This window comes from Crocodylus siamensis, chromosome 3 (assembly GCF_052110815.1).
Source record: "Crocodylus siamensis isolate JL-2025a chromosome 3, ASM5211081v1, whole genome shotgun sequence".
Lineage (NCBI taxonomy): Eukaryota > Metazoa > Chordata > Crocodylia > Crocodylidae > Crocodylus > Crocodylus siamensis.
Window position 1 is genome coordinate 147,385,883 of NC_143397.1, and position 144,179 is coordinate 147,530,061.

Below are 144,179 nucleotides of genomic sequence, written 5' to 3' on the forward strand. Positions count from 1 at the left end.
CACTCACGTCGGTTCTTAGCCAGAGTGCAGGACCTCCATCTAACCCAGGAGGTGCACAGCCCCACCAGGGGAGACGCCTTTTTGGACCTGGTGCTGGCCACGGGTGATGACCTGGTGAGGGGGCTGCGGGTGATGGGCCACCTGGGAGACAGTGATCATCGCTTGCTGGAATTCACCATCCAGCGTAAGGTGGCAAAGGGCTGCAGCAAGGCAACAGCCCTAGACTTTAGGAGGGCTGACTTCAACAAGCTAAGGAGGATCGTTGGGGAAGCGCTGAGGACCCAGAGGGGAAGGGAACCAGATGTCGAAGGTGAGTGGTTGCTCCTTAAGGAGACGATCCTCCATGCCCAAAGGGAGGTAATCCCAACAAGGGTCAAAGGGAGCAGGAGGGCACATAAACCCCCATGGCTCACTAGGAGCATCCGGGAATGTCTCCTTGCTAAAAGGGAGGCATACACCCAATGGAGGGATGGGGTCATCACCAAGAAGGACTATGTTACAGTCGCCCGAGGATGTAGGGGGGCAGTCAGGAAGGCCAAGGCAGAGATGGAGATAGGACTAGCTTCCTGGATTAAGGACAATAAGAAGTCCTTCTTCAAATACATAGGGGGTAAAAAGAGGGTCCCGGGTAATGTGGGGCCCCTGCAGGACATGATGGGCAACTTAGTCGTCACGCCAGATGACAAAGCTAACATATTTAACAATTTCTTTGCCTCTGTCTTCCTAAGTAGGGACCAGTTCAGCCACCTCCCTGCTGGGCCCCCCTCGGGCCCCAGGAGAGACACGCCTGGGCCAGGGGTTAGCGAGGAGTTAGTTAGGGTACTTCTGGAGAGGCTGGACGTGTTCAAGTCTGCTGGTCCGGACGATCTTCACCCTAGGGTTCTACAGGAACTGGCCGAGGTCATTGCGGGACCCCTGGCGCGGCTCTATGAGCACTCGTGGTGCTCTGGTGAGGTGCTGCAGGACTGGAAGAGGGCCAATGTGGTCCCTATCTTCAAAAAGGGAAAAAAAGAGGACCCGGGAAATTACAGGCCAGTTAGTCTTACCTCAATCCCGGGTAAGCTCTTTGAAAAAATTATCCTGGCACACATCCAGGAGGGCCTTGCGGGGGAATGCATGCTCAGGGGCAACCAACATGGGTTCATCAGTGGCAGGTCTTGTCAGACCAACCTGGTGGCCTTTTACGATCAGGTCACCAAATCATTAGACACAGGGGTTGCTGTGGATGTAGTCTTTCTGGACTTCCGGAAGGCTTTCGACACTGTTTCTCACCCTGTCCTCATCAAAAAGCTGGGAGACTGTGGTGTCGATGCCCACACAGTCAAATGGGTCGCCAACTGGTTGGAGGGCCGCACCCAGAGGGTGGTAGTGGATGGGTTCTTCTCGACCTGGAAGGATGTGGGCAGTGGGGTTCCGCAGGGCTCGGTCCTCGGGCCCGCACTGTTCAACATCTTCATCAGTGACTTGGATGAGGGGGTAGAAAGCACCCTGTTCAAGTTTGCTGATGACACTAAGATGTGGGGGGATGTGGGTGCACTAGAAGGGTGCAATAGGCTACAAGCTGACCTTGACAGGTTGCAACGGTGGGCGGATGAGAATAGGATGGGGTTTAACACTGATAAGTGCAAGGTGTTGCACATGGGGAGGAAGAACCGGCACCACACTTACAGGTTGGGGAACTCCCCTCTTGCCAGCACGGAGACGGAAAAGGATCTTGGAGTCGTCATTGACTCCACGATGAACATGGGCCGGCAGTGTGGGGAGGCAGTCAAGAAGGCCAACCGTACCCTGTCATGCATCCACAGATGCATCTCGAGCAGGTCCAGGGAGGTGATCCTACCCCTCTATGCGGCACTGGTCAGGCCGCAGCTGGAGTACTGCGTCCAGTTCTGGGCACCACACTTCAAGAGGGACGTGGACAATATGGAAAGAGTTCAGAGGAGGGCCACTCGTATGATCAGGGGTCAGCAGGGCAGGCCTTATGAGGAGAGGCTACGGGACCTGAACCTGTTTAGCCTCCACAAGAGAAGGTTAAGGGGGGACCTTGTGGCCTGCTACAAACTGGTCAGGGGGGATCAGCAGGTATTGGGGGAGTCCCTGTTCCCCCGTGCGCTCCCAGGAGTGACCAGGAATAACGGTCACAAGCTGGCGGAGGGTAAGTTTAGATTAGATATTAGGAGGCGCTACTTCAGAGTCAGGGCGGCTAGGGCCTGGAACCGGCTTCCAGGGGAAGTGGTGCAGGCTCCTAGCCTGGGGATTTTTAAAAGGAAGTTAGATGAGCACCTTGCCGGGGTCATCTGACCCCGGTGCTCTTTCCTGCCAAGGCAGGGGGTCGGACTAGATGATCTACCTAGGTCCCTTCCGACTCTAGCTACTATGAAACTATGAAACAGAACAATCCTTTTTTTAATCCAGCCTTATATTTCTTTATTTTCCCCTCAAAAATTCCTTTCTCCATGAGCAATCATAAAAACAAAAAGTCTCATTTTGGTCTATTTTCATTAAGAATTTTAGTTTGGTTTGCTTTTATTTTTCTCGGGGTGATGTGCAATGAAACACAGAGGAAACAATGCTTGTTACCAAACATAATACCTATTTCAACCGGTGCCTTTTTTATGTATGCTCAGGTTTGCCTTTAATTAAGAAGAAAGGATGTTCATGATGCATTACCAACTCTATCTGATTTCTGCCAGAATCCTTAATAAATTGAATTTTTTTTTGGAGGCTGAGAAATTCTCTTACAGAAAGGCCATACAATAAATTGAATTGAATTGATCTCTGCTGTTTGATCCCATCCATTCAGGTGTAAAATACTATTTTATACAAAAAATACTATTTTTTGTTGTTCATTCAGACACTAAATCAATGGGACACATCTGAAGGTCTACTCCAAAGCTTGTTTGCTAATGCTTTTTTTCCCTTTAAAGGAAATATTTAAGAATGAAATTAAGATATTGTCAGACAGCAGGGTTGCCAACCACCATTTTTTTACTGACAATCAACTTTTTACTGACAACCAAACGTTTTATTGACATGTTTTTACAGACATATGTTTTACATTATGTAACTATAACCTTTCGGCCAAGCCCTGGAGAGAAGTAACAAGGGTCATATTCAAATTTAGGGGTTTAAAACCAACTTTCTAATTCTGACTTGAGTCCTCACCCAGAAACTGGAGAAAATAAATTTTAACTGGGTATTCTAACATGAAAAAACTTTCCAACTTGCAAGCAACATTCAACTAAAACAGGGAAGAAATGGATAAACCTGCAACCTTAGAGAAAACCTCAACCATTAAACATCAAGTAAAACTCAAACAGTTAATAGTCTCTCACCAAATACAGACATTACACTTTTACCGGTATAAGTGATCAGAAGCTGGTCTACATACACATAACAGAACAGAAGTTTGCTGCACACCAACTGGTTTAAAAATGGCAGAACCTGATCTAAGATATGGCCCCCACCCCACCCCACCCCACCAAAAAGCTGTTCTGTTTGCTACTGATATAAATTACGTTGCTCAGAGAAAAATCACATAACTTTACAAAAAATTGCATTACTCGATTCCAACTGGGCCTTTTCAAATGTCTGTACCTAGTTTCTGTCACTAGCACACTGAGCCAGAAGAGTTACCCCCTAGTCCAGTCTGCTGGGAAGGTTGCCATCTAATGGCTCTACCATCTATGCCTGCCTACAGTGACCCCCTAAACAGTACAACTTATGTCCACAAACAGTAGCATTTGCTCCTGAACCTCTAAACTTGCATACTGATGAGGGCATGCACAGAAGTAATACACAGTTACCATAGGAGGACATAACCATACCTATACCTACATAAGCAGAGTAACATTAAAGAAGTGGAAAGTACAAAAATACACACACCTAAGAATTGCAATTAAGAATTATTTTAACAATGCTCAGAATCTTTCCGTTTCATGCTCATACACTGAAGCATCAGCACTGTCAGCTACTCTACTAATATTTTACCCAGATCCACTTCTGATGTTCAGTAAACTCTCCAGGATAGGAGCAGACAGTTTTTTTTCAGATATTTGTTTTCATCAGATTAGCAACTGAAGAAACTCACTCACGTTCTGCAGTTCCATGTAGTAGTGCTAATAGTGTGTGCACAAACTTTACAAGTCATAGAACTCTGTGCTCCTTGACAAGTCTATTGATTTGTCCATTTTGATGCCAATAGTTATCATATGTCCATCAGCTACAAAGCTGCCTAAATCATCACTTTGGTAATCCACAAAGTCAATCTCATAACAATTGAGCTAGTACCTTCATCATATCCGTGGAAAATGTTTAGCTAGTGGAACTATGTCTGATGGCTCTGATGATATTCTGTTTTCAGGTTTTAAAATTGCAGTAAGCTTTAAAACCTTGTCACCAATTGACACGCTTTTCTTGATTGCAATGACTCCATTCATATAGAATGCAGTGATATCAGCCATAAACTTCTCAACAGTTGATGAGTTATCCATTTTTTGCAACTGAAGTCTAGTTTGTGATCTGACAAATATACTTTCTGTTGATTTAAAATGTGAACAGTCAAGATGATCAAAACTCATTATTACAAAACTTTGATTAACAGAAGCACTTGCGGTCATATGTAGAATCCCATTATAGTTTTCAACGGCTGATTCATCTCTAAATACAAGTCAGGTAAGAGGAAAATTTGACTGAAACACTTTGTTACATTCTGTAAACTACAAGACGACTCAGAGAAACAAAAAATCACATTTCACAATCGGATCTTATAATTGGGTGCTAATTCTGCCCACTATAATCAAATGATCATCACTTGACTGAAAATAAATGGAAAGAGTGTCATATTGATTCACTTACGTGACTGACACATTCAATCAGGCTGAGACATTTTGTTAAACACAACTGCAATATTTTTAGAGAATCTGCTTCTACAGGCTCCTGAAACTTTTTATGCCATTGCAACTGTATACAAAACTGCTAGGTCAATTTTGGACATACCTTGTATTCATCAGCAGCACACAGCAGCAACATGACATGTACAATGCATGTCAAACGTGCTTAGTTGTATGTCCTTAAAATGTAAAAGTACACAATTTCTAGCTCTCATCATTATATTTGCCCTGATGGGTCCAAGTATCATTACATTACCATTTGGTATTCCATCTTTATCTTGACCTGTTCTGACTGAAGTAAAAACAGCTTCTGCTGTTGCTTCTTTCAGATCAACCAATCAGTAGAATTTATACTGAACTTTACCAATATCACTGTCAAAGTAAATTACAACCACAGCCATTCTCTTTCTTGCTGATACATCTGTTGACTCATCAGCTAAGAAGGTGAAGATACAGGATTTAAACTGTGTACACAATTCCTCATTGCCCATATCTTAACCATTTGATATCCTTTTGTTTGCATATAACCAAAATCTTTTATGATTTTTGAGTCAGGAAACCATTCTGCAATAGTGTCAGAAATGTTGTCCATCAGACTTAATGGTAAGAAAATGTACCAGTTTTGGATGCTTTTCTTGCTGGGATCCTATGACCCCAGCTGACTTCCTGCCCTTTGAGCAGGGGGCTGGACTTGATGATCTTCCGAGGTCCCTTCCAGCCCTAACGTCTATGAAATCTATGAAATCTTTAGTTCACATTCTGTTGTCTTTTTGTTGTGAGAAATTATCCCAGGATCTGTGTCTTAGTCTTGGCCAAAACTTGATAAATCACAAATGCAGTCTTCCTTGCTGATAATATCCTGGCATGTTTTGCACCACTAGGTTGGTTGCATACATACCATATACCACAACATGCTATTGTAAATATTTTCTCACACAAGCTACATTTAGCATTGTGCTTGTTTTCATTGGCTTTGCAAATTCACTCCTTGAATTCTCTATCTGTAGTCCACACAGACTGAAATGCAGCAATTCTGTCTACTTTTGCTTTCTTAACAATGGGTGCATCTACACTTTTAAGATTATCACTTGTGCTTTTCTTAGCTGCTGTTTCTTATACACAACACCAACATAAGTTACAGTAAGTTGATAAATACTTACTTGACTGCAGCTATGAGCAGATCTAGAAATTTGAAAAGGGGGTGTGGGAAATGTAAATAGCACCCAGGGGTGTGCTCCTGCCATGCTCTAGCTGGAAGCTTTTGTGAGCAACAGCACAGGGTACCAAGTTTAGCAGCTGGATTATCTGAAGTATAATCCATCAGATTTCAGAGTTTAATATAATTAAGGACCAAGTGTCTTCTCTCTCTCTCCCTCTTTTTTTTTTTTTTTTTTAACAAAGGCAAGTTTTCTTCTTTAGTAGTCTGCTGCTCCCTCCCCACACACCTCTATCTCCTGTCTTCTGTGTGGTGCTGAATTACAGCATTGGGAGCCTTGCCACAGCCACAAAGGCTCAGATAGACCATTTAACTTCTGTGTTCTCCTAACATCAACCAGCACTGACAGCTGAAGACATTAGGGTGCTCCCTACTAAAAGCAGTCATTTGTGTCACTGCCTATCTGCCCCTCTTGCATTAGGGGACTTTGCACATAATTATTCTTGGTTGTATGTGAGGGATCATAATTGTTCAGACTGCTCTGGAGATCAACTGTACTCTTTTCCCCTTCCAGGCATTCCTGCTCCCTGCCCATCCCCCTCCCTCCCCAGTGTCCTCACCCTTCCATCACCCCAGGGGTCCCCTACTCACCCCACACCCTGACACCCCGACCATACCCCAACACCGTGCTGCTCCCTGAGGCCCACCCCACTCATCAATCTGACACCTGCTGGCCCTTCTGCCAACATCTTGGCATGGACCCCAACCTGCTGGCTCTCTCCACTCCCAGCCCCATAGTTCCATCCCACCTACACCACCTTCCTCCCTGTCCTGCCTGGGGCTACATACCTTCAACATGAGCACTGAACAGCCATTACAGGCAGGCAATGGCTGGAACATGCAGCAGCAGCATATGGCTTGGACACAGGGGGGAAAGGGGCTATGGAGGCTCCAATGGGCCAGAATGTCCTGACAGTTCACTACAAGAAGCTGAGCTGAGCTCCAGCTTAGACAGCTGACTGTGCTCTCTATGTCCATCAATACTTGAATCTAGCCTTGTTCCAATGATGGATCTTCAAGAGAGCTCACTAGTTCTTAGTTTTATATGGACAGCTACATTTTTTTCTTTTTCTTTTTTTTCCAGACTTTGCAGAGGAGCATTTTATGGTGGTTTTTTGTGATCAGTTAGCAACTCTATCAGACACTCTAATGGTTAGAATAAGTGATTGTAAGGCTTACCTCTACTCTAAACAAATAAAAAAAGACAATTTCATAGAATATTCAAGAGAATATTTCATTTGAAGTGTGAATACTGAAAGGTAGGAATTATCTTGTGTTGACCTAAACATGCTACCAATGAAGACAATGTCAATATTCCCAGTAGCTGCTCTAGGATTAGAATTAGAAAAGCACCAAACATTTTTGGAATGTGACCCTAAAAGTATCAGAGTTAAGAGTCATGGATATCACGTCAAGAATATGCAGCCATTCAATCCAGGATGGCTGGGCAAGACAAGGGAAGCTGATTGCAAGAAAAGTAGTCTTTTTCTCAGGGTAAAAAGTTAGACCTGCTTAATTAAACCAGAAAAACCTGGCAAGTTAAGCAAGTAACATGTTTAAGCCTTTGCTTTATCATGTTCATCTAGTTTCCTTAAAGATCACAGTCAAATTGACTAATAAATAATATCTTGTTTTGAAAAAGCTGTCCTGTAAAGTCATTGTGAAGGTCTCATAGCTGCACAGTTCCCAAGAGAGTAAGTTTCCAATGAGGAGCCCAAGCTTATTTAGATCTGTTAAAGCAGGGCTGTCCAACTCATTTGGCTGATTAAGCCAGATGTAAACCGTGAGCTAGATCCAGGCCAAATCTGGACAGCAGGCCAGATCCAGATGGCAGGCTGGATCAGCACCAGCAGCCAAGGAGTTAAGGCTCAATTCCCAGAGCCATGGCTGCTGGAGCCCCAGGGTCAGGGTGGCCAACAACCAGAGGGTGAATGCTGCCAATTGTAGTTTCCAGGAGTGAACAAAAACACTCAGTTCTATGGGTTTTTTGTGGCATTAACTTTCTGGGTATGGGCTACACTGACACTGTGGCTCTAGCCAGCACAGTGATAGGGTTGAGTTACAGTAGCATTAACTCCTTGGCTGCTGGCAGCCACGTTGAAAACCCCTGTAGGCCACATGACCCAGCTCTGTAGGCTGGATCCAGCCTGCAGGCTGTATATTTAATACCCTTGTATTAAAGGAACAATGGTGAAGAACACGTGCTGCAATAACAGGTTACAGACTTGCCACTTTTAAAAATTGAAGATCCAGTACAAGGTCATACTCTCAGTAATTTAACAAAACAGTGTAAAGGGACAGCATGCCCTGTATAGGCATAACATATATTACATTTATTTTTCAATTCAGTTTTAAAATTGTTGTTAACAGCATAAAAATAAATTAACCCTTTATGTTCATCATAAATATGGAGGACATGTAGCTTTACAACCACAGTAGATGCTCCAAGAAGAAATGTTTTTGCATTAGGGCTTGTCTACATGTGCAAATAAGTGGGACTAAATTTAGTGCACATTAAGATAATGCACATCAAGCAATTTTTGGCAGGTGTTTACACATGCAGGGACTTGTGACTAAAGTTAGTCCCAAGTTTCTCCAGTGCTGCCATGTGCCCTGTGGCCACTAGGAAAGCTCCAGCCTTGGGCCACATAATTGCCAGCACTTGGCAGTCATGTTGAAGCCAGAACCAGCTGCTAGCACTTGGCAGCCATCTTGTAAACTCTGATCCCTGGCCAGCCTTTCTCTGCCCAGGAGCTCTGTGCCTAGTGCAGGCTCAGCATGTGGCAGCTCTCTCCTTGCTCACCCTGCCTCCCCATGCTGGCTTTCTAGGCCCCCATGCAGCTGTCCCTGTGTGGCCAGCTATGTGCCCAGTGCAGGGCCATAGTCAAGGACTGGGAGTCATGCAGCAGAGCCAGTTCACCAGAGGACCTGCAAGCACAAGAGAAAGCTAGCGGTGAGCACCAACAGGAAGCAGGTGCTGGCTCTGCTGCCAGAGACAGTCAGGCAACAGCCCTTTGTAACACTCACCTGTGGCCAAGCAGCAGCTCTGGGGGGGGACAGCCCAGACAGAGACAGCCTGTGGCCTGTCCAGAGGGGCACATGGGGCCTGCTGGGCTCCTGCACAGACCAATAGTCTTGTGCAGGCTCCTGGTGTGTGTGCCCCAGGGCACAAAAGGCCATAAGCTTTTATAGTCTGCAGCTAGGTGCTCCCAGAGAGCAGCCCAGCTGTGGGGGAGGAAGGTGACCAGCCAGCAGTCCTGGGGCTGGTCTCAGGCCAGCCCTCTAGTGCATCTACGTATGCATTGCTGCACATTACCTCATTGCGATTAACTTTGATACCTGCATTTGTAGTTATCAAATTTAGGTGCAATTAACCTAAATTAATGCATGTTAAGGACACGCACATGTAGACGCACATCCTTAATACACGTTAAATTAGGGCCACAACCATGATTGGGTCTAAGCCTTCACTACTCTCCTGTTTTTCTCATCCAGCAAAATAGGCATAGGAATAAAAAAGAAGGAAGAGATTCTGCTACAGCAGAAAAGAACCTATTTTGGCAAACCCTGTATTTACAAAAATACTAAATGTCTTTCTCAAAGTCCTGTACAGCAGTAGGCAGGTTGTGCAGAACATTTGTCCTATGGAGTCCCCCAGTATAGGCAGAATATATCCTTCCATTGTATAGCAATTTGTTAATCTTGGAATGCTTTGTCAGCTCTGTAGTAGCTCTCATTGTTTTCGGTTTCAGAAGCCAGCATAACCCTGCCAAAACACTTACACCTACATAAGTAGAACTCACATATTCAGTTAACAACCATAGCTTGAAATGGAATATGGTTGTCCTAAATATACACTCCCAGAGAGAAAGAACTTGTGACTAAAGGGTTCTTTAATCTAGTGGATAAAGGCCTGACAAAATCCGGTGGCAGGAAAGTAAAGCATGACAAATTCAAGGGTTTGGATTTTGTTTTGTTTTTCCACCCCCCTCTTACTTTTAGTAAGTGAAGACAACTTATCCACTAATACAGGTTACCAAGAGACATGGGTTTTGCTATCTTTTAATTTCTTCAGATCAAGACTGGAATGCATTTCTTGGTGATGTGCTTTAGTTGAAACAAGTTATATAGCTCCACAAAGGAAATAATGGGTGGAATCTAAAGAGCCTATGATCTGTAGTTCATCCTAAACAATCTGTGGTTACTTCTGGCCTTAAATTGCACACTTCTATGAATTAAGCTCTATTAACATTAAGATCTTGTCTAGATTTGACAGTTATACCAGTATATATAGGTTAGGTGTGTGATTTTTTTTAAAAAAGTAATATACCATATTTTCTTGTGTACAACATACCTTTTTCCTGAAACTGGGCTGCTGGAAATGTGAGTGCACATTATATGCAAGAAATATGGCAAAAGCAGGTTCTGCCATTTACAGGTGAAACCAAAAGTAAAATCTTAAGCAATCCACAGGGAGCAGAACACAACTGGCTTAGCTCTCTAGCTGCTGCTACTCACTTACTACAAGGAGAGATTTTTTCCCTCCATTCTGCCTTTCAAATCAAGGTGTGAATTATATTCCAGGGTGTGTTGTATGTGATAAAATACAATAGTTATAGTGGAATACTATTACAGTAGAAGTAGATATTAGTATGAATAAAGGCAAAGACTTATTTTTTGTAATTGGTATACCCTTCTATACAAGACCAATTTAAAGAGGGTTCACTATTTAGACTCTGTGATGACCTGATGCAGCATTAACTCATCCATGTATTGAAGCTCAGCATTAGCACTATACTTCATCTCATTCTTTCATTTAACTTTACCATTACACTATTCCTCAAATAATTAGACTGAAACCCATATCTCCCAAATAATTATAATCATATCAGAGACAATTGCTTTGCTGTTTTGTTTCTAAGATTTTTCCATTTATTCATGTAATTCAAGATGAAAATTGTATTTTCCAATGCATTCTCCTGCTGGCTCTCATTTTTTCTTCTCTCCCATTTTGTATGACAGACTTGCAGCATTGCTTTTAAGCAGACTCTTGATAATCTTCACAGTTCAATCCTGTCATGTTAGGCCCCCAAGGGTGAAACATGCTAGAATAAGGAACAAAAAGAGTGTGGTAAATATGGAACAGAAGATATTTTACACATTTGCTTAGTTTCTTTTTAAAATATTTTCTTCAACAAATTGCTTAATGTCTTCTCCCTACTATAAGTGTATTTTGTGTTGAAGTCATTTAAGAAATCCCTACTGAAGAATTTTATCTTCAAAATTAGCCATTTGGGAATTAAAATATTTAGGAAGTAATATCATAACAATGGAGTAATGTGTTAATAGTATCATTATAGCTATATAATTCTTGCTTTTCTCATATCCCTGGCCTGTTATCTTCTGATTTTTCATTGCACTAAATCAATTGCTATAGCAACATACCTTCAAACACATATGATTAATATTTTATATGCCCATGACTGACTAGATATTTGTTCTTGATATAGCATATTGAAAAACAAGATAGAATGCCTGCCATGAAACTATAGACTAGAAACTGATTTATGCTGTGAGAAGAATAAGTTGTAAATTGAATAAGAACAAGAGAAAATAAAATTTCATAAACTCAGAATACATGGGAGTTGATACAATATACTCTAAAGGAATTTCCCATTATCAGTCACAAGTAAAGCAACAGGACTCTGCAGTCTATTGTGGAAGTGCAGGTTAGCACTAGGAAAAGCTTCAAAGGGATCAGCTTTAGGCCATTTTGTGATTGTTCTGGAGAAATCTAGCATTAAAAGTATTTTATTATCTTTCTCAGAATCCTCTTTTGTTGTTGTTAGAAATAAAACTCTTTTCTTCCTCCTGCCTCCTTTTGAGCAGTTTAAGATTTGATCCTCAGTGAAACGCATATGGACATGTCTTTGTACCTTCAGGGTTCCTCATTAAAGTCAAGGGGCAGGACCCTCTCACCAAGTGCAATCTTACTCCACATAGCTCATGTCCCTGAAAAGCAATTAAAATGTCTACTCTGTAAGAAAATATTAGGGCTAAGATGGAGGTCAGCTGCAAAAAAGGATAAAGAGGAGGGCTTCCCATCCACTACATTAGTGTTTTTTCTGGACTGTGAGCAGTGTGGAATAGGACTATACTCAGACTCTGCCATCCAGATACCTCTAGTAGCATAATGTCAAGCTGTGGCCTTGAGCCCAAGCCTTGGCCTTCCTAACACAGCTGCTCATCCCAGTCTGCCACCTCCTCAGCAGAACACTGCGGAAGATACAGATGGTCAGAACGCCCCATCTTGGTCTGGCCACACACCCATCCCCTACCACTTGAGTGGCCAGCCAAGATCAACTGACCCTTCACCCCTTCTTATATAAACCTCTGACCCAAAAAAGGATGTATCTGGGCAGCAGGGCTCAACCTTGTACCTAGCTGTTGCACCCTTGGCTTGTCCTACTACTGACTGTCATGGATTCTCTGGATACCCAACTATGGACCTTGAGTTTGGCCTGACCAAACTCTGGTCTGATAGCCTGTATACCTGACTCAGCTAGCCTCCTGACTTCATGGTTTTCCTGATCCTCTGGATCTCTGACTCAGTTCCCCAGACAGATCTCCTGGCTTCTTTACATATGGACTCTGCACATTCCCTTGGATCTCAGCTGCTTCTCCCAATCCTGAGGTAACCCCCAGACATAAAAGGATTGGTGGGCAAGTGGCACACAAACCCTGGACTCTGCCTAAGGGGAAGAAGTGGGTGCTTGAGTGGAGCAGGGGGTGACTCACCATCCTGCCCCCTCATCCACCTCCACTTTGTGACTCCAACCATCACAGGGAGCAGCAGCAGCCCAAAAGTGTCTCAGTGAGTCAAGGGTTCCCTGGGAAATAACGTTCTGTACAGCAGCAGTGAACTTCACTGCTGGGAGATGATGTCACTCCAAATACCATGAGGCAGTGTGTGCTTGTGGCCCCCTTTAACATCATATCACTTTGCAACTCTCCAGATTTTGGCTAGCCGAAATAAAAGTACAGGGTACAGCTGTCCTTCCTGACTAGAAAATGAAGTGTAAAACATGCCCTATCACTTTTCAGTGACCAAAACAATTTGTGCATATTTTGCCAACTTTCAGAGTACTTGGCAGATCTTGTAAGCAGAATGCACATGGAATGAGAAGATGAGTTTCCCTTGTCTTTTAATCTCAGAAACATCAAGCTCTATCCATGTTTGCTTCTGTGTGAAAATGCACATGCAGCAAATAAGATGGAACTGTCCAGTGAGTAAGACAGTCCAGCAGAAGGTATTAACTATTCAAAACAGATTAAATTAACTTTATCCAGGGGTTGAGTGGGAAGCCTGTATGCCACTTACATTCCACTTAAACGCTTAATATAATGAAAAGGAGTGTATGTGTCCTCTGCCAGAGCTCTCAACAGGGATGAATTCCTCCCCATCAATACTGAACAGTGCAGTGTTTGGGGCAGGGCTGTACAGCAGATGTGCTGGGCGTCTAAAAGCCTCTCAACTAGTTCAGCCCCTAATTCAGTAAAGCCCTTGATCATGTGCTAAAATATGTCCCTTCAGAGAAAAGTATTTAAGCACATGCTTAAAAATGAGCACAAGTTTACCATTCCTGTTTATTACTGTAATATCTAATCACTTACAGCAGGGGTGTCAAAGATATGGCCCATTGAGCCACATCATCTTGCCCCTGGTGCTGGCCCTGAGTCTTACTCACATGTCACATTCAGCAAGCACCAGACTGGTACTGCATGCAGAGCCAGGGACTTGGGCCACACAGCACCTGCTCTGGGACAGGGCCAGTCCAGAATCACGCCTCCCCCACCCAATGCCAGATCTAGCACCTGCTCTGGTCAGTCCAGGACACAAGACACATGCAGTGCAATGCAGTCCTGGACCTGCCAGAGCAGACACTGGATCTGTTGTATGTGGGGGGAGGCAGAGGTGCATGGATCTCCTGTATGCCAGATCCAGCACCCACTCAGGACCAGCTGCAGCAGGCACCATGTGAGACTCATGTCCCAGACTAGCAAAAGCAGGCAGCACAGGCTCTAGATTCAGCATGTGGGGGTAGGGGGAGGAAGGCTGTTGATCCAATCTGGCCCATGGGGCCAGCCTGCCCCGTTCATCCAGCCCATAGATTGGTCCCACTCCACTCATCTGGCCCACAAGCCAGATGAGTTTAACCTAACTTACAGCATCATTTGGCAATGGCAAGTCATTTTCCAAACTACTACACAATGTTCAAGAGAAATGCACCCACTTTTCTATTCTCCCCTTCCTGACTCCCCACAAGCTTTCATCAAAACATGACTAACTTATCACCCATCATCTATTTGTAGCACTCTCATAGCTCTTCCCACATCTGTAATCTTAATCTTTTCATAAGAAGAATAAAAGAAGGGTAAAGCAACATTTCTACATTTCAGGTAAAACGAATCTATTTGATAACTGTCATTTCAAAGGAATGTGGTATCACCCAAGGTGTAAAAAGATACTTTTATAATCATATCTAAGTGGTCTCTCTCTTCTGAATAGCAGCAGTTGATAAAAGTCAGTAGGACTTTCAGGTAGATATTCACACCCTGAAGAGTTTTGGTTCTATTTTACTTTGATATTATTTTAGGACATTCCACCTGTGTTTTTTTCAACCCATGCACTTAGTTTACACCACTCCTCTCTAGGAGCTGTTAAAAGATGTGGACTCATCTACCTAGGGAAACTGAACAACTAAGCTAGCAGGGAACCTGTATAATATCTCTCACCCCCCCACCATGTGAACAAACTTCTGGAATAAAAGTGGCTCCTGTGTCACTTTGGAAGTGAAAAATATCTAGCGTGTTCTGTTTTTTGTTCTGTAGTTTCCCTTTAACCTTAATTCAGAATTTTCCAACATTTTAATGAGTTCCGTATTTTCTATTTATCTACACACGTCCATCCATACATATATATACATGCATGCACACAACTGTAATTTTCTTAGTTTTTAGGATTTGTAAAGATTTTAGCTTACAAGTCTGTGCTACTTTCAGCCTTAACTTCAGTTTAATTGAGTGCCTTGCCCAAGACAGAGGGCAACAGATGCATATAGCAAGAGACTCTAGAGCTAGGGACAGAAATTACACATAAACTGGTATAAGTGATCAGAAGCCAGTTCAAATCTGTAACACAACAGAAGTTCAGTGCACATAAACCACTTTCAAAATGGCCAAACCCAGTAAACTGGATGGAACAGACTTAGCTGACTTAGGTTAAATTAATTTATTGAACTTCTGTCCCAGATCTCCTCCAGATTTGGGTTAACTCACAATCCCCCAACATCCTAGAATGCTTTGCAGGGTGGGCAGGCTAGCCGCGGCCCAAGCTGTCTGCTTCAGCCAAGTAGGGAGGCATGCTCTAGGACCACTTGGTCTTTGGCCTGGGCCACTGCAGGCATGTGGTTGCATTTCTGGAATCAAAAGTGAATGTCTGTTTGCCTATCAGTTCAATCTACACAGCTTGAACTAACCTGTGATGAGTGAACTGATTAACCCTTGGGCTTTTTGACTGTCTGTACTTAGTCTAGGACAAATATCTTAATCTCTCCCCTTCCTGCTCTCCCTCCTCCCCTCACTCCCACTCCCCCGCAAACAAATTGTGCAGGATTGGGTTCAAATCCTCAAAATAATGGTTACATTGAATACTGCAGTGTATTTTAATTTTATAGGTTTAGGATATTAGAGCCAGACTTTTAGCTATTATAAATTGGCTTAGCTCCAGTGACACTCATGGAAACATGCCAAATTACATCTGCTGCAAATCTGAGCCTTTGACTTTTCACCTATCAATTTAAAATAGGCTTGTTCCAACTAAAAAAGTACAAAATAGGAGTAAGGCATAGAAGAGTGTAGTTTCTCAGCACAATCTCATTATTTTTGTGAACTTACTGTTTTAAGTACCAAAGCCAATGCTGATGAATTCTGCAGCATCCCTTTTCCAGTCTTCTAAATCAATTTGCCCAAGTTTCAAAACATACTTTAAAGAGAACAAAAGTATCTTTAGAAAGCACTGCTGTAGATGCAAATCTTCTGATGGATAAAGCACCGCAGTGGGAGCAGGGAAATTGTAGAGCTGCAGCACATAACTTGACATAAGCCCCCTTAGCCTTATCAAATGAGGCAGTTCTGTCAGGCATTTTTTCCAAAATCCCATTTTTACAGTAATAACTCCAGTAGGATGGTATATCATAAAGTCAAAGGAAAGGATTTTTCTTTAAGAAAGAGATTGTTTTATATCTTTCTCTTTTACTGGATTCTAAAGTGAGATAGAAGTGATTTAATTTTAACTGCAGTGAATGGAAGATAAAAAAAATACACTTAGAACCATGTTGGTTACTCCTGTTTGATATTAAATTCTCCTGTATAGATAATTTTCATAGATGTCTGTCATGCACCCTCCCAAACATAAGTGGGATAAGTTATGCCTACCTGAATTCTGAAACTATAAATATATTTGTATGTACAAATGTTACAGCATATAGCATATTCTAGAGAACAGGTGTCTCCCACAGATGCTATTTCTAAGTACAACAGAATATGGTTCATAGTTGCTTTAACTTGTCCACCCTTGTGCTAATGATATGCAGATGCCTCAAGTCCGAAGAGCTGGCTTGTGGAAGACAGATCTCTATAGTTTAGTGTGAATAACAGCTCATTTTTAAGGAAATAACCTAAATTGTACAAATCAGAATTATGTAGCCACTTTGTCATCATACTAGCAGAGCCATCTATTGTTGGATGTGTGGTTTTATTTAAAAAAATAATGGGAGAGCATTCACAAATAAAAGGGTTAAGACTACAAACCAAGGGACTAAAGATATCAGAAATGATGAAGGGTATCATTAGCTTAACCCACAAGGTTTGTACAGCACCATTTGACTTGGCAGCTGAAGTGACAGAAGCCAGGGGAGGGAGGGAAGGCAGGCAAGAATTTTAGTTGCATCTTTGCTACTGTACTGGCTTCCAATACCCATAATTCTCTGGACAGAGGTTACAGATTTCTGTTTCACTAGCATCTGAGGAAACCAGTCAGCTGTTGACCCACGAGTTAAGGATGCTGCTAGCTTTGGAAACCCCAGACTTCTTGGCAGAATTCTGAAGTATGCTATAAGAATCGGGATGCTACAAACTTCTCAAGTTCTGAAGAATCCAGAATAAACTGTATGGAGATAGTGTTCCTGAACATACTATAAAAACTGATCCTATCTCTGAATGAAGATTGGAGGAAAAATATTTGTGTCCCTACTGAAATATAAAAAGCTGGAAATACTATGTTGAAACTTTATAGAAGAACATATAACGAAGTGGGTAAGTCTACCTCAGTAGATCTATGTAATGGTTCTTGTTGAAAAGTTCTCCACCATACTCCAAATATTATTTATCAAGTGCATTACATGTTAATTTAACTAAGAAACTGTAGGGTGCTCGCTCTGAAAGTTGGCATGATGTATTAACATCTACTAACCAGGGCTTTATTTACAGTCACACTAGGCACATCTACATATGCAGATTACTGCATGTGAATAAGCTCCAGAGTCGATTGCTCCCAGCACATACCTGCACATGCTCTCTGGAGCACAGCACACTGAGATGAGTTGGAACAGCACCAGCTGGCAGGGCACCTGGAGGTTCAGCCTGCCAGCCCAGGGTTTCTCTAACCCAGCTCAATGTGCTATGGAAGGGTGGGCTAGGGCACCAGGGTACTACAGTATGGGGATAGCCAGCAGGCAGCCCCTGCACTAAAGCACCCTCCTGCCCTAGCCAGGGCACTGTCTACATGTGTACTACTGCAGAATTTTTTACTTCAAAGCAGGATAGTACTTATATTTACATATAGTATCCTGCTGCAGGGTAAATTAATTCACTCCAACCAATAGGGGTGAATGTGTAGACATGCAACATTTACTGTGGAACTAATTAGTCAGCTCCACAGTACACTTCTTGTGTAGACATGCCCACTAAGGTGTTAACTTGACATATCATCTAGACAAAAGGGAAAAGGGAAGAGGTGGATATCACTGTTCAACATCCTCATCATCGACGTGGATGAGGGGGTGAAAACCACCTTGTTCAAATTCACAGATGACACTAAGATGTGGGGAGAAGTGAGCACACTAAAAGAGAGGAACAGGCTACAACTACATCTGGACAGGTTACAGGGGTGGGCAGATGAGAACAGGATGGGATTCAATACCGACAAGTGCAAGGTACTGCACCTAGGGAGGAAGAAACAGCAGTGTATCTACAGGCTGGGGAACTCTCTTCTCATCAGAACAGAGGCAGAAAAGGATCTTGGAGTCATTATTAATACCAAGATGAACATGGGCTGCTGATGTGAGGATGCGGTTGGTAAGGCTAACCGCACCTTGTCATGCATCCACAGATGCATCTTGAGCAGGTCCAAAGAGGTGATCTATGTGACATTGGTCAGGCCACAGCTGGAGTACTGCATCCAGTTCTGGGCGCCACACTTCAGGAGGGATGTGGACAACATGGAGAGGGTCCAGAGGAGGGCCACCCGCATGATCGGGGGCAGCAGGGCAGGCCCTACGAGGACAGGCTACAGGACCTGAACCTGTTCAGCCTCCACAAGAGAAGGCTGAGAGGGGATCTGGTGGCTGTCTATAAACTTACCAAGGGGGTCCAGCAGGCAATGGGAGAGTCCCTGTTCTCTCAAACACTACGGGGAATAACAAGGAATAATGGCCATAAATTGACCAAGAGTAGATTGAGGCTAGATAGCAGGAGGCACTACTTCACTGTCAGGGTGGCTAGGATTTGGAACCAACTTCCAAGGGAACTGATGCTCACTCCTACCCTGGGGGTCTTCAAAAGGAGGCTAGATAATCACCTAGCCCATGGCAGGGGGTTTCATTCTTTCCTGTCCATGGCAGGGGGTTGGACTTGATGATCTGCTCTGGTCCCTTCTGATCCTACCAACTATGAAACTACGAAACTATATATTTGGACTTTAAAAAAGCCTTTGACCCGGTATCCCATGATGTCCTCATGGAAAAATTGGGCAACTGCAGCCTCGGCTACTCCACAGTCTGATGGCTAGGGAACTGGCTCTGAGGTCAAACCCAGAGGGTGGTAGTTTATGGAACAGAATCAACATGGCAGTCAGTGACTAGTGGTGTCCCCCAAGGCTCCGTTCTCAGACCTGTGTTCTTTAATGTCCTCATAAACGATCTGGACACTGGTGTCGGAAGCAGACTGGCTAAGTTCACTGACCAAACTCTGGGGAAGAGTGTTCGCACTTGAGGATAGGCTGATGATCCAGGCTGACCTCAATAGGCATGAAAGGTGAGCGAAAGTAAACCTGATGGCATTCAATACAGAGAAATGCATGGTGCTTCATCATGGGAAAAAACAACCTGCATCACACTTACGGGCTCAGCAGTGCTACGCTCACTAGTACCATAACTGAAAGAGACTTGAGAGTCATAACTGACCACAAGATGAACATGAGCCACCAATGCGATAACACAGCTGGCAAAGCGAACAAAACTCAGGCTTGCATTTACCGATGCGTCTCGAGCAAGACCCAGGATGTCATCCTCCCGCTGTACTTGGCTTTGGTGAGGCTGCAGCTGGAGTATTGCATCCAATTCTGGGCTCCACAATTTAGGAAGGATGTGGAGAAGCTTGAAAGAGTCCAGAGGAGAGCAACATGCATGATCAGAGGAGAAGAGAACAGGTCTTATGAAGAAATGCTGTGAGCTATGGGAGCCTTCAGCCTGGAGAAGTGCAGGCTCTAGGGTGACTTGATGGCAGCCTACAAATACATAAGTGGTGTGCATCAGGATCTGAGGAAATGCCTGTTCACCAGAGCACACCAAGGAATGACAAGGTCCAATGGTCACAAACTCCTGCAAGACCATTTCAGGCTGGACATAAGGAAAAACTTCTTTAGTGTCCAAGCCCCCAAGGCCTGGAACAGACTCCCCCCAGCGGTGGTGCAAGCACCACTCTGGACACTTAAGAAATCATAGAACTCTGTAATGATTTTTTTTTTAAATCCTGAAAAAAAGAACTCTTATTATGGCTTCAGCAAGAATTAGGATGAGATGTAGAAGGAGGATCAGTATTATGTATAATAAGACTCATCCTACCTGTAGCCCATGGTGTTAGAACTGTTTTCTTCTGAACTGTTTGTGCTATTTCCAAATAGGAAATGACTAAAATCTTAATCTGTTTCTCAAACATCTTCGGTGGATTCATGGCAATCCGTTCAGGCTCTACATTGCTGTACAGAGCTCATAAATTCTTCTTACTGCCTTCTTTCTTGATCACCCTGAACACCAGCACCATCTTGCCTCTCACTTGTGTATCTAACTTCACTGTCATCTTTGAGTTCAACCACACCCTAGGTTCTCCCAGCAAGGCTTTGCCTTAGCAGAAAGAAGCTGCAATGCTTAAGATCTTTGAGATACAGCCCTTCCTAGCTAACCACACAACTAAAACTCTCATTATCTCACATCTTGGTTATAACTGCATCACTTTATCTTGTCTTGACAAATGCAGCCTTACCTCTGAAAAGCTGCTGCAAAAATAAGTCTACTATGACCAATCTCACCCCACTTTTTGCATCTTCCACTGGCTTCTTTTTCTCTATCACAGTGATGCCCAACCTATCTGCAACAACTATTACTGGCACTGCTCCCCTGCCACCAGAATTCTGGACTCATGGGGAGATTTGTGGGCTGGATGACATGGCACCACAGGCTGGATCTGCTCTGTGGGCCATAGCTTGAGCACAACTGCTCTATCACATCAAACATAAACTACTTGTTTCCACTTTCAAAGCACTCCATAGTCTCTCCCCTCTTACAAATTCTCTCTCATTTGACAGCAAGTGGTTAACACTCACCTCCAGTCAACTCAGGATGCTGGCCTCTATTATCCACTTGTTCAGTTTTCAAGTACGCATTGTACATGATTTCTCATGCTGTGGGGAAAATGCCTTATAAGCATTTGCAGAGCTACCTCAGTAGTATTCCTTTTCTGAAAGCTATGATTCAGAAGTATAAGAACACAGCAGGACACCTGAGACAGCTGCTGCTCACAGGGGCAGTGGTGACTTCTGACTAGCATTACCACCATGATCCCTATCACACCGCTGCAGCAAAAGCTGGGTTTTTTTGCCTCCCCCCAGCTGTAATCACCCAGGGTATTTGCCCCTGTCACCCCACCTTAGTAATGCTACTGCAGAACACGCACCCACACTGAACACTGGTTAGTCTGTTAGTGAGCTTAGAAAGAATGGAGCTCAGCTGGAAGCTGAGCTGCTGCTTATGACCCAGCTGCTGCTGCTTCCCCCACTGCCAAATACCTCCCTCAATTCTCCCCACCGGAAAATTGCATCTGCAAGTGGGATGTTTTCATTTTTGCCAGTTCTCCTGGCCACTAAATTGCTGTGGATGTCACAATGCCAGATGCAGCCTGTAGGCCTAGTGTGGCCATCATAGAGGACATTCCAATTTTCTACTACTCTGTCCTCTATTGATACAAAACTGGACGCCTTTGCGTCCTCTATTTTTCTCTTCAAGGTGTCCAGTTTCATATTGATAGATGACAGAGGACAACTGCACTGTCCTCTATGATGGCCACCCTATACGGTGGGCCATAGGTTGCCAACCCCCACATTAAACCATTTTTTAACATGGGGAGGAGGGAAGGAGGAGAAAGTGGAGGGGGGGGGAGGTGGGTAGGGGGAAGAGTATATTAGGCTCCAGCCCAATGGCAGCAGGGTCCTGTCTGGACTGAGCTAAGTATGAGGTGTTGAGGATAGCTACCACCCTCTCTCCATATTCTCAGAGCTCTGGGAGTAGTGCTGCCCTCCTCTACTGGTCCCTGCCCACCCAGCTTTTTCCTAATGAATGAACAGAATGATTTAAAGCAAGTATGATTAATTGACTTATGGATATTTAGTTTTTATATTTTGACACGTGATTTTATTGTTTCATAGTTTCATAGTTGGTAGGGTCAGAAGGGACCTGAGCAGATAGATCATCAAGTCTGACCCCTGCCATGGCAGGAAAGAATGCTGGGGTCAAATGAATTTTATAAAGCTTTTAACAGTATACTATCATTACTAAATTGTCTTCCCCTCAAACACTCAATTTTGTGTAATCCTGAAAATTTAAATTGATAAAAATCTATATAAATGCTTAAAAATAAAACATCTATTTTAGACCTCAAAATTATAAAAAAAATTAAAATTGAATTCTGCCAAGCCTAATTATAAGATGTTTTGGGGAGGCACCATCTTTTCTTTTCTGTATTTGTATAGCTCCTGGTCCATGACTATGGCTTTCAAGCACTACAGTAGTAAAAATGATTTTTTTAATCCCACAAATAAAGTGATACTATTTACAACTGTCTGGTGTACTGGGAAGAGAGAAAGATGAAAACAAGTACTCATAATACTGCAAATAAGGAATCTTTTCAGAAATGTTGGATAGCTACTAAGAACACAGAACTGTATTAGCAGTACCTGCTAAAGAGCATTGACAATGGACAGGGAAACCCAGGCCCCTGTTAAATAGTATGGTGTATTTCCATGAGTTATGGTCAAAATAAAACTTAACAGCCTAACCTGGGCCCCAGAGGCCTAACTTGGGGGTCCTTCGGGGGCTGCACCCATGGCAGGAAGCCTGGACAACAGCTAGAACATGGCTCTGACCAGCCAGGCTCTGGTTTTGGGTGGCACATGCTGCTACCATGTGTGCCAACCCACTTTTTTGGCATGGGTATTTTTGACACCACGAACTCCCGGGGTAAAAAAAAACAACTGTGCTGCAAGGCAACAGCACAGGGAATGCCTAAATGTGCGATGTGTGACACTGCTACCTCACATCTCTCCTCATTTGGATGCGACCTATTTGTTCAATTCATTCTGATCAGGGAATATGTAACTCTGTGAGGAAACCCATTTCTCACATCTAGCTCAGGTAAAAAATTATTTTGACACAAAAAGGCAATTAGATAAAATCTCTCCTGGGACATGTACTGACATGCAAGTAACCAGGGCTATTTCGCAGCCGCGGGGCTAGAGCTTCCTGTAATGGGTGATATGGTGCTTTGCTGACCCAAGGGAAGCACCAGAGAGACTATTTCAGGGGCAGGGGGTGCATCTACATGAGATGTTAATGGCAGAGCTACCTAATTAGCTCCACAGTAAATTCTCCGCATCTACACATGCGGCACTATTAAGCCACAGTAAACTGATTAACTCCGCTGTAGGTTGGTACTTGTAAATTCAAGTGGAATTCTAATTCAAGTGGAATTCTTTATTGTGCAGCAATGCAAGTGTAGACACTGACACGGATGGCTGGGGCATGGCTAGCTCTGCACTGGACCTTTATGTCCCAGTCAACGACTCTGCAGCACGTTGAGGGGGTCAGAGCAGCCCCAGGCTGGCAGGCTGGCCTGGTGGGTCCCCTGCCAGCCAGGGCTGCTCTGATCCAGCTCAATGTGCTGCAGTCCTGGGTTCATGTCGAAAAGTGGCCTGCAAGCAATAAACGCCAGTGCAATGTGCACCAGAGTGTATTGCTTTGCATTAACTGCACCTGTAGATATGCCCAGGGACATTTTTGTGCTGTCTCTCTCAGTATAGGGGCTGAGCAGGTCGCTCCACTTACTAGGTATTGCAGCCTTGCTTCATGGGCTGTTACAGAGAAGCAGGATCAGAACAATGATACAGACTGGACAAAAATCAATTTACTGCAAAAAAATATTCAAAGGGCCAATCCATTTACAGATTCATGTCAAGTTTGTTGACTAGTTTCAGCTAAAATCTAACCTTAAAATGACTTAGAATAAGAAGACTAAAAAGGGCCAAATAACCCAGGGGGTCAGGGGGAGTGAGGGGGGAAGGTAAGAAAAGTTTTAAGAGGTATTTCCCCCCCCCTTTCATTTTACTGATGCACAAAAATATTTCTGCTTCAAGTTGGCATGAGACATTTTCCTCTTGGATTGTTCAGTTTGGTCAGTGAACCCAAAAAATCTCTTTATCCACTTCTACACCTTTCCTCATCTGTCCCATTCTTTGGTCTCTTACTCTGAGGGATTAGAATTTCATAGATTTCATAGACATCAGGGCTGGAAGGGACCTTGGGAGATCATCGAGTCCAGCCCCCTGCCCAAAGGGCACGAAGTCAGCTGGGGTCATAGGATCCCAGCAAGATAAGCATCCAATTTACTCTTGGAGGTGTTCAATGTAGGTGCTTGAACCACCTCCGATGGCAGACTGTTCCAGACCTTGGGGGCTCAGACGGTAAAGAAATTCTTCCTTATGTCCAGCCTGAAACGGTCTTGCAGGAGTTTATGACCGTTCGACCTAGTCATCCCTTTATTTATATGTACTCCATGTGTTCCTCACCAGGCGAGGGAGAACCCCTTGCACAGCTGCCCAGGGAAGCAAAGACTTCTTCATGAGTCTTCTGTGATGCCTTTGTGAGGCAGCTTTAGAACAACCATGCAAAGGTCATTGTAATCTGTCCCTGAGAGTTGAGTATGAACAAGACTTTGCAGTCATAGTTTTTAGAAAGATATGGTTCTGCGTGCAAAGAAATAGCATGGATATTGACTGAAATTGTCTACACAATTATATATCAGTTCTTTTGTGCCTATCAGCAGATGCATGACATATTTATGATCTCTGGAAAGGGAGTTCTGGCATGACAATATTTTGGAGGGCCTCTATGAAATGTGCTTAGAGAATGTGACTTTACTGTTAAGAAAGATGACTGATGAGAATATTGTGTCTTCACTATTTCAGTTGTTTACCTAAACAAGAGCTGATTTATTCATGAGCTCTGGCTCTGGTCAATGGGATTTTTCAAAAGCTGGGAGCAGTGATGTCAACCTAAGTTGGTGTTGGATGGATACTTCATCAATGCACTCAATTATATATTGTTTCTATCATTAGCAAGACAGAACCAAATTTATAGATGTCAAGTCAAATGAATATTTTTGTGCTTGACTCTATATATTTTTAAAGGCACTGGAAGTAGTTTGCAGTAGCCTGAACCACAGCCCTAAAGCTTAATGTCTCCTAGCCATGAATTTCAGAACTGAGGAAACAGTTCAAGAGAGAACTGTTGGACTGAAAGCTGAAGGTCCTAATTTTTCTAAATTTCAATGTAGCGCAAGAGGGGATACATCTCATATGAACAGCAATGCATATTTTTGCAGTTAGAAAATATATGTGATTATTGGATTAAAATTAAGTTATAGTGATTTTCTATGATTTCTATACTAGCATTCATCAAGATGGGAAGAAGCTGGATACTTCACATACACACATTCTTTTTTACAATTATTCTTGTTTCCAAACATTATTAAACCACCTTCATATTCAACAATGATAATTTCAATTATTAGACCACATTTTCAGTGATTTATTCATGTCAACTGGGTGGGAAAACCAAATCTTCTCAATCCACAGATTGTATAAGGTTGATTTATATTTTGTTAAACATAAGACAATTTTATTGCAACATGTTTAGATCAAGTATATGGCCTGATCCAAAACCCAAGGGATTTTCCAACTTCAATAGGCTTTGGATAAGGGCCTGCAGGGGAGAGGAATATGCACTCTATACTCATACAGAATGTTTATACACATGCTCCAGAAGTGGGGGTGGAGAGGTGGTTTAATTAGAGCAGCTCTGAAAGTGGCTCTAATTAAAGTGCCCAGAGTGTCTCATTTTAAGCATCCCAGGCTTAAAAATTGCTGCTTGTCCATTGAATGAGCTTTAGATAAAGTGCCCCTACCACCATTTTGAAATGCAAGGATACTGATACTTGAGACGCTGGAGGCTGCTAGAGCACTGTAATTACAGCATGTCAGAGCAGCCTCACAGTTCATGTATAGGCTGTAACCCACAGTTAACATTTTTTAAAGCAAGAAACACATTCCAGAGCCTCAGCCTGTGCAAATCAGTGTAGCTCAGTTGGCTTCAGGGAACACATGCATGTTGCATACTCCTTCCAAAATAAAACGAGAAGGATGCTGATCTTTCCAGCTGAAGGCATTCATAGTTTGGAGGTAAGTATGGAGGTAACCTCCATAGTCTGGAGGTAAGGAATCTTCTCAAGAAACTCATACCTGCAAAATTACTTGCTCTTCCTCGTTGAGATAAAATGTCTTACAGTAGCTACAAGAACCGATCCTTCAACCTTACTAGGTAATTTTTCATGAAAGATGTTAATATTATATTTTAATTAAAAATACAAATGGGTTTTACATAGCTACATTTTCTTGAGGTTTGGGCAATAGAGCAAAACATGACTTGAAGTCACCACTGGACCATTTAGTTTATCTCCTGCTTATCTCACTGCTCCTACTTACCCTATATTGAGCCCAATGTACTTTAGTTACATGAAAGTTATCTTGCAATGTACCCAGTCCTGATCTGAAGATACTGAGAAGGCAAATTCACTATGTCCTTTGATATTTAATTCTAATAGTTAAATACTTTTATTGCTAAAATTTGTGCCTAACTTCTCATTGGAATTTGTCTGGCTTTAGCTTCCAGGCCTCGATCTTGATATGCAATTCTTTGTTAGATCAAGAAGCCCTTCAGTATTGGTATTTTTCTCTCCATGAAGGTACTTAAATACTGTAATCTAGTTATCTCTTTGACTTCTTTTTGATAAGCTTAAGGCAGATAAGATTTATTTCTTTAAGTCTCCTACTGCACAGCATTTTGTCTAGCCTTCAATTAATTATGGCTCTTTTTGGTACCCTCTTAAATTTTTCAATATCCTTTTTAAAAAGTCAACACCAGAAGTGAGCATGGTATTCCAGTATGAGACAATGATGAAATAAATAAGTAATGTCACCTCCCTATTCCTATTTGGTATACTGCTTTTAAATGGATATAAGATCACACAGCTTTTTTGCCACAGCATCCTACAGTAGCTTGTGTTCAGTAATCAAGTGTCCACTATGGCTCCAAAATCCTTCAGCTGGTTAGTTTTCTTGGATGCAGTGCATCATTCTATAGATATAGCCTGCCTGTCTTGTTCCTTGATGTATAAGTTTCCATGCTGCCATTCCACGATGATCCTTCATTGACAGTTATATTTTGAGATTTGTCAATTGTCTGAATCTTAATCCATTGAAGATGTTATTCAGCTATATGACTTACTAGGTTTTAAATCAGAAAGTCATATGGCACAAAGGCAAGAAACAGACATCACCAAATGAAGTGGATCAGCCGTGCCAGGATATATGTCTTGACATAGCTGATTTGCTTCACTGGGTGAAACATGTTGTCCACCATGGTGAGGTGGATTTGGGTGAGTGCAGAAAGCCCTGCTTTACCCACTCATCCAAACCCATCCCACATGATCACAGGATATGTCTTGACACAGCTGATTTGCTTCATTAGGTGAAACATGTTGTCCACTGATCCTGTGAGACAGTAGGCAACATGATCCCTACTTGCAGAGATGTCCTCCCATAAATCTCCAGGAACCCAAGGGTGCATCTGTGCAAGTGAGGAACTCTGAGGGCATGAAAAACTGAGCCCCTCAAGCCAGGGAGCTCTCACTCAGGTGAACAGGAATGTGTGGGCAGCTTCAGGCTGTCTGTGCTCCCATGCCATAGAGCAACTAGACATCTGTTGCAATAAAGCAACACAATTTATTGCTACCTTTGGTTGCATCCACAGAAGATATGGACATCTATTTTCTGTTGCTTTGTGCTGCCATAAAACAATTATGGTGGCACAAAGGCAATTCTGTTTCTAACCTACATTAAAAGCTTTATAGAAGTCTAGTACATGTATGTAGCTTCCTTTATCAACCAAGTTTAATAAAGAAATCAAGCTTGTTTTATCTTCCATAAAATTCTGTTCTCCCCTCCTACCCTACACCCCTCCTCCCCCCTTTATGAGCTTGAATTGAACACTTACGCTAGAAATAGATGTTGCCAAATGATGCAGATCAGCTGTGCAGCACAGCTGATGTGTTTCACTGGGCCAAACACACAGTGCCTTGTGTCCCACCCTTGATGGTGCAGGACAAGGGGTGATGTAGGTGGATTTGGGTGAGTTCAGAAAGCCCTGCTTTACCCACTCAGCCAAACCCATCCCGCATGAGTCTGTCTGATCAGGGGAAGCTAAACTTAACGTCTGTGGTTTCTGGGGACAAGTCTGGATGAGTGGGGAATCCTGACTTCCCTGCTCATGGAGAATTAACCCAAGATTACCCATGTGCTTCTCTGTAAGGGGAGAAAGCCAGGCAGGTGCTCTGGGGGTGTGGGGGCCCTCAAGCATCTGTTCAGGATGGCTGCAGAGTGCAAACTGTTCAGACTGCCCATACTCTCCTGCCACTTAGCTAATACATGTCTGCCACAATAAGACAGCAGTCTGTTACTACCCTTTTGTTATGTCACTGTTTTTCCTTTCATGTGGTACAACATTGGATAGTAATGGCTATTTCCTCACAATTTGTGCTACCATAAAAATGTTTACAGTGGTACAGGTAAGACATTAGGCAACATGTTTCCACCCTTTGGCAAAATGCAGGGTCTTAGAAGTTGTTAGACAAGCTACTTCCAAAGAATTTACAAAATCCTCTTTCCCTAAACAACTTTTTTTTTTGCTCAGTGTTCCAGGTCCTTTCTCAGCTAGCATTTACTCCCTAAAGCAGCAGTTGACAGCATTTAAGAAGCTGTGGGCTGAAACAATCTAGCGCCAATTATTCTGCCAGGTGGTTTTGGTAGAATATCAGCAATGGGGAGGTTGGAGGAAGGGGCAGAAATGCAGGGGGAAGGGCTTTCCCTGCACCTGTGTTGAGGCAGACAGCTGAGAGATGTGCTCACACTGCCACCATTTCTCTCAGCCCCACCTTTCTCCCCCTGGTCATCTGTAAACTCAACTTCCAGCTGGTTGGGGGCTGGACAGATGCAAAATACATCTATTATTCCACTGCTTCTCTCCATTCTCCCACTAAAGCTTCAGCTCTCTAATTCCATGAAGTTGCTTCGTTATTTCTTACGTGTGCCCCAAATAAGAAGCAGCTGTCACACCCACTAGCTTCAACAAGGCTTGTAACAGAATAGTCCTATTCTATGTTAGTTGAACTCAGTATCTGATTTTACACCATCCTGTCAGGATTAATCATAGACACAATTAATTGTACTTGCACAGGATTAAAGAGATCAATGGAAGAATTAACAGAAAATCTGAAATGCCTAAATCTAGATTGATCACTCATAAGAAAATGTCATGACAAAAACAGACAAATCTCCCCATGTTGAGTTGCAAAGGGGCCCAATTATTGAATACCCAACATACTTAAAGCCTCCAGGCCTTTCCTCCATTTAATCTAGGCCTTGCCATTATTTAGAGCCTACCGTTACATACACAAAGTACAAACGACCCCCCCCCACACACACACACACATACATTTTGGCTTCCAGTAGAAAAAAATCATGGTAAATGTTGCTCTCTACAATGTAGCCACTGGACGAAATGCTGACAGCCACACAAATAAAAATGTGGCAGTCATGACTACAGATGGCTCAGGAGGGAGTTAGGACGAATATCAAAACTGAAAACATCTCCCAAGCACAGAGCTTGGTTGGCCAACATGAAGAACCTTGAACTGCCTCCAGACAAGGGTCAATAAGACTAAAGTTAACATGCAGCTGTGGGGATACTCCAGTGCTTCAAACATCACGCGCAAATGTGGAGAAAACTTTCAAACTACAGAACACCTACAGGTCTGCTCCCATATAGGAGAACCAGGCACCTGCGAGGACCTCGCTAACGCTACAGATTAAACAATATGTGCAGGTTTCTGGATCCAAATTTGAATACGGTCATGTAAAGAAGAACCCCCACAGATCCTCCCATGGCTTGAACACAAACTCTCCTCTCCCAGAATTCAGGAAAGGTGTGAATCTTCTGATTTACAGTTTATTTATGCTTGTTGTATGGCCTTGATGAGATGCAACCAAATAGCCTTGGCACTGGTTTTCTGAATACACCATTTCCCCTCTACGGGAAAGACAAAGCACAAGACAGTACAAATTCCTTAGAGACAAACAGCTTGATCCTTTCCTTCTAACTCTTTTACTTGAAATAAATCTGTGGCCAGGAAAAAATGGCTTCCTCTACCACATTAGTTTTTTGTAACAATTCACCTCAACTTCAACTGCAGAAGATAATCACCAAAATAAGGGAACTACTGCATGACCTCTCATTGATCTAAGATCAGGTGATCTGATCAGCTGCAACAGACAACTATATATCGTTCTATCAGGTGACTTCATCATCAGGCAGTCTCTCCCCCTGGGAAACCAGTTCATTGGATAGGAATTAAGCTGTTACTTAGAGCAATTATATTTTAATTGGTAGAGTATTTATGGCAGTACCCCTCTATTGTTAAACCTGGGATAGCTTTCCTTAGAAATTTCAGTCCAGAGCAACAATGAGCTGGAAGGTAAAGGCCATAAACACCAGTTTTACATTCAGAATGAAGTGTTCAGTCTGATACAGCTTTCATATTTTCAAATGCATTCTCCAAATTGTTTCAGGTATGCACAGGTAGAAGGATTTGTTTTTTTTTAAATGAAAACCACTAAATTGCTTATTATCCAACTTGAGGATTTTTTCTCAGTTCTTTCCTGCTACTCTGCTTTTCCCCACTCACACTTCCTTTTTGCTCATCTTTCAACCTTCTCTCCTTTCTTTCATTTTTTTTTCAGAAAAAAGAAGGACAAAAAGGGAGCGGGAGAAAGGAGGAAAAAAACATAAAAACCTAAACCAGAACAAAGTATCACTGAGTTTAAATGTTCTATATTTTCTCTAAAAGAGAGTCAGGGGAATGAAAACCCCAAATTATTTCCCAAATCGCATTTATGTTCCTGACCAACTCTAGAAATTATGCTAATTAACTTGAGAAATTTACTACATATCTGATTTAGATGCCTTGGCATATAAATTAGCATTCCTCACTCAGAAAAGAAAAATAGAGGCTATAGCATGAAGCTAGACATCTATGTTCTTGTTTTATAGTACATACTGAATGGAAATTCAAGCACTATGGATGATTTTACCATATGTGCAATGCATACTGCTGTAATACAACAGTATCAATTAAAAATGGAGAGTCAGCTGTTAACTCTACATTTTCTTCCCTTTGAAATAAAAATAAATCACTTTGCATTAAATTAAATGTAGTAACTTAATACATTTCCTTGATAGCTAATGTATTCATTCATATATTGCAGGACCCCCCAACTGAAAACATAATAAGGAAGATGAGCCAGATTAAAAATAAACTAAATGGTAAAATCAGAAAGATGGCTATTGTATGACGTTAAAGAAAGTCTATCATCTTCCTTTCCTTCTCACAGTATAAATCTACTTGCAGAGTTTTGCTATAACATCAAGGTGCTGTGCAAATCTGACTAGAGAGCAAGAAAATACTTTATTTTGAGTCGCTTTAAGAATGAAAGTAAAGAGAATCAAATCCTTAAATGCTTCATATTTGAAGTTGTCGCAAATATGGCTAATTAAAGCTGAAGAACATGTCTAAATCTTCAAAGAGGGAAATCTAACACTATATATAGAAGACATATGAATCAATAAACTAACTGCCTGGTCTAGGTACTGTAGGTGGTAAAAATAACAATGAGGCATCCAAGATTTTCTGTTGGGGGTTTGCTTGGCTATATTTATCATTCTTGACATTTTATCCACCTATCTAGTAGAAGATTCTTAAAAGCACAGCACAAAAGGCCATTATTCTTGAGAGCATATTTTAAAATGGTCAATGCAAATTCTAACAGAAGAGCTCTCTCAAGGTAGTGTGGAGGGAGCTCCATCTGTGTTCTGTGGATATGATAGAAGACTCCAGTTGCTGAGGCTGAAAACACACTTTCCCCCACTTTAATATCTTCTTTACAGCTGTAATAACAGTGTGAGACACTCCTCAGGATTGATTCTTTCTTCTAGTCCTAGTCGCCTGGCATGGCTCAGACTAAAAAAGGTTTAGTAACTCATTTCATGGCCTAGGTTAATATCTACTGACCCACTGGGTTGTTCCAATATAATTGTCTTTTATCACTACAAAATGGCCCCAACCTACTTGCTACGCTACTTTCGTGTCTTTGCTTGTTTAGTCCCTAGCCCCAAATCCTGAGGGCTGCATTGGCTTCCAACTCTTGCAAAGGGAGTGCTATGTGATCACTTAAATGCTCCTAAGGAAAGCAGACCAGGACCATGTACAGCTGCTCAGTAACTCCACAGTTAGGGCTGGCAGAGTCACAGATGAGGCTGGAGCGCTCATATGCAAACCACCTTAGTTCCCGTTCCCTTGACAGATTAAGGGATCTGCAGTTCCTACTTTTGAGGGCCTAGCAACCATTGAAGCTTCAGTTATAACAACTGCCATGTAAATTCCTTTACACTAGAGATAGTGTGATATGAGCTTGGTGATAGGGAAGCTCAGAAAGAGCCCTGCCACAAAACACAGCATTTTTGCCAAGTTAAGCATAGCTAGTGGTGTCACAGACATAAATGGTTAACTGTTGCTGCTGTGCACTGGTCAGCCAACTCCAAGAGCTGTAACCCACATTTTTGCTTAACATGCTTAGAGGATTGCTTGAGTCCCAGCATCATTTCCCACTGACTCCAATGCCATACAAGGCAATAGGCATGGGGCTGGAGTCCTACAGTTGAGCCCCAGTAAGGCGAATGCAACTGGGAGGAGCCCTAAGAGTAGTTTCCTGACTGCTACTCAGCCCTGCGGGTCTCTTTCTACTGGACTTGATCCTTGTTTCAGAAGAACAGAAGATGACAGTAGAGAACTAGCTGGGCACAATTAACTTGTCAGCTTTCATGATCTTAGGAGTTTTATAATAATTTGGAGTTTTGCTTATAGGCCCAGCCCTTGAAGTCAAGTGAACACCTAAGAATCTCGGCTTTCCTTTAAAAAACAGTCCTTAAGGGTTCAAGAGTAATGCTTGAAAATGTGGCCCCCCGTATGTAAACTTTAAAGACCCAAAGACTAAAGATTTTTTTTTTAATCTCTACATCTGCTGTTTTTAAAGATATTTGAAAATTAATTTGGATGGGGCTAACTCATAACTTTAAAATGTGCAACTGTCACTATACTGAATGAAAGGGTCAAGATTAGTGTTATGGGCTTCCCTCCCTCTGCTCACAACTACGCTGAAGTCTCACAGCTTCTGTTTAGGAATCCAAGTGCTGTAGCCTCAAAGCACAAGATTCTGCTAGGGATACTAACAAAGCTGACAGCTTAGATAAGCTTTCTCCTGCATGTTATCCAGAAGATAGCAAATGTATGAAAAGCAATAAAAAATGTACCCATGAAGTAGCAGTGTCACTCTTACTGCTCCAGTGCAGATCACAATGAGATTGCTTTAGCCTAAGCCCTATCAGTGTCCAGTAAAAATGAAAAACAATGTTGTAATAAATCAGCGTGAACTTCACTCCCTAGGTATCCAGTGACATAATGATGAATATCTCCACTCACATGCAATCTGCCTCTCTCAGCCAAGGTTTTTCCACCATAATATTTTCAAGCCTAAAGTCATGGTCATCAACACTTGATTAATTCACCCAGAGAAAGTTAAGATAACCCAAGGGAAATTTTTCAGCTGTATAATACAAGGCTTTAAAAAGGAGGACTTTCATAGGTCGGCCACCAATCAATCATTATTTGGATGGAAGATTCTATTCAGAATTCTCCCATGTTCCTCTTCTTCACCCTCCCCTTTACCTTAAAATTAAATCCCAATAAAAGTCCTACACATTGTATCACATGTTTCAGTTTTACTGATGTCTAATAATCTCTTATTCCTGAAAAAGGGAGAAGTGGAAGAATTTTAAAATATCTCGTAGTGAATTTTGTCTGTCAGGACAGTTTTCCATGTACCGTATAAATTATATACAATATGATCGTGTATTATAAATATTTATAGTACATTCACTTAACCTCAATCCATCAAATAAATTCAGTTATGTATGTATAACTTTTAAAGGAGAAGAATGGCTTCCACTGGATGGGTATAACTTTTCAATATTCTAAACCCAGTTAATTATCTCAAAATATTAATCTTTTATTCTCTAAAATAGTCACGTTCTGAAGGCAAAAGGGAATCTCAACACAATCATGCATTCATACAAAGAATAAATAATTTAATGTCCCTCTTTAGAGATGACCTTGTAAATTTGACTTAGCCAACCAGTTATTATCTAGTCATTGTTATGGTATAAAAGTAAAAATATGCCCAATTTACCAATATGATATTAAATATGCCCAGAATACCTATATGGTGTTAAACTAAAAATATGCCCAATTTCTTTGCACTATATGGGGCAAAGGTTGGTTGCCCTGCACACTAGACAATTTCACTAAAGCTCATCTAATTCAGCAACACCATTTTTGCTAACTCAAGAAGTCCAAATCACACTGATTTTTCTAGTCCAAGTCACACTGACCTTATAAATGGAAGGAATAAAGAATGAAAATCCAAGCCTGCAGTTTGGATCAGTGATAATATTAGTACTAAGAGGGAAACACCTGAACATAGAATAATTGACTGAGGATTTGAAAGGAGTGCAATGCTTGGTTGAGCAGGTCAGACATTTTCAAATGAAAAGATTTCAATGAAATAAGAAAGGCAGGAAATTTTGTAGAAATGTAATTTAAAAAAATTAGCTTTAAATACTCTACTACCACGTGAGGAAGGGGATCTACCAGACACAGTAGATCCACAGTTAAGTTTGTGTTTAGACTCCCATTCTTAACCCTATTTTTAATTCCTTTCTGAGTTTCGATGGCCAATTTGTTTGTTAAGTGGAATGCATGAATAAGGCATGATAAGTGACTCCCTACCCCTCCCTGGATAATTTGAAAAGTGGAGGATTAAAAAAAAAATTACTTGTGCTTTTCCAGTAATTCATGATTTCTTAGCTTATATGTTTTCAATTCTATGAAGACTGCAGAATTCCCAGTGTTGTATACAAGGCTTCTCACAGATTTGTGCCAAAGTATTTCTCATACTTGGAGCATTTTCCAAGAAAAAAATATCTTATTTATATATCATATTTATACACTGGAACCTAGGGAATAGGAAGAAATTGGGCAAGCTTGTTGGCTGTTTCATTATCTAAGCAGATACTGCCTATTCACTACTATTCACCATGATATTGGAGGATGACAAACCTTACAGTGAAGTATTTTAACATTTGAAGTTAGTTATAGGATGAAACTGTGTTCCGGATGGAGATGCTGGTGTTGAGAGTTGCCTTTTGCCTCAGAGCTTCACTACAGGGGCACAGTTAAGGTGGGTTGGGTTAGGTGCCTTTCTAGAAAGAAATAATATACACCAATCAAGCACATATACAGAGTTAAAGACAGCACATGGCTGCAAAATGTCCAGCAAACACAGGATCCATAATAACTCTAAGCTACATGTATTTGCCAAGCCAACGCCATCTTGTGTTATAGATCCATTTCAGGGGATGGCACAAGTAATTCTTTAAACATTATTCTGTTTCTAAACTGTAACTCTATCCCTTCAGTGCACTGAAGCTCATGGTTTCTTTGACAAAGCCAATACTAAATAAATAATTCATTGCCGAGACACTTTCAGGTTTAGGGAAAAAGAAAACTCTATTCTGTCAGCAAAAGTTGCAGTGATCGCCACTGTTCCAGTGTTATAAATGGCCTAACATAGACATACAGCAGCCACTTCTGCACATGCAGCACCAATTAATGTTCATGACAGAATAATGTCCTGCATCAAGAGGCAAAAAATTCCCTAACTTCTGACTCGATCAGTCTCAGTTTTAAATAATCCAGTGCCATGTAACCCTGTTTCAGTGTTACTTTACAGTCTCTGAAAAGCAGGTTCTCATAAAATTGTTAAACTGGCACATATCAGCTGCTGTTGAGGACTGGTCTAAAGTGTTTGTAATCCCATAGGATTCATGCTATTTATTAGTACAATACTGCTGAAAAGCAGAGAGCAAGAGAATCCAGCTAGTAAAAGTTGTGCCAGAAAGCTGGAATACGCATTGTCCTTTATTAGGTACTCCTGATCTGCACTTTCAGGAAGGAAATGGGATCCTTCAGGCTCTCTGCTTTTCTAGTCTAATCCTCAATTCCTATAATATACCTTCAGCATAACTGTTCCCATAGTCCCATTTTGGCTTACTCCCCCTCCAAGATTGGTTTACTGCCCCCTGCTTTGCAGAGCCCTTCTCACCTTGATTGCTTGCTATGAATTTCCCAGGTCTTGTAACATTCCAGAAATTATGAAGCAGGTACTTTTGCTCTTGGGTTTATCATTATTTCCCAAGAAAAGGATCCGGACATTACACAGCCATCCTCCCTAAAAGGGCAGTAGAATCACATCCTTGTGAACTTTACTACGTCAACCAGGACAGGAAAACGTTATTACAAACCAGCCTGCACAAGAGGCAGAGGCAATGCTTAGCTGTAGTAGCCCAGGACTGGAACAGAAATCAGTGCTCCTTTTCTGAGAAGGAATATTGTCTTTATCAACCCTTTTCTAGAATGGATTATTTCCCCATCCAGGTTTGCTTTGGTAAGCTGGCTGATGCAGAGGCAGACAAAACGCAGAAGCCAGGATGCAGCCAGGATCTGCAGATATGAGACAAGGAAAGCCAAGGCATCCAGGGAAGTCAAGCTGGTGACTGAAATTAAGGACAACAAAAAATCCTTTTTTAGGTACATAGGGAGCAAGAAAAAAAATCAAGTTTCACGGTAGCACCCCTACAAAACACAGAGGGGAAGCCTACACTTGACCCCTGTGAAAAGGCAGAGCTGCTCAACAATTACTTTGCATCAGTATTCCTGAAATCGGGTGAGAACTGGTCACCAGTCCAGGGGCACAGAGAATGCAGCAATGGCAGCAGTCCTAATAAAATCAGTCCAGAACAGGCGAAAATACTCTTAAATCAGTTGGATGCTTTCAAGTCCGCTGGTTCAGACAACCTTCACCTGAGGGTGCTGAAAGAGCTGGCCAAGCTATTCGAGGAATCATGGGATTCAGGAGTTGTCCCTAATGGCTGGAAGAAAGCAGAAGTTGTACTCATCTTTAAGAAGGGAAAGAGTGGTGACTCTGCCAACTATTGACCAGTCAGTCTGACTTCAGTCCTGGGAAAGATCTTTGAAAAAATTGTCAAGGAGGACATCACCCACAAGCTCTCATCTGGTGGGGTACTGAGAAGCACCCAGCATGGATTTGTAGAGGAGAAGTCATGCCTTACAAACTTGGTATCCTTTTATGACCAGGTAACTAACCACCTGGACATGGGATAGGAGGTAGATGTCATCTTCCTAGATTTCAGCAAGCCCTTTGATACTGTTTCCCATGAAATTCTCTCAGTTAAGTTAGAGAGTTCTGGTCTAGACCAGGCTATAGTGAGGGGAGTTGGGAACTGGCTCAGTGACCTATCCCAATGAGTCTTGATTGATGGGGTGGCGTCATCCTGGAAGGCCGTCTCCAGTGGTATACCCCAGGGATCAGTGCTTGGGCCCATGCTTTTTAATAACTTTATTAATGACTTGGATGAGGGAGTGATAAGTGCAAGAATTACGTTTGTGGATGATACCAAACTGACAAGTGGGCACATAAGAGAACAGGTCAAGGATTCAGGACAACCTTGACAGGCTGGTCCTATGGGCTGAACAAAACCAGATGAGGTTCAACAGGGACAAATTCCAGGTCCTTCATCTGGGTAGGAAAAGCCCTCACCATATCTATACAATGGGTGGTGCTCCACTGGCTAGCACTGCACACAAAAGGGACCTAGGAGTGACAATTGACCAGAAGATGAATATGAGCCATCAGTCTGATGAAGTCACCGACAGAGCAAATAGAACTCTGGTATGCATCAGTAGATGTGTTGTCAACAGATCCAGAGAGGTGCTCCTCCCCCTCCATTCGGCATTGGTGAGGCCACAGCTGGAGTACTGCATCCAGTTCTGGGCACCACACTTCAAGAAGGATGTGGAAAAACTCAAAGGGGTGCAGAGAAGGGGGACAGGTCCTATGAGAAGCAATTTCATGATCTGGGACTGTTCAGTCTGAGCAAAAGAAGGTTGAGAGGTGACTCGATAGCCGCCTACAAATATGTCATGAGAAAAGCCTCTCCAACCCCACCAGAAACACGCAGACCAATAGACACAAGGAAGTCAAGGAAAAGTTTCGGCTGGACATAAGGAAAATTCTTTTCTGTACGGGTAACTAGAATCTGGAACACATTTCAAGCAGAGGTGGTGCAATAGCCATCTCTGGCAGTCTTTATGAGGAGGCTGGACAAATACCTCACTAAACTCGTTTGAGCCCAATCACCTCCTGCCCAAGGCAGGGAAATAGACTTGATGATCTTCTAGATCCCTTCTTTCTATGATTCTATGAAGACCAGGACTTAGGACATTCTTTTGATCTACCTTTGTCCACCCAAGCATCAGAGATAGTGGGGTAGCAACACAGCTTGTCTCCCCATCCCCTAGACTCTGGAGAGTCTGGAAGACGGGACTGAGGAGCCTCCTTGGGCCAGATTTTAGTCCACCTATTAGGCACATAAGTGGGTTCAGGCACTTAAGTGTGATTCTGTTCCACCCTGCTTGAAGCCTTGCATTAAAATATTTAATGCAAAAAGTAGATGGGAACTCCTCCACCTTGCTGCTTTTTTGTGATTTAGTCTTAAGGGGAACATCTACATGTTCATTAATGTGCTTTAGGTAATGCACATTAAATATGGTACCTCCATTTTGAAGTACTAGAAAAATGTGCATTAGCTTAAGAGCACTTTTTGTGACACTTTAATGCACATTAAAATAGGTTAATGCACATTAAAGCGCATGTGTGCTCTAAATTGAATTACAAAAGTTGATGCATTAATACAAGGGTTAGCAACCTGCAACCTACAGAGCCATTGGATCCAGCACACAGAGTTGAAGCTACAGCAGAATTCAGGGTCAGGGAGGCCTCAGCAGTATTTGGCAGCAGGGGGTTTCATTCACACCAGGACCAGGTGACTGGGAGCTTTTCCCAGTGAAGCCAGAGGGTGGAAAGAAGTGGCAGTGGTGGTGGCAGCCTGATCTTAGACTTGAACTGGGCCATTCTGTCACACCACCGGAAAATTACTGCATTAATGGATTTTCAGAGACTTGAACAGGATGAAATAGAATCACACCTAGGCACTTACATCCAACTACATGTCCAATAGTTGGAATAGAATCTAGTTCCTTATGTCCCTTTATTCCAGTGCATATATACATGAGACTCACAACTGAGCCTTAAAAGCTGCGAAGACATTGAAAGATTTAATTTTATGACTTAACCCATTAGTAAAACACTTCTTTTTTTTTCTTGGAGAGATCAGAAAGCACAGGACTATACAAAGAGAATGAGAAACATAGTGAATATAGCCTGGAATAAAAATGGTCATGGTTGAGGGAATGTAAATTTAGCAAGAAAGAGAAATGGAACTAGGAGGGAGGTATATTATGTCTTTATACAGCAAAAATAAACAATCCATGTCATTCTGCACCATTGTGCATTATAACTATGATACTTCAGTGTGATTTTGTGTCTCATGTCCACTGACTTGAGAAATGAACAGTACTGTATTGCAAATTATTGCCTATCAGGACATAAATGTGACAGGGCACTCAAAGCATGCCTGTCACTTTAAGAGGATAGGAGGCAGCAATCACAGCTCAGGTGACAATCAAGGGAGTCCTCTAACTGGCAAGGGCCTGAGCATGAAGCACATAAGCCTAGGGCCTGAGCTGGTTCAGTAGTCTAGCCCTGAAAGCCACAGAGAGGGTGCATCTACACAAGACACTTTACTGAGTAGAAAATTGGACTGCTGTGCAGTAAAGTGTCACCATGTACACATGCACAGCAATTAGGACACAGTAGACTGATATACTGCACACTCAGATAGTCCCGTTAGATACAAGTGGTATCCAGCAGTGCAGTAAATTACTGCGCTTAAATGCACATGTAGACAGTAACATCGGGATTAGTTTACTCTGGCTCAAATTGAGCTGGAGTATATTCAGTTGCATCAATTATATGTGTAGACATGCCTAAGGAGGAGCTCGTGGGCATCCAGGCTGCAGCAGGGCTCCTGGGTAACAGCTATGCTGGGGTAAGCAGCACTAGAGGTTTGTAGATGGGACTTAAGGGTAGAGGAGGTCCCAACAGATCCAGGAGTAGAGCATGGGTGCAAGGCCAGAGCCCTGAGGCAGGGCACAGAGGCCCAGGAGCAGGGCCAGAGATTGGGGCCAGGTCCTGTAGCCCAGAAAGGGGGATAGGCAGGGCAAAGAAGCCAAGAGATCAGGGGCCTGAAGTCCAGGAGAGGGTGGAGCCTGATAGGGCAGGACCCAGTACCCAGGAGTAGCCCACATAGGCTATGTGCCTGGGTAGGGACCACAGGCAGAGGTATTGAGCTCGGGAGTAGCCATAAGAGGTAAAATGCCTGGATGGAGAAGCCAAGCCTGGAAGCTACACTCAGGAGTAGTCAAGCTAGGTAAAGTGCTCAGGCAGGGAGGCCCAGGCCCAGGAAATGAGGCCATAGCCCAGCAGGGCTGATGATCAAAATGATTGATAACATCTGTGAGGCATTGGCATGGTGTAAAGGGAGGTCAGGACCATGTTATAAGCCTTTAAGGGGAAGCAGAGATATCTGAATGCCCACACGAGATCAGGGGTCCCTGGGGCAGCTTTCCTTTCATAAAATCATAGAAAATTAGGGTTGGAAGGGACCTCAGGAGGTCTAGTCCAACCCCCTGTTCAAAGCAGCACCATCCCCAACTATATCATCCCAGCGAATGCTTTGTCTACCCAAGTCTTAAAAACCTCCAAGGACAGAGATTCCACAACCTCACTGGGTAACCTGTTCTAGTGTTTTATTACCCTCCTAATGAGAGAGAACTTTCTAGACATCTGCTGGGAAGAGCGGTCAGCCAGGTCTCACCACTCACATAAGTTCCTAGCCAGAATGCAGGACCTCTATCTAACCCAGGAGATGCACAGCCCCACCAGGGGAGACGCCTTGTTAGACCTGGTGCTGGCCACGGGTGATGACCTGGTGAGGGGGGGGAGGGTGCTCGACCACCTGGGCAACAGTGATCATAGCCTGCTGGAATTCACCATCCAGCACAAGGTGGCCTAGATTTCAGGAGGGCGGACTTCAATGAGCTAAGGAGAATAGTTGGGGAAGCACTGAGGTCCTGGAGGGGAGGGGAGCCAGGTGTACAAGAAGAGTGGTCGCTCCTTAAGGAGACGATCCTCCAAGCCCAAAGGGAGGTAATCCCAGCATGGATCAAAAGGGAGCACGAGGGCACATAAGCTCCCATGGCTCACCAAGAGCATCCAGGAATGTCTCCTAGCTAAAAGGGAGGCGTACACCCAAAGGAAGGGAGGGGCCATCACCAGGGAGAACTATACTGCGGTTGCTCGGGGATGCAGGGGGGCAGTCAGGAAGGTCAAGGTGGAGATGGAACTGGGACTAGCTTCCCGGATCAAGGACAACAAGAAGTCCTTTTTTAAATACATAGGGGGCAAAAAGAAGGTTCCGGGTAACGTAGGGCCCCTGCAAGACACACTAGGAAATTTGGTCGTCAAACTTCTTTGAGACACCACAAGGTGCATGCTTATCTGGAAGCGCCCTAAATATCACATAAAAAGCATGCTCCTTAGTTAACGCACATTAAGACAAGCTGATATGCATTTTTCTAGAAACTCACAATGGAGGGTGCCTGTACATGAGCCAGGAGGTTGTTTGATTAATCGAGTTTGCTGAAGTGTGGTAATTACCTCATTCCAGCCAGCCTTCCCATCTAGTATATCAGCATCCCTGTGCTTCAAAATGGCACTGGGCATGCTTTAACTAAAGCCCTTCCCCCCCCACACACACCACCCTCAGAGCATGTGTAAAATCACCCAGAGGTAGTAGATTTAATGCACATGAACTAAAGTGCATTAATGCACTTGTAGATGCAAATAGAAATGTTGGCACCTAACGAGGCTACAGTTTTTTAAAATCTTGGACCTTGTGTTTTTACTAGCAACCTTCATGATCAAGTTAGGTATTTACCAGTTCCATTTTACAGGGGAAATTTTCACACAACTAATACACTGCTGTAGGCTTAAGTCCTATTCTCCATAGCAGCAGCTCAGAGCAAGAAATACGGTGTCTTGCCATTCATGCTTAAGCTTCCTTGGAGTAAGCAACTTGAGAAGTTTGGATGGTACTAGCTTGGCAAAATTCACTGAAAAATGAGGGTGGAAAGGAATTTTTCAGAAATGGAGAAGGTAAACGATAAGGCTGATAAAGCCCTATTGGTCAGTTTGCATTAGCTTCATGTAATTTAACAGCTCATGTCTAGGAAACCCAAATTCTTGAATAAGACTTTGGTTATTGACTCCAGTGATTTGAGTTTCATTAAAGACGATAACACTCTCACAGTCATACAGTGTGGACAAACAAAAGCAATATCACTTGCTGTCAATCAAAAACAAAAGTTCTACTGCTGAAACAGCATGATTTTGATTGGATTTAATCAGAAGTCTGTCCAATTCTTCATTTTCTTGGAGGCATTTCATTCAGATTACTGTTAAAGTGAATTCAATTAGTATTAACCTTGTCTGTGTAAATGATGCTTCAGAAAGGTAAATGTACTTTTTTGACATGCACAAAAATGAAATGATAAATTGATACGCTCAAACCTCAATGTGGACAGAGCCCTTCTAATGAGTAATTACATATGTGTAACCATATTGATTAAGTTTGTAGACTGTCGAGTGAGCCTGTAGTGGATGAATTTAAAGAAATCAATCTTTGGACATGCTTGGAGATGAGCCTACTGATCTCATACCACTGCTAAATTATACACTGTTAGAAATATAGTAGGTGAGGTACCCATTATGTTAGCTGGGTGTGTGTCAGAGCAAATATAACAAGAAGACATGCAGATTATAAAATTGGCTCTGCATGTGCTAAAAGGAATTTCACCAGTTAAACCCTATTACTTGTTAACTCTAGTTCACAATGATTCACCAAGCAGATGAAAAGAATATCTAATATAAAATAACAGTATATTGTTATCTATTAAACTGAGTTTCTCTCACCACTACTGTCTCATAACATATGAATGGAAAAAGGCTAAATATTATTCCTACTTTGCTTCTGCCTGCTTTTGTTTTTTGCCAGGCTGTATGGTCTAAAACTATAAGTTTAGGGCCAGACTCTTCTCTTCTTAAACAGTAACTTACTGCACTGGATTTATTTCAAGGATTACAATAAAAAGAATGACCACTTTAAAAATACCTAAAATAAAGGCATTTCTTTAATTAGCTCCACATATTTGCTTCATGGCAGAAAGAACAACACACTGTCTATATGGTTTGTCCTGTGGCCTACAATGCAAAGCCCCAAACTAATGTTAGTTCCCACTTAAGCTGTCAAGCAGAGCATTTCACTTATGCTGAAACCCTGGTGAAGAGCCTAATGCCAGAGAATTCACACACTTGGTCTGCAGTAACAATGGCTGTGAAGGCTGCTTTTAACTACTGTGATTCTTAACTGTATCACCCCTATATATACATGACACACAAATGAAACAACTAGAGCATAACCAAGAGATATGAATGGAGTATCATACTGATGCACTGCAGAGTACTGCATGAGCTTTATCTCTCATTAATCATTTATAACCCATGAAGTTCTAGCATTGATCTTATTTTTCAAAGCAGTAGTCACTTTCTGGCATAGGCTCCTTGTAGTTACTGCTATGCAAATAAAGAGAAATATTCAGTCTGTGTTCTCCTCCATCAAAAAGCCATCCCATAGTGACACTCATACTACAGTAATGAAGGCTCTATTAGAACCTAGATGGACTAATAATGCTTTACTGTATATCACGGATTTATCTTTTGTCCCTACAGTCAAAATGGCTGACACTCAGGACTAATGGATTTACTTTGGGTTACAGGAATGCTCCAAGCAGCATGTCTGCCTTTCATAAAACAAAAACAGCAGTTTTTTTTCTCTCAAAGGTGCAATAAAAGCTGAAATGCACAAAACATTCAAATCCGACAGCAACAACACCGTGAAATCACAATTCAAGTTTACCAGTCTACAGTCCCATATAATTTCTCTACTCCAGCATTCAGTTGCAGAAGGGCCAGCAGTTTCAACCACTTACTTACTTGAACTCCTTCAAAATCAAATGTAACCCCTCACTTGCCCTCAGAATATTGTTTTTGTCTACAAGCACTGTTTGGCAGTTTAGGAATAAATTAAAACAGTTAGTCCTTGTTTCTTCTGCCTTATTACAACTCAGATTTTCCAAGAGAAAACAAGAAACGAATAGGAACAATAGTTTTGCTGCAGAACACAAAGAAAAAAACCCAAACACAACACGGAACTATCTTCATCCATCCATTCACTGATATCACATGCAACATATATTTTATAAACTATAGAAATAACCATACTAAGCATCAGATCATCTTGTTGCAGCTCACAGGGTAACAAGTAAAAAAAGAAAGGTATGCAGACATGGTGAAAAAAAAAGAAACAAGGGTTAGGTCAGTCGGTGTATCTACATGTGCGATTAGCACATAGCAATAAACTCCAAAGCAATTTGTGCTGGAGTTTATTTCTCCCGGGTGCAGTGGTTAGACATGTACCGGGGAACGCAGCACATTGAGCCAGGGCAAAACAGCCCTGGGCTGGCAGAGAGCCCAGGGGGACCAGCCTGCCAGCCCCAGGGCTGCTCCAATCCAGCTTAACATGCTGTGGAGGGGCTAGCTGGGACACGAGGGTACCACAGTGTGTGGTTAGCCAGCAGGCAGCCCCAGCACTGTAGCACCCTCATGCCCTAGCCAAGCTCAGTCACCATCTACATGTGCATTTCAGCACACACAACTACTTCACTGTAAGATAGTACTTGTCCTAGACAATACTATCCTACAGCAGAATTAACTCATTTACTGTGCCCTACCACAGGCATATGTGTAGGTGGTAATACTTTACTGTGGAGCTAATTAGTCAGCTGCACAATAAAAGGCACGTGTAGATTCACCCAGTGTATAATAATGGATATTTTACATGGAATAAATTCTCTTGACTGAGAGAGAGAATTAGAGTATATTGCTATTGAATACAGAGAATAAACTGTTGACCTCTGAAAACTTGGTTTTTTTGTGAGGATGACAGTGTAACAGAGGCATTGCTAGAGTAAAGACACAATATGGTTTCAATGCAGTGTGCTAAACTTGAAGCACTAATGTTTGACTGAATATATTCTTGAGCCATTTCCCAATTGGTATTCAACATGCCAGTTGTTTAAACAGCAAAAAGTGACCTTTGTAAAGTCCTCTTCTTCTGCTGACTTTAGCTTGAATAACATGGCTTGCCTTTATCAAATAATGTTTGGTCTTTGACAGTTTGGTGGAGAAAATTAAATCTAAATATAGGAAGATAATATTCTGTAGTTTTATACGTAAATTATTTTATTTGTATTGCACTTCATCTTTTGGAGACATCACCACTTCCCTTGTTGTTGTTGGACTTCATACCATCTGTTGTTTACCAGAATAATTAGATCAAATAATCATTCAGATTTATTGGAATCCTTACAGCTCATTCAACAGATTTCCAACAAAAGTCTTAGAAATTTGACAAGGTAATATTTGCCTTTTCCTTTCCCACAGAAGTATATGTGAGTTGCCTGCTCACCCAGTAGTACTTTTCCGCATTGTCCACTGGCTTCAGAAATAGGTTTGATAGCTGACTCAGTTTCTACCTCTCAAAGGGTCACTAGAGTAGAGAGGGAAAAGTTCTATGTCACTCAGTAGTTGTCTTTCTAGACAACTGAAAAGAATATCTTGTTTTTGTCTACAGAGAACATAGAAAAGATTTTCCCTGAGGAAAGTCTTGAAGAGCTATGATTATTTAGTCTGGAGAAGAGAAGACTGAGGGAGGATTTGAATACAGTCTTCAAATTCCTGAAGGGCAATTACAGAAAGGATGAAGACAGGCATTTCTCTGTGGCCATAGGTGACAAGACTAGAAGCAATAGACTTAAGCTGCAGCAGATAACATTTAGGTTGGAGATTAGGAGGAACTTTCTGACTATGAGGGTAGTCAAGCATTGCAACAGGCTACCTAGGGAAGTTGTGGAACCTCGATCCTAGGAGATTTTCAAAAGCAGGTTGGACAGACACTTGGCTGGGATGGTTTAGTTGGGGACAATCCTGCCTTGAACCGGGGCTGGACTTTGTCTTCCAGCCCTTGTTTTCTGTAAGCCTACAACGGACTAAATTTAGGATCTTGTCCAGAAACCATTGTTTGTAGCTGAGTCTGGACACTTTGGGAATAAGAGACGCTTACTTTTCCATCTTGCAACACAAGTCAACTTATAAGTTACTTAAAGTAGGTTATGTCAAAAGCTATCACCACATGCCACATGGTAGCCCAACTGTACTCAAATCACAGTGCCCCATTTGACTCAATGGGCAAATCCACACATGCAAGCACATGCGCTTGCAGCAGCTCAAATACAAGCGATGCAAATTTGAGCCAGGGCTTTTTGCTTCAGTGCACATGCTCGGACATGCACTTTGTTGTGGAGCCAATTGTGCCACTTGGGGCAATATAGCCCTGCCTGGTTCCTCCTGGATCTGCAGCCAGGGGGAGCTAGAGCCCGGGACCAGCACCTGTGCTGTCTCCAGCAGTATAAAAAGCTACCCTGTCCTGGCCCCAGCAGTATAAAAAGCCACCCTAGCAAGTAGCTCAGGGCTACTAGCTCTCAGGAGCTTCTCGGGCCTAGCCAATTGGTACCTGGGGATACTATCCCTTGTGCCAGCTGGACTGCTGAAGAATTCCCTGCACCCTCGACCCACTGCAGCAGTCTGGCAGTGGGGGCTGCTGTCTGGCTGTGACCTGCTGCACACCCACCAGACCTGGATGGGGACTGCACAGCCAGTAGAGGCATGTGCCCCTCTGGGCCAGCTGCCAGTGGACCGCGGTTTCAGGGTTGGCCTTTGTGCGGTACTACTGCCATTTGTGCCCCCTGCCTGGCCATTTGGGCAGCTATCACCCCTAGATGTTCCTCCACAAGTAAAACAAAAGACCAGTATAAAGACAGAGAGCAAGAAAGAGACAGTGATCAGTTGGACAATGTTTTATTGATATATCTACAGTGTTAAAGCAAGTCTCTTATCATAATAAAGTGAACTCTAATTACGTTTCATGAATTCATGAATACATGTTTTGCTGAGCTCCCACAAGGCGATAGCCCCCACACAAGGGGTATGTCCTCCCAACAGGGGATTCAGAACTCTCACAAGGGGTTTGGCCCCCCAACAGGGGGTTCAACCCCCAAACAAGGGGTTTGGCCCCCCAACAGGAGCTTCAGCCCCCCCACAAGAGGTACAGCCCCCCAATGGGGGAAAAATGGCCCCCACAGGGGCTACCATCCCCCTTGCAAGGCCCACATGCCCCACCCCAGACCCCCAATTGTTGCCCCACATGGCCCCATCTCCCACCAGTTCCTGCAGCCCCCCCAATGGCTGCCCCAACCAGCCCCACCCCCACACCTCCAGACCCCCCAGTGGCTGCCCCACCCAGCCTCATCCCCCAACTTGCACCCCACAGGCCCCCATGGCTACCCCCACAACCCCAGGCACCATCTCTTTAAAAAAAAAACAAGAAAAGAACAGGAAAAAAATGGGGAAAAAAGCCTCTGCTTACCTGAGAAGCAGGGATGGAGGAGGGCACCAGGGCCTCCTGGCAGAGTCCCCTAGGCAAAACAGGAGAGTGGAGGGGCAGGAGGGCCCAGGCTGGTCCCGCAGTGTGCAGGCAGGCCCCAGTCAGCCACATGGCAGCTCCAACTGCTCACAGGGCGGAGGGGGTTGGTTTGTTGTTGTTGTTTTTTTAACTATGGGGTGAGAGGCAGGGATGAGGTGAGCTTGGGGGGAAGGGGCCAGCCCCTGCAAGTTTACAGCGCAGGGAACATTTTCTTGTTCCCACACATGCCTGTTGCCCCACCTCAAAGGGGTTTGAGGCGGGGCAAGAGGCATGTGCATGCTCACGTGGACGCACCCAATGAGTCCCAGCCTAACATACCATATCTAGTGATACTGTTATAATTAACTTGATATAACTTTGACTTATGCCACCCCTGTAAATATTTTGTGGTCACAATTTTCTGGAGTACAAAATGTGCATCTGACAGTATGTGAAACTCATTAAATAAATGTAAAGTTGGCTGTGCCAAAGAATACAATGCTATGCTTCTGGCATCATAATATTTCTATTCTGTTCCTACTGCATCCAACACAAATGTGTTTAGCCCCATTCCCTACTGCCACTCAAAAGGGTGGAAGGCATCCAGTCTGATAGGAAAGGGGTTCCTTTCTTGAAGGGTTAAATCAGGGTCAGGGTACTTCTCTGTGGTATGCTGTACCATGTCAGTATGAACATTTTACAGGCAACACAGTTTTTGAGAAAGCAGGCATGAGTTCTGAAATGTTGAGCCTGAATTGTCAGGTTGAGGTTTACATAAAGCAGATATCTGGCAAGACTGCATATCTCCTCTGCAGGCCTCCTCTTGGGAAACAAAAAATGTCTTGAAACTTATATGAAATAAAGAATGATTACATTTAAATGGTCAGGTCACGGAATACATCAGCAACATTACAGGTACTTTGTAATGAACTGTATAGTGATGATAAAAAAGGAGTAAATCTGAACAATTTAGCACCCACACTATCACCTATGTTTTAGTAGATCAGTGTTTAAGCATGTGTACCAAGCACTGGGTAACTTATCACTGGAATAGAACAGTATTGGAATTAGGCCACATGCTACCAGAACTCAGGTGTAACATTTCATAAGGGAGCTCTGACACCTTGAGAAACAATCCAGGCCTCAGTGTCACAGAATACCATCTTTTTATAGAAAATGTAGGCCTAGATATTCTATGTTGCTAGCTACTCTCTTTTTCTCAGAATGTTTTGTATGCAGTACTGTAGTCAGAGTGTGGGACTTGGGAAGAGAGCAGAGGCCAAAGTGGCATAGCAGTATCAGAAGAGCTCTTGCTGGTTGACACTACACCAATAATAAATGATAAAATTTGTCACATTATTCCAGTTAGTAGAACTGAGGCACAGGGTTCATTTAGAGTCTAGCATTGGGCCTTATCATGAAATCCCATTTTGACACTTATTTTTTTCTCCCATGGCGTAAAAAACAAGGCCTCACACCCAAGAATAGAGGGATGGGCTGAACCATGGAACCAAACAGGGACAAGCATGGGGACAAAATAAGAACAAAAACAAAGGACTGGTAGATCTACAGATGTCACAGCCAGAGGAAATGAGCAATTCCCATATTCTAGGTTTAGTTTAACAATAACCTTCATGTAGCAAAAACATCCTCTCATCATTGCATTGATTAATATGGAAGCACCAATATGTGGAAATTCAGCCAAACTGACTCAGATTGATGTTAGCCTATAAGGTTTGCCAAAGCCATATACTTTTTCACTATTTTAAAAAACATTAATACACACACACACACACACATATACATACATACATACATACATGCATACACACACACACACACGACTAACAAAGATAGGCCTCTGGATATGAATAATAATATAAAATCAAATGCACATACCTACAAAGGGCGTACTTTCATTTCCAGTAAGGAAAGACTCAGGAACAGGGCCGGTCTCAGGGAACACTGGTATTTCTCCCTACCCGTGTCATAATTAGTTCCCCTTTTAAATCCCTCTTCTCACTACCCACAGACTCTTCAAGCCCTGCAGCAAAGAGCTGCAGCATTCTCCTCCAAGGGGACTCCAAAACTGTAATATTATACTATGTTAACTGACATGGAAAGGATGCACAAGGCAATTCACAAGGCATTCACAGAAGGAAATTCTCACTTTCCACCCCACCTGCCCAGAAGTTGAGAGCGTAACCTCATCAACACTCCTAAGGTCTCTCAGCATGACATACAAGAGCCTGAGGGTAGGTCTGAATGTAGGCCTTGCAAGTAGCAATACAATGCAATAGTACTGACAGTCATACCAACAGGGTGTAATGAAGTAAAACAGTAACATGCAATGTATAAATATTCTGTGTTTACCTTTTGCTACAGATCTTGTTTATATAGACCAGCAGTGCTCAAATTGTTGGTCTTGTGGGCCAGATCCTGCACCAGCTCAACTCTGCATGCCCAGATCCAGCTACACACTGGAGCAGCATCATGTGCCAGCACAATCTGGCACTCAGGGCCACTTTATCTGGCCTGTGTGGCTCCCTATGGGTCTGAAAACTTGGCAGCATGGGAGTGGCAATTAATGCCACTGCTACTCCCCCACTGCTAAATTTCCAGACCCACAGGGAGCCCCCTAAGCTGGATAACATGGCTGCCTGGTGGTTGAGCACCCCCCTTACAGACAGTATAGTCACTGGACCTCTGATTTATGTTTTAGCAGAAGGCACTTCTTTAGGATCCATTCCGAGAGAAGACGCTCATCCCCAGCTCCCGATGAAATAAGTGGAAGTGATGGCCCTTTGCATTTGACAGGATGGTCCTCTACTAGGCAAGAGAACAGGGCAGTTTAGAATAAAGGGTTTCTTGCGAGGGTTTTTGCTAACATACAAGTTTAATAAACAGGTAAAATGGAAAAACTAAGTGAAGTCCTCAAATGGCCTTTCCCTTCAAGAAAAGAAAGATTCTTCTGAAGATCCTTTCCCACAAAAGGAAAGAAGTGTACTGTATTACTACCTCAGGCCTTCAGAAAGAGATCACTGAGAATTCATCTCATGCACTCATGGGAAAATAATTTCGCATTCTTCTCAAGGTACCTCTGGCAAACTGAGAGCTGCAGTGGTAAAACTACATTTGGCCTAACGTTAGAAGAAATTCTCAGAGGGTGCTTAACTTGTCCTCTAGATTTTGCACACCTTCTTAAGTTGTTACCAACTTAACTCTGGGTAAAGTTGCTACACAACTTACTAAATGTATAATAAAATGTACCATGCCATTAATTGAACAAGAGGCCAGGCTAGGGCTCCCAACAACGGGGTGTGCCCCCACAGCTGGAAGCCCTGTCAGTTGATCTGGGCTCCCAGCCATGGAGGTATACCATGTGCCCCTGTGGCTGGGTATCCTGTCAGCTGATCAGGGTTCACAGCTGTGGGGTCACATGGTGCACCCCAGGGATGGGAGCCCAGATCAGCTCAAGGGGGGAGAGGGAGTGTACGGGGGGGAGTGGGGAATCATGATCCAAGTCTCCCCTTGCATCAGAATCCAGGCTCCCCCTGCACCACCAACAAGGCACAATGGGATCTGATGCTGGATCCCACAATCATGTCTCCTGGCACGCACATATGGCATGGCAAAAGGCATGATTGTGGGGATCCCATGTCAGATTCCATTGCACCTTCACTTATGTGTCTGCCACAGACCTTAGACACGTATTTTTTCAGGGCAAATGAAAAAGGGCTCATCATGATGATACTAGAGTTGCTAAACAGACCAGAAAGAATAGATCAACTACGATATGGAAATAACAAATTGCACTTTGCATGCAAGTCAGTTAGGCTAGGGAAAGAAATTATACATAAACCAGTAAAAGTGATTGGAAACTGGTTTAAACCTGCAACAAAGCAGAAGTTCAACACACATAGACCAGTTTCAAAATGGCTGAACCTAGTTTAAAACAGCATTGGATGGATATAGTATCAGATTTAAATCTGTTGAGGTTAGATTGGTCTATTGAACTTCTGTGCCAGGTCTCCTTCTGAATCAAGTTAGGTGACAGTCCACCAGCATCCCAGGATGTGTTGTAGCTTCCCCACTAGCCCCCCTCACAAAGTGAGCAGGATAGCCTCCACTTACACTCTTCTGCCCCTAGGCTGTTAGAGATCCACAGCTTCTGATCCCCAGCCCTATGTCCTGCCTGCATTTGTCAGCCAGGCTGTATGGGGGTGGAGAGTGGAGAACTACTTGGGGTGGGGTGGGCTTCTCCCCTCCCCCATTGACTGATTCAGGTAGGGCTGAGGAATGCAGTCTCACCCCTGCCAGGTGTTGTGGGGGGCAGGAGAGCATGAGAGGGAGGGGAGAATATGTTCCCCTGCTCCAGCCTGGCCAGTCAGTGGGGGACGGGAGAAAGCTCCCCATGGCACACCTCCCAGTGGCTGTGGCTGGGTGGGGGGGCAGAATGAAGGTCTCCACTTGCACCCCTCCCCACATTTCTCCCTTCCCTCCCCTTCTCCCGACAGCTGGAAAGGGGTGGGGCTGTGTTCCCCAACCCATCTCAGCAGTGGAGAAGAGAAAGCACCCACAGCATGCCTGCACAGCAGTTCTGGTTGAGGAGGGCTAGGGCAGGGGTCTTTGCTTTCCCCCATCCTCCCTCCTTCCACCACCACAGCCATGGGGGGCTTGGGCTGGGAAGATATTCTCTGCTGGCTCTCCCCATCCCTGTGCCTGACAGCAGGGGGTGAGGGCATGTGCCCAGCAGCCAATCAGGCATGGTCTGCTAATCAGCTGGGCTCAGGTTCCTTCAGCAGTGTCTGACATGCTGGGAGGTGTGCAGGAGTGCCTCCAACCTGCTGACCTCAGCCAGTGCTGGCACCCTTGTCCCCCCTCACCCCCACCCCCCCACATGTGTTCTGTTACTTCCCGATCTAGTCTTTGCAACTTAGAGAAACCCATGAAGGTTTGATTGATTCTGCCCTGGGGTTTTTGATGGTCTGTACTTAGTCATAATTATGTGCTGGTCCAAAATTTCCCATCAAAACTGATTTTGACAGATAACTGTTTTTTTTACATAAAAGTTTCTTCAGGGAGGAAAAAAAAGTGTCTTCTTTCTATGAAAAAGTTTTTGTTTGATTTGAAAGGCTAAATGCCTACAAATTAAAAAAATGTTAGTTTCCCCTCCCTGATTTACTTATGTATGCACACATATAGCTTGCATGTGCAAAAACCTGGATGTAAAATCTATAGAAACCTAGGTCATTTTATGTTAATTACCAGCTAATTCAGGGTTTTTTTTCTAAACAACACAAATACTTTTATGGGAGTTTTAAGGCAAGTTTTTTCTCTGGTTGATTTATTTTAGATTGGCTAGGCTTTTTCACATTTAAAATCCAAATAAAATACAACCTTCAACACAAGACCTCTTGAATGGTAGAAAGAAAGAAACACAATCTTCCTTTGACCATCAGAAACCAAACTGGAGGACTACATTTAATACAATTTGGGATTTTCTACTCTACATACCGCTCTTTGGCAAAATACAATTGTTGTTCCTTCTCTTGAATATGCTTACCTGTGAAATAATACTCACTAAAGAGAAGTATTTTTATTAAAGAGGTCTATTTATCAAAACCAGAAGCGGCACCTTTAAACAGTAAATAACTTCCACCTTTAATATTGACAACAATAAAGATGCGGACAGGAAAGCTTTCTTTACCACAGTGCTAATGTTGAAGAACAAAATTCGCCAGGTAGCATCATGACTGTCAACCAGATTTCCATGCAAACAATACAAACTTTAAATGGCTCAGGGACCACTGGGCTCAGCTTTGTAAAGAATTCATGAAGTGGTGTTGCACAGGCATGCTACCTTGATATGATTTTCAGTGCCTGAAGCTCTCCATCTGCATCTGGCCTGGCTTGTTACCCTTGACATTGATCTATCCTTGAGATATTATCTATGGGCTCAAGAGTTTGAGCTTGAAGCCAAAGCTTAAAAAAAAAATTACTGCAGCCTCCCCCTCTCAGATTGATGGGCTAGGCATTTAGTCTCTTTGACTAATGAAAGTAGCCACTGCCTATTTTATTTTGAAAACATGGGCTTACTGGAGCCATTGCAGCTGGTGGCTGGAAGAGAAGCACGGGGAGGGGGTAAAGGTAGAGGGTTTAAAGAAAAAAACTGAATAATAGCAGGGCATCAAAGAGCTCTGCTAAAAATGGCCAAGAGCACTTTGTGGTGTTTGATATTGGTTTATCCAATATATTCAAGAAGAAATCCATTTCCTTTTCTTTTCCTTTTTTTTTCTCCCCGTTACTGGACTTGCCAAGACCCCTCACTGTGCTTCATTTCCATTATTCTTTCCAGTCTACTTACTTTACTACCAAGTAGGTTTTTTCTGCTCTTTTTTTAATATAGTCTAGGGTATTTTTATTCCTTCACGCTTGATAGTAATTTTCTGCAATCTCCTCTGGCCTTTGTGGCCATTTACAATGATTAGCAGTTTGCAAAAGGTAATGAGTTTCTATCTTTTCCATTCTCTCTCTCTTTCTTTTTTTCTTTCTCCACCCTGCTCCCTTTCCTGGCAGTCTTTCAGTTATTCAAAATAAACAGACAACTGCATAATTAAGAACCTTAATGCCAACAAGAAAATATAATTGAGCCTTCTAGATACTGAGGAAAAAGAAAAAGCTCAATAAGTGTTGCTACATTTTCTTTCAAGTAATGGGCTGGGATTTTTTTTATTATTATTCCTACTTAATTTCTGTTTAGGAACAAAAGAGTTTTTTTAGAGTGAGAAAGAGGAGATGAGTGATTTTAGATTTGCATTTTCTGTTCACTAAAGGCTTACATTTTACTGAATATAAAAAAGCTTTCCATCTTACAAATGAAAGCATCTGTTCAAATGAGAAAAAACACTTGAAAAAACCATCTTTCTCTAAAAAAATAATAATTATTCTTCTAAAGCCTTTCTGCAACATTCAGAGGTCAGTAGAAAACATTTAATGCTCATTTAAAGGTGCCCTTTTTACTCTTTGAAGCCCGCTTCTAGGCTCTGGATAAAAAAATCATGTCAAACAGTTTGTTCCTGTTTCATAGAAAATAGCTTGACTCTTTGTAAAGTCAGTAGGAGCTTTTTAACTGGCTCCATTTTTTGTGAAGCCTTTTTATTTGGAATGCCACATACTATACAGAAAACTAGAGAAATATATTATTGTTATTTATTGCAACAGGGCCTAGAGTACCTAAAGCAGTGCCTATAAAGACTGGGACATCACTGCAAGGCACTGTACAAATGCAGTCCTGAAAAGCTCAGAGTTTAAACGGGGTAAACAAAAAGTTTAGGGTTGAATCCAAGGCACTGACACCCCACTTCAATTCTTCCTCCACTCCTGCAGTCCACAGAAGCTGAGGGTTGAATCATGGCAGAACTGAGCTTCCTGGCCCCTCTTTCCGAGCTAAGTGAGTAATCAGCAGTATTTGCCATATCCTGACATCTGCAGAAGCTAAGGGTCAGATCCTGATATCACTCCCGTTTTCAGAATCCTAGATCCACTCAAATACAGCCGTGAAGCAATTACTGAAGATGGCAGAGCTAAGAACACAACCAGGTCTCCTGAATCGCAGTCTAGTACTCTAAACCAGTGTTATCCAATTGGTGGCCCTTGGGCCCTGGCAGCAGCCTATCCCACTGCCATGTGGCAAGTGTGTACTGGGGGCCTCCACACCACCTGGACAGCTGGCGTGGCAGAGGATAAGGAGCCATGTGCCACTGTCACTGCAGCCAGTACGGCAGCTGGGCCACTGTAGGGGGGTGGAACTGGCACAGCCCACATGGAAATGCTGGGGAGGACCACCTCCTACAGCACGTAGCCCACATTTAAGTGCCACATATATCCTCCGGCTGCATAACAAGACAACCTTGTTGCCTTCCTGTAGAATGCCCAATAAGCTATAGATTTAGCAGTTACATATAAATATGAATACATATACAGGTTTGCATTTCTGGATTAGCATTTATATACTCACGTTATGTATACTCAGTAGGCACTGAAATGTAAAACACCCACAAATCTATGTCCTAAGGGTTGTGCCACGTAAAGCCAATGCCTTCTGTTCTGATAGTTTGCTGAGTGAGTTGACAGAAACCATCTCTACATCTCAAGGTCATGCAGCATAGAGCTCACAAACGAAGAGGAACAAGTAAGAAGGTAGGTTTAAGCCATCTTGGTGATCTCTTAAGTCTGAATTGCTGTAGGGAATGGAGCAACTCCTCTGCATAATTTAGACCGCCCTGAGACTCCATCTGAATTAGAGCAGCCACCCAGTGCTGCAGTTTCAGCAGCACTTGGTGTGCATGTCCCTGCATGCCAGGGCCTGCAAGGCAATAACTGAAAGGAAGCTATGTGGCTGTTGACTGCAGTGCCTTTACTTACTAGTGGGATCCTCCTATGATCAGGTATGCAACTTCAGTCCTTTCACTCAGCATAAACAGTCAGGGCAGAGGTGCCAATTTAACCCCAAGAGCCAGGAGCTGGCAGCTTGGTATTCTGGCAGTCAGTAACTTGGTAACATCTCCAGTTTGCTGCTAGTCAGCTTGGCAACCATACTTGATCCACTGAAGCCACTGGCAAAAGTCCCAGTAATTTAAATGGGAGTGCAAGGAAGTCCTTGTGTGGGAGAAAGATTGAATAGTGAAAAGATAAGGAAGACAAAAATGTAACTCTCTCAGTCCAGCCTCACAAAGCAGGCAGTTACCAAAGATAACAACAAGGAGCACTTCAAAAACTTTTTACAAAATGAAAGAGAAGGAAAGCATTCCAAACTCACCTGCTTTTAATCATGATGACTGAAGTGCAAGGTGATCTTATATGACTGGATATACATTGTGCCTATGTCCCTTTGAAGAAGTGCTTTTCCCATCTTACAGAATCACTGAGTATTGTACCAGGCATCCTTACCTGCACAAAAGGCAACCACAGTTTCATCAGCTCAGCATCAGCCTTGTAACCTGAAGAGTGAAGGATACTGTGAGGTAGAGCTCTGCTTTCCTAATTACACTGGCCAGCAATGAAAGATCAGAGAAATGGGACCAGCTCTGACTCCAGCTCTCAGAGAGGCTCTCCAATGGAGTCCTCATCCCCACAGAAATGCACAGTATCTGTATGTAAAAGACAAAATAGGATCTCATCCATACCTACCAATGTAACAGTAGTTATCCTTGTAAAAGGTCCCATAGAAATTAACAGAAGAATCTGTTGTTTTCTGTGGTTTTTTTTCTTTTTTAACCACTCCACAGATTGATTCATAACAACTAAGGAAAGATTTGCCTTGCATCTTACACCCAGAATATTTTAATCACAATTTCTAAAGAAGCTTATTGCACCCCAACAGGAATTTGTACAAAATAATTGGGATTATACCAATAAGAAGTTTCCATGAGCACATAGATCAAATTTCACCTACAGGCTTCACTCAGAAAACCTCAACAAGAGTAATAAGTTTGTACTCATCATGAGAGCTGTTTAGAAAATAGGTGCATTTTTATTTTTAAAAAAAAGACTAAAAAAAGAAAGAACTCCACATCTTGGTCAGACATTAAAGACTTTTTTGACAGTGCTAAATTTTTCAAGGAGAAAAGACACTTTTTGTAAAGAAAGATCTTTTCAGAGACCAAACTGTGCATTGATAAACAGTTTTGGGGGAAAATTTTCAACCAAGCTACTAATCACACAATATGAAATCATTCTCTCCCCTCTAAGAAAAAAAAATGGTAGACTAAGCTACTAGGGTTTTATCAGCTTTAGTTTCCATTTGGAGAATTATCAAAAGACAGCGAGAAAAAAACCCTGTTCACCGTGCCATTGCAACAAAGTTTAGTGCCTGGGGGAAAGTGCGCAGTGGCAGCTTGCCCTCACCCTGTGCACAGATCTGGGAGGCACACATCCTGTTCCCCGCCACCCCCCCCAATGCTTGCCCGGGAACTTAGAGGGAGAAAATCTTATTTAGGGGGGCTGAGTAAAAAACTTAACTTAAAAGATATTTCTACACACATACACACACTGCCTAGCACACACTTACTTGCTGGGCGCTGCTTCACATTCCTGGCTGCCTGTAGGCTCTGGCTTCTCATCTGTGTCTGTGTGTGCCCCTCCCCGCTGCTGCAGCTGCCCAGACCCTGCACCCAGGCTGATCTGCTGCCCTCTGTGCTGCCACTGCTGCCCCACATTTGGGGGAGGCTAAGCCCTGGCCCTCCACCGCCTATGCCCAGGAGTGTACATGGCAGCCAGAGCCACCCTTCTCCCATCCCCTTCCCCCCCCTCCCCCAAAGAGCCACTCGCAGCTCCATCCTGTGCCCTGCCTTGGCTGGGCAGCACTTGTTAGCGACACTTCATTTCGGCGCTTGGGACGGTTGTCCCACTCACCCCCCACTTGTTACAGCACTGCCTGCTCAGCATCTCCAAAGGCCAGAGTGGCACTGGCAACCTGCTTGAGGGTGCTACTAGAAGGAACCATTCAAATCAGTGTATCGCCATTATTAGCGCTGAGAAACAGAATTCATACAAAATGCTTAGTATATTTCAAGGACAACTACTATTTGCAGGAAAGAGGAAGGAAACAGAAAGGGTGCAACTCAAATTGTAACTACCATCATTTTATTTCTATTCCTTATTACCAATTAAAAAGGCACAATTCAGTCCAACACGCTTGCTGTACTCTTGCAAACAAAAATATAAGAACAGCTAACACTTGTAGCACTCCCAACCCAAAGACCATTGACTTCAACATATTTCTTTCAATGGGAAGGTGAGTGGGATTTGGCTTGAACTTTACATGAAAGCATGCCTAAAAGCTTCTCTTATTTTTCAATGTGTATATAAGTCCAATATTGCTTTCTCAACTTTTTTTTTCTTTTTCTCCCCCAGCACGGTTCTAGTTTCCCAGTTTTCCCAGAATTGTCACACTGAGCTCTCCTGGCAGCACTCACTTGTATATCAAGGTCTGGCCTGTCTCATGTCACTTTACCACATGTTCATGTCTGCACACGCTTTAGCATTACAATAACAGAAACTTAACACACTGTAAACAAACCCTATTGTTTTCACCATCTTGTTAAGCCAATTATCATTAGCTTTAACATCACAGAGAGGATGAACATGCTACAATTCAGACAGAATGATTTTCCTATTCTCCTACTGATTTTTTTTAAACATTGCTTGACTGAATAATATAACAAGTCTACAGACCAAAGTCTTCCCAGTTGGATTCTTCTAAGTCCATTCAATGCCATCTGAGAGAAATGGTTTGCACAAAATAGTCCTTTTTCAGAATCTCAGCTTTCATGGATAGAGTATCGCATCTGGTTAAAGGGATTTGAATTCTTTCTTCCTTGAGTCATTACAACATATGTTGCTGAAATGAGTTACCAAGCAATCCAATTCACTGTATACAACACAACTATCCATAGCATTGACCTCCCTACCTTTTTTCTCCCATCTAACTCCCAGGAAGCCTCCTCTGTCAGGCAGGGTTGAATCAAAGCAGTCTGATACATGAAGGCTCTATGATCCAAAGCCATGCCATGACTTTTTCCCTAGTCTTTGTTGAGGTGGCAGCAGAGATACACAATTTGGGAACCCCTGCCATAAAGAAGAACATCTTTTCTCCACTGCTGCAGAGAATAAGATACATGACAATGGACTGAAATTGCAGCAAGGTAGGTTTTAGATTGGGTATCAGAAAACTTTCTCTATTAAAACAGTGAAGCCGTGGAATAGATTACCTAGGGAAGTTGTAGAATCTCTTTCACTGGAGATTTTCAAGAAGGAGCTGGATAAGCATGGGTCTAGAAGTAGCAGTTCCTTCAATGTTTTGTGAAGAGTAACAGTTGAAAGCCCAAAAGAACCCTCCCTCTACCACAAACACATCAGTTGGAAATGACAAGAAGAGCTCCGCAGCCCTGAACAGGTAAAACATGGGAAAGGACCATGCTCAGCAGCAAATGGATGAAGCACCACTCTATAATTAGCTTGGTTATGAAAGAAGATTAAAGGATCTGGCATAAGTTTGTGGAGGGTACAGCACAACATAAATATGTGGAGTTGTGTTTTTTGGTCCTGAGGTTGCAGTGCTGAGGGAAGGGTGGGGGTTTTTTTCCTTATGCTTCTGTGCTTTCTGGTTGACACATGGGGCTGAGGATTTTTGTCCTTGTTGCTAACAGGCATCATGGAGTTTTTTTCACCTTCTTCAGAACCATTGCATGTTGGCTGGGGATTTTCACTGGGGCTCAGCTGTGTAGGGATGAGCCTAGGCACTAAAGACAAAGCAAAAGTGGTGACTTCAGGTTGCTGCCATGTTCACAATTGTCCTGGCAGTGGCTACTTTTTTTTTTCTCTCACAACACCCATCCCTTCCACAAACACAAGTTGCCCTTATTGCCCCCACTTAGTTACTCCACCGCTGGGGTATCCTGATTCTCCTGCTGGGACTAAAACACTTAAGACTTGCTCTTCCACTGAGGTCAAACTGATTGCCACACTTGGGATCATGAAGGAATTGTATCCCTTGATCAGAACAATATGGACTAAGGGTGGGGATTGGAGTGGAGTTGGGCTAATGAGGGGACATTGCTTTCCATTATAACAGGAGACACTGTCTTCTTCCTTGGATCTTTCAACTGTATTTTAATAAATTACTTTTTGTCCTTGCAGTGTCTTGCTTAACCTGTGGCAGGTTAAGGTGTTCTTGGCCTTTTGAGGCATCATGCCTCATAGTTGGGAAAGAGGGTTTTTTATGCAGTTTTAAGAATAGGTTAGACTTATACTTGTATAGCAGTGATTATTCACCAGGGTGCGAGGGCACTATTAGATGTGCAGACATGATTCACAAGGTAAACTCAGAGATTTCAAATAGGAATCCATAGTGTTAAAACCATTTTGACCTGTTTGGGTCTTTCTGAGATTTTTGCAAGAGAAAAAATAGCTTTATATTTTTTCTGTAGTCATAAATAAATGAAAACTAAGAGCTAGCATTTTCCAAGGAGTACCTTGAGTATAGAGAGGGGTGCTTCAAGTCTAAAATGGTTTTTGAAAGCCACTGTTGCATAGAATGGTTTAATAAGACAATCCTATCTTGAGCAGAGAGTTGGACTAGATGACCCCCCAAGGTCCCTTTTAGCCCTACCTTTCTGTGATTATAAGTAAAGCACACAGGAAATAGTTATACCTCGAGTCACATTTTCTAGGCCTTTAAAAAGAAAGTCAAAGATGACATTGTGATCTCACCATGTGACTCCAGGATCTTGGGCTCTAGACTCAGGTCAGCAGTGCTTTTGCTTTAATCCAGTGCTTCCCAACCAGTGTGCTGCGGCACAGAAGTGTGCCGTCAGAAATGAGCAGGTGTGCTGTGGAATTTTGCCATGGCAATGAGCTACAATAGATATGAAGATGGGGAATGCTTTAGTAGGTGTGCTGCAGAAAATTTTTATTAATGTAAGTGTGCCTTGGGCTGGAAAAGGTTGGGAAACACTGCTTTAATCAATGCTACCACAAGGGCTTTTGTAGACCTTTCAGGTTAAGCCTCAGGGAATGGTATCCTCTCTCATCCTCAGAGATAATCCCCTCTGAGGCACAACAATCATCACTTTGCTCACTCAGACATACCAGGGAAAGAAAATTTCACCACATATTTTACATGGATAACAACATATCTTTAGAGATAAATGTTTTTTCCAGAAAGATTTTGTGCCTTGTTATTAATTGAACCAAAAGGCCAAGGAATTACATTTTTTATAGTGCTAATTTTTGCATAATGACAACAATAATAATTTCTAAATATGTATCTTGCTTCAGTAACTGTACATATGAACATCTGAAAAGAAAAAAACAAATAATATCAGCATATAAATCACAATCAGTTAGGACTTCAGCTCCTTAAAAAATCCTTTTGAAGTCTTTCATGCTAAGCCTATGAGTAAAACAACAGGTCAGCATTCAGACTCTAGCTCATGGATATTCATCAAAACAAACAAAGAAAAAGGACAATAAAGCATTACACAGTTTAAAGCCTGGTATTGTATCAGTTGACTAATAAATACCTCTACATGGGCTGTGTTAGTGTGGAGTACATTTCTACACATCAGGTTATAAAGAGATAGAAGACAAGCCTTGTATATGCTATAGGACATGTGAAGAAATAAATTATAATCTGAAAATCATTATTGCAAATCCTAATATTCAGATGAATGCACACACTCTCCACTCTCTTTTGTCTCAGAAATTTGAATGAATCACGATCTGTATTGTAGTGTGTACATATGTGCATGTCCAGAATAGGAGGAAGGGGAAAAGCAATAATTGCATTTTTCTGGGCAAGATTGAGAAGAACTGTTCTCAAGGAAAGGAATCAAATAAGACTGAAATTTCCTTTCTGCAAAAGGTTCTGGAATGTGAAACAAGCTTGAACTGTCAGACTTCATTGTATTGGTAAAGCTTTACTATGTAGGAAGGAAGATCCATAGAAAGACAAGAAAGCCTAAAAGGTAAAAGGAGCATAGTACTTTAAGAGGGGGAATAAAAGGTCTGTATGAAGGGGACAGAGGTTATCGTGTCATAAAATAAATGTGCTGAGTCTTGAAATACAAATCAAAAGTCCTAGCCCTAGCCAAGCTGGCCATCTGGCTGACCAGGATGGAGACTCTGGCCAGGAGGGTCCCTGGGGACCGTGGGGCCTTTTTCCTGAGTTTACTCCATTCCCGCATCTAAGCAGAGTACCACTGGGTAGTAGCCGCTGGCTCTCTGGCCTCTTTTGAGAGCCTGTGGGCACTGGCCAGGGTGCTCTGCTTGGTGTTCCCCAAGGGTTTACTCATTTTGACCCTCTGACCACACCAACACTTCCTTTTTTGTCCCCTGCAATTAGTTGACAACTGACTAGAACTGGCCAAAACTCAGAGATTCCATTACATTTGAGATATAGCAAGAAATTTTTAAAAATCATAAATATTTCATTGAATAAGAAAAAGTCCCAAAAATGCCATTCAGAATACTAAAAACACTTGTAGGTTCCCAAAGTGAAATGTCATAAATCAAACCATTTAATTTAGGCTAGAAACAACATTAATCTGTTTCTCCAGCAACTGCTTAGGTGCCTACTATGAGTTGTATCACAGCTCTTTCCCCTCAGTAAGTCAGATACCATGGTCAGATGACTTGGATGATGCACCACAGCACTGAAGCCAGAGAGAACAGCTCAGTGAATCATGGGAGATATAATCCAGCCAATAAAGGAAAATGGGAGCATGAAGCACATTATTTCCTTAAGAAACCATGGCTGCTTAAGAAGACAGATTTGTATCATATACATCTGAAACTACATACTTCAATTTGGTTTCAGTTTGGGTTTACCCAACTCAAAACAAAAATGAAAAAGAGTCAAACATTTGTAGCAAAATCAATTTTTTTTCCTGGGGAAAATTTTAGCTTTGCAGAAACTACATTTTCCTTTTTTTTAATATTTCACTGGAAAATTTACAACTGTCTGCAACACTGACAAGAAATAATGGCTTCTGAGAAAAAGCAAGAGAAAGGTCAAAGGCATGGGTTGCCAAACCTATTGCCTGTGGAGCCATTTGAGCCAGCCTGCAAACATGGAGCTTTGATGTCATTCACCAGAGGCCTCAGAAGCAACACTGAACACTCTCCCATGTTGCCACAGGTAAAAACTGGCTGCAGGCACTCTCCCCATACAGCCTCAGTGAGAAGGTATGGTTCCAGCAGCAACTAGGTCTTGAGCCCACCTGTCTCTGACCCAAGCTAAGTCATTCCAGCCCATAACCTGAAAAGGCTGTCAACTGCTGGCCAAAGGGATTTAAAAATTTGCCCTTCAAGGGAAGGTTGAAATAACTAGGTTCAGATTTTGGGATAGGTTACAACGAAGAAGAAGAAAATGACTTTTCAAAATTATTCAAAAAGGAAAAATGTGAACCATGGAGATGAATTCTTTAGGAAGCCACATGTGGCATGACTTGAAATAACAGGATAAAATTAAGACAAGTGCAGGATGGATATTAGGAATACATATATCAGGTATATTTGTCTATCAACAATCTCCAGTGGAAGAGGCAGAAAACCCAACAGTTTGGGACTATTACAGCTACACTGAAGATGAGCTACTAGAAAATATCCTAGGACATTGTCCTAAGATCTACTAGGACATTTTCCATCTCTTATGCCTATGATTCCATTATAAAGCTGGGTAGAAAGAAATTGAAGCTGAATATTTATTTTATCTTGACAAATGAAATGATTGGTGCCAGTTGATGAATTGGCTACTGACTGCTGAAGATACGGATATAAATAAAAACCAATGCAGTGATTATCCCTAAGAAAGTTAGACAAGGCAAACACTGCAAGGTGAGGACACTACCATGTGTCATCATCACACCGAAGGATGTAAACTAAAACCTTAATGTCTAGTCATGACAGAAGTTCTTGATACTGACTCCATTAAATAGAGACCTTCTAGTTTGGAAGTATTAAGAACTAAGAATGAAATAAAGAAACATTTTAATCAAAAGTAATCAAAAATCAAACCTTTACAGGAATTGATGTACTGTCAATGAGTATTTTTTTTTATTAAAGATCATTTATTTTATCATTTCATCCTGCCCCTCCCCCCTCCCATATTTCACCAAAATCCCTGGTTACATCTCTGTCCAAAAGGCCAGGAATTTTTAATGAGTACAGTAGTGTACATAGGTTAAATTCTACTTACTGGCAAAAGTGAATGTGAAAACGTGAAATCTAGAAGAATTGTATGGTTTTTGAGTTTGCAAAATTAAGGTATTTCCAGTATTTGAGTGAGCATTACGACTGATACCACGGTTCTTTGCAGGGTTCTAGCAAAAATTAAAGAGCGAATATGCCATTTTTTTAAACCAGGTTCAGTTTCATTTTTTAAGGAGTTACTGAAATATTACAGATGCTTCATTGTTGATCTGGTTACAGTATTAGAGGCCCTTCACAACTGTGTTATGTACTTAAAGGAGAACCTATAGTATATGCATCAGATTAGTTAGCCTCAGATTAGGCCTGTAAACATTACAGTTAAAGAGCCAGGCCACACTGTTCATGCAAACTGCACATGATGTGGTTGCATGCAGTTATGGAGAAGCAGGGCTGTATTTCATTCTTGCCAATGTATATGGAGCTTGAAACTGTTTGCAGTGGCAGAACAAAATAAAACAACCCAAGCCCCTCCCATCCCACCAAACTCTTTGTCAAGGAACGGAGGAATGTAAAGAAGTAGATTCAGGGAACTACTAGTACCATAATCTGCTCTAATTTGTTTTAAGGGCCATAATCCAATTCCTGGTTGCTAGCTGCATGGGCAATACTAGTTTCCGCTGCTGAATTTCCCTTGTGTTTGGCGACACTGCTGCATGACAAAGGAGAGAGGGGGAGAAAAATCCATGCAGCCCCCATCAGTCAAACAGACAGAAAATTGAGGAAAGAGCAGAAGTTGTTTAGGACTGTCTAGCAAGTGACAACTGCTTGATTGGCAGGAAGCCATGCTAAGCATGCTGTGCCTTTAAAATAGGTGTCTATGTGGGGCCTGGAATATATTCAAATCAGGTTGCATCAAAAGCTGTTCCAGCTACTTAGAAATCACTTAGGGTAATTAAAAGAAACCTCCAGAAATCTGTTTTTGTCTCTCAGTAACCAGACAGAACAAAATAACAAAAATCAAGAAATGATTCAAGGTCAATTTTAAGGTATTACTTACCTTTTCTGTATTTAGATTACACTTAAAATGCACATAGTATAGTACAAAGTCACTTCAAAAAGTAATGGACCAAAGGCACTGCAGAAGACGTGGACCCTTCCAAATACAGAAGTACTTACCCGTGTTAAATTGCATTTTAAAATACATACAGGGACAGATTGAGCAGAACAGCGATCAGACAAAAGCCAGACTAGACAGGCAAACTATCAAATTCTGGCCTCCCATTCACCTTGCCTCCTCCTCAGGTTGGGGTATTCTGGCCATGTATATCATGAATCTTCAAACCCAGTATATGAATGTTCTCTAGGGTGCAGATACACACCATACAAGCAACTACCCTTAACTGGGCACCATATATTACACGCTTTAATATTAGGATTTTCACAATACCCTCAGAATCTTCATACAACCTCAATTCAGTTTCTTAGCTCGTAAAAAAGGTATAGATACATGGAGGGAAGATAATTTAGTAAATGTAAATTAAGTTTGTTCTTCCCAAATTTATTTTGTTTGAAAAGTGTACATTACTGAAACTGATAACCTGAGCAACAACAGGCAAAAAGAACAAAAGCAAAAACAAAACTTGCCCAAGCATTCAGAACTCCAGCAAAGCAGCTCTGTTCAAACTTCCAGCCACACAACTTCTTCATTAAAAAAGCCTGTGAAAGTTGTAAAACTGAAGCACTGGTAGACTTCTCAGATTCCGTGTTTAGGTAGGCAAGTAATAACTTTGATCTGCTTTGCAAACACAGTGAGAACCCACAACTCTTAATGCAGTACATCTTTTTGGATGCAAACTAAAATATACACTAGCAATTTATAATCTGAAATGCAAAACAGTGTGTGTGTGTGCGTGCGCACGCACGTGTGTGTACAATTAATATTTCAGTTATGAGTGAAGAAAATTGCATCAAATGCTGCATTATAAAATCAACATCCTTCTCAGAAATCCCAACCTGATGTATATAGTTTAGAAATTGCTTCAGTATCAATACCTAGTATTAATGCAGGGAGATTAATAATATAATCAGCATATTATATTCTTTCTACTGGAACTCAGGAAACTTTACAGAGTTGATTTTTCAAAGTTGAAGTATTGCATAAAGGGGGGGGGTGTACATGTGCATGCGTGTTACTCGAACCCTGTTACTCAGGCAAGGGGGAAAGAGAGAAAGAGAGAGAGGAACAGAGGCAGGGGCCAGGAAGAAAGAGAGGCCATGCAGCAGTGAGCCAGAACACTGTCCTTTTAAGAAGAAAACGTAGCTGGGAGCATGAGGGCACTCCATTTCCAGTCCACTGTATTATTCTACAAATGCTATTAGTTAAAGAAATAGAAGTGGCTCAGAATTTTAAAAATTAATTAAAAGATTAGACTGGTCTGTGAAAAGGAGGAGGAAGCAGGCAATGGGCACCCCAGAGTGCCCCTGGGCTCATCAAAAGCCTGGGTGGAAGCTGCAACAGAGAAAGGGGAAGAAGCGAGAGGTCCACCAGCTGGGGAATGGGAACTCCCAGAGGCCGTGCAGGTACATGGGAGTCTTATCTTGCAGACTGATGGGAACTCCAAGGGCTTGGAAGCTGAGAGTCTGGAAGGAGACGCTGGCAGCAGTGGCACAGCCCAACCAGTGATACTTGGATGCTAGGACTGAAGGGTAGCGTTGCCTTTTAATGTGCATTTCTCTTTAGGAAGCATTGCCTCAGGTGTATGAGATCCTGGGAAAGGCAGAGGATTTTTTAAGCAAGGCAGAGTGCAGGAGGTCATCATGAAGTGCAATGAGGGATAGAGCCCTGCCCCAAGCAGGGCAGATGCCAGAGAAAGGCTGGAAAACTGGGAAGGGCTGCAGCTCCTAAACCAGGCCCTGCACCTAAGACAGACAGAGCCCAGCTAGAGGAAAAAGGGGTCGAAGCCAAGGAACAGCTGAAACCAAAACCGGTGTTTACAGGAAGCAACAGACTGAAGTTAGTAAAGTGGGAAGCCTCCTAAATGTGATGTTGGACAACACCAGCAAGGCATAGGCATGACTTTGCACATGGCAGGTGATCACGATTAATGCCTTTAAGGCACAAAGTTGGATGGTGGTTCTGACAAGGATGATGCCCCTTACCCCCAACCCTGCTTCTCATGGATGGTAGCGTGCAAGTCTGGGAGGCAACATACTGCACTGGGCACCTCAATGTGGCCAGCCTTTGTCCTGTTACCAGTCTTCAACATCTTTAAGAACTTCACATTAAGACCACGTCATGGCAGGAGAGATTGGAGATAGAGAATAGACTGGGGAAGCCTAGACACAGGCTGATCTGAACATTAGTGGACCTTACACAAGCTGATTGACCAGTGTGGGACTGTTACAGAAAATATATATTTCTAAATACTAATGTATTTTACATGCATCACCATGGCAGTGTATGATTCCTGTAATCTTCAGCAGAGGCGTAACAAGGCATCTGGGCACCTGGGGCAGAAGAATGTCTGGAGGCAGCAGCAAGTGCAACTTCCAGCTGCTGCCATGACACTGATGGCACCTGCTGTTTTTCCAGTCTACCCTCCAAATTGGCACCTGGAGCTACTGCCCCAATCACCCTGCCTTAGTTACATTAGTGATCTTCAAGTGCTGACATTGCAAATAAGATTCTCGTTGGAGTCAGTGCCACAATAGGAAGTTTATATATCCTTGAACTGAACCACTGTATTATTCTACATATGCTATTAGTAAAAGAAATCAAAGTGGCTCATCATTTTAAAGATGAATATAGCAAACTAAGGAGGATTGATGTGTGAGTGAGCAGGCTCATTTTTAATGAGCTAGTATATAATGTTCATGCCCATTCTTAAAGGGGATGGGGAATACAAAATGGGGGTTTGAGCAAAATGAAATTTGTGAATGAGATTAAGAGATTATCTTTCCATTCTCCTGTGTCTCTTCAAACTTTTTCAAATTGCCTTAAATATGATTTTTTAAACTTTGTTTTTAAGCCTATCTCCAATGGAAACGAAAGTTGAAAAGATTTAAAAGTTAAATTCTTATTTTTTTGGAAGAAATTTAATTTCCAAATATTCTAATTTATAAAAACCACAAAGACGTTAAAAATACAAATTTTCCTCATAAAAAGTTTGCAAAACACATTTCCCCCTTTCTAATAAGGTTTAGTTGTCTGCAAGATATTCAAATAAGACAATGTACATCTAACAAGCTAGTTATTTCAAATCATCAACCATTCAATTTATATTTACTTCATTATTTAAGAATTATTACTGTAAATATCATATTAGAAATATCAAGAATAAAGTCCAAACAAGCAATTAGGCTGTGAAATCATTTCCTCTAATGAGGTGCTGGAAGCACTATTGCCTAAAGAATTTAAACTAGACTGGAAAAAGCACCTTAAAATATACAAATGCACAATTCTTTACTGACAGACAAATTAGATGAACTTCTACTCCTTGGCTATCTTAATTTCTATGCCTACATGTTGACAAATTGCATAACCAAGAGTTTCAAACTATTCCCTGTATGTGCTTTGGAATATTCAATGTATATCCTACAACAGCATAATTTATTCTAAATGGATTGTTAAATAGTTACAACTTGTCAACAACCTCTAAAATTACATGTATTCAACTCTGAGGGCTGCTCATTTTATTAGATATGATTTCCTGAGCTTATCTGAGCTATTCATAATAAAATGAGCAACTTTTACAATACAGTATGTGTATTTGCTCTACTCCGTTATATATTATAACTTCCATGTTCTGTAAATGCTTTGCAAATTATTTGTACAAATTTTAAAGTTGCTATGTACTACCCACCACATTGTTATAAGTATACCGTTTACTCCTTATAATTTGTATACAAACTCAATGACAGAGAGAGAGCACATGAGAGGAGGCATGGTTACTACCAAGGAAACTGAAATCGAGTATGGAGGATGGCACAACATATACTTGAAGAAACTAGTGCAAAAAAAGTTATGTATTCAATGGACAATATAACACAAAAGGCAAAGTCTGGCCTGTGGGTCGGACCAGGCCTGTGGCAGACTATGTTTCCCAACAGCCCCTGCCCGTGTCACTGTAGTTGGTTACTCCTGGGGTCTCCATGGATTTGGCACTGTGACAGTGTGGGGCCAGAGTTTCCATGGAGACTGGCCTCACCAGTGCTAGCAGGGCACGTGGCAAGCTGGGGAGCTTGGATCTTGTGGCAGTGACAATGTGGTCTGGAGCTGGGGCACACCTGTGATCTGCTACCCGCACACCCCGGGCAAGGGTGTACAAGCAGTGGATCATGGCTCTGCCCTAGCCCTGGACCATACTGTCAGCACTGCAAGATCCCAGCTCCAGCACTGGAGCAGCTCCCTGCTAATCACATGCCCTGCCAGTGCTACTGGGGCTGATCTCCATGGAAACCTGGGCCCCGCACTGTCATGGCGCTGGTGTTCCTGAGGTCCCCATGGAAACCAGCCACAATGAGCAGCCAGGGGCTGCTTGGAAATGGAGTCTGGCTACCAGTCAGATCCACCATTTTGCCTACCCTTGCTGTGGTCCTCTCACCATGAATATTGCTGCATAACTAATCCTTTCCAATCCATCTATACAGCTAAGTTTTCTCATCCAAGTTCTCATGTAAAATATTACTCCAACACCTTTTCCTCTGGGCGTAACAAATGCATTTTGCCACACTCATATCCACTCAAGATGCGGCTGCAAAGATTATTTTTCAACTCTTTATCTTTTACATAAAAAATAAGCTACTTGTCTTCAGTTTCAAGGCCTTTCATAGCCCATCCTTCATCTTTCATTCAGTATTCAAATATTGACTCCCACTTCCAAGAGGTTGATAATCAATCACAGCCTCCCTCATATACTTGTTACATTTTCAAACAGTCTTATGCTGCCCTTCATGCTTAGGAGTTCCATGTAAACAGCAACAAAACTACCTCATTATCCTCCTTCAAACTTTCCTCTGCTATGAAAGCTACAACCATCTTGACAGGCCTGAGTGATGAGCAGGATAGTAGTGCTGATTGCAGTGACTGAGGAAACACGTGGGGGAGGAAGACTGACAGTGAATAAACTGATGCTGTGCCAGACCCACTCCCTATCATGGAAACAATGGAAATATTGTCTAATATGTTTTGTTGTATTCCCATGTCTACAGCCATCTGTTGCCTCTTACTATATACAGTAGGGCTGGGTGAAACAGCAACATTCTGCTTCAACTTTGGTTTTGACATTTCAGCGGAACAGTGTTTCATTTCAAGTTTCATTTTGTTTTGAAAGCACTGTTCTGGTTCATTTTGTTGAAATGGTTTTGCTGTTTCGATGCCGTTTCGAAGTTTTGCCCATAGGCTATAATGGGGAAGCACAAAACAGCCTATAACTTTGTCATTTCTTGCCTAATTTGGAAGGAACATGCAGGGATGGTAACCCCTTCTGAAGGCATGAAGCCTGCCAAGTTGCAAGGAGATAGGTGCATAAATTTCTAGGAACCTGCACCTCAAGGTATTGACAAGCAGGAGCCAGGGAGCAGGAGCAGCATCCTATGATCCGGCAGACCGCACTCCCCAGAGGAGTCCGGCAGAGCCCCCAAAGCCCTCCTGGAGGTGCGGGTGAGCCCCCAATCTGCCTTCTGGATGACAGGAGGCTGGTGCTGTCCCCTGGGGCCAGCGGCAGCACCAATCTTCCCAGCATGGGCTGCGCCCAGTGCCGGTCCCAGCCGGCAGCACCAGCCTCCTGTCACCTGGCAGGCAGACTGGGGGCTCACCCACACCCCTGGGAGGTGGGGGGATGTGCTGGACTCCTCCTGGGGGCATGGGCAGATGACAGGAGGCTGCTGCTGCCAGCTGGGACCGGCGCTGGGCACAGTCCACGCTCAGCACTAGGAAGATTGCTGCTGCCACTGGCCCTAGGCAGCAGGCACAACTTCCTGTCATTCAGCAGGCAGATTGGGGGCCCACCTGCATCCCCTAGAGGGCTTCAGGAACTCTTCCAGACTCCTTCTGGGGGTTCAGGCCCTAAGCTGCCTGCTTGATCACAGGAGGCTGCTCCTGCTACCTGGGGCCAGTGGCAGCCCCAGTCTTCCTGGAGCTGCATGTGGGCTGTGCGCAGTGCCGGTCTCAGGTGGCAGGAGCAGCCTCCTGTCATCTGACAGGCAGATTGGGGCCCGCACCCCCAGAAGGATTCTGCCAGAGCCCCGCAGCCTTCCTGGGGGTGTGGGCAGGAGGCTGCTGCTGCCACCTAGGAGTGGTGTTGGGCATAGTAGCCCACACCCAGCATAGCTCCATGGAGCTGAACCTGGTGGCGGGAAGCAAAGCGCAGCCTGGAGCTATGCTCCGCTTCCCCCCACAGGGGTCAGTTCCCCAGAGTAGCGAGCCACTGGGAGCTGAGCCTGGTGGCTGGAGGTGCTTCCCCCACTGGGCTCAGCTCCCCAGCACTGCAGGGAACTGGTTAATTCTCTATTAACCAGAATTTGAAATATCTCCCAAAAACTGGAATCTTGGCTGCATCTATGTGGCATGCACTTCAAGTATTTCTGTTATTTACATTAGTTAGTGCCGATAGAGGAGCTGCTGGGAGCCTGTGGAGGAAGGGGCCAGGGGTGGGGAAAGGGATCTGTGCAGGGCAGGGAGGGCTGCCACTGTAGGCCAGGGCTGGTATAATTCTCAGATAACTGGAATTTTTAGATAACTAGCACCCCCCCATTACCCCACTCATGCCAGATAACAAAGCTTTTACTATACTCAGATGATCACCTCTTTGGGGCAATGACAGTCTTTTTTGTTGCAACTTTGAAGGGTATCTAGCATAATCAGGTCTTGGTCATTTATTAGAGTTCCAAGGAGTTATGGTATTATTATTGTGGTTGTTGTTAGTAAAGCATTATTATTACAGTTTATAGGCAGCAGAGGGGAGGGACCAGCCCTGCTGTGAAGCAGAGAGCCCCTCCCAGCCAGAGAGCATGTCAGGATGCTGGGGGAGTCTGGTTTATATTAAACCAGCAAGGGGTCTGAGACAGACATTACTTAAACCAGTCTGAGCCAAATCAGTTATATCTAATACTACATTTAATAAGGTTTATCTCAAACCAGTTTCAGCTATTTTTAAACAGGTTTATGTGCACTGAATATCTGTTCTGTTACAGGTTTAAACCAGTTTCTGATCACTTAAACTGGTTTATGTGTACAGGAGACCCTCACCATTTGCCAGGGATACATTCTAGAGATCCCCGCAAATGGGGAAATCCATAAATACTGTAGTGCATTTATGAACATCGTCTGTGTTCATGAACACGCAAGGTCTACTGCTTACCCAGAACAAAGATTCAGGACATGACGGGCATGATCCAGGCCCACCGTGATCCAACCCACCGATTACTACCCCATGGTCCTAATCCATATGGGTACTAATGATGTGGCCAGGAGAAGCCCTGATCACCTGATGGTGGACTACCACGCTCTAGGGGGCGTGCTGAAGGAGATAGGTGCATAGGTGGTATTCTCTTCTGTCCTACCAGTGAGCAGACATGGAAGACGACATGAGACGTGCATCGCAGAGACCAACTGGCGGCTTCGGAAACGGTGTCTTGAGGCGGGCTTTGGCTTCCTTGACAATGACCCACTCATCACAACAAGAGACATGCTCAGATGGGATGGGATCCACCTTTCCCCTAAAGGTAAGCATGTGTTCTCTTCTAAGTTGGCAGATCTCCTCTTGCGGGCTTTAAACTAGGCTTGTTGGGGGAAGGAGAAGACAAGGGAGGAGGAAGCCTTGGACCGCTAAACCAAGCAGCACTCAGCCTAGACCAACGAGTGGAACATATACACAGGTAAGCAATAGGGGCCAGGGCAATGCTGAGATTAGGGGGCCAGTGCACACATCCACAGGAGGCCTCAAATGCCTCTACACAAACGCTCGTAGTATGGGAAACAAGCAGGAGGAACTTACCCTCCTGCTAGCTGACACCAACCCAGACATAGTGGGGCTCACTGAAACATGGTGGGACCCAACACATGACTGGGCAGTGAATATCAAGGGCTATAGGCTGTACAGGAGGGACAGGACAGGGAGGAAAGGTGGGGGTGTGGCGCTCTACATTAAGGAGGAATACACATCCTTATCAAATATCACAGAGTCAGAGGAGGGGCACACTGAAGTGTTGGGTTAGAATACAAGGCAGTCGAGGGGAAGGAGATGTAATGGTGGGGGTCTACTACAGACCACCCAACCAAGGGGAAGAGCTAGACCAGGAATTCTTGGGTCAGCTCACGGAGGTAGTCAGGTCAAAGGATGGGTAACCTGAACTTTCCAGACATCTGCTGGGAAGAGCAGTCAGCCAGGTCTGACTGCTCAGGTAGGTCCTAGCCAAAATGCAGGACCTCCATCTAACCCAGGAGGTGCACAGCCCCACCAGGGGAGACACCTTGTTGAACCTGGTGCTGGCCACGAGTGACGACCTGGTGAGGGGGCTGCGGGTGCTCGACCACCTGGGCAACAGTGATTATCACCTGCTGGAATTCACCATCCAGCGCAAGGTGGCAAAGGCCTGCAGCAAGGCAGCAGCCCTAGATTTCAGGAGGGCAGACATCAATAAGCTAAGGAGAATAGTCGGGGAAGTACTGAGGTCCCAGAGGGGAGGGGAGCCAGGTGTACAAGAAGAGTGGTTACTCCTTAAGAAGAGGATCCTCCAAGCCCAAAGGGTGGTAACCCCAAAACAGATCAAAGGGAGTAGGATGGCGAAAAAGCCCCCATGGCTCACCAAAAGCATCCGGGAATGTCTTCTAGCTAAAAGGGAAGCGTACACCCAATGGAAGAGAGGGGCCATCACCAGGGAGGACTATACTGCAATTGCTCAGGGATGCAGGGGGGCAATCAAGAAGACCAAGGCGGAGATGAAATTGAGACTAGCTACCCGGAACAAAGACAAGAAGTCCTTTTTTAAATTCATAGGGGGCAAAAAGAAGGTACCGAGTAACATGGGGCCCCTGCAAGACACGCTAGGAAATTTGGTCGTCACACCAGACAACAAAGCTAACCCATTTAACAACTTCTTTGCCTCCATTTTCCTAAGCTGGGACCAGATCAGCCCCCCCCCTCCCCACTGGGCCCCCCTCAGGCCCCAGGGGATGTGCACCTAGGCCAAGTGAGGATCTAGTCAGGGAACTTCTGGAGGGACTGGATGTATTTAAACCAGCTGGTCCAGACAATCTCCACCCCAGAGTGCTGAGGGAATTAGCGAAGGTCATTGAGGGACCCCCGGCATGGCTTTACGAGCACTTGTGGTGCTCTGATGTGGTGCCAGAGGACTGGAAGAGGGTCAATGTGGTTCCCATCTTCAAAACAAGGGAGGAAGGAGGACCTGGGAAACTATAGGCCAGTCAGTCTTACCTCAATCCTGGGTAAGCTTTTTGAGAGAATTATTCTGGCACATGTCCATGAGGGGCCAGCAGGGGAGATTATGCTTAGGGTCTCTCACCCCATTCTCATTAAAAAGCTGAGGAACTGTGGTGTCAACACCTACATAGTCAAATGGGTTGCCAACTGGCTGGAGGGCCGCACCCAGAGAGTGCTAGTGGAAGGGTCATTTTCGACCTGGAGGGATGTGGGCAGGTGGGTTCTGCAGGGCTCGGTCCTTGGACCCACACTGTTCAACATCTTCATCAGTGACCTGGACAAGGGGGTAAAAAGCACCCTGTTCAAATTTGCTGAGGACACTAAGATGTGGGGGGATGTGGGCATGCTAGAAGGGAGGAATAGGCTGCAATCAGACCTAGACAGGTTACAGGGGTGGGCAGATGAGAACAGGATGGGATTCAACACAGACAAGTGCAAGGTGATGCACCTGGGGAGGCACAACTGGCACCATACCTACAGGTTGGGGAACTCCCTTCTTGTCCATGCAGAGGCAGAAAAGGATCTTGGAGTCATCATTGATGCCAAGATGAACATGGGCCAGCAGTGTGGGGAGGCAGCCAGGAAGGCCAACCACACTTTGTCATGCATCTACAGATGCATCTCAAGCAGGTCCAAGGAAGTTATCCTCCCCTTCTATGCAGCACTGGTCTGGCCACAGCTGGAGTACTGTGTCCAGTTCTGGGTGCTGCACTTCAAGAGGGATGTGGACAACATGGAGAGGGTCCAGAGGAGGGCCACTCACGTGATCAGGGGACAGCAGGACAGGCCCTATGAGGAGAGGCTGAACCTGTTCAGCGTCCACAAGAGAAGGCTGAGGGGAGATCTAGTGGCCTGTTACAAACTAGTCAGAGGGGACCAGTAGGCCTTGGGGGAGTCCCTGTTCCCCCGAGCACTACCAAGAGTGACTAGAAATAATGGTCACAAGCTAGCAGAGGGTAAATTCAGATTAGACATCAGGAGGCGCTACTTCACTGTCAGGGCAGCTAGAATCTGGAACCAACTTCCATGTGAAGTGGTGCTGGCACCTACCCTAGGGGTCTTTAAGACAAAGCTAGACAATCACCTTGCTGGGGTCATTTGACCCCAGTACTCTTTCCTGCCATGGCAGGGGGTCAGACTCGATGATCTGCTCTGGTCCCTTCCAACCCTACCAACTATGAAACTATGAAATGGCATGTGCCCCTGGCAGCTGGGGGGGTGCAGCAGTGGGATCCCGGCCGTGGCAAGCACAGAGCTCCCACAGATGCCACTGGCATTGTAACAATGTCATCCCACAGCACCATGAATATTCGAAACCACAAATGCCAAATCCGCAAATAGCAAGGGTTTCCTGTAATGTCTGCCCCTAGCCTAGGAGTCACACATCAAGCCAATGCCTGATCCAAGCAGGCAGCTTGGCTCTGCAGGCAGAGAGAAGAGCGCCTGCCCAGGAAGGTTGCACAGGAGCGCTTAACTGGCAGTTGAACTACCCTGGGAAGAGGGACGGGACGCAGGCATGGGTAAACCAGGTGACTACCTGGGGCCCGGACAGAAAGGGGGACTAAAAATGGTAATTTTTTAATGATTATTATCATTATCTCTGGCAAAGGGGGGCCTAATACTAAAAGTTTGCCCAGGGCCACCAGAAGTCTAGGTACAGTGCTGCTGGGAAGGTGTTGATGGCTTTCTAAGGAATATAACCCAAGGTATAGAAAAGTTTTGTCATACAGCCAGTGAGCTGGCATTTAGGTTTGGACCTAGTGTAGGGTTAGTTTGCATGGGCTTACTGTTTTTTTATGGTTTATACTGGAAGACTGGGTTGGGAATGTGAAAGCTGAAGGAGGCTGCAGGGCTGCCCAAGCAGGCTGGAAGCAGGGCCAGGGAGCCCAGAACCAAAGGAAGCATGACAAGGGCCACAGCCCAGAAGCCAGGTCTGACACAGTGGGCCTGGGCTAAAAGGCCCAGCACGACGAGAGAGGCAAAGGCTGAGAATGCTGAGGCCCCAAAAGGGAGACTGATTGAACCATGGCATCTGGGAGGCATGGGCCTGGGCACAGGGGAGGCTGGAAGTCAAAAAATTAGCCCTTAAGGCTACAGATGCCCTGGGGGGTGCACACAGGCCAGGAGGGCCCATCCTGAGGAGCAGGTATGGGGACAAGAGAGGCCCAGGATGGAGCAGCTAGCTAAAAGAATGGATGAGGGCTCACTTGGGAACCCTAGGGCAGCCTCCATTTTCACAAACCGATTCATTCGATCAAGGTGTAGTAGGCAAGGGAAAAGGAAAGGAGGCCCAGAAAGCCAGAGTAAGTGCAAGGCTCCCCAGCCACCAGGGACATAACAGCTACCCTGGAACCAGGCTCTTGCTACATATACACACAAATGGGCAATACATCAGTACACAATGACATAGTATAAATGTTTGTTCTAACCATTTTACTACGTGGCAAGAGATTATTTGTTCCACTGTAAGTATAGGAAACATGTTTTTAAAGTAGGTATACAAAACCTTTCCTGCTACAGTAAAAAGGTAAAAGGAAACATCCATAACCACTTAAGGGAGGTTGCTGACTAAGCGTGGACATCATAAACATTCAAAAATATAGACACAAAGAGGAAGAGAATTTTTTAGGTAGGGAAATAAAAGGAAATAGTGAAATAGACATTGTTAAGAAAAGATTGCTGAGAATGCAATATGTCAACCCACAGAATAGTCTCTTATGAGAATTAAAAGAGGCCCCATCACTTATAACTATGGCAGCCACAATACTAGAAAATGTACTGAAAAAATAATCTTGCACTGATATAATAATAAACTAGTAAATCTAATTAATGTTATACAATATTGAGATTCATATTCAAAACTGGGATGTGGGGTCCAATTCAGACAACAATCTAAACCTAAAAGGTATTCTCTTAGCTAGTTTTATAATTCCATTTCTCCTATAAATACTTATGTTTCAAGAATACATACACTTCAAGGTATGAGGATCAGTTATGAGTACAGCTCTGCTAGCTGAGAACTTTGAGTCTGAAATTTATTTAACTTTTTCAGACCTCTAGAATTTATAAAATGACATACTGCAGAAAAGAGTGAGTGTATCCAGCAAATGGGCCATTCTCTTTGTTTCACTGCCGCCATCATTTCTAAAAAGAGAAAGATGAGCAAATCCATGTGCTTACATAAGTGAATTAATTCACAGAAACCATCAGTTGGTTTTGGTAGCACTAGTTTTATAATATATGAATTTCACTTCTCTCGGGAATAATCAGAACGATTCCTTTTTGCATATAGAGCTAGCAGAGCATGGCACACACAGTAAATACATAGAACAGGACTTCACCATTGGACTCTGGCCTTCCTATATGACCCAGCTTCTTTGTTCTACTTCAGCAGTACAAAACATGTTAACCCATGCTACTTAGCTGGGTAATAGAAGCTTCACCCTCTGAATCAGAATTCCTTGGTGACAAAGCATCTCCTTTTGTTTCCAATGTAGGAGACATTCTTAGGGAAAATGGTAGCCAGAGCATGCCCACACCCAAGTGCCAGAATTGGTAGTTGGGACCACAGACCATAAGCTATAAACCAGAGTCCTGAGGTTGCTATAATTTGTGCCAGGACTGAGCTGATTCCCAGAGGACCCTAAAATTAGAGATGCATAACGTTACCCTAAAGCCTCCTTTACCTCCCTAACTCCAGGCTTCTGTTGAACAAACTCCACCAGATCATGAGATTCAGACCTATCTTTATTTTCATATTGTGATATTTCATTTGTGTTTTGGGTATCAGTGTAGCTTCCCTCAAAGTTTTTAAATAATTATTTAAAAAGTTAATTATACCCAGCAAAGATGTCATGTGTAAATAATATTGAGTTTCACTGCTTAATTTCCTACACTTTTGTTAGGTTAATTGCTTGGTTGATTGTTTTATTCTGTTTGTTTGCTTTGTTTTGTTTTTTGTTGATGGTTATATCTGGGAATGCTTGTAAAAGGCATATTTGGAAAAAAAAAAAAAGGATTGGCAATGGGCCACCACTCTGTAAGTGGTCTAGATACAGTTATGTGAAGTTCAGTGTTCCACAACTTCGTTTCTCAATTTTGGCTGACCTAACATTTATTGTATATAGAAGTAAAACTTCTTAAGAAATTAAAAATAAAATCAAAGGCAAGTAAGTTTTAGAAATGTTTGGAATTTATTTGAATAATCATGATGGAGGTATGTATTTTGTTTTAATACTGGAAAATAGATTAACTCCATTGTTTCTTTACTATACTGTGTCTATGCCACCCAAACTGTGGGTCATGACATCAGTGGTTCGCAGTATCAGCCAAGAGGGTTGTGGAAGCAGGGGGCTATGTGGGCTGGGAGTGAGGGGCCATACTAAGGAAACAGGAGCATAAATGCAGTCATGCTGAGGGAAAAAAAGTTTAGGAAGCACTGGTCTAGGGTATTCGATTTTTAATATTCAACACCATTCATGATTTGCACAGCTCACTTTTCACATGCTCATTATGGGAAGAGAAATTTTCAACCTTATGACAGATTTTGGCATATCCCTGTTTTGTAAGCAAGATCTGAAAACAGTAACACAAAAAAGATCTATGATATCAGATAAGCTCATCTTCTATTGTATGGGAGACCAGTGTCAGTATTCTATAGTAGGTGAATCAAGAGTGGGAGAAACGCATATTTTAGACAAGGTTTAGCTAAAAATTACCTGTTAGCATCTGTCAGTACCTCCTGCCTGCCACCTAAAACATTCCTTTTTAGTGACTCATTGAATTAGCATTTAATTAATTAAGACTTGAATATAAACTGCTATTCAATAAGCTGTTTAAACAAATGGAAGATTTTATTTTGGTTTGTTTTAATGAGTTTAGTGTCCTTGGAATCTGTTTGATTTGACAGCCCTGGAAGCAATGGTCTTCTGTTTAGAAATACTGCTAATAGCATAGACAGCTGCTGTGTAACCATCCCAACTCAATCATAACCTAGAAGGACCTTCCATTATAATGGCAGATAGCTTGGTATTTGTATCTGTTTGCCTTTCTCTAGCAGCTGATAATAAGTCCCACCAGTATGGGCAGCATAGTAGCCTGACCACCCTCACAATAGAAAGCAAACTAAGGTCAGTAACTCATTTTGGCTTGGCTACTTGAACAGTTGTCATAACTTTAATTCACTACTGACTTGTAACAAACTTTAACAGTGACACAGCAGTAAGCAATCACATTTGTTAATAATCCTGGAACCAATCTATCCTTCACATGCTCTTGCAGACGTAGATTCAAGTTTCAGGTCTTACAGTATAAAAGCCATTATCCATGGTGATGATAAAAAAATACTGTTCAAAGAGACTAAACGGCTTTACAATAATACGACCGATGCTATTATATAAAAGGCAAGGTTCTTTGAGTAGATGTGATATCTTTTATTAGACCAACTAAATCTAGTAATAATTTTACTCAGTTAGTCTAATAAAAGGTATCACATCCACTCAAAGAACCTACCTATGTCCCTACACCAACATGGCTACAACCAAAATCCCAGCATTATACATAAAATAATTTTCAGTATCTTTTATTGCCCGAATGTTAAAACTTGCTGGGCATGTGTCAAATTGGACCTGGTTTGATGTTGAACAGAATCAGTGTTATAATTCAAAAATCCCTTGAAGCCATTGATTTCAAAGAGGTTGACATCAGACACTGGGAGAAATAAGACTTCAGAAACACTACTGAAATAATACAAATGGTCTAAAATGAACAAGAGGACTGGGATCACAAGGTAAAGTGCTACTCTGTATATTTACCTCCTATATGGTTGATCAATGAATCTATAAACCAGAAAATCTCAGATCAACTATATAGGAGGTAAATATTAGGGATGTGCGAAGCTGGCCCTATTCGATTCAGATTTAGCCTGAATCAGGGATAGAGATTTGATTTGTTGATTCAGATCCCTGATTCGATTCAGCCAAATCCAAATCTGAAAATCTGATGCTGATTCAGAGAATCAGTGATTCAGACATAGATGCAGCTTTAAATGTTTTTTCTACATACCTTGAAGTAGCAGGCCCAGCTTGTGATCGCCGTGGTGCTGGGTCACGTGGAGTATCCCACAGAAGTGCAGGGAGGCCTTCCACATGAGCAGCAGTGAACCCAGAAGTGGACTGGAAGTACTTCTGGTCCACTTCCATGTCTGCTGCTGAATGTACTGGGGAGCCCCCCACACTTCTGTGGGATGCTTCATGCGCCCCCCCCCATCGCAGCACTAATAAGCCCCTGCTACCTAGAGGTATGTAGAAAAAACATTGAAAGCTGTCTCCGTCTGAATCTCTGAATCAATTTGGAGGGTTCCAGTTCATGTTGTAGAGATTAAACGGTCCTCTGATTCAATTCTGATTTGAAAATTCAGCCACTGAATTGGGCCGAATCTCCGCCGAATCAAATCAGGGACCGAAGCTTCACACAGTCCTAGTAATATACAGAACGGCGCTTTACCTTGTGACCCTGGTCCTCCTGTTCATTTTAGACCATCTGTATGAATCCAGTAGTCCAAAATAGACTTCAGACTGTTTAGCTGAACAAAAAGAAAATTGCTTAACAAACAAAAATACCCAGGTGATATGTCAGGGTAGCACAAAAGGAGTCCAGCTCAGAGACACAAAAAGAATATGCCTCTAGCAAGTGAAATCTATCTGTCCGATTTAAGAACTACACATCCCCCACAATCCCCATACCTGATCCCCACCAAAAATCCCAAAGAAGCAGAGCTTTATGCAGACATATTATATACAAAATAACAGGGTCATTTTGGATCACATTTTCCCCATAATGTAAAGCAGTTTTAAAACATCTTTTTTTAAATAGCAACTGGCCCTTCCAGACAGCAAATCTATAAGGCCTAAGCACTGGACGTTGTCTAAGAGGCCTAACCCTGACAATTTGGATGCTGAATAGAAGAACACAAGTGCAAATAATCACCATTCACATTGACAAAAAGTCACGGTTTCAGCTTGTTCCGAAATCAGAAGTTTTCATAAAAACTGCTTTATCAGGCCAGTGTTCACAAAGCAAAACACAGAGGATTTCCTAGAGCCTTAAGCACTTTCAGATTATCTTCTGCACTTATTTTCATGGGTGTGATACCAACAGCTTAATTTGGCTGCAAGGATGTAAAAGAGGTTTTTACAGGGGCATTTATTTTTGAACCAACTATTAATTTTGTATTACATTTTGGTATAGATTAGAGTCACTCCACTGACTGATAAATAGCCCAATATACAGAATTTCCAGCTGAGTTCACACACAGGTATGTCTGGGCACATCTACATGTGCTATTAATGCACAGCAATAATCTCTGGTGCATACTGCCCTGGAGTTTCTTGCTCCTGGGTCCTGCATTTATACATGCAGTTGGAACCACAGCATGCTGAGCTGGGGTGGGGAAGGCCCAGCTGGCAACAGCCTGCGGAGAAGGGATCAGTCTGCCAGCCCTGCGTTGCTCCAACCTAGCTTAACATACTGCAGAGGGGCTGGCTGGGGCATGAGGGTGCTCCAATGCAGGGCTAGTTGGCAGGCAGCCTCCACATTGAAGCACCCTCATGCCACAGCATCCACATGTAAACCGCTGTGCACCAAAAAAACTCCTCCACAGAGTTTATTAGATTACTACAGTCTAACTGGGGCACACGTGCAGACACTGAGATCTTTACTGCAGAGCTAATTAAGCTAAGAGATTCATGCTCTCTACTAAAGCAGGGATAACATTCCTTCATCCAGGGTTAAAGTTGGATCCAACTTGCTAAATTTGAATCATTTGCAGCTTATTCACACACAACAATTTTGGGTGGAGGGCCACTTACTGAGTTTTGGCAAGCTGTCAAGGGCCACACTGGTATCCCCAGATGCCCCATCCCCTGGTCGCCATCTTTTGACTGGAACTCCAGCCCCCTAACCCCTGACCTTTGCCACCAGAACTTCCTCCTCTTGCCCCTGGAAATACTCCTTTCAGCAGGGGGTTTTGCCATCTCAGAACCAGAAAAATACCAAATTGTATTCTAACAATTGAACATCTATAACATACATTAATTTGATTTTAAAAGATCTTTTTGTCCTGATTTACAAGTTTGTGTAGTGTATGCAGAGGTGATTGCACAACAGTTTAAAATGAAGTCTTATTCTTATATATTATGGGGGGCATGGGGATAGGTTTGTGGGGGGCTGTTAGTGTGTGGGTATGTGGGGTGTGGGTGTGAGGTGAAGGAGCATGTGTGTGTGTATGGATATGTCGGGTGTGGGTGGGTACAGAGTTTGTGGGGGAAATGTTTGTGAGGGGAGGGTGGCTGAGGTGTGTGAGGGGGTTTGGAGTTCTGTGTGTATGGCAGTGTGAGGATGGTATGGGTGCATGTGTTTGGTGGGATGTGTGTGGGACTTGCCCTATGAACACACTCACTGCACACACAAATAGACACACACATAGAGTCTCTTTCTCTCTCTCTCTCTCTCACACACACACATACACTCACACGCACACACACACTCCAGGGTAGATCTGAAGACAATGGCTCATCACACACACAACTCAGGGAATGGACACACATACGTGCACTTTTCTCTCTCCCACACACCCCCCCAAACACCCTAGGGTGGATTTCAAGACACTGGCCTGTCGCATCTCTTACACACACACACACACACACACACACAAACACACACACACACACACACACACACCCTGGGGGGCAGGGTCAGGCTGGCCTTGTTGCTGGCTCCTGCTGGCTCTCCCTGGGTCCTACTGCCCCTAGCTCTTGTCAAAGATGACAGGCAGCCAGAAGCAGATAAATATACATTCTCTAAATTTTTTTTAGGTGCCCTACAGGCTGGACAGAATGGCCTGGCCAGCTGGATCCAGCCCGCAGTCCTCATTTTGCCCACCCTGAATTAGAAGGTACCAGCTGCTGCCCTTCTGAAAACTTCCCTTTGAAAGGGCTCCAAATTCCCGTGTTCACACCCTAAGCAGCAGTACTTTGAGAAACCATATTAAAACATGGCGTGAGAAATATAGAAAATACATGATAAGACAAAATGTATTTCAGTCAAACATTAATCAATATTTCATTGTTCAATATTGCCAGTCAGGATGTCTGAAATACATTAAACAGAGCTTGTGAGAACAGTGACAGAGAAGAGTGAATTGATGATCCTCTAGGAAGTTTCATGGGAGCAGTATGAGGAAAGTGAGTGTTGTTTTACAGTCACAAGGTCTTGTCATGCAAAAGAAGTCTGGGAAAATAGCAGACCTTAATGTCCCAGAGAATCTCATGGTGCGACCTGCAGATTAATATGTGAATGAGACAGATTTACAGGGAAGAAGGTGTGTTATCGAAAGAGATCAAGAAGATTTTCTTCTTGTCCTTTGGGAGAAATTATGCAAAGTTAAACAGAGATATAAAACAAGGAGAGACAAAACCTAGTGATCAATACAGAGAACAAGTTATTAAAAGAGGAGTGAAAACCCTTCCTACCAAAGAAGGAATCAGTGTGCTGGGACTCCTGGCCACTGTTTGTGTCTGCTTCAATCATAGTTTACAATTTATTATTGTCAGCTCCAGCATAATGAAACTTTTCAGCTTTGGGAGTTTAAATGCTGGAAAATATCACTGGCAGGGGACAAGGAGAGAGCAAAAACAGGGTCTTGGGAAGAAAAAAATGTCTGGGATTGCAGTATTCATCATATGCATTTACTTGGCTGATTTACAGAATGATGCAAGAAGAGAGATAGCAGTTACACTAATGCAGGCACATTTACTGACCACGATTAATGAGTTGTGATCAAGACAGACATGAGCAGTTTCACAGCAAACAGATTTTCATTGTTCATTAAAAGTTAGAAAATGCTTCTTCTAAGAAACCTGCCAGCTGTGGCCAAGAAACTGTCAGCTGGTGTTATCAATATTGCCTCTCAAGTCTTGACCCATTGCCCAGAAGTCCACTGGGTGACCTTGATCTCAATGGCTTGGGATGGTAAAATAATATCTATAAATAATGCTTTAAAAGTATCTTTACATGTTGGCAGAATTGTATTTGCCAGATATTTTATACTATTCCAAGTCACATTTTTATGATGCTTTCTTAATGTGCTGTACATTTTGCTTTAACAGCTTTAATATGGATTTATCCCCTCATTAAATATATGATTTTAATAATGACTTGTCTCTTCATCAAATGTGATCTGAAAAACAACAGTTGGTGGGTGCAGGGGAAAAATCATTTTAGAGATATCAGATAAAATGTTGGCAACTTTACTACTTTTTTTTTTAATGCTGCTTATTGTGAGGAAACAACTTGCAACCTAATGGTGCTTTTTATATAATCTGATGTTTCAAAATGCTTTACAAAGCATTTAATTACATATACAAGACTACATAATACAGCTATATGCAATTATACACAAGCAAGGATGTAAGATTTGTCTGGCAAATGCTGTAATCATTACATTCTCAATAACTTTTCATACAGCCTCAGGCCTAGTAGAAGTTACTGTATGCAACTGGCCTGCTTTTTTATTGTTGAATGGGGTGGGATGGTTTCCTATAACAGAATGTTTTTTACACATTAGTCTATAAGGATATTTTTACACATACCCTGAGGTGGAGGTGTGTGTTTTAATTAAAGTGGTTCCGATGCTGATACACAAGACATGGAAGCTGGGTGGAGTACGCTAACTGGCAAGCTCCAGCAGACTAGATTAATCAAGTCTGCTCCAACACATAATTACAGCGCTTCAGATCAGCCTCCCAGCATGTCTACAGGTACCTTAAGTTTTGCCAATTTGTATGCCTACAGACCCAGCTCCTAACATTTGGGGCCACCGTTTTGCAGAAGTCACAATTTCAGCTCAATTTAATGTCAGTTATGGATGATAATCAGGCCCAAGTTGCATTAAAGACACAACAGCTGAAAACTGAAGCTGTTAGTGATTATTAGCAAACATTTTGTAATTCTATGACTAAATGTGTTGGCTCCCTCATAGCTTTATTCCACTAACCAACTTTACTCTCACCACCTTCTTTTGTTCAGTAAATTGTGCAGAAATGTGCAGCCTATCTTACAGGTTTTGTCTATAGGGTTCCCCTGGACCTTTCTCCTCTTCCATATTCTCTCTATGATTCTATAACCAGCTCTAGAGATCTTCTACTAACCCACTCCATCAATCAAACCGTCTCGTCACTGAGGCAGACTTTGCTATTTGTTACCCTGGTTTCTGCCTCAACCACAGAGATTCCCCATTGCTACCCATGCAAGTATATCAATGGGCAAATGCTCAACTTACTGACAGGTTCCATGGCAATCACACCAAACAAAAAAAACAAATTAAGAAAATGTCTCCAGCATGCCTTGCCATTTTGTACATCCCCTATCAAAAAAGCAATACAATCTCCAACTTTCTCCATCTCCCAGTTGTTCAAAACCATAGCAATAACCTCATAGACTTTTATGCACATATCTATGAGATCTTTCCAAATTAGTAGACTACTTTTCATTTAAAAAATTGTGAGCTTCTACCGTACTGTATGTGCTAAATGCCAGATGGATTAATGCAAATACAAGAGGAGACCCATTTACCTGGTTAACAGAGGGTATCAGAGAACTATGTTTGAGAATGGGTTGTTAGAGAAGCTAGCCTCTATGTTCAGGAACCCTACAGCAGTTCAGATCTCTATGAACATTAGCAGACATTGAACCATAGGACCTGGGATCTAAAACAAGAAACCCAGCACTTACACTAAAGGGCAAAGGTAAAAGAGGCATAGATCAAAACAATTGTCTGTGATTTAGTTCTTCCATGAAGACAATGAGCCTCACTGTTTATTCTGGGTTCCAGTTGCATCTCTTGTAATAGTATGCCAAATAAATTATCATCACAATGCTTACCTTACCATTGCTGTATTGTTTTGGTTATAAGTCTACCTTTCTTTTCCTTCCAAAAGTGCATAAAAATCACAGTGGAATCACCTATAACCAGGCCTTTTATGGTCTTTATGTTTGCATCTGCAGTATTTTTGTGCAAGCAATGATTTTATCAGAAATTTCTTTTTATGCATGTAATCCTTTTAGTTCTTTTCATGGTCATTTGATTCTTCCATAGGATTTTGTGTTGTCAATGGCAGTTCAAGACCTTTATTGGTAGTTATCAATTATATTAAGAGAAAAGCTGTTTTTTCCTAAAATTGAACCATGGAAATGATACAAACAATATGTATTTGTTTAAACAATTTTTCCAGCCTTCTCATAGTAAAGAAAGACACATATTTCATTTCATAGTGAAAAGCACTTTCCCACTCTCCCAAAATGGGTTAGGAAAAATATCAAACACCAGTGTCATGTGGAAGAGTCATAATTATCCTTACATTTTTCCAAAAGAAACCTCTGTAGAAAATTCAAGCACTTCATGAGGTTCAATACAGATTTGGAACTGATCTTTCACAGAAAACAGATTTTTTTATTATTATTATTAAATCTGTCCACTCCTGTTAAAATGAAATGGAAAACCTGGCACAAACTTAACCAAAGCAATGTTGCTGCCTGAATAAAACTCACTTTATATAAAATAAAATACGAACTAAGAGCCCGTGGATGGATATGTATATTTAACATAAAATATGTATTAATTTACATAATCATATTGATGAATGAAAACACTCAATTATGTTTTGCCCCATATCCTTTAAAAAAAGTTCAAGGTTATAGACCAATGTGGTAAATCAGCCTCAGATGAATCATCCTACTGAAGCCACTGCAGTTAGCTAGGAACTACACGTCATTACGTTTATGCATTAATGGGCCCTGTGATTTTGCACACATGCTCCAGATAAATACAAAACACAGTCTTACTATTTATAAAATCATAGAAAAGCAAGGCTAGAAGGGACCTTCAGAGGTCATCTAGTCCAACCCCTGCATAAGGCAGGATCATCTCTATCCAAACCATCCTATACAAATCCATTGTCTAACCTATGAGCAAACCTACACAGTCAGCCCCAAACACAGCCACAAGACATTAACACCCTAACCTGCCACAGGTAAAGCAGTGCTTTGCTGTAGCAAATTTGCAGCATCTTGAGAGGTCCAAGGAGGAGAGCTACATCCCTGGCTATAGAGGTTGCTGCCCAATCTGTATTTCACCACTCCTCCAGCAAAACTTTCATCTGAACACAAAAGCACCCACACAGTTCAATGATAAGTGACAAGGAAAAAAGTCCCTGGTTTAATGTGGCTCAGTATCTCCCCTAACTAGCTTTGTATACTTCCTTCTGGTACAGAGACAATGCACATGGCCACTTTACTGGAGGTTTTGGTGCCAGATTTTGGGGCCACCTACCAGGATGATTCTTTGGGCCTCTCCTCTCAACTCATCTGGTTAATTTCACACGAAGAACAGAATCGGGTAGAGTCTCCAGATTCCCCACAGCTTCTTCTATGGTGAACATGCAAAGCCCATCTGCTTGCATTGGGGTACACAGATGGTGGTTCCAACTTTTACATGACAAATTTCTAAAGCAGAGTGGTGAGATCCCCATCCACTGGAGAAGGGACTATGTGTGCTTTTGTGATTCTGAAATTATTTTTCCTTCTCCTTTCTTCCAACTATTTATCTAAAAGATCTAAACTTTCCAGTCATGTTAATAAAAGAAACTTGTGATTAGTGTAACAATATCTCTTCCCTTTCCCCACCCTCACTAGCAAAATGACAGCAGAAAATATTCAAGTGTAACTGCTTTGCTCAAAGGCAGTCTCAATGTGACAGTAACTCACATATCCGCCTCCTGTGTTGGCACGAGACACACTGCAGAGAAGAATGTGCGTCCCTGAGCTGCACGGTATCAATGAGTACAATACATATGCAAGATTGATGACACCCATCTTATCTGCTTCTCTACAGTTCTTTCTTTTGATGATGAGAGCTGCAAAATAGATTTTTATCTCTCTGCTGCAGGAGGTGTGTGAAAGGCCAACTCACTACATCTTATTGGCCAGCATGAGCACAAAAATGGGGGTAGTAGCAGACAGGAAAAGTAACACTGTCACACTTTCACGGGGGTTTTTTTATTCCTGTACCTGATTAAGCTAACGGCCTAATATGTGGTCTCTGATACATTAACACACACTGCCAAAAAGCTGATTGGATGTTTTATGAACCAGCCAAGGAAAATGATCAGGTAACAGGCGTTGCAGCCCCCTCCCCTTCATTTTGTTTAAATAAGTCTTAATCTCTAGCTGCTTGTTTCAAAATAATCAAGGTAACCTCATTTCCCCCCTCCCCCCAACACACATTCTATAGCAGTGTCACCTTCTAGCAGTGCAATATACCCCACCACTCCACTGTTATGTCAATATACTGGTATAGCAGGAGGGCTACTAGATCCCCTGACTGGAATGAAAATCTGTATGACTAACTCAATCAGAGGTGAGAATACCACCCACAAAAATACCAAACTACCAGTGCTACTGTTGATGCATAAAACACAGTATGTTTGCAAGCAAGAACAGCAGCTTTGCTGTAACCTTGGCCAACCAGCAGCACAAGTGCTTCTATTTCTTCAGAGAAAGATAATGTATCATCCTGTACAGGGATGCTGTATGATTCTATGATTCTCACGTAACAATAAATTGCTTCCTAATTAACATTTGTAGAAGAAAAACCTGAAAAAAAAGATGTTGGGAGTGAGGGGGAGGGGGTAATATATGAGGAAGATGTGTAGAATTTGGTTTATAACAGCTTTTCTGAATGAGCCCTCTACAGCACAAAAACTGTATTTTATTTTATTTATTTTTTTTTGCCTTATAGCTCTAGGCAGGAACCGCTTGGGGGAGGGGAGAAGTCCAAAGGACCATTCCATAAACTGGGGTGCTACTGCCATCTAGTGTGATGATGTCCGCTGCCCAGTGAAGCTGTAATTTATAGGACTGCTGTTAGTCAGTCCCATGCGAAGCCGAAAGCATGGGGGAAGGGATAGAATCTTGGAGCTCAGCAAACCTCAAAGCAAAAATGAAGTCACAGAGGCAAGCCACGTTAATACTTTCCAAATTAAAACAACAATTATAGTTTATGACGAGCGAGATGCGGAGATATTTTTTTTAACCGTTTGGGGAGTGTTATTATATATGTTTGATTTTTATAAGTACTTTGTGAGTAGCAGATGCAGTGGTGGATCATTTAATGCCCAGTTTTCTATCCTTCCTCATGGAATATGGTAAAAAATGTCCATTTCCAACAATGAAAGGGAGCCAGAATATCCTACCTTAAAGTTACTTACAAGATGACTCAGAAAGGTCTCACCAGAGAAGGCACAAATGTAGGGGACATAACTACTTCAACAGAAAACACTCAAGGTATAGGCCTACTCTGCACTGGCAAAGCTCTGACTACATCCACACTGAGGTCCCCCTCTTCGCCCGCTGAGTTCATCTTTGCTGAATGGATTAAGACCAAAGCTAGTGTCAGGTGTATGCAGCCACTTGTAGCTGGTAACTCCAGTAGCACACCAGCTGAGCAGAGCAAGCAAACCTGCCAAAAAGGAAGCATGCAAAAGCATATGTGCTCTGGGGGCTTGGCAGGGTAGCCAAGTGGAGGTACTACAGACAATGCTGAATGACATGCACTCATAGACCTGGATTATATTCAACACCAAACAATAATAATCAGATGGGACAACAATCTTAATCTGTATATTGGATAAGGATAATCACAAGATTGTTCAGTACCCTAAACCCCACATTTTGGTATTTAATCTGATTTTGACTACGAAACCAAAAATGTCACACAAGCCCAAACGGTGGTTTGGCCTTACAGTCAATACCATTGCCATGTTGTCAATAAACATAAAGCAACCCAAAACCTGAGAAATTGTAAAACTAGGGGATGAAATAGTAAGGATTTGATCCTGGCACCTTGATTACATTTAATAAGGCGTAATTAATTGGCATAGTTACTTGGACATCAGCAGTGTCCCACTGCTAAGGAACCCATTCCTCTGGGGCTAGTCAGTAGACTGGAGAAACATGGGGTCAAGAACCAGAAAAAAATCTTTCAGTGCCAAAGCCTCAAAGAAATTGGAGGTACAGCCTCCTCATCCACATGCCCAGCACTGTTTCAGCTTCTCTCCTCCTCAAGCAAACTCATGTCTCCCCCTACTCTTACCACCTTGCTCCAGAGTAGATGCCAACCTGAGTAAACGTGCCGTGGAGTTTAATGCCCACATATAACTGAGAAAGGGAAGCAGGTGATTGGGGATGTAGTAGGTTATATCACATTGTGGGATTGGTGGACATTTTTTAAAAAGCATTGCTAATGTTATTATCTAAATGTAGTTTACATAAAATTTAGATCACCCCAGTGAGGGGTGACAGGAAAAGAAAGTACATAGTTATCACAAGTGACTCATCTTCTTGAAATGCAGATTTTCAGGTCTTTTTGTAGCCTTCATCAAGCCCAGCCTTTTATTAGTGCCTGCTGAGTTTTTTCTATATATATCCACCATTGTCCGATTGTTCAAATGTGTATCTCTTACCAGCTTTTGTTTCCATGCTGTCAAGTCTAAATGAATCCCAGCTAATGAAACTTTCATAGCTGTGTTCCTGAGGGTTTGCAATTTGGTGAGCTGCATGCTTGGAATCTGTTTATTTTCCTTTTTATTTATTCTTTCTTTTATTCTTTTCTTCATTTGGGATTTAGTACCAATGGTTAGAAATTTTTAAAAAAATCTGATTCACTCTTGAGCCCCAATCACAGCAAGATGTAAGGGCACGTTTATTTTAACCACTGAATTGTACCACTGAAGTCAAAACAATGTGTAAATTTGTGCAAGATGGGGGCTACATGCTGCAAACTGAAGACTTAAGCCCACTTTGCTATGTGGAGTGCTACTTGGGAATGTGCAACTGACTGCCTGGTATTCTGGAAAAAAACCTCTGCAAATCATAACATTTTCACACACTTTAGTCTGTTCCTCTGAAGAAGCATAATGAAAATTTGTTACCTGTTATTCAGCCTTCTACCAAATCATCCAATCAGGCTACAGTCACAATGCTACATGGCTTAGGCAAGCAATCATATAACATGAATAACAAATTACAACTGCTGAGTCTTTGAAGCAAACTTTACAAACCACCAGCAGGCTAAAAATTATTTACTATTTGGCAAATGACTTAGGAAGAACTAAAACATTCACTAAAATCAGGATTGATTCTCAGCACACTCGCAAATCAAGAGTGGGAACAATATATAGAACACACAGCTCAACCAGCTCTTGTTAGGTTAGACCAGCATGCAGCAATGAGGAAAATTTTTGCTAGCACCATTTTTAAAGCACATATCCTGAAAGAAGCACACATGATAGCCATTCCTTTCCCTCTCCAAAACCCTGGGCAGGGAAATGTTTATTTTAAATGCCAGTCACTTCATTTTGAGGGTGCTTTCCTTAAATGAATGCACATGGAACTATGATAAAGCTGACATGTAAATGAGACTTACCTTTTACTCCGCTTGTTTTTCTTCTCCAAATTCCTGCAGTGTTCATAGTCTGCCACATTTTACCCCAGGACAGAAAGGGGACGGTTCTTCTGTTTATATTTTGCTCTGGCTTCATCGATTTATTTAAACAAAGGGAGCTGTTTTACTTGAGAAAGACTTCTCCTGAAGTAAGTTAGGAGGGCATTGAATTAGCCATGTCCTGTAAAGACCCGACATGGGGCTGGGGCTGAGCTAGTGAACTGGCTGCAGGCAGCAGGGAGGAAGGAAGCTACAGAAAGGGTTAGAACACTCGACTGGAGCAGGATAGTGCTGTGAAAGTCATGAAGTGCCAGGTCAAGCAAAGCAAAGGATCTGGAAGAACCTCAGGAGGAAGGGAAAAATATAAGCATCCTTGGCTTTTCGGGAAACTATGAACCCGTGTCTGAAGGGTATTTTCCTTCATTGATTTGCATTTTTTTCCCACAATGTTAATAAATATCTTGGCTATCTATACCTTACAACCAACCTGTTTCCTGCCTTCTGCTTAGTGCTTGGCCTGATGCCAAAGATACATAAGAAATGCCACATGAGGATTCATAGAAATTAAACTAAATTTTGAAATTGGGTGAAGTCCAATCTAGAGGTTAAAACACAGGGCAGGAAGTAAAGGGATCTGGCTACTAAGTCTGCCACAGACTTGGTAAGAGACCATAAGCTAGTTCCTTAACTTGTGTGTCTGTTTCCTGTCTGTAAAAAGGGAGATACTTCACAGGAGTGTTGTTGGACTTAACTAACCAATATAAAGACTATTGCATTGCACAGGTGGAAGGCTCAGTGCAAGGGCAAAACCGTTAATTAAAACAGAGCCGTCACAAAATACTGTTGCTGCTAGAGGGATATGTGGTGATGCACCTGGCAGTAGCATGGCTGTTCTAAATTTGCCATAGTACACAACCATTAGTCCTTTTGTTTTTTAGTTTTCTTGTTTTCCAGGACCCATATAACCAAAAATAACACATACATACTCGGAGGTGGAGAAGAGGGGGAAAGAGAGAGTGTGCACATGTACCCAATTACCAAAGAAGGCAGGAAATGAGAAAGAATAAACAAAAGTAAAAGAAATGAAAGCAACATGCTGTTAAAAGCCATCTTATTCTAACCAGCCTTACATTCACCCCCCTGGAACTATTTTAGTAAGCCTGACTATTTAATATATTGTGTGCTCTGTTTGATTTTTCGGGCCTTTATTGCCTTGAGAAGCATGAAAACCTCTCTCCGCTCAGAATACAAGAAAGTTTTTTTATTATCTCCCTGGCTCTCTTTGGTGCTTTCTTAGGGAAGCTATTTCTGGTGCAGACTGATTGAAAAGTGCTGCTGTCCCCCACATGGCTGCTGGTTTGACACTTTTTGACATTTCTAAACAACTCATAGTCATCCTGCCAACTCCCTACTGCTTTCTAAACCTTTTTAATCCTGCAGAATGCAAACTAATCTATTGAGAGGAGGAAAACAAGACTGGCCTGGGCAGCAAAGCTGGAAATGTCAGAGAGGTGGAAATGATAAATATACCTGCTAGCAAAAGAACAGATACAGAGGGGAAGAAATGGGAGGTGGGGGGAGCTATGCAGTGTAGCCTGTTAATGTTATCTATTGTATAAAACCAAGCAGTTGAATTGTGTAATATCTACATAGAGAAAGATGGTTCAGAGGCAGGCACAAAGAGCTCTTAGCCATGTAGAACCTCCCCCTTGGGGGAAATTCTGGCTGCTTAGATGCAGGGACCTAAATATTGTTAATGAAAGTTTTCAGTAGAAGATCCAAAAGCCTTTATTAGTATTATTCTGTCATGCCTGATCCTTTTGAATGGAAAGTTCAAAGAATCAAGCAAGTCTTAACGTGATTTTTGATCATCTAGCTGGTATAGTGTGTGCTTGGAGAGGATAAATGTCCCAAAACACCATCTTTTCCACATAATAGTGTAACTAATGGAGGTGAGAGGCACCAGCACTGGCTTAGAGGGGGTACTGAAATGGTGCCCTTCTCCCCCTGTAGTCTTTGCTATATGAGGAGCAGCCCCATGCTGCCTGGATGTAAGAGCTGGGTGCAGGGACACAGGGTAGGAGCAGTGTGGTCTGTAGGCAGGTAAGATCCCCACTCGCTCGGGGAAGTTTATCCCAGGGCACCAAACTTGATAGTTATGCCTCTGCCTCCACACACTTCTTCAAAAAGTTCAGTTGGCTACTCACCTCGAAACATAACACTCGACAGCTCCTCTTGTCTGAATTCCTTGAATTTCACTTTTGTTTTATTGTGGCCACAGTTTTATCCCCGTAAAAATAACTATGCCTGCTTTTGCGTGCCTGAGATTCATTGCCAGAATAAAGACTGCTATTCCGAGTCAGGTAACTGAATATGTAAACAGACGGATTCTCCCCTGCCATTCAGTACAGACACAAAAATGTAAGCACAATTAAAGTCAGGTCCACAATTGTGCCTGCAAGAGACATGATTTAAAAATAATATACTGGGGGGCTGGGTCCTTAAACCTGCCTGAACCCTTGTGTGCCCTATCTGCTTAATGTGCTCCCTCTTAAGTCAAGCTCATTCCAGTAACACAACTGGCTTCCCCTTACTGACTGCCAGTTGTTTCTACCCCAAGGTCTGTTTCTCCTCCCCAAACCAGCACTGTTCCTCCACTGGGAACAGCCAACATGGGAGTATGCTAGGACAGGTGCAGACATCACACTTCTTCCATCTTAGGTGGTCAGAAACTGGTCTATACCTGTAACAGAACAGAAGTTTGGAGCACACAGACTGGTTGGGGGGGAACAGAGGCCCAAGCCACAGCCCCCCCAGTCCTGCCCCAGCACAACTGGGGGACAGGGAGGTGGGCATTCAGTGTCTTCCTCTCCCTGCCACTGCCCTTCCACAGACCACTCCTATCCTTGCTGCTTGACAGAGGCATCCTGGGGTGCCTAGCACATCATGCCGGCTGCTGCTGTTGCCAGGCTATGGGAGGACATGCCAGGTGATCAGGACAGGAACACTCCATAGAAGGAAGGATCAGGCCTCACCTTCTGGCATGGACCTCCTGGGCTGCCTGGTGTGTCTTCCTGGAGCTTGGCACCAGTGGTAGGTGACGGAACGCCTCGGGTGGCCTGGCCTGGGCAGTGGACCTGATCCTTCCTCCTATGGAGCATTTCTATCTCTGCTGCCTGGCACAGGCCTCCCAGGCTACCTGGCATATCTTGACAGCTGCTGCTGGTGCCAAGCTCCAGAGGGATACACCAGGCAGCCCAGGGGGTCTAGCACTGGGCAGTGGGGGCAGGACCACTGCACAGAAGGAAGGATTGGGGCTCTTGGAGCCCAGTCCTTCCTTCTGTGGTACCAGACCACTCCATATTGGCTGTTGGATACACCCCCCCGAAGTCCCTACTGTCACTGCAGGCCCTCCCACATTCCCAGCTATGGGCTTCTAGGAGGGAACCCCAGGGGGGGTCAGCATGGCAAGCCCAGCAGCCCAGCTGGTGATGGCAGGGGAGGGTGTGCCATGGTAGCCACCTCTGGGGCTATCCTGGGGGCCTGAGGCTGGCATGGGGTAAGGTCCGCAGTAGCAGCAGGGAGGTTGTAGGTATGTGCCCGGCAGCCAATCAGAGATGGCCCCCACTTGGCTGCCCTCAGCAATCTCCAGCATGCATGAGCACCCCCAACCTTCTGGTCTTAGCCGGTGCAGGCATTTGCGTGCTTTCCCCCACCAAAGGGTTCCGTTGGCTGCCGATCCACTCTACATGGGTTCCTCTAAGCTGTGTAGATTGGACAGATTCTGCCTTGGGCCTTTTGAATGTTTTTATTTAGCCCTAGTCCAGCTGGCACTTTTCTGCATCTGTGTGCTAGCCAGTCAGCCAAATCTCACTGTTCCTTCTGCATCCCTCCCCCTCTCCCCCACACCTTTTCTGCATTTTCTTGTTATCTGTCCCACCCCCTCATCTGCCTGACATTCTAAAATACTATACAAATACCCTAGTCAAAAATACTACGTGAAGCATACAGTAGGGAAAGAAAGTCATCTACTTTCCATATTCTCTGCTTCTCCAGTTACAAGTTAAACATACCAAGCAAAATTCCAGGTGTTATCTAATTTCATTGCTTCTACTAAAGAGACATTGCTTTAAAATAAAAAAGCAGAAGAAGAAAAAAGATACTAACACACGAGCAGTTATAAAAGTAAATCACCTGGATATTAGCTTGGGTTGTCCTGAGAATAGAACATAGCTGTAGTGTAACTGGTGGGGGAGAGAAGGAGGAAAGAATGAGGAGGCAACCAAGGCACCAGCCCTAGGCACCAGCTTCAGAAAGGGCCACAAAAATAGCAGCCACTGCTGCCCAGCCACCCCTCAGCATAGGTATATCCCCTTTGAAGCCAGGCAAAACATACTCTTGCAAAGTGCTTACTCTCTGCTACATCTGAGCAAAGCTACTAGTAGCAAACTAATAGGAAAACATTACAGAACAAGAAAGGAACTACAAGCTTCATGTCTGTATCTTTAATAAAAGCTTGATTTCCTATTATGCCTTTCTCTATGAAAAAAAAAATCAGTGATGACCAGATGGCACTCTAGGATTTTTGCACTTCTCCTTAAGAAATTAAAATGTGAATCTCTACAAACCAGTGTAAGCCAACTACCTAAACTGAAAATGTGTCACTAATTTTCCTTAAAGGTTGCAAAAGCTATGCAGTATAGGGTATTCCTGTGCCTCTTCTGCTACAATCCTGAAAATCTGCTCCTTTGCTCCCACACAGTGGGCATGTCTACACGTGCTATTAATCTATTAATGCACCTTAAGTTTACTTTACAGTAAAATAAGGTGCAGTAAGCTTGCCCTGGGAATGCATCTACACATGTGCCCTTGCAGGTGTGGATTTGCTTCCAACGGGAGTAGGCAGATCCCCTGCTCTGCCCCCCTGCAGCAGCCAGAGGGAGCTGCAGGCTCTGACTTCAGCTGCCCAGGTGCCAGGGGACTCCTGGGGCAGACAACCTGGCAGAGGGCTCAGAGAACAGGCTTAGCTTAGCAGGGGCCAGATTCAGCCTGGCAGGGGATGTTGTCTCAGGAGCCTGTGGCCAGCATGCTATGAATGCTTCCCCCATCCTCCCCAACATTGGTGGACAGGACACTATATCCACAAGGCACTCGCGGATCATCTCCTCCTCTGCCCCCCACAGTTGGGTACCTGGGTGCCTGCCCATGGACCCCAGGCTCACAGAGCAAACCCAGACCTATGCAAAGTTTCAAGCAACAGCCCTTATTTCCCTCCCAAACAATATACTCCCTCCCACCCTCCCTCCCCAGCAGCAAACCCCACCCTAACCTCACCACCCACCACCAATAAAGCACACTTCTCTACATGCAACTATCTACAACAACTTAGTGTGTGCCCTCTTGGGGTGGGGAGGAACAGGGCAGTAGAAGCACCTACAAGGTGGATCCTGGGGTGAGGCACCCAGCGCCTGCCACCCCAGCCTCTGGCCACATAACTGCAGGTGTGAACGCCTCAATGAGGCCAGTAGGCTGGGGCTTGGCTGAGGGCAAGAGCTGCCACCATCCATGCTACTCAGTCTGCTCCTCCTCCTCCACCACCATGGGGCAGGGGCAGGGGCCACATGGCACCTGCGTAAGCAGTGCTGGGCAGCCCAGGTGGGGGGCCAGGCCACTGAGGGACCCATCTCAGGAGCAGAAACAGGGGACCCTAGCCACTGCAAGCAGCAATGGACCTAATCCCAAGTCCACTGGGGGTCTTGGTGCTGGGCTATGGGTGACTACCAGGGGGCAGGCAGGGCTGGGGGTTGGGCCATGGGCAGCAGGAAGGTGATGGCCAGGATCAGGATGGAGTCCAGCATCTAGCAGTCCTCCTCCATTGCCTCCACTGCCCTAGTCACAATGGCAGCCTGCTGCTCCTGGGCTTCAATCATCCTCTCAAGGAGGGCAACATGCCTCTCCCGAGGGATGAGAAGCTTGTCCTAGAAGGTGTGGTTCGCCAGGTCCCTCTCCCTCTCCCGCTACAGGTGCTGGGCTCTCCAGGCCCATGAATTCACCAGCCGCTACTCTTCCACTGTGACCAGCCAACCCAGCAGAAAGATGCAGCACTGAGGGACAGAGAAGGGAAAGCATTGGGGGGGACACCCCTTACCTCCTGTGCTGGGCCTCTGGCTACAGGCATACAGCCTGGGGACAGGCAGGTGAGCTGATCTGCACTGCCTTCCTGCACTCCAGGCATGTGGCATCACCTCCCCCTGCAGCCCTCCTCCTTGTGCAGGGTTTACTGCACAGATAGTCCCAACAGTCCAAGTGTGTCCCTGCTGGCAGTCAAATGTTGTAACCACCTGCAGTGTCCCAGGGCATGGAGGCACAGGCACTTGGCTACACATGCAGTGGCCCTCTGGGGAAGAGCTGGAGCTTGTCACTGCTGGGGTCACCCCCAGCATGCCCTCCCCACTGGGGGTGCACGCCCACAGTAGGTGGGACAAGTTATGGCCTGGGCACCCAGGGCTACCAGATGAGGCTGGGAGTGAGGCGTGCACTGGGACCTGCAGCTGGTGCCCCAAGGGAGTCTCCCCTCGAGACTGCTCATCACTGCAGGGCCCTGGTGGAGGCTTCAGCAGCCTGCCTGTGTTGAAGTAGACATGGCAGCTGTGTCTAGGGTTCCTCACAGTGAGGATGCAATCCAACTGCCGTATAAAGGGCATGGTCCTGTGGTCAGCCCCAGACCACCAGTTATGATCTGTGATGTGGGCCCACTGGGCCTTGACCTTTATGCACCATTGGCTCTCAGATCACTGGTAGCCACAGTCCTGCATGCAGGCTGTCATTTCCTCCTAGTAGTGTGCGTTTGACTGGCTACCCCAGGCAAACTGCCTGTGCACATCAGCATTGCCCCATATTGCCATGAACGAAGCACGCTCCCGACGGCTCAGGGGCCATGGAGGCACTGGTGGTGGCAGTGGGAGCATGGTGGTAGTAACCAAGAAGCTCCTGCAGACACCGCCGGTGATGTCACCAGCGAGGGGGGAGTGGTGAGCGGCCTTTTGATAGGGGGGTGCACTGCCATACTCAGAGGGTGCATGTGCACTCATGTGGACCCCCTATGCATCAACAGTGCATATTGCTATGAAGTCAGCAGTCTTTCCCTCTGACCAGTTGGGGCCCCGGGATACTGTTTGTGGTGTTGAGGAAGCTGCCATTGTGGCTGCTTCCAGGGAACTCAGGAGGCTCAGGAACAGATTTGGGGTGCCAGCAGGGCTTGGCAGCTGCCCAGAAGGCAGGCAGCTGATGGAACAGAGCTGGGGTCTCTGGACCTGCTGCGACTGGCATGTGCCCACAGTGGAGGGGCATGGTGCCTGGGGGGCAGGTAGGAGGTGGAACAGGCCACCAGGGCCAGAGCTGGGGTTTGTGGGCCTCCTGTGGTCTCCTGTGGCTAACACACTCCTGGGATCTGATGGCCATGGGCAGGCAGCAGCTGGCACAGGTCCCTGGGGTCATGCCAGGGTTCTAAAGGCCATACTGGGGCAGCCCAGGAGCCGTCCCTGCTCTATGGCTGGAGAAACTCCCAGCCATGTGGCTATGCCCCATGCAGGAAGCTAGCCCCCTGCTGGTCTGGTTGACTGGGAGCAGATTTATACCCGAGTCACTATCTACCATTGCATTACTGTATAGTCGCTACTGCATGGTTACTCTACTACCTGTATCTACAGGTGGTAGCAAACCGTGCAGTCGACTAATTTTCTGTGCATAAATGCAGTGCATGTGTAGACAGTGATGCTTTACTGTGCAGTAGATTAGTCTAATGCACAGTAAAGCATCTCATGTAAATGTGCCTGAAATCCAGAAATGAGTCACCAAAGTCACCCTGAGGGCACCTCCTACTGCCACTTGAGAGAACACTATCTTGAGTGTGCTTAAGGACATGGGGGCACTATCATGGTGGCTTCACTGCCTATTTTCCCAATTTGGCATGTTCAGAGCAAGTGTAAGTGTAGGGGTTGGACAGACTTCCTGGTAGCACTCTAAGTAGTGTCACAGAAGTGGTAAAGGCATACCTTTGAATACTCAGCACTTCTTTAAAAATCAAGGGATTTCCCTTCCTGGCTACCTGCTATAAGTGACCAGCACCTATATTAACCAGGTCACTCTTCTTTTTTTCAAGCACTATTTCCAAGTTTTTCTACACATTTTTCCTTTCCTACACAACTTGTCTTAATGCCCCAGTTATACTTTTCAGGTTTCTTCCTCTTATACATTTTAAGGCATGAAGTCACCAAAACTTTCACTGACAATTACAGACAAAGCTTTTAGTAAGGGAAAGCTTTTAATTTGGAAACCTATAGTCCTAAATGACAGGAAAGACTTGGGTGAGATAGGATAGTATAATTGTTTCATTCTTTTGCCTAACATGACACAACTTTATCACTTTCAGTTCTAGAGAGGCCTTTTCCTTGCGATTTCCTTAGATACAGCCTTCTCCCCCTGAGCTTTAAATAAACTGTTTTACTTAAATTGTTATTATTATTTTGTCCTGAAGCAGATGGCCTTTTACTCCAATCTCTCATTCCACTGTAATCCTACCCCATAAAATGCCATTCTATAAAATATACCATTATAGTCAGAATGGTGGGTTAATAGAATATAATAGAATATAGTGTAAAATGGATTTACCTCTATAGTCAAACAAAAAAATCACAATATATCAGAGTAGCTTAATTCTTCAGAACCAAATTGAATACTACATGCCTCAAGCTGTTTGGCAGGAAATTAGATTTGTGCTAAACAGCTAAATGCTTAGGTGCATGCAAAATAAACTAGATAGGGCAATTTCATGATCTGCATAACTTCATGTTGGCTCTATTTTTTGTGGCCATTGGCATGCTAAGGTGTCATCAGCAAAAAATCATCTTCCTCCAAGATATCATGCATGTTCCTCTCCCATGAGGGATTAAATAACCTATTGAGAAACAATAAATGAGAAACATCTAAAAAGCCAGCAGGAGAATCAAATCTATTTGGGGGCTTTTTTTTTTGTAAATTATCCAAAATTTAAAAAGGACCCAGATAAAGGCAATGTCTAATACTAAAAATGTGAAAGCATATATATTTTTTTACCTTTTTCTCTTTTCAAACCGCACCAAAAAGGATACATCTAGCATTCCCTTTCCTGTGTAAAAAGTATCCCATCTAACTAACTCCTAACTATCTTACCAGGGAAGGATATTAAAATTATTTCACATATGATCAAACATTTTGACAGGCAATCCATTTGACACAAAGACAATGCTGGGGGGAAAAATGACAGCCTGGACAAGAGTACATTATTTAAATTCCTGAATGTGATAATGCTGCTAATATAATATGATAATGCAACCCAATTAGTCATTTTACTAAGACCAGATACTAGCAAATCTCTTATCACATTATAAAGTGCCATTTTCATTAGGAAATTTAATAAAACACAAATTTATCATGCCAGTTACATTCATGCAAAAATATATATTTACTATATAAGGGAAAATGGAAATTGCTAATGAGATGATGAAGCTGTTTGAGCAGTAATTATGTGGCTAAAAGGACGTGATTTTCATACTGTGCTTCCAATGCAGAAATAATTTTTCACAGGTCTTACTGTAGAACCCATTATGTGGTATCTACGTGCTGTAAAAGCAAATCAGGTCTGTATTCTATTTGACTCTCATCAACAATTCTGCCATTTATCCTTCTCGAGCTCTAGGACAGCCTTTTAGCTGTATTCTGGAAAGATGACATTCACAATAATTATATATAAGTAATGAAAGTGTGCAGCAGGTCTAGAAAATATAAAGTCTTCGGATTGGTCACAGGCTCTTCTCTCTTCCTTTCACCTTCGGCCTACTCCATACAGGTGGTCATACCCAGGGTCTGCTCTTCAACCCAGCCATTATGTTTGGCAGGCCATTATCTTATCAAAACCAGTGTCAACATTTTCCCTCTCACTGCTGAAAGCCCCATACACAGAATGAGGAGTCGAATGTCTATTGATTCAGTATTACTGGACATGAGCTTTGTTATCTCTGTTGTCACAAAGATCTTCTTAGTATTCTTACACTATTTACCAGAGGGAAAGCAAAAACTTGGGCACTGATGGTAAATGATACCGAAAGGATGGAAGAAACAATTTGTCCAAACCTACACCATGGCTGCCCCATAGACCAAGACATAATTCCTATCAGCTTCCACTGTAGGTGCCATATCTCCTTCAATTATCCAGGTGGGTTACAATTCTGAATGCCTAGAACCCCCAACAAAATTCAGCACCAAATGCTGCAAAGAATTAACATCCTACTTCACTGAAAAGTTCACATGCATTTTGGAAGTTGTCTAACACTGTGGATCTGCTCTGTTCATCCCTAACTATCAAAAGCCTAGCTATATTCCTCAAGATCAGCACCCTCACCCATTATGTATTGGACACTGCCAGAGCCCCGCTGTCACCAACACCGCTGCAGCCACCTGCGGGAGCTCCCCACTCACTGCCACCATACCGCTGCCTGTGGATGGTTGCCATGCCCTCCCAGCCTCCAGGAGCACAGGTCGCTCATGTTGAAGACTATTACAAACTTCACTTTTTCACTCCATGCACTGAGCACATTTCTTTAGCTTTATCTCCTCTGGTATAAACACAACATCATGTACATAAGAGAGCAAATACAAACCAACCAACTCTACCAGGGGAGAAGATAAGACAGTGATGTGTGATAGCAGTTAGTCACATTGGTTAACGGACTGCTGGACGGACTCCGGTGTTATAGTGATAAGCACAGTACAAGAATGTGTAGAAATAGAACAAATAACATTTTGGAATATGAAAAGAAAGTCATAGAGGAGAAAACCAGTTATATCATTTGGTATCTATGTGCCCCAACCCGCACAAGGTTACCTCGGGATTACCCCAGCAAGAAATGTAGGAGTGTGGATAAACAGGGGAGTAGATCAGAGAAGAGTTGTTATAATTTCCCAGCTACCAGAATGATGGTTAATGCCATTAAACCATGCCCTCCTATAATAAAGAACTGTGAATGGATTTTTTTAGATCATGATAACTGCCAAGTTATTTTAGGTTTGTTATGGACATGAAGGAACCTATTTCTGTGTGTGGTGAAGCTAGGAATTATTTTCATAAGGAGAAGGAGTAGTCAGGGGCAAAGGGGGAATGTTCCTTCAAAGACTGTGTAAAAAAAATGAACTCAATATTTTTTGTTGGGGCCATGAAGATATAGAAAGAAATAATTTAAGTGACTTGTTTAGATGCCTGTCTTCTAACGTACGAGTGAGCAATGCAGAAACTCGGAAGTTCCACAAAGTCCTTCACACAGGACTTTCTAACTTCAAAATCCCTGCCAATGAGCATTTTTGCAAATATGGGTGTTGCAATTCAAATTCATATAGAGGGCAATTTTACATGTGATCTGGAGGGGAATAGGGATGCTTTAATTAAAGTGGCCCTGAAAGCTGCTTGGGTGGCTTGGGTATCAGTGTCCCCACACTTCAAAATGGTGGGGGAGGCGCTTTATCTAAAGCTCATCAAACAAGCTGTAGTTAAACCACCCCCGCTGCCACGTGGAAGTGTGGGGATGCTGATACACAAGACAAAGAGGCTGGCTGGAGTGTGCTAATTAGTACGCTCCAGTAGACTTGTTTAATCAAGTTTGCTCCAACATACTGTAATTACAGCACATGGCCTGGAACCTTTGTTTTCTTTTGGGGGGTTTGAAAAGCCAGCTGCTCTCCTCATGCAGGGTGACTAATGATGGAGGCTAATATAGGAAAACTCTAGTAAGACTTATTGTTGAGTAATTACCTCTATTAGTATTTTCTGTACTCATGTCATTGTAAATCAGTGTTATATTATGTTCTTTCCTTTATGAGGTGCAGTAAGTATTAGGGCTGTGCGAAGCTTCAGTCCCTAATACGATTCAGAAGAGACTTGGGTCGATTCAGCCACTGAATCTCCGAATTGAATCAAGAGACCCTTTAATCTCTCCAAATCAAACTGGAACCCCTATGAAGGGTAGACAACCACCTTGCTGGGGTCGTTTGATAGGGGGTCGGACTTGATGATATGCTCAGGTCCCTTCCAACCCTAGAAACTATGAGCAAGATTTGTAATGGCATTAACTTCTCCCTAAAGATGAGCTAGTCACCAAAGGTTTTTATTAGCCTCTCAATGCTGCTGATGAAACAAAGGACAAGAAAAACTGTTTTAGATAGCCCTAATAGCCTTCCAGTACCTCTCCAGGAATGGGTGGATACAGAATTTTGTAAAGTGGGGTGTGGGAACAGCAACACACATCTGGCTCAGACTCTTCATTTCACTTGTGCCTGCTCTGACTGTGGGGCATGCTGTGCTTAGAGCTGGTCCTAATAAGAATATATTGTCAAGAAAAATTAAGGGTATACCCTTACAGCACAAAACAGAACTACCATGAGATACACTGGGCTCATGCCATGTCCTAGCTTTTCAGCCAGAAGTAGCATATATACTTTAGCAAAAGCCAGAGCATATCAGTGGGTGAAGAGTGCCATACTAGCATAGCTATACTGCTTTTGGTTTGGAAACTGGTGCATGTGGAGTGAGAGACGCTCATTAACACCTCAGGAGCTTGTCTCAGCACTACGCTGCTTCGCACAGATGTCTTATTTACCCTATGACTTTGATAGAGTGCCAGAAGAGATACACTTCAAAGACTTGTATTTCCTTCTGGGAAAGCATCTGAGATTTTGCAGTCTTACCTGAACTGGCCAAACCTCCTGAAACTGCCAAATTAGCCTGAAAAATAATTTCATATCCATAGACTCTCTTGGCAGATTTCTCAGTGCAGGCAACATCTTTTTGTTAAATATTTCCAAAATATGTAACACAATCAAAAACTGATTACCCTGCCCCTCCACCCCCAACTGGGCCTCCAGAAGATCCTGCAATGCAGTTAATACTTAATAATTATTTCTAGCTTCATTACTAGCTACAAATCTTGCAATATTGTGCTTACAGTAATTGTGCACAAACCAGAAATACAGAACCACCAAACAGGAGCAAAGCCTTCAGGGGTGTGTTGGTGTGGTTGCATCCCAATTTGGTTGTGCACCACATGCTCAGTGAACTCTGAGAGCTCACCAGCATGTCAACACAGTTGACAGAGCTTCTCAGGGGCTGCACACTGCCACCACTTGTCTACTTTCCCCTGCTGCTGACTTTGGAGAGGTGAAGATCAAGGAAAGCAAACAGTAGCAGGTTGCAGAGCTGCTTGAAATCAGAGACTCTGGGCCAATCCTATGCTGGTTTGCTAGTAGAGCTCAGCGAAACCTACTCTGACATGCCAGTGATTTCTGAGAGCTTGCTGGCATCCAGGATCATGGAAGGAACTGCAGTCACACCCCCTTCTGCTGCATGGCACGTGCTCAGTGCACTATCTTCACTGTTCATATGCCATGCAATGGAAAGGGTATGTGTAGCACCCCGTTACCATAATCCTAGATCCTTCTGGGCCACCAAATATTTCAAAACTCAAATAAAGCTGAGGTCTGCTTTGGTTCTTACCTTATCCTTCCCAATTAATGGAGAGGAAACTAAAGCAATCACTCAGAGTCCTATACTACAATAAAACAATTGATAGTCATTTTATCGTGCAACCATATTATGTTGACATTCAAAGAGAAGTAACTATAGAAAAGTCTAATACTAATGTATTGATCAGGAATTGAAATGTGAATGGAACCAGAAACATTCATTGGTCTTTAATAGGAACTTTCCATTTGGGCATCTATTTCTCTCTCTGTGCTAGGTGAAACACCTGGCTTTTTATTCTTTAATAGCATCTGTATTTGGAAGCTATAAACACAGAGATCCTTCATGCTGTGACATACCATTTTTGTATCTAGACAAATGAGTACTTTTGTTCTCACCTGTCAAGGTTATGCTGTTTTGCCACAGAGATGGCTGAGGTTGCTATTCAAAGGAAGGCCAAGGTAGCTTCCCCTTTTCCTCCTCAAGCCCCTTTGTGATTTGATTTTCAAGAGTAAAATGTTTGCAGCATATGAGATCCATATTAATACAAAGGTGCCAGGTTTGCAAAGGTATTTAGGGACATACAGATTCAGTGGGTGTGTAGTGGGATTGACTGAAAGCACATAAGTAATTATATATCTATGTCACTGGAAAATAGGCATCTACTGTAGCAGAGTATGATTACAAATCCCACTAAGCACATATCTTCATCTGGAGGTTCCTAAACCCCTTTCTGAATCTAGCCTTTAGTTTTGGTCTACTTATTTTGAGTTCCAAAAATTTATAAGTTTATGTTATGGCATTGCAAAATCCAGGGTATCCACTCCGCAGAATTTACAACGAAGAGACTAATTGTTTCCTGAAACACATGAGCAAAAAATGCTGATTTCATAAACCTCTTAAATGCTGAGCCATCAAAATATTTACCAACATTTCTAGGCAGAGATCTGTACATATCAGTAGGTGAGGCCAGATTACAAAGGTATTTAAGTAACTAAAGACAGGTGTTTGGCAGGATTTACAAAACTGCCTAAGCTAGGGGTAGGCAACTTTCTAGTTGTGGGCCAAAATGAACTACCCTGGATCAGAGGCAGAAGGAAAGGAGGATGCTAGGACTCTGCCGCTGCTTGCCTCCTCAATGGCATGGGACTACTACCCTCAGAAGGTGCTCCCTTGCCACCAAATGCTATTGAAACCCTTGCTGCAGGCTGGATAAAAGGTTGCCAAACCCTGGCCTAAGCAAGTAAAATGCCCAACTCCAGCTGACAGTCCGTAGAATGCCTTACTAGAGTAAATCCCACAAGTTATCTAAATAACTTCATAAGTCTGGACCCTTTGCAGTTATATACTATTCTTGGGAACTAAATCCCAGAGGGGAATCTATCATTTTTGCTCATTTGCCTGGCATTGCAATAAGCCAGAATGCACACAGCCAATCACATACAATTAAACAATCTCAAATAACATAAATGGGTTCCCATCTGCCATGCACCAGACAATACTTCATTATAATGTTTGTAACTGTTGATTCACCCAGAAGACTGCAGGCCTGATTCTCTTCCCACAAGAGTTTTATTGGCTTCACTGAAGTGACTCCTTAGTTAAAAGAGCATTTAGGTACAGTAAATTTTCCCACATAATCCAATACTTTTGCACCTACCTCTGCGTCATTTCAGTAGGAAAAAACCTCCAAAGCCATGTTACCCATTTCTCACCAGTTAATCATTCAAAAGGAAAAGACAACCTTTGGCTACTTTAGGGCAAAGGGGAACATGTATAATGGCTTGTATCTTATGAGGCATATTTGAGTATTAATCATTTTTGTGTGTCAAAACATATCTTGGAAGCTATCCAAAGCTGTACATAAAATCGTATAATCTTTAAGATTAACAGCAGTGAACTCTAAAATACAGTGTTCCAGCAAGACTCGTCTTATACATGGGAAGATCCTGATTTAAAAGCAGGGTTATCAATAAAAAATGCTACCAAAACAGCTTTGAAATTTCTTTCTGAAATAAAAGTCCCTTCCAGACAGATTGGGTTTTGGTTGCGTCTGAACACCCTCTGCTTTCATTATACAGTGATTTTTCTTACAGCTGCTAAATCCTATTTTTTGCAAGGAAAAAAAGCAATTTTGCACCTCTAATCATCAAAAGCAGCGTAATTTAGGCCTTTATTGTGTCAGTCATGAATTGTCTTTCTTGTGAGTTCACAATGTCATAATATTCTTTTTGATTAATGAGGATCCTACAATTACAGGGTAGAAACCGTCATGCTGTACTGCAGAGCCTGTCTGAAGGCAAAAATTACAGTTAATGCTAATGCATTAGCAAAGAGTTATGAGTGGAATTATTACTGTCACCAAATCAAAAGATTGTACATCCAGAAGACTGATAGCTTTGTAGTTTCTGGAACGTGATTTTAGACAGTGGGTGAACTTTCACATGCGATCCTTAAATTCCTCTTTCCACTTTTGTGCATTTAATGTCTTAGCACACATTAAATGTGTATTATCTGGAATACCTCTGTCTACTGAGGAGACTGACAGATGTGGCTGGAAGCCTTTGTATGAAAAACAAAAGAAGCCTAAGCAGAAGCTAATCTGGGTAAACGAAATTCTATCGCACATGAAATAACCAGCTTTAATAGTGCAATCAGTTTCCATGGGCCGTCTGGGTTACCAGCAGTAGAAGGGCAAAGAGCTTGGAGGCAGAGGACAACATTTTACAATAACAAAGTCCAAATCTGAAAACAATTGTATTGCTAATGCTTTATGCAGAGCCATAGAGCACATGTGCTTCCCACACCTCACCTCAAAGACCTGACTCAGGGGGGCTCCTTCATCTCAGGATCCAGAGCACCCAAAGGGAAGAAGCCTAATGGGCCAGGACACCAGCTTATACTAACAACAGTACTGAATTCAATCCAAGTCTACAGTCCCATGGTAACATTCACTCTCAAAGAGTGGCCTGGGGGTGATGCTCCCACCACCTACCCTTTGTCCAGCAGTCCAGTGACTAGATCATTCACCTACGAGGCTCTCCTCAGCCTTAGGATTGAAACCTACATTTCCAACTTCTCAGTAAAGTGCTCTAAACACCCTCCAGCCCTACTAGCAAAACTGGGCCACTATATAACCAAGAATGCAAGATGCATGAAACCAGAAGGGGAACAAGAAAGTGGGACCCTACCTTTGTAGCTTCATGAGCTGCAAGGCTGACAAAACAACTAGCAGGACTGAAATCCTGGACTTCAAAAATTCTGACTTCAACAGGCTCAGGGCATTAGTACAGGAGGCAATGTGGGACCAGGGATGGAAGGTGAATGGGGTGCATAAAGAGTGGCTGCTCCTCAAGGACTCAATCCTCGAAGCACAAAAGAAAACCTTTTCCACAAAGAGGAAAGGTAGCAGAAGGGCTGGCAAGCCCCCCTGGGTCAATAGAGACATCATGGTCCTCTTGAAAAAGAAAAAAGAGACGTATACAAGGTGGAAGCTAGGGACAATCCTCAGGGAGGACTATACAACAGTGGTACGCACTTGTAGGAAAATGATTAAGAAAACTCAGTCACGCCTTAGCTTGTTAGCCAAGGGGTCAGGGACAATAATAAGTCCTTCTTTAGGCAGAAGAAAAACAAATGGAAGCATGGGGCCCCTGCTTAACACCTCGGGACAGCTAGTAATGGACACTCAGGAAAAAAAACTGAACTCCTGAATGACCACTTTGCTTCAGTATCTCACTGGACTAAGGGGAAAGACAAGTGAGGTAAGGATCACAGGGAGCATGGTGGGAAGGATAGCCTTCCCACTGTGGATGCTGAGCTGGTGCAAAACCAACTAGAAAAGCTAGACATTTATAAGTCAGCAGGAGCAAATGGACTTTACCCTAGAGTGCTGATGGAGCTGGTTGAGGTCATTGCAAAACTGTTTCAGAAATCATGGCACACAGGGGAGATCCCTGAGGATTGTAAGAGGGCCAACATTATGCCCATTTTTAAGAAGGGGAAGAGGGAGGACCCGGACAACTATAGGCCAATCAGCCTAACCTCCATCCCAGGGAAAATCCTGGAAAACCTCATTAAAGAATCTATGCGCGATACCCTCAACAAGCGTAAGATTCTGAACGACAGCCAGCATGGCTTCATCATGAGTAAGTCTTGTACCAATCTCATCTCCTTCTACAAACAAGTCTCTTGCCACCTGGACATGGGAGAGAAGGTTAACATTATCTACCTAGACTTCCAAAAGGCTTTTAATCTAGTATGCCATGGTATCCTTGTGGGAAAATTGGAAGATTGTGGGCTTAACTGCTCAACAGTTCAGTGGGTGGAAAACTTGCTGCATGGTAGGACCCAGAGAGTTCTCATGAATGGAGCTGTGTCATCCTGGCAAGAAGTGGCCAGTGGTGTCCCTCAGGGGTCTGTGCTTGGACTGCTGTTTTTCAACATCTTTAGCAATGATTTGGACGTGGAGGTGAAAAGCTCACTGGCCAAGTTTGCAGACAGCACCAAGTTATAGGGGAGTGTGGTCATAACAGAAGATAGGTTGCAGACACAGGTGGACTGGGACAGTTGGGCGCACTGGAACGAGATGAAGTTCAACACTCAGAAGTGTAAGGTGCTCCATCTGGGGACAAACAATCCCTAACATACCCACAGGCTCGGTGGCAACAATTTGACTTGTACCACAATCGAAAGGGACCTAGGGGTAGTGATCAACCAGCGCATGAACACAAGGCAGCAGTGCAATGCTGTGGCCAGCAGGGCAAACAACATGCTGGCATGCATTAATCATTGCATCTCAAGCAAAACTAAAGAAGTGATATTCCCACTGTACTCTGCACTGGTGAGACCGCAACTGGTGTACTGCATCCAGTTCTGGGCACCACACTTCAACAAGGATGTGGAAAAACTTGAGAAGGTACAAAGAAAAGCCACCTGTGTGATCAGGGACTTGCAAGACAAGCCATATGAGGAGAAGTGGAGGGACTTGGGCCTCTTCAGCCTCCAGAAGAGAAGGCTGAGAGGGGACTTGGTAGTGGCTTACCGCTAAATCAAGGGAGTACCTCAAGAACTCAGTGAACAGCTGTTCACCAGGGCACCCCTGGGGAAGACCAGGAGCAATGGAAACAAACTCCTGGAAGGATGCTTCAGGCTCAATTCCAGGAAAAAGTCCTTCACAGTCAGGGTGTCCAGACTATGGAATAAACTCCCTCCAGTGGTGGTGCAGTCACCTACCCTGGAAATCTTCAAAAGGAGACTGGACAGTCTCCTTGCTATGGTCACTTGACCCCAGTTGTCTTTTCCTGCCTAGTGCAGGGGGACTGGACTTGATGATCTACAAGGTCCCTAACAATCAATGAATCTATGAATCGATGATTATGGTACTGTCCTGGGAGGGAAGAATCCTATTACTCTGTTGCCAGGAGCGTTTTTGTCTATTAACCGATTATTTTCTAACCTAAAATGCATGAACAGTCCTGGCAGCAGGACTCTCCTGTATCCACAGGGATGCCGTACTTAAGTTAAAGAGTTCCTTCTTCCTTCCTCATCTTCTGTTCCCATGAGTTCTAGCCCCACAAGTTGCAGCAAGGGAAGTTGAGGTTAGATATTAGGAAAAACTCTCTCACTAGGAGGGTAGTAAAACACTGCAACCAGCTACCCAGAAAGGCTCTGGAATCTCCATCCTTGGAGGTTTCTAAGACCTGGACAGAAAAAGCCTTGGCTGGGATGATATAGTTGGGGATGATCCTGTTTTGGGCAGGGGGTTGGACTAGATGGCCACCTGAGGTCCCTTCCAACCCTAATTTTCTCTGATTCTGTGTTTCTATGAATTTTTCATTCCTTGCTTCACAGTAACCCAGCTTCAGCAGAAGAGATGAGGGACTGCCCACACAGCCTACTCTGTAGACTGCTAGTTAGGACACTTCCAGCAAGAGGAAAATGAGGGCTTAAATTCCTTCAGGCCAATTAGGGTCCAAGGGCATTTATAAACAACACTTTAAAGCAGGTTTAAAGCGGGTTAAATGCCTTTTGCACTGCTTTACTGGCATTGCTATTTGTGCATTCGGTGGCATATTGACCATTAATTCCCACTGCTGTAGTGCATTTGGTGACGTAATGCACCTTAAATGATTTGAGGATCCAGCAAATTACTTTGGGGCACTTCAAACTAAAACACCTCCAAGCAGTTTTAGTTTACCCTACAGCTGCAGACGGAAGAACTGGGCTCCGTGTGGCTCAGGGGCTGTGCAGGCAGCCCATGCAAGCAGCCTGGCAGCAGCCTGGGAAAGCAGGCTCCACAGAAGAGGGTGCGGGGAAAAAGCTACAAGCCTGATCTGTATTTCTTTTCCCCAAAGCCTGCCTGCCTGTCTGAGCTGCACAGGGGCCTGGTGCTTCCTCCCATGGCTGTGGTGCCCCCCAGGACTGCCCGAGCCAGGTGTCTGCAAGCAGGTGTTGCCAGGGGGGCGGCTGCTGCTGCTGCAGAGGGAAGCACCAGCCTCCCTTCCCCCCCACCACCCCCCTGCAGCTCAGGGACCACTCTGACCACCAGTAGCTCACTCTCCTCTCCCTGCCACTGGAGAGGCAGGTAAGGAACGGGCAGACATGGGTGTACATGACATGGGGGTTTACAATCGCCCTAAATTGAAGCAGCGGTTTTTGTAAACCACCACTTGAATTTAAGGAGAATTAAACCCTCGTGTTGTGTACAAATGCCCTCAATCCCAGCTCTGCCCACTAAACTACTGTTCAAAAGATGGGTACTACTAGCACCACCACTGTTTTTGGTAGCATTTTTGTTGACAAGCCTGCTTTTAAATTAGGATCTTCTTATAGATCAGATGAGTATTGTTGGAACATTGTATGAATTGCTCCAAAGTGAATGTCACAGAGTGCGACATTTGGTACTGAATTCATTGCTGCTGTTGGTGTCAGATATTAAGCATGTTGTGTGCATTCCTAAAGATTATGCATTTAACTAGATATTACAGTTAAAACAGTAAATCTAGAGTAAATATCTCAGATCAGAAGTTGACATATTTTGAAAACAAAATCATACATGACAGCCTGTTATTCCTTCCCTCTTCTGACAATATGAACAAGAATCTTATTTGGCTGGGACTGTCATAAGGAAATACCCCCATACCTCAGCATTTTGAACCATCAATATAGAGTACCAAAGCACATTGGTTTTAAACAACACAAATGGGTTGTAGGCATGTGTCAAGACAGGACACCTAACAAGATTTTTAAAAAAATCTTCAACTTTGTCACAACTCAACGCTTGTTTTAAAGGCTTGGGTGATTAAGGAGAGATAACTTCCAGAGCAGAATCATGATGGAAAGAAATATGAAAAATCAGTCACTTTCACTGAAACATCAGCTGTATCGGTGCTACTGAGTGAACACAAATTGTAGAGCAGAAAGGACAGGTAGACATAGGGAGGTCAAAGTTATTATTCACCAAACCAACATCCATATGAAAATCATTACAACTAAAGAACAGTTTTATTTTTTAATTCCCTCTCTCCAAATTTCCCACACCTGTATAGAAAATAATCGAAATCTAGAGCCGCATGCTAGAACTTGCACATAGAAAGAGTGTCTTCACCAAATGCTTGCCTTCAACTGAGAATATATTTTAAATACTACAACTGGAGTAGACTGGAAAGAAAACACATGGAATTTTGGGCATGTAATGGGCAATGTAGACAAGAAAATAAGGAAATAACATCAAGAACATGGACAAATATCCCCAATAAGATCCTGAAGAAAATTATCAAAGAATCCATTACAAACAGGCTTACTGAAGGCAGTATCTTGAAGCATAGGTAACATGGCTTCATTACAGGAAGGTCATGTCAGACCAACCTCTTTTCTTTCTATGATCAGATAACTCTCGACCTGGATAGGGGAAATGAAGTGGATGTCATACACTTGGACTTCAAAAAGGCCTTTGACCTGGTCTCCCACAATGTCCTCATAGTTAAATAGGGAAAATGCAGCCTCGACTACTGTATGGTCCAATGGCTAGGTAACTGGTTCTGTGGCAGGACCCAAAGGGTATTGACTGATGGAACTGAATCATCATGGCATCCCTCAGGGTTTAGTACTTGGACCAGTGTTTTTCAACATGTTCATTAATGATTCTGATTCAGGTATTAAATGCAAACTGGCAAAGTTCACTGATGACACCAAACTATGGGGGTGCATGGTCACTCTCGAACATGGACTGGCAACAGAGGCCAACCTGGGCAGTCACTTCAGGCTGGATATAAGGAAAAACTTTACAAGTCGAGTGCCGAGTGTTTGGAACAGGCTCCACCCAGAGGTGGTAAATCATTCACCCTGGCAATCTTCAAAAAGTGTCTTGTTGCCCAGCTTGCTGGGGTCATCTGATCCCAGCAGTCTTTCCTGCTCAAGTGCAGGAGGGTTAGGCCCAATGATCTGGAAGGTCCCTTCCAGCCCCTAACAACTATGAAAGATTCACAGCCTGCTGAGATCACATGGGAGAATATCTCTTCATTCCCCTGACATCATGGTGCCTGAGGCTTCATTGTTATTTCAGTCTTTTTCACGCTATACATGTAAAACATACTTTTTCTTTTGCGGACCATGGTATTAGGCCTAATTAATGATATGACGCAGGGATGATATGCAAAACATCAGACTAAATGTCCTAATCATCCTTTATGGCCTTAATTTTTATGAAACAGTATGGCCCAGATATTCATACTTCAACATGCTTCATGATCTCAAATATCAAATAAACAGCAAACTTGCCAGAAGAACTAAGATGCCAAGCCCATGATACGAAATTTCCAACAGCTTCAACAAGGGTTGAGTATCTTGCAGAACTGAGCTAAACAACATGATGAACTAGCTAATACACAGCATTCAAGAGAAAGCAGTTGTGGGAACCTGAAGGTACAGTTAAGTTCATGTATCCTGTACAAAGTGTGAAGCACACCCAAAATGTGAGAAAGCTGTGGAGAATGCCCAGCAAGGTAAACCCCATCGTCAAACAAAATTCTAGGTAAAAGCTCTGAATGGATAATTTAATACATTCTGTGAAAAAAGCAGTTTACTCAATACTAATATATTTTCAGTAGACCTGTTGCCTATAAATCATTTTATATAAATGGCATTCAGGTGGTTTGTTCAACTCCAGCTTTTCTGAGTGCTATTTTGTAATTAAAAATATAATTTTTTAAACTAAATTTTGAGTTTCACTTAATTTTATGTATTATGAGACTAAAATCAGTACATTGGACAGAGAGAGAGAGATCAAGATGCACTGAAACAGGGAAAAAGCAATCAAAATTAACAAGCAATGAGTATACATTTTGGATTTGATCAGTCTCAAGTATAAGTTCTCCTACCTCCTTTTTTTTCCTATGTTAATATCAGTGTTTGAAAAGGTGACATTAGAAGGTAATTACCCATTCTCTGTTAATTTCGTTGTATCAGATAGTTTCTGTATTTTCCCAATATAGTCCTTCTTTGCAGTTGTTACAATTTAAATTAATTTCCCTTGAACATAGATGACTAGAGTTGTCCAGAGTAGGCCTTATCTATGCCTTCTACAATGGTGTAAGTACTTCCCTATCTCTTATGGAAATACCTTACTGGGCATGTCCCAGGATAACACACTGGTCTTTCTTCACAGCCTCATCATCACATTGCTGGATCACAGCTATCCTGTATTCAGCTAATACCTACATGTCTTTCCACACGCTTGTCCTTTCTAACACGAGCTTCCAGGTTTCAGCAGAAATTCTTGTTGGTCCCTAAGTGTGTGATTTTATATTTGTACCTTTACATTTCATCCTGTTTCTACTACTCCAATGTTCAGGGGTTTCTAGTTCTTCTTGTATAATATTCAGAACCTCCTTCATATTAACCAGTGACAGAAATAAATCTTGATCAGTACTGTCTTGGAGTTTAATCAAGAAATGGGTAGCCTAGAAACAAGAGAATTATTTTCTTGTATATGTTAATTAGTTCAGTCATCTAGGGCCTGTATAATTGCTTTTTTTCCCCTAAAACAAGTGATGCAGTAAAATGGTAAGAAATGTAAATGAAAGTGATTGACATCTAAAATGGTAGATTTTAAAGTTACATGACAATTAACATGCTTCCTAAATATTAGTCAGAGATGTAAATGATTACTATCTAATTATCTAATAATATGGTGTGCTAGCTTGTTAAATATGCAAATGTTCTTTATAAGCATCATCTATTAATAATGGAATAATTATTTATCGATAATGTACTTGAGAGTTAATAACAGAAAGTGTATTTATTGAGTATATAGCTCAGATTAATTTTACTAGCCTATAAGAACTGTTTCACATCTTGATGGCCTTGGAGTCTGTCTTTCATGATCCTGAAAAATGATGCAGAACTATCAGAAATACATGCATCAATATAATTAAGACTATTTTCAACAGCAAAAGAAAGGTTGGGTCCCTAAATCCACATGAGATGTCATCATTAAAAAAGAAACAACAGATGAAGTTGAAACTCCCTGGGCTTTTGAATATGAGGAATTTAACAAATAAAATATTAAAATGGAAAGACATAAACTGATAACCTCTCTCTTTACCAGAGCTTTCACCTCATCCAGAATGCTAAGCAACATGGTTCTTGAATTATACTTATATCATTACATATGGGACTGAGATTATTAAAGGACCTGCGTTTATCCTGCTGTCTCATGCAAAACTTGTATTACTCTGCACAAAAAAGAAGTGAAAGATCAGACTCAACTAAGGCTTAAAATTAACATTTATACAAGTGCTCCAGGAGCCACCCTAATTAAAGCTCCCAGAATGTCTTATATACCAGCATTCCTGCACTTGGCAGAGGAGGCGCTTTATCTAAAGTTCATTGAACAAGCTTTAGAAAAAGTGCTTCCACCACCATTTTGAAGCACAGGGACATTGATACACAAGAGACAGGAGGCCACAGGAGCTCAGTAATTGTCACAGTCCAACAGACTTGACTAACCGAGTCTGCTTCAACGTGCTGGAATTCCAGCGCTTCAGAGCAACCTCCCTGCTCATGCATAGGTACTCAGTAAGTTCCACAAAGATCTTGCTGGGTTCTTTCTTTGGCCTCTGACAGATTATATATAATCATGCAATAGATACAACTTTGAGTCATTTATCACCTAGTAAACAAGCCTCAAGAATGTTACTTGTTAAAAGTAGAATACTTTTGTAGCACATTCATATTGGACTTGAATGCGAATGTATGTCATGTTGCATAAAAAATGATAGGGCATCCCTGGGTCCTCCAGCAACCCAAGATATACTGCTCCCTCTTTCAACCCCAACTAGGGTTGTCAAATGCAGCCTGCAGATGCCTACATATAGGAGGGCATGCTGTCCACTCGCTTACCCCTGCTGACAAACCAGAGCTGTGCTCACAACCCCAAATGCTGTCATCAGTCAAGGTATCCTAGGTAGTGTGCAAAGGGAATCCCCCTTGCAGAGAATTAGGGTGGCAATCTGATCAGCATGGCCTTGTAGGGACACCAAAGCTGCAGGAGGGCCCCTTAAAGATCCTGGTATCTGCAGGTCAGATCAGGGAGCAAGGGTCAGTGGTGCTCTGGGATCCTGGTCTACAGACAGAGTGGGAACACTATGAACCTGCCTGCAGCCTAGGGCCCCAGAGCACCAGGCTGTGGGGTCCATAAATCCTGGGCTGCAGGCACTCCTGGAACTTGAAGAGGTTTACAAGCCTTTCAGTGAGCCTATCTGTTTCACTAGCATACTCTCCTGGGAGCTATGGAGCATCCCTCTGTCATCACCCCCTCCCCTTCTCCCCCCCTTCCCCATCTGAAAAGTATGCCTTTTGTCTTTTGTCACACTCCATCCAGGACCCTCAAACATGTGGCTGCCCATAAAGCTTTATTTTTTTGTCATGCTACAAGTTTGTAGCATGACAAAAATAACATGTGCAGGGGCTTTTGTTTTCTTTTGTTTTGTTTGAAAAGCTATACAACATTCCTTTAAAATATTATTTTGTGTACTGCCAATCTAACATTTAAAATGAGCTGTTCCATTGACTTCAATATCTACTGGGTCAGGCCAGCCATGCCCAAACAGGAACAAGTTGTTGTTTGTGTACAGAAGAGAATAAATATGCTTATTTCCTTTTATTATGGATTTTGCAAGTTAATCAATTTAGACATTAAAAAAGGATTAACTGTAAACCAAATATTTGAAAAATCCATTCTTCTGTACTAACATATTTCTTTGGTTTTAACCTGTGGTTATTACCAGGATGAAACAAATAATATTAAGGGTTTTGTTGAAATCTGGAGTTGAATGATTTTTAACAGTCCATTTTGTAACATGTCTACTGTTTTTGCTAAGTAGGTATCAGTTTGTGCCAATCTCCTCCTTGCATTCAACAGCAAAGAAATTCCTGCCCAGCTGGTTCATGAAAAACCCTTCTCTGTCTTTAATTTTACCTAGTTTGATAGGGTAGGGGAATAGGAAAGTCTGATAGATGCTCCTGAAAAGAAAAACTGCTCTGGGGGTTTAATGTTTCTTTTGGGATTAAAAAGAAATAGCCACCATGGGGTAGAATGTAGGAAAACGGAACAAATTAGCATTTTTTTGTAGATCTACAAAAAGATTATATGTAGGTTTTAATCTGCTCACAGTGAGCAGTCTGGGTTATAAATGCACTATTTCAGATGTCAGATTAGTTAGATTTCATGGGAATTTGCAGAGTCCCATCGCTCACAGTTGCCTCAGACAATAAAAATCTGTTTTCTGCCATTAATCCAGCATCAACTGGCCAACTAGTCACCTGCAGAGAATAGTGAAAGATGGGAATTTGGAGGCATTCATGTTACTCACCATATATTGCCTTGGCGCACAAACAAAAAATTATCTCAGGGGAATTGTATGCCACAAAGATGCTCTTGTTCATTCAAAGCAGGACACTAGTTTACCAGTGTATTTCCTTGTAGCTGCATTCTTATCTATAATTAAGAGAGGAAAACCATTTCCTCTTTATAGGAGGTAGAAGAGACTACATAAATGCAAAGGACCACTGATAATATAAATTATAACTTGTTCATTCTCAGGTGAATGAACAGAATTTATACTTTAAGTAATGATATATGTATTTAGCAATAATCAGTGACACAGGTTTTAAAAAGTATTTTTGGAAAAATCTACCTGCCTGAAGTAATATAGCTTTACAAAAACCATCTGTTGCCATAGACCAGATTTTAGGATTTAGTGCCAAATGGCACAAACAGTTTATTTTAGTCCTGGTATAACACCTTCAGGAGGAAGGTATGACTTGGTTCAAAGACATCAGAATTTGGCCACACAAGCTCACATATAACTCCCTAAGGCTAAGGACACAAATTACACATAACCTGGTATAAGTGATCAGAAACTAATTCAAATTATAACACAACAGAAGTTCAGTGCACATAAATCACTTTCAAAATGGCTGAAAGTGGTTTAGGATAAACCTGGATAGATGTAGTATCAGACTTAATTGATTTAGGTTAAATCAACTGATTGAATTTCAGTTCTAGATCCCCTCTAGATTCAAGTTAACTTATGCTTCTTTGCCCATCCCTTGCAACCCCCCGCCCCCCTACAGGGTGGGTGGGCTAGCCTTGGCCCAAGCTGTCTGCTCCAGTTGAGCAGGGAGGCATGCTCTAGCAAACCTCAGCTTCTGGCCTGGACCACTGCAGGCATATGGCTGCATTTCCAGAATCAAAAGTAAATGTCTGTTCACTTGCTTATCAGTTCAATCTACTCAACTTAGACTAATCTGCGAAGATAGAACCAATTCAGCCTCCAGCTTTTTGACTGTCTGTACTTAACCTAAGTGAGCAGCCCTTTGCAAGGGTCAACAACCATTATAATGTCCATGGCCAACCTGAATCTCCTGCTGTATTTCACGGTTTATAAGTCAAGGTTTGAAGTCCAATTTTTTACTCTTAAAATTCAACTTTGACTTATACACTATATCAGTGTTGCCTGCAAACAGCACTGGGCTCGGCACTCAGCTGGTGTGGCTCCATCTCCTGTGAGCAGCGCTACCTGGGTTGTACCAGCACTGCTTGCAGGGGATGGGGCCACACCAGTGGAGTGCTGAGCCTGGCACCACTCACAGGGGATGAGGTCATGCCAGCTGAGCACAGAGCCTGTCCCTATCCCCTGTGAGTGGCACATCCCCAGCTGACTGCCAAACCCAGCCCCTCCCCATCCCTTGCAAGCAGCACCAGGCACGCAGGGGATGGGGCTGCACCAGTGAGTGCCGAGCCCATTCCCATCCCTGTCCCCATCCCCTGTGAGAGGCGCATCTCCATCTGAGTGCCAAACCCAGCCCTGTCCATGTCTTCTGCAAGCAGCACCAGGCTTACAGATAATGGGGCTGCACCAGCGATCATCGAGCCCAGCGCTGTTCGCAGGGGACAGGGCTGGGCTCAGCACTCAGCTGGCGTGACCTCATCCCCTGCAAGTGGTCCTGGGCTTGGCACTCAGCTGGTGGCGCCCAATTCCCTGTGAGCGGTGCTAGTGCAGCCCAGGCAGCACCGCCTGCAAGGGATGAGGCCATGCCAGCTGAGCGTCAGGACCAGTCTCATCCCCTGGTACCAGTGTCGGGCTTGGAGCTGGGCAACACTGCTTGCAAAAGACAGAGCCAGCCAGGCTTGGCATTCAGCTGATGCAGCCCCATCCCCTATGAGCCCAGTGCCACTCCCAGGGGAAAGAGACAGGCTTGGTGCTTGGCTGGGGACACATTGCTCACAGGGGGCAGGGATGAGGATGGGCTCAGTGCTTGGCTGGTGTGGCCCCTTGTGAGCTGGCAGCACTGCTTGCTGGGGATGGGGCTGTGCCAGCCAAGCACCAAGCCCGGCCCCAACTTATACACTGTGCCTGTGAAAAACCTTACCTTGCAAATCGGAAAGCCGGGGATCAACCTATACACTGTTAAATACTATTATTTCCTAGAGGCTTTAAGAAATCTTGGTCTTAATTGGTTAAGAAAATCTGCTCATTCAGGAGTACAACTGTCTTTACTGAAAGCAATGGGGAAATGTCAAAAGGCCTGATTTGGATACAAAATTTTGGATGTTCATCTGAAAGCAATATCATATGTGGGGCTGAAAAACAGGTGACTGGATACCTTTGAAGTTCTGTACATTCAGTTGCCATTGACCTGAACACTTCTTTGGCTGGAATGCAGGAATCAGGTGCCAACTGATTCACAGTAGGAGAAATGCTGCCAAATGAGGAAATTTAGCAAGTATCTCAGAAATGTCTCTAAGCATGGTCTCTTGCAATGGATTTCTGCTACTCTAGACTCTAAGCCTTTTACTGGATTCTTGTAGGTTCATTTAAATAACCACTGAATATTGTCTTCATAAAAATGGACAAAACACACAATAGAAAATGGAAGGTGAACTACTACATAGGAGCAAGCTGTATTGAAAATATACCCTCCAAAAGCATTAGTCCAAATATTTTTCCAGAAAACAAATACATTTTTAAGCAAGTGTGTCACATTCCAAGCCAAAGTTGAACCAAGGGCATGGTGGTAATATATTATCATTGCACCAATTAAAGCCATTGTGTGGCTCTAGAAAATATGTGTTTTCCCCATCTTGGAGAAGTAACTTTCACAGTAACAAAATTGTAGTGGAAGAAACAACCTTTCAATTTAGTCTTTTTTGGCAGTAGTAGAATTTGTTTGTTACAGCTAGCAAGTTTCCACAATACTGAAGCCAATAAAGAAATTCAAAGTAAAAAAAGTACAAGAGCTGAAGAAAGAAAGAAACAAAATGCTAACAAAGATATGGAGCAGAAGTATCTATCTTCACTAGCCTAATATGATGATACAGGCAACCCCCACTTAACGCTGTTTCACTTAGCACTATTTTGCTATAATGCTCATTTGCAATTGATACCTGATTTCACTTAGCACTCAGTGAGTTTTGTTATAACGCTCATGGTCATCATCTTGGGTCATCAAATACTTTCAGTTTCGCTTAACGCTCATTTCACTTAATGCTTGGTTTTTCAGGAACCAATTAAGAGTGCTAAGCGGGGGTTGCCTGTATACCAAAGATAGAGAAAGTCTTACCATCTGCAATTAGAAAGTAGAACAGAGCCATTGCTCATTCTCTTGCATGGAATCGATGATGATGATGATACCTAACTTGTATATCAGTTTTAAATGTTAAATCTCAAAGAGTTTTACAATGAGTCATGCTGTATTAATGTTATTACCATATTTACTCAAATAAAAAACAACGCCTGTATATAAAGACAACCCCCACCCAGTTATATTCTAGTTGTACATTTGTGACAATTTTCCTGAAGCCCTCCCCTACTCCTTACTGTCAGACCCTGCTCTCCTTGAGCACATGAAAGCAATGAGCAAATGTGAAAACACTAACATTTCAATAAACATATAGGCAAATTACTATGAGTAACCATAGTCTTAGTTCATCCAGAACTGATGCAGTTTACCATTCTTTTCAAACTGCTGCAATTTTTAACACAGGTTAAATACATAAATACAGTGGGCACATCCACACAAGACGTTTACTGCACAGTTAATTAGTTACCTGTGCAGCAAATGTCTTAGCATCTACAATATTAGGGCACACAAAATGAAAAAACTATGCAGCAGGGTAGTACTTATAAAAACAAGTACAGAAAACCCTTACTATTTGCGGGTTCAGCATTCGCAGTTTCAAATATTCGCAAATGCTGAACCCACTTCTTAAATACACTTACAGGAGCTCCTTGGGAGCTCTGCACTTGCCACTGCCATGCTTCCCCCATTGCTAAAGCAGCTGTGCGCCCCCGCGCCCCCAGCCACCGAGGGCACTGAGTTCATGAATGCAGACAGCATTCATGAACGCAGTGCCTTATTTGAGGATTTCGCCATTCATGGGGGATATGAGACTGTATCCCCCGCGAATGGCAAGGGACCTCTGTACTACTCTTCCGCAGAGTTTTTTCATGGACTGAAGCACCCTTATTCCCCAGCCAGCCAGCTCAGCATCTACATGTGGTTCTGGCTGCTCCATGTGCCGTGGAGGACAAATCCCCCATCAACCTCAGCAGAAGGACTGGGTCCTAAACCTGAAACTTTTCCTTAAATGAAGGTATGGAACGATTCTTATTAAGTGGGTTTCCACCCTTCCAAAAATTCTATTGCTGCTAAATGGATTTTACAATTAAAACGCTAGGCTACAATCCTACAAGTTTTTCCATCTTGCAAGCAAGCACTCAATCAGTTTCATAGAGTGTCCTTCGTATTTGATCAATGTTGGTATTTTGTTGATGCTATAACAACTAAAAAAAATAATCCCTCACATTATGTGGTTATTTTCACTTGCTGAGTCAGAAAACCAAACAGGGTCCAACATCTGCATTTATTTTTGTTCAGTAAAGCTTGCTTTTCCCTTTAGGGTTCAGAGCAAGCAAACTGCTGCTAACCATGATAATTACACAGTGCTCAGCATGGTGAATATAATAACATTGTAATTGTCCAAGGGTTTGAACAATTTGGACTGATTTTGTATAGTGTATAATTTACAGTAAAGATTCAAAATGTGTTCTTTTGCTCTGAAAACCTCTTTCATCCTCTGGATCATTATGCATGGAGACAGGCATCCACAGTCAAATTTGATCCAGATGAAGAACAGCCTCTGCAAAAGTAGAATAATTTATTTTATTGACATTTACTTAATTTTATCTGGGTCCGATTCTGTTTGTGATGGTCAATGTAATACAAAATAACTGGCACCCTCCTCGGGACATTTGGACAAAACAAATATATACAGATTCCTGCAGTGTTACATCAATCACAACAAACAAGCAACAGAGACTGAGTTGGAGTAAAAGGACATAAGAAAATATTAATGAATCTTATGTATAAAAATTGTTGACATTCTTCTGTAAGTTTAGGGCATGACTTTGTCATATCCAGTTATATAGTGAGGCCCTGACCCTGCAAATACTGACATGCCTACATTTGTACATTCTGAATAATCATTTAGAAGTCAATTGATAAGAACGTAAAGTTAAACACGTGCACTGAATCGCTGAAGGATATGGGCCTTCAAGGTACCAGGTAACAACTGTGAATGTCAATTAGAATAATGTCACACAAGATGGGACTCAGTGACCTGCTGCCACCCCACCACCACACCTCCACACATGCAGTGCTAAGCCCAAAACATGTTTCATAAGGCTTGTTTTGTTTTAAAATACAATTGACATCTATTAGTAGCAACATGCCATTACCTTTGCGCTACTTGTCCCTAAGCAGCCATTGCTGTTGTAAGGAGTGCTGTCTTAATAGACAGTATGAAAAATATTCCCAGGGGAAATGTTGTTAAGCAGCTGTTGCTTCTATGAGGTATTGTTGCAAAAAAGGACACAAAATATTTTTATTCTACTTCTCAGTAAACAGCACAAAATATCTTACTATGAAAACAGGATACTGATTTCTCAGGAGGTTCACAATATCTGTTTCACAGCAGTTTTTCATGGTGTGAAACAGACTTCTTGTTCATTAAATATTTTATTGAAAAATCTTCTAAAATGTTCATTTGACAAAAAAAGCCCCGTAACTCTTTTCATAATATTTTCATAGATTTCATAGATTTCATAGGCATTAGAGCTGGAAGGGACCTCGGGAGATCATCGAGTCCAGCCCCCTGCCCAAAGGGCAGGAAGTCAGCTGGGGTCATAGGATCCCAGCAAGATAAGCATCCAATTTACTCTTGAAGGTGTTCAATGTAGGTGCTTGAACCACCTCCGCTGGCAGACTGTTCCAGACCTTGGGGGCTCGGACAGTAAAGAAATTCTTCCTTATGTCCAGCCTGAAATGGTCTTGCAGGAGTTTGTGACCGTTCGACCTCGTCATCCCTTGGGGCGCTCTGGTGAACAGACGTTCCCCCAGATCCTGGTGGTCACCCCTGATAAACTTATAGGTGGCCATCAGATCACCCCTGAGCCTGCGCTTTTCCAGGCTAAAGAGTCCCATGGCTCTCAGCCTGTCATCGTAAGATCTGTTTTCCTGACCTCTGATCATGCGCGTGGCTCTCCTCTGGACTCTCTCAAGCTTCTCCACATCCTTTTTGAATTGTGAAGCCCAAAACTGGACGCAGTACTCCAGCTGCAGCCTCACCAAGGCCGAGTATAAGGGGAGAATGACGTCCCGGGATTTGCTCAAGAAGCATCTATGGATGCACGCCAGCATTTTGGTCGCTTTACTAGCCGCAGCATCGCACTGGAGGCTCATGTTCATCTTGTGGTCAATGATGACCCCCAAGTCCCTTTCTTCTGTAGTGCTATCCAACGTAGCACTGCCGACCCTATAAGGGTGCTGCAGGTTTTTCCTCCCAAGGTGGAGAACCTTGCATTTTTCAGTGTTAAACACCATCAGGTTCTCGTCTGCCCATTTGCTGAGCTTGTCCAGGTCAGCCTGGATCACCCACCTATCTTCTGGCGTAGATGCTTTGCCCCAAAGTTTGGTGTCATCGGCAAACTTGGCCAGTCCACTCCTGACTCCAATGTCCACATTGTTAATGAAGATGTTGAACAGTATGGGTCCCAGGACAGAGCCTTGAGGGACCCCACTGGTCACAGGGCACCATGATGAGTGACTGCCATCAATCACAACCCTCTGGGTCCGACCACGAAGCCAATTTCCCAGCCAGCGGATTGTGGTGGAGCCAAGGCCACAACTGGGCAGTTTGGCCAAGAGGTGATCATGGGATACCAGATCAAAAGCTTTTCTGAAGTCAAGATATATGACATCAATCTCTTCTCCCTTGTCCACATGATAGGTCACCCAGTCATAGAAGGAAATGAGATTGGTCAAACAAGACCTACCCGCAACAAACCCGTGCTGGCTATCCCTTAGGATGTTAGCCTGGGCCAGTCCCTCAAGGATGGCCTCCTTAATAAACTTTTCTAAGATCTTCCCCAGGATAGAAGTCAGGCTAATGGGCCTGTAGTTAGCCGGATCCACTCTCCTCCCTTTCTTGAAGATCGGCACCACATTGGCCTTCTTCCAGTCTTCGGGCACTACACCAGAGCGCCAGGAGTTTTCAAAGATCCGTGCCAGGGGCCGGGCTATGACGCTCGCCAGCTCCTTGAGTACCCTGGGGTGCAGATTGTCAGGGCCAGCTGACTTGAAGGTATCCAGCTTCTCAAGGTGTTCCTTCACGAGGTCAGCATTGATGGAGGGTAGGGGATCCCCCTCACCCAGATTTCCCTGTCCCATAGCAGGCGTGGGCATCCCGTGTGACTGATGAAAGACTGATGCAAAGTACCTATTTAATAGGTTGGCTTTTTCCTGGGCGTCAGTTGTCAGTTGCCCCATCCGGTTTAGCAGGGGTTCAACATAGCCCTTGCTTTTCCTCCGGCTCCCCACATATCTGAAAAAAGGACTTTTTAAAAATAATACTTAATAAAAATGTCACAAAACTGCATGTTTTTAAAAATATTACATATATGATATACTAAAGGTAGGGAATATATCCCTAATATGTAATATTATTTTTAAGTGAATCCATTTACGGATTTTTTTTTTAATCGAAGGCATTGCTAATAAGGCATTTGGGGTATCTGGCTTGCAACCAAAAATAAGAGCTTTGTCTCAGGTTGGCAATACATACATTGAGAAATATTTTTTTTTAAATAGAAGAAAAAATAATTGAAATGTTTAAAAATATAGGCTTATAACCTCTCTGTGCCTCACTTTATGCACTCGTATAATAGAAATAAGCAATACAGACCTCACAAGCCTGTTGTGAGAATTATTTATAAAGCACTTGGAGACTCTAGGATTAAATGCAGTATGCAGATATATGCATTATTATAAAGATAAATTCTGTAAGGGTACACACCAGCATTACATTTCAAGTAGATGAATTGCAGTCAATCAGGTTTAAACACAAAGGCTAAGTACAGGTGTTTAAGAAACCAGTGGTGGAAGTGCTCCCACTTGTATGCTTTACTCTAAGTGCCCCTGTTTAGGTCAGGAGGAAGGAGAACACATGTCAGCCCTTGTGGGGGTAGGTGGGCAGGGCTCAGAGGCTATTTGCACAGCCCGAGCCCAGCAGGGATGGGGAAACTCTTGCACAGCTCCCGGACTGCACCATGAGTTCCCTGGGCTGCAGAAGAGTCCCTAGTGGAGCTGAATGACTGAGCCACCCCTAATTGGCTGGTGGGGACATCATGGCTGCCCACCTGGTCTTGATGCAGCAGTGGCTCATCATGGCCACAAGCCATCAGCCAGCCGTCCTGCACATGCCCACCCAGAACCCACCAAGTCTGTGGGTATCAGATGCCTGGGTCCTGTAAGAGTTAGTCCTGGATCCCTGGGTTAAAAGTGTGTGTGTCTGTGTGCATGTGTGTCCCAGATGAATCCCCAGGATCCACAAAACCCTGGCTGAGTAGTTCTTATCCACACGGACTAGGAAGGCTTTGAGTCCCCCTGCCCTGGCACTGGGCCATATGTCTTCTGCTCTGGGCTCCTCTGGTCCTACATCACAGATGCTGCTCCTCACAACCCAAGCTGCCTGGGCAGCACCCCCCTTGAGAGACAAGCATGAATCCAGTTGAGTAGACTGAGATCTGGATGTGGACACTTCAAAGCAACACTGTGGATCTTGGACAGCTCCGTGTGAATGCACAGCACTGAAATTGAAAGCTGCAATCTTCATAAATTCCCAAACAGTACATGGGATCCACACAGAGTGGTAATACCAGACAGTGCCTTATAGCTGGCTGGAGGAAACAAAGGTGGGAAGGGGTTGGAAATAGTGATAGCCCAGGGGTAGTGCTGGCCTGGCACTCAGGCAGAGGAGATAAAATCTGGCTGAGGTGAGACTGCCACCTTTCAAGGAGGGGTGGGGGGGCAAGCAGGGTGTCACAAGGCCCCATGGGTTGCTAGTGGAATGCAACGTAACACAAGTTACGATGGGAGCTGGTACACATATTGGTTACGGTGCTCTAACTTAAAGTACTGAAGTCTGATATCACATCCATCCAGGCATATCTTAGAGTGCGATCCACCATTTTTAAAAAGCTCTATGTACCCCGACTGTCTGTTCAGTTACAGCTGTAGAGCACTTTCTGCACATCTACTGCACAATACATGTAACTTTTGTAACTGTCGAATGTGTGCAGGCATTTACAGTGCTTTAACTGGATAAAACATAGCTAGCATGGAGTAAATTCCAGCCTCACTGCATGAGGCTTAAATTGCCTCTGTATGTAGTTCATCTGATAGAAGTAATGCTTTTAACACCTTCCCATGCGATGCAAATGCCGCTGCTGCAGGGCCTTCAGCACACCAGTGTGCACCACTCCAAATCTTCAACAAGACACTCTGTGAGTCAGCCAGATTCCACTGCTCTGCTCTGAGACAGCCAAACTCCTCCCCATGTCAGTCCCAGCGCTGCAAAAGTCCAGCCCCTCCTGACCCTGAGCTGGTGTGTGATAGCAACCCTCAAGAACCAGACCTCTGACTCGTCCCACCCCTCCCCACTGTTCCTGCAGCCTACTCTCTCCCCTGGCATGAAAACTGCCCAGCCCACCTCCACTGGGACCAGAGACACCAGACTTGCTGCCCACATGGACAACTGATCAGGCTTTCAAGTAAGGCCTTGGTGGGGGAGGAATGGCAGGGAGAGAAGGAGGGAAACAGAGGACTCTGCTCCCCATAGAGGCAGGCTAGGGATTCTGGCCATAGTTGGAAAGCTTTGGCTGGATGCAGCTGGCCACTGCAGCCACAGTTGAGCAGTGGGTGGGGGAGCTTTGGCTGTGGTATTGCTGGGGCAGCAGCCCCTCTTGTGGGGCCTCTGATGTGGGGATTTCAAGTGCCATGAGTGGGGCAATTCCCCCTCCCACAGACACTGCACACCCTCAAAACCCATGTTTGCAGCCCCACACGTGGGGGGTGCAGTGCACAACTGAAGTCCTGGTTGAGTGGAATTGCCACTACCATGGTATTTCACATCTGTGCCGGCAGCCCCAAGCAGCCCCCTGTGAGGGTAGATTCCTAAGGATTTTTGGGGAACCAGACACAGGACTATGAAGTGCTATGCTGGAGGAATCTAGCACATACTGGACCCCATAACTAAATCCCTAGACTGAAAACCCAATACAGCCACTCTAGCATTAGTGCCAGCTCTAAAAACTGAATCTCTCATCAGTGCTTAATATACAGGTTTCAGAATTAAGTGATTCAAACATTCTCTACATCTACTGTCTGCCAGTATTTTCATTTTTAAGATCATTTCTAAATGATACTAAATGCAAAATAATGACTACAAAACTCTATTTCTTTTTGTTACCATTATTATTTTGTACTTAAAGGCCTCCAAAACAGCCAGATTAATTTTAAAAGAAAAAAAAACATTTTGCAGACCAGAGCTTACCTAATGAGTCTGAGCCTGGAGCAAATATTTATAGCTATTGAACCAGCCCTTAAAATAGGGTTTGGAGCGTAAATGTTGATGAACCCCCTACAAAAACGCGCTGCTACTCTATAGCAATTACTAAACATACTGTACAAATGGTACTTCATAAATATTACACTACTACTGAAATTCTAAAATTGAGAAGTTTTAAGTATGTAATTAAAAAGGGGGAAACCAAGTACATAGCTGTTGATTATTTCTCATGAATTTTAGCAGGTATGTATCATATGTTGATGGAAGACAGGTAAGCTATTGAGATGAGTGACCTTGCCATTCAGAAATAACATCTTCAGAGAGATAAATGAAAGTCATTCTGGCATGGTTCCACTGTAAGGACTTGAGGGCAAAGTTTCCAACAACCTCTTGTTATACTTAAAGGTATATTTCTGAATAAAAGAGGGTAAAAGATAGGCTTTACCCTGTGATACTGCAGTGCTGGGAAAGTGCTTGCTTTTTCATACTATATCACCTACTTCTGTGATTGAAGCTTGTGGTAGAAGAAAGCCTCTGCATCTATAAACAGAGAAACATTTGGGTTGCTACACAAACTACCTTCACCACTGTGGATAGGAATTTAGCATTGCCCCCTGGAGTGAAAACCCAAAGCACAAATGCTAAACCAAATGTTCCACGTGTTGGCTCTGAACTCATGCAGCCTTGTTTATTCAACACAATTAGATCTAAAGACTTCCTAAATCACACCATTCCCACAGTGTTTGCACAGCAGGAGATTAAAACCTCTTCAGGGAGAAAGAAGGGCGAGATCAAATTGATGCGTGTCAGCAGGTCAAGGTAAATAGTGTTCCCAGCAGACCCCCCACCCTTGAGGTAGCCATGTGCACTCTTATGTGTTACACTGATACACTGAGAGTGTCTGGTATATGTGCTGAATTTCTCCCTACTGGTTTTTAACACCCATTCTTTTTACTCCAGAGGCAATCTGTCTGCTGGTTTACAAGCAGAAGCTCAAGAAGAACTGGTGTCTGAATGTCCTCTGCTGCCCACAAATTCATTAGCGGTATGGAATGATAGCCTGATCTGATGTGTGAAATATTATTCATGCACAGCAAAAAGCAAAACCCAACATGCCAAGAAAAACAAAACAAAACAAACCCCTGCCTCAGAACCACCCACCAAGAGGAGGCTGCCCCTACTGCTTCATTACAGATAAGAAGTTCATGTACACGAAGTGAGGTGAGAGACCTTGTGGAAGAGAAGTAGGAACAGCAATGTTCTCAGCTAGGATCCCATACAAATCCTTCCATCTCCTCTCACAGGTAGTTTAGGGGTCTGCAGGCAGGGAATAGAGGAGCTCTGCTATGCAACACCCAATGCAAATTAAGGGCATTAAGTCTGAGTCTGCCATTTTCTATTTCCTTCCTTGGTAAGAGATTTGGTTACTATATAAAGGTAGGCATCATACCATCTTTTCTGGCTATTGTGAGCCCTACTCAGTTGTCCAAAGAATGTGTAGATACCTATCGAAGGAGACCAGTCAAGGCTCTGGATCTCAAGGGGACAGCAGCACATGTCTGCACCCTGACACAGGCATCTAAAGTCTAGAGGTGAATAAGAGTTCAGACACATCTCTGTGCTTAGTTTCCTATTTGCTAGCTTTAGGGAGCTCCATACTAAGCCTTTTGGTCAATCTAGCATCACCCAACCTGTGCTCCTTGCTTCTAATTATCTCATAGTAGGTAATATTAGACAGGACATCTGAAAAAACAAATCTCACCATTTCCTGAGTATCTCCTTTCCACAGATTTTCTTGCAGGAGGATGCAATCCTACATTTATCAATATGTTTACATACTTCATTAGCAGTCTCATTCCTCCTTCTAGGCAAAATTCCAACCACAAACGAAAGACATTCTGCAAAGATCACGCACCCATTGAAATCTTGATCCAAAATTCACTGAAGTTAGTGGGAGCTGGGATCAGGCCCATAACCCAGATAATTATGATTGCAAAAAAGGATTCTATTTATGTCAGCTGTACAGAAACCAGCATTTCAACCATCACACAAAACCTGATAAAAAGCTCCTAAATTTAGATTATATATTTAACCAATCTGTATAGTCGGGAAACTTTGCCAGTTAAAGCAAAAAACATTTTTCTTAATTATCTTGACCTTTTCTGACATACACAGTTTCTTTTAATAGGTATCATATGATTTAGTTTGGGCAAGAAGGGAGGAAGAGGGCTGTCAGAGATGTTTATTTAAGATGATACTGATGGGGGTTCTTTTTTTTTTTTGTTCTTTTTTTTTGAGTTTTGTGATTTGGTGCTGTAGCTGCCAATGGGCAGAAGGAAATTGCCCATGAAGAGAAACACATTCTGTCAAGTTGTTCCAGGAGCTAATTTTTATGTTAAAAAGTTAAACAGCTCTTTACCGTTAATGTTTAGTAATGGAAAGTCTGACAAACACATAAGTAAGGCATCACCATACTGTAACAATGGAAGGAATATACAGGGACAGATCCTCACCTGCCATAAATTAACATAGCTCCACTGATATGGAACTATAGTGATACACGGCATCTGAGCCTGGCCACCAGCTTCTAGAAGTAACACAGTAGCCCACAATTAGCCCGTGTTCCTACTGCAACATCCATATATTGCTATAGGGAAAGCCCTTGGACAAATACATTTGCTTCCCTTTGCAATGAGTAGCGTTGCTTTCAACATAGTCAAGTGTTAGAAGGATTAAATGACTTTGAAACAACCTGGTAGTTGACCTTTTCACCCATTCGCTTTTGACACATCCACAGAAACTTGTTCTCATTTTTAGCAATACAGGGAGATAAAAATGTTAATCTCCACTGAAGATAATCTCTGTGCGAACCTGAACTTCAGCCATTTTTTTGCCCGGGGGTGGGGGATTGAACATACTGGAGATATTTAGATTCCAGAACAAAAAAAAGATACTCATCATGAAATAAAAACCTCTCTTGAATGATTTTCACAAGTGGAGATTGTTCAACAAGTGACCCAATGCCACCCACAGCCGTAGGCAGATCTACATAACAATACTGATAGTAAAAACAAAACAAAAAAAAAAACCACTGTTGGTGAGTTAGTGTGCATTTCTTCCTACAGCTCCCTAGGTCCCACAAATGAGCAATAGAAATAGCAAAGCTCTCCTGGGTAAGAAAACAAAGGGTACAACTGGCTGTCACTCTTCAGCTTCTCATTTTCTCCTCTAAGAAACATTTAAAAGCTCCTAGCTTAGTTTGGGATGACTTTCATTTCAAAGATTTACCGTATGTTGTATTATTCACTGGTGTGTTTTGTACTGGAAGGCTACAATGCAATAAGGGTATTTCACATTAACATGAAAGCAACAGAAGCTAAACCTCGCCTTTTAAGCTTTTGTTCTGCCGCTCTAAAGTTGTGGTTTGAAGTGATTGATCAAAAATGAATCAAAAGGAAAGTAAGCTGGGCAATCCAACTAACGAGCCTGGATCCACAGCTTGGCACAAGAAAATGGAGATTCTGATTTGCATACATTTCTAGTTAGGGGTTCTGCTGACTCCAGATCAGAAGTGCAACATGCTTTGAAGCTTCTTTACAGCTCTTAAACCTTAACTTTAAAGGGGAAAAAAGCCCTAGCATTTTGTGTTCAAAATGGATCACTAGAACTCTGCTTGTTGGTGCAGGAAAGGAGTTTTGTTGGAGGTTCTAGCCAAAGTTCTTGAAGACAACCAGCTTAGTGAGCTAGTCAAAGCTGCTGCCTTGACTCATTTGGAATCACGTAAAATGGATCAGATTCTTTGTGCTATTTCCTAAGCCTATTGAAAAATCAGTGGGAATCTTTCAATTGACCTGAAGAGTTGTGGATCAGGCTCAAATTAAAAATAAAAATCTCAGCCCTCCACAAATAATAAAATAAAGTTTCTGTATCAATTTTCAGTGCATTAATTTGCTTCTTCAAGAGCTACACTTTTATACAACTGAATAATACTCATTTTTCCTGCTATTTTCAAATGCAAATGTTCAAGCACTTTAGGGCAATATCTTTTGGTTTTGAATATTTTAGCTTAATAAATTCCAGCTGCCTTTTAAAAGTGTTGCTATTATCTTTCAACTGTAGCTGTTCCGCTTCTTTAAAGTACCCTGATTGTAATAGGTCTCAGACTAAGAAAGAGAAACATTGTGCAGCAGATTGTGAGGAAATAAATGCTTTGTATGTCCTTTCTCTACCATTTCCACAAATTTAGTTCTAATTTTTAGCATTTAAGTTCCTTTTTTTAGAGAAGGCCAGAAAACCATTTCAAATGTAGGTTATAACAAGCAAACACACTGTGCACATAAAGTCAGAAATAAAGTAATAAGTTATATTTTTAGCTTTAACAGGTCTAGTAAAAGGGAAATCAGGTCTCTGGCTAAGACTTATGCTTGCAGTTGGAAACCCAGTCTCCTTGGCCACGTGGTCATGGGATTCTGTGCTGGCAGGGTATATTGAAAAAAAATCAAGGCCAGAAGAGTTATACAACAGGGAAATAAAATAAACTTCTGGGTACAACATATTGGTTGCTTAAATCTTCCCTCAAGCCAAATACAGTTAAACCTGCACTAGGAACCACACAACGTCAACTAACACTGGCAAAGTATCATTGAACATAAAATTATAGAAAAGTACGACTGGAAGGGACCTCCCAAGGTCATCTAGTCCAACCCTTTGCTCAAGACATGATCATTCCTGATTACACTATCCCATTCAAGTGTCTGTTTAATCTATCCTTAAACAATTCCAAGGATGGAGAGTCCACAACCTGCCTGAGTAGCCTGTTTTAACACTTAACCTTTACAGTGAGAAAGTTCTTCCTGATATCCAACCTAAATTTCCCTTGCTCTGATTTGAAATCACTGCTCTTAGTCCTGTCCCTTTTGGCTACTGGGAATACCTTAACCTCCATCCTCTACATAAACATCCTTCAGGTATTTGAAGACCATTTTCAAATCCTACCCCAATCTTCTCTTCTCCAATGTAAATAATCCTAGTTCTTTCAGCCTTCCATTTTAAGTCATGTTTCCCAGACATACTTAGAAACAGAAAACACAGCACGACCATTTCATTTCCAACATTCCTGTTCTTGCAACTTCTGTACTAACGAATATTCTATGCTGCCCACTGCTCTCAAGGCTGACTCAAGGCCTCTGAAGCATAAAACATACAGAGATCATCTCTTCACAGCTGCAACCCCCATCTCAGCACCAGGTCCACACATTTATGACATTAAAAAAAAGTTAAACTCCTGCTAATAAAATCTGTAAAAAAAAAAAAAATTGAAACCATCCCTAAAAATTCAGAAAGCATGTACTTGTTTGAAAATCCATGGTCTCATTACTGTTGGAATAAAACTGGAACGCAAGCACAGATGGACAGAAACAGCAGAGCCCCACTAACCAGTATCTAAGTAGGAGCACTGCTTGAAGCCTTACAGTAAACTGTCCACCAGTGCTTTCTGGGCCTCTCACCTTCCGTGCTAGCAAGTCCTGCTGCTGAGTGTCCTGGCGTTGCTTGCCTTTGGGGTGACCAAGCACGCGGGGTCATGCGGCCCTGGGCCAGGCAGAATAGAGATGAAGCTATGGGGCAGGGTGGAGGGGAGAGGCAGTAGATGGGGAGGAGTGGGGCCAGCAGGTGTAAGATTGGGGGGTGGGCTGTGGGAGGCAGCATGGTATAAAACCACTGCTGCAGTTGAGCAGTATTGCCAACCCAAGAATATGAATATATATATTTAAAAGCCTTCCAAATGGGTGAAACTTTCTACCTGAAAACTCTATGGTGGGCATACACTAATTCTGCATCTAGGTGCTGAGCAGGGTTCCCAACCTAAGAATTTTTTTTTTTTTTACTGACAATCTGCAAACTTTTTACTGACACATACACATGGCTTGGGAACTTGCGTACAGCAAAAGCTTTGTTATCTAGCACCCATGGGGAATGGGGGGTGCTGGATAACAAAATATGCCGGTTAACTGAGAGGCTCAAACAGGCATCTTTGCCTGTTCAGGCCACCGCCTCTCCCACCGCGTCACCACCCCTCCCACTGTGGGCTCTGAGGGACAGGAAGAGGGGCGCCAAGCAGGCTGCTATGCCCCAGGCCGTGGGGCTGCTGCAGAACCAGAAGTGCCACGGTAGGCAGTTCCGCTTTTGCTTTTACCTTACAAGCCAGCATGCCAGTTAATAGAGCATGCCAATTTGTATGGTGCTGGTTAAGGCAGCTTTTACTGTAATAAATGGTATGCACAAAAGCTGGAGAAAAAGTTCCGGATATCCAGAGAATTCCATGTCCACAGCATCAAAATGCCAATAGTTAGGAATATATATATATTCTTGGGTTGGCAATACTACTCAACTGCAGCAATAGTTTTACACCATATTATATATATTTAGCTTATAGTAAAGCCACGTGCCATTAAAAAAATAAGTCTAGTTGTCAGTAAAAATTTGAAGACTGTCAGTAAAAAAAAAAATTCTTAGGTTGGAAACCCTGCTTGGCCTAGATGCAGAATTGGTATAGACCCACCACAGTTTTCAGGTAAAAAGTCCCACCCATTTTGAAAGCTTTTCTAACAGAGAAGCAGGAAGATCTTTTACTGTATCCTTCCTCAGAAACCCTTGTGAGATGAGACTATTACAGATGGCAAACTGAGGTACATAGAAACAAAATGACTTGCCCAAGGTCACACAGAAAATCCACAGCAGAGCAGGGAATTGAACCGCTCTCTCACAGGTCCTCTTACCATCTGCGTCAATGTCACATCTTCCAAATCCAATCTTGTAAATGCTTAGACAGGTAAGAAGTATGCATAAAATTAACTCACAAAAATACATGTAAATAGATTTGAAGCATCAGGCTTTTTGAACTTCATGACACCATTAAAAAATTAAAAATCAGCAATGTGAAAAAAATCAAGTAAAAAATGAAATGAATAATGAAAAGCATTTGCTTTGAATCTGAAATTGGTAATGGGTTCTCCATTTGATTTCATATAGACTTTTTTGTGGTGCTGTCTTCAAAGGAAATAAAATAGGACGGGAAACAAAGATAAAGAAAAGAAGCATTCATCTAAGAGCAGCTCTGTTCTATAAACTGCCTATACTGCAAACAGTAGCGTAGTAGAGAAAGAACCAAGCTAACTTTACATGAACTAGATTGGGTACTGGATGCAGTCTAACTGCAGCTTTTTGGCAAGTAAAGCAAAGCCCTAACAGAGTGCCACATGAATGTGGCTATCCTGCTTCTAGCACCTAAGCTAACTCATTTAACTCATTTAGAGTAAGCTTAAGTGTCAGCATGGCATTGCATTGTGTTATACAGACATATCTGGTGTTATTCATAGAAGATCAGTGGCTGGAATATTTAGAGCCTCAGTTCCAGATGTGGCTTCAGTTAAAATTCTTTCAACTAGATTGTACCTGAAAGGACTTTAGACACACTGGGTGCATGTACACGTTTCCCAATGGTGAAATAGAAACTCACTACATTGCCATATGATGCACTGCAGTGACAAAGCAATCACGTGGGTCTAGACGTGATCACCAGCTACTTCACCACAATGGTGCACTCCCCCAGCATGACATGCCACTATGGTCACATAGCAGCAAAATCTAACCATGCACTGAGCATATGGCACAGTAATCACCTGTACTGTGCTGTACTTTAATAAAGCACAGCACCATAGTGACGTCTCCATATCGTGACATGTAGACATACCCATTGTATTCCAATCCACTAGGCTGTGGAGGTTTCTCAAGACTTTCTGAGGCTTCACTGAACAATTGCCTTGTTCCAGCTATCAAGAAATGTTTTTCCTCAGTTACCTTATCTACAGGTTTGCAAAATAGAGTTTCAAATGAGGGAAAGTCCTATTTTTAACGAAACGTGCTGTTTTTAAGGTTGAGCATGGTGGAACAGGATTATTCTTAGATGCCTAAGTCTATTTAGACACCTAGAACACATCCAGATGAGCACGCACATGCCTCTTGCAGCATCTCAAACCCCTTTGAGACACTGCAAGATGTATATGAGGAAACAAAAAAAGTTTCCCATGTTGCAAATTTGCACCACCCGGACAAAATTAGACCCCTGAATATCCAGGGGTCAAAAAATACCCCAGGGTAAAAAAGCAGGGCAGGGCAGGGCATGGTCCTGGACTGTGCCTTGAGGCAACCAGAGGCTCGGGTCCTCCACAGAGCCATTCTGGTAGCCTTCCAGAGCATCTCTATGGTTGGCCCTTTCCCTGGTGCTGAAGCACACTGCCTGGGCTCTGTGCCAGGTGTAGGGGGTGAGGGCAGCTGGAGGAGTGGGGGGAATCTACTGAGGATGCAGGGGACCATGGGGGGGCAGCTCTGGAAGTGTGGGTCTGCCAATCCCCCAACTTGGCCCATGCCTGGCTCCAGCCTCCCCACTTGTCTCCCTGCTCAGCTGCAGCCCGCCTCCCCCGTGCCTCACAGCTAACTGCAGCCTCCTCACCCCCCTCCACATGCCTCCTGCTTGGCTCCAGCCCCTCTGCATGCTTCCCACCCAGCTGCAGCCTCCTCGCTTGCCTTGTGCCCGGCTCCAGCCCCCCACCCCGCACAACCCACTGCCTACTGGCAGCAGCCGCTACACTCTTGGCCTCATGGCATAGCCCCCCTGTGCAGTGCAGGGCTGCAAGGGCTAACGTGGCTCAGCCCCAGCCGCTTGGCACTCATGCTGCCTCTGCCACAGTGCACTGCTGCAACCCAGCTTGGCATGGTACCATGCAGGCCCATGTACTTTCAGGCAGCTCTAAGCTGTGTGCCATTTGCTAGGCAAACATTACACTTAAGATGAGATTAAACAGTTAATAATTTCTTAAAGTATAACACAGCCACACATGCAGACAATTAATGGCACAACAGAAGCAAAACCGGACACAAAATTATTACACAACAAACATGATATAATGTTGTGACTGGTTTGTATTGTGCCTTAAAATAATGCTGCTGATCAGCTGATTGAGGCCCCGGAGCCAGCCAATGATCAAGTGACTGTCAGCAAGATTGGGACCATATTTTCAGCCAGCTCTGGGGGCTTGAACCAGTCCAGAGGGTCCCTGAAGCCAGCCCACAATCAGCTGACTGTCAGACACCTTTGTCAATGCAAACACCCCTCCTGTACTGGCAAACAGGTCATGACTGGGGATTATGGATCAGATTCCATCACACCTTTAACTCAACATCTGTCAAACACCTAGGTATTTAATAAATAGAATGGGATTTGGCCCCTCACTGACAGAAATAATTAGAAAGCTAACGTGTATGCATACTTGAAAATGCAGCTGCTCATTGGATAGTGCTCAAAAACTTTGAAAAGGTTTAATATTTTTAATTTGTTCTCAACTACCACAGTGAAGAATCATTTAAAAATATTCAAGACTTGAATATTCAAGAAGTTAAGACTTCAATTCTAGGTTCCTTTAAATGCTGTTATTCTTTGAAATACTTTCCCCTGAAAGCCTTACATGTTGTTTTTCTACTGGGAAAATATTTGTCAATCTAAAAGTTATAAAAGAGTAATTGGAGACACTAAGGTAATTTGCTATCACCACTTCAAAGAGTAAATTGCTTTCTCTAACTTGACTTTAGCTCTTCTGCTATTAAAAATAATCAACTTATCAGCACTCAGAGTCTATTTCCAGCTCTTCAATATTTCTAAAAAATATCACTTAGTAAAAATAAAGGCAGATTTAATGAATAACGGAAGAAGATGTAACATATTATTCAGAAATGAGGGTATGTAGCAAGTTAAGGGATCCAATCCAGAGCCTGATGCCACCCTGTGGTCAGCTGCACCTGCTGTACTCTCCAACCTCTAAACTACCTCCCTTTCCCCACACCTGACACATCATTGATATTGGGTACTAGGAGTCTGGTAGGCTGCCCTTAAAAACTGCAGTAGTTTCTTAGGTGCTTTCCTCCACTTCTCAGCACAGTTTTCTGGGCCCACTCTCCCCACAGAATGGTTTGCCAGGTCTCTTCATCAAATCTACATTTAAACATTTCCCCTGGGTTTATACACCTGCCATCAGCTACCCTAAACTCTGTCATCCTTCACATAGCTCTGGGGATCAAGAGCCCAGCATCAGCTAACCTAAACTCTATCATCAACACAGTGCCTTCCCCTGGGTACTTTTACTGGTGTCTTCTCTCTCTTTCCAGCCATGCCTAACAGCTATCATAAGCCAATCCTTAACACCCTGAGGCTCTTCCCCCTTTCCACAGGCTTCAAATAGTCCCAGATTTAACCCCTCAGGCCATAGCAAAACAGGGCAGAGCAGGATGACTGTCCCAGGCACCAAAGTGAAGGGCCATAAACAGGTGCCACCCGGGGCAGGGCATGGGACAGAGCCCCGAGCAGCTCATTTGGGGGCACTAGGACAAGGGAAGGACGGCTCCTGCTGCTGCATGCACTCCTGGGGAACCAGAGGCGGGGATGTGCACCCCTCAGATTTGTGCGCGGGGCAAGGGCAGGCTGCCATTGCAGGCTTTGTCCCACACGCCAAACTTTGCTGCTACAGTATTGCCTCAGGTTAGTTGCTCCCTGGTTGCTGCCAGTTCACCAGCCTCAGTCTGATCTACTCACTACTCCAGGAAACTCCTTCCCCACAACTGACAGGACTAGACTAACCTTTCCTCTACTGGGGCTGGGTCACGAGTCTGGGCTCCACCCACTTCCAGTCCTATCTCATTTGACTGGCTTCAGAGGTTACACATAATCCTCCACACTGCTCAGCTCTGCTGCAGCTACCACCTAATTACCTTCCTGGAGCTCTATACCCTATGCTGTATTTCATGGCAGTTTGCTCCAAGACCTGCTTCCAGCATTGGCATTCCTGTTCTCAACTCCCCTCCACTTCCCCTCTCTCACAGCTAGGTCTCAGTCATCTGCCTCTCAAAATAACAGGAGTTAAGGGCCTGTCTTACAGGGTGCTATTGTAAATGAAAGTGGAATTCCAGCCCTGTTCACCTACCAGACAAAAATGGGATTGGTGTCCCAGATACAAATGTGGATTAATGCCACTGAAGCCAATGAGTTGCTTTCAGTTTGCACTGATGAAGCTAAAAACAAAATCAGGTCACAGATTTCTCTCAGGTTGCTTAAACACCATGCATCAGAACCAGCTCTTCCTTCCCCCGCTAATAATTTAGACTCGCTGATGTTTTCCAAGGAGATAATCCTTTTGTTATTCCTTAAATTTTTCAGCTCCTCAGCACATATTCATTACCACAGTGATAAACTGTATTAAGAAAAACAATTCAACCCTAGAAGAAGCAAATTCATCTCACCCATGCCAGTTTTATTTTTAAAAAAGGGGGGTGAGGTGCTGCTTTATCTTTCCTTACAGAAAAGCCAACAAACTTGAAGACAGTAACATCTGAAAAAGGGCAAATGTAAAACTGACATGGTATCAAGGTCTAATGCATTTTGGATACAAGTTATGACAGAAATGCAAACCTGAAGAGACAGATCCTGCACAAGAAATTCACAGAGGAAGGTTTAGTGGTTGATCATTCCACAAAAGACTTTAGACAGGTAGAAGACAAATTCATAAAATCATATTTGCAGAAAGATACAGAGGGAGGAGAAGGGGAAAGAAATAGTTATCCAGAAAATGTAATAGATCTTCCTCCTCTCCTTCTGGGAGCTCTGCTCATCTACATATCAAAAGCAATGGTGTGTATGAGGAATTGTCTATGTTGTTGAACTGTAAATATAGTAAAATATAGGAAAAAAATTAATGAATGCCATTAATAGGAACACAACAAAATAACTTGCTGTCCTTTGTAAAAATACAGGCCATAAAATCTGGAGCCAGATAAAATTGTTGCAAGATAGCTTAACCAGTTAAAATACCTTCTGTGTTATGGTAGTATTAGAGTAATGTTAGAGCCAACTAGAGTTATGTTAAAGAGGAGAATTATGGTTTCATGCTCCTATTCTTCCTGACTCATCTTGAAAATATTTTAAAAGAATATTCAAACTAAAATGTAGCCTACCTCTGGGTCCCCATTTTCTGCTGCAGAGCATGAGTAACTCCCAGTGAGTATTATTGCAAGGGATTTCCACCGGATATTTGCACTGGATTTCCATGTGTAGATTTAGGTGACTTCTCCAAGTAGTTTGTACATGAACTTTCCACCTCTTCAATTTCGGCATGACAAAAGCACTATAATTGTGGTAAGGCTGCCATCTAAAAATACATATTACAAAGTCACTAAAGACAGATGGTAAGAACTTTGCTAATCACTTCCGCTACCTGAAGATGCAGAAGCAGCAAAAGTTCCAGCAAAACACACTGGCTTGGGAACTTGAGTAATACATGGTATGTATTAGCTGGAGAAAAAGTTCTGGATATCCAGAGACTTCCATGTCCACAGCATCCAAATGCCAATAGTTAGGAACATCACATCATCAAAACAAAGGCTGGAGACAAAAAGGCACGACAACAAACTAAGGGTTTCTAAAATCTCTGCTCCAAATTATCCCTTTGGTAAGTATAACATACATTACAGATTAAATAAACAAATAAAAACACATTGTGGCTGCCATTTTAAGGGACATATCTAAACCAGACAACAAAACTTATCTTCTATAAGCTCAAATGAGAGGCAAGTTGCTCAACAACTTGTTAGCCAGCTTCGTTTTTATTAGTAGAAGCCTTGCCTCATCCAGAACCTTTTCTCTCTCTCTAGCTTCTTACGCATCTCCATCCTAATTAGGCATTTCTAACTTTATTGAATTTCACTGTCATGAGCCTCTCAATAATATAGCGCCCATCACCTGTATCCTACTCTTCCATTTTCTTACCTCCCATTTCCTCCCTAGTTCTGCTTTTAACTCCCTACCTATTCCCTGTCTCTTTTTGTTTCTGTTTCTTCAGTTTCTGCTTCTCCTTCCAACTCATATATCTATATTATCCTTTCAGCAGCAGCTGCAGCAAATGTAAGCAGTGAATGACTTTTTGGGGGAAGGAAAAAAACTAGTTTTCGTACTCCTATACAATTCTAACCTTACCTGCACCCATATAATCCCTTTAGTCAAATTCCATGTATCATTTCTGCATTCACTGATATCCTGTTGTAGCTCTTGATTTGAAATATAAGATAGGTACAATGGTTCTGAATATGTGTATCCCATCACCATTGATACTAATAGGGTTATAAATGCAGCCCATACTCTGGATATGAGAAGCATTCTTCTACTGCCTTGTGTTTGCACTTCAGTGGAGTCTGATGTTATACAGGTCAGAGGTACCCTCTCTGCTGGTTTGTAACTGAAGAACCACTTTTTCTAAGTGTAACTTGACCTATCTAAAATAAAGGGAGTTCCACTTTACATTCTAGGTAAAGAATCAAGTTTTGTAACATCAAGCATTGATTGTCCAATTGCATACTCAGGAGAAATGCAGTAAGAAAGCAAAAAGAAAAAAGAAAAAAAAAGATGAATCACAAGCTAGAGTCAACAGGAAACATTCTGGCAGTCGTGTGGCCTTTTAACCAATATACTTTGTATAGCAGCTGTGCCAGTCTTAGAGAAGGTAAAGGTTATTTTCCCTCTAAACCATCATCCTCTTTTCAAGGAGCAAGTAACCATGGGGATGTTAGGAAAGAAGCAGGACTACCTTATGGCTGGACAAGCATGACAAGATAAGACAAGAAGCATCACAGCTTTCACCTCCTGACATATCGGTATCTATACAAGGATGAAAAAGGATGAGCTGGTGGTTAACTCTTCTTGGACTTGGGTTCAATTTTTGCTTTGCCATAGCCTTAGACTTAGGGTATATTTATGCCACAACAGCAGTACGTCCTGCCAAGGAGTCTTCTGATAATGCCCTGTATATCCACTTCTAATCATATGCCTCAAACCCAGAAGACACTGATGAAGCCACTCTAGCAAATCCCCCCCAGTCACTCTTGAGGACCAAGTCTCCAGTACAGTAAGGATGAGGCCACGATGACCCCCAAGCAGCCTCCCTGGTGTTCTTTTGGGTTCAGAGCATGCAGGTAGGATCAAGTGACTGGGGCATGTTTGGGAATTTCCCAGCTGGGCACACTGCACCATAGTGTAAATACACTGTTAGCTTCCTTTGCACTGCAGTTGCCTATCTGTAGAATAACACTTCCCTACCTCACAGGGATGTTTTAAGCATAAAAACATTAAAGATTATGAGGTGTTCAGGTGCTATGGGGCTGCAAATCATAAATACTTACATATAAGTACATTAGATAGCAGTTGGAAACAATATGGCCCCTATGCTTTGCTATGCAGCAATGAGAATTTGACTCGTGCTGACAGAAGTTATCGGTAATTTTTTTTTCACATTTCCCTCAGTAGAGACAAAGTTCCCATAAACTGGGCACTAAA

The 144,179-nt window shown here is 43.1% G+C and overlaps 1 long non-coding RNA gene across 1 annotated transcript; it reads right to left on the minus strand.

Moving 5' to 3' along the window:
* Positions 1-10,805: 10,805 nt before the first annotated feature.
* On the minus strand, positions 10,806-92,948 carry LOC149868959 (uncharacterized). Its single transcript, XR_016441044.1, has 3 exons — positions 92,715-92,948; positions 56,839-56,969; positions 10,806-11,213 (listed from the first exon to the last, which is right to left on the minus strand). It is a non-coding gene; the product is annotated as an uncharacterized LOC149868959 (long non-coding RNA).
* Positions 92,949-144,179: the final 51,231 nt, after the last annotated feature.